Raw genomic sequence first — 121,896 nt, forward strand, 5'->3', positions numbered from 1 at the left:
GACCTGGCCAAAACAGTCAGCAGTGAAAACATAATGTTGCAGTCAGGCAGTCTAAAAACATCGACATCCTATGGAAATTGCTTCTAAAGTCTTTCATTTGAGAATTAAATACATTTGACAATAGCAGCTCTTTGAGTTAATCAACCTTTGAATCAAGTAGTAGCCTATATTATCAATATCATGTATTGAAGCATGCTTCTGTTCAGATTTGATTCTTTTAATGTCAACTTTCCTCTTTCTATTTTGTGTCCCATTCAACAAAAATACATTTCTCTGTGCCAACAGTGATTCAACTTCGACCCACTGAGTGATAAAACGTCAAAAGCGACTCCTCTCAGCGGTGCACTCAGTACAGCAATGTTTCTTGCAGAGTATTTCTTGCAGCTTTTTGACAGTTGTGATGACTGCAGTTCTTGAGCTTTTAAATGGTTTTCCAGAACTATGTGTTAAACCTTCCTGTAGAATCACTGGCACAGAGTCAGAGTCCACAGAGACCAGATTTCCTAAGTTATCACTGAGACTTGTGCAGGAACTCTCTCCTCCTGTGACTGCGTAACTATCCACTGTGGTATTCTTCTGCTTTTTATGTGACTCCAAAGAAAAAAGTTTCCTCTCCTTCTATTCTTTGAGTTAAACTATGTAATTGAGACTCAAATGTGCGCCAATCAGGACGAAAACATACTATAGACATGTGATTCAAATTGTCATATTTTGTTTGTCTATGTTAGCAGTGTGTTTCTGACCTCTTTACAGTGTTTTTATAAAAAAAAAAAAAAAAATCAAAAAAGGGTTCCATGTTACGCCCAGGGGATGACACAAACCTGCAGGAGGACAGACATTACATGGCAAAACACAGCAGACTTTTCATTGGCATTAGTAGTTAAAAAGGAAAAATAAAACCACACAAGTTGGCGTCATCCTTTCAAGAGTGCTGTGTAATATATGACTTGTATCAGCCTCTATTGGCAACTAACAGGAACTACAACAACACACACGTCTTTCCAGTCCCCTCAAAGTGACAGCAGTTGATGTGTTTGTGTCCCCACAGGTCTGTGGTGATGCCCATCGCTCAGGAGTTCTCTCCGGACGTCGTTCTTGTGTCGGCTGGGTTTGACGCCGCTGAGGGCAACCCCGCTCCTCTGGGAGGGTACAAGGTCTCCGCCAAATGTAAGCACTGTTCTCCACCACAGACTGCACAGTCTGTCCTCCAGTCCTTACCTCAAGACCTCATTTTTAAAAAGTGGTGCCAATAAGAACTTTAAAATCTAGTGGGTATTTCGAGATATTAATAGATTATTACAGCTCCTGTCAAGCATGAACCAAAGAGAAGGAGTTGTGCCTCCTTCCATACCTCGCTGCATCACTGATGTAACCATAATTATAGTAATTAGTGGTTGGCATGTTTCTGGGGGAGGATCCACAAGGTAAAAATATCCGTTTGTTTTCATAGAATATTGGAAATTATAGCAAAACTCATTTTGGTAAGTCTTTAAGTAAGCAGCCTACCTGCCAAGCTTTATTCCGATTGGCTTTTACTTGGTTCAAACTCCATGTTAACTTTTCTGTGTGTGTCGACCACAGGTTTCAGCCTCCTGACTCGCCAGCTGATGTCTCTAGCAGGGGGTCGCCTGGTTCTGTCCCTTGAGGGAGGTCACGACCTCACAGCTATCTGTGACGCATCTGAAGCCTGTGTCAGTGCGCTCCTGGACATACAGGTACGGCATGCTGGGTGTTGATGGAAACATCTCAGCTTATATTCAGAGTTTAAATGATCCCCAGTGTTAGGGAAAAAAGACTGGATTATCAGAGGGTTTTGAAAGGTTGGACACAAGAAGCAGAGGAGCCAGGGATACTTACATACTAAATTTAAGTCGTTATTCTCCTCTTTATGGAAAAAAATGTAATGGACAAATTGTCTCAATCTCAAAACACTTTTTGCACCTACCACTTAGCTTTTACATCTTTTATATTACATGCTCATGTCTAAGGTAGGGTATCCTGATTCTTTTTGGAATAGAGGATAAGATATTGGATTGGACAAAAATATTATATTATTATGGTATAACATATTTGGGTTTAGACTTAAAAAGTGTCTTTATTTTATTTAAAATGAATTATTTTTAAAATTTGCATTAGGTGTAGAGTTGGTCCTGATTCCAATATAATTCTAGGCACTCTTTCCTGTATGTCTTCAGTCATTTTTTAGTTAATTGTTAAACCACTAAAAAGAGCACATTCACGGTCATTTGAATGTCCTAATGACTGCTTTTCTGTCCTGTAGGACCCACTGCCAGAAGAAGTCCTACTGCAAAAGCCGAACGCTAACGCAGTCCGCTCCCTGCAGACCGTCATACAGATACAAAGTGAGCAACTACAACATTTTATTCAGTTTTTTCTTTTTATATTCCTTCTTCTTATTTTTATAACCATCACAAGGGTCCTCCAGTTACAGTACTGGGATCAGACCAGGATCCACATCAGTTTGCTGTTTGCATGATGACACTGGTAACCTGTATGCGTGTGTGTGTGTGTGTGTGGCAGGTCAGTACTGGCAGAGTGTAAAGGCTCACAGCGGATCAGTGGGACTGTCCTACCTGGCTGCTCAGAGAAGAGACTGCGAGGAAACAGATGCTGTTAATGCTTTAGCCTCACTCTCTGTGGGAGTCCTTTCCAACAAAAGGTACAGCATGCACACACACACACACACACACACACACACACACACACACACACATTGACACAAACACAAATGGTCATGCAAGCAAGCTAAGAAAAACATATCACACTTCAATGTCTGCACAAGCTCCCTCAGCTCTCCGCTCACGTCTATTTTTCACCTTCTTCACCTCTAGCCTCCCCGACGAGCCAATGGAGCACGACAGCGACTCCATGTAGTCCGACCAATCACCTCACAGAACTCACCTTCAGGATTTGTGCCCCACCCGTAGCCTCGGATCTCCTGCGCTGTCACACGACCGTGAAGGAGGGGCGTGTTTTTAATGCCACTGAGCCCCACCCATCTGCCTTATTCACACACATGCACCAACACACAATGCTGAACCTCTCCGGAGCTGCAGTATGAGCACCTCAATGCTGGTAACCACTCAGCTGAAGCCAGCAGCACTACCTGCAGCTGGGAAACCTTCTGAAACCTCACCAAAGAGCAATACAAGATTTTTTAAAAAATACTTTTCATGTCTCCTGACTGACATTGGATTTGTGTGTGTGTTCAGAGGTCCAGTGCCACAACTCTGTGACCACAAACCGTAAAGGAACTTGAAGCACTATGTACCAGCAGCTGTTTTGTTGCCTTAACTTCGCCTTAACGTGAGGACCTACAGGTTTCAAAAGGAAGAGACTCTGGATCCTTTCCTCTTCTGCCACTTTGCAGATAGAAACTGTGACATCAGGTGGAAGCATAAAAACCTGATGGATGCAAAAATATCAAGAGTAAGAAGTGGCCACATCATAATGAAAGAATGGAAAAAAAGACACGGAGATTGTCTGTTTTAATGATGTCATTACATGCAGCTTAACCACTAAAAAGAAGACAACAAAGAACTTGAGGGAAAGAGAGAAAATGAAGACACACAATGGACATCTGGTTTTGTAGAAACAAAAGACATGTCCTTGTTGTTTTATTGCACTGTTCATTCCATAATGTGAACCATAAGAAATTCCAAAGCTCTGGGATTAAAAAAACAAAAAAACAAAACAATAACTCCTCTGTAGGTTATTTAATAGTTTTTTTTTGAAGATTTGGATGAAATTGTGTTTGCTCTATTTTTGTCCCGCTCTTCATCTGACATGTCTTAGAAAGTCTCACTCTGGGGACACGCATCGGCCGAAATACTGTTGTATTTCTTATGAAGTAGGCGAAAATGTTACGAGCAGGATCATTTTTCACTGCTGTTCAGTGTCTTAGATGTACACACATCCACATAAACACACCTACACACACATGTACAAAGCAATGACAAACTGTTGATGTACCACTAGTATTGAATACTGTATATTATTGTTTATATTTGAGACTAAAGGAGCGGTCATTCCACCCCGGCACCACTGAGGACCATTTGTATTGTTCTATAGTAGCAATAATGTTAATGCACTTAATGGACATCACCCAAAGAAAACTGCCTTAAGACAGCCTGTACTTGGCAACGGGACTGTGTGAAGCAACACAAGGGACCAGTATGGACACTGCTCTTTCAGAGACTTTGCTTCTTAAAACACGGCATTTGAACCTGTGGATTTAACATCACATATGCAGACTTTTGTATACTGTTTATTTTGATGATCAGCCTGGTTTGAATGTTTTCTTCATTGTCTTAAAAATAGTTTTGGTGTTCCAGGCTTTATCACAGTCTAATTAAGGAAACATTGTGTTTGGTTTGGAAGTGAACTTGAGTGTTTTTTTTTCTCTCCCATATATGACACTCTTCTCTGCAACTGCGCTTAGCAGCAGCTCTTCTTTTCACGTTGCAATCGACACAGGCGAAACACGTTGGTCCATCATCTACGCCGATGTTTGAACGGGAGGACAAGTCGCTCATTCCTTTGAAATTTGCCCTGCTAAAGGGGTATATAAGGGGCTCTGTATTTCAAACGTGAAAACAACAACATCATGTTTCTTAGTTTGGATGTTTTTATGAAGCAAATAACAAATCTAATTGAATCTTTTTTTTTATGCGCTCTTAAGTTTGAGGATTTTGCTGACCAAAGCTATTGTCGTAAGATTAGAGCTGCAGATAGCCAATTTTTACAAGATTTCTGGTGTTTTTTCCATACTTTTTCAGTTTTAGCATGTTAAAAAAAACTTCACCAACAAAATGACTATTTGTGTGCCAGTTGCTCACTGCATTTTGCATTGAATTTATGAAGAAAACATTGTTCTCACATTTCTCCATGGTAGGCAAAGAATCTAAAAAGGCAAAACATTCGTCATGAATTGAAGTCATTGGGAACCATGATTAACAATAGCAACACAAAATATATGATTACAAACACTCACACAACTCATGCATTGCATTCCAAGTCTCATTTTATCCATTCGTATGCTCGGCACCTCCCAAATACATGTATTTTGCTAAAACTTCACAACATAAAAATATTTGGCCTTTGAGTAGAATTAGGATTTTTGAAAGAAAAGAAAAAAGCATTTGTTTGAGAAGTACTGACTATATAACTGGATAAATGAGACTTGGATTGCAATGCAGGAATTGTGTGAGAGTTTGCAAACAGACATTTTGATATGGTTTTGTTATTAAACACGGCCCCCATTTACTTAAATTCATAGAGAATGTTTGTTTTCCTTACATGCCTCCATGGTGAACAAAGAATCCAAAAAAGGCAAACTTTTCCTCACAAATGCAAGGTAACAGGGCATGACTAACTGATTTACGAATGGTAATTTCGTTGGTGAAGTATTCCTTTAAACCATCTAAAACTGAGACACTAACATTATCCAATCATACTGAGACTAATGAAATTCATGTTTGACTTCTTCCATGGCTTTATCTGATAAGTGTCGCTTTACAGCTGTCCTTTAAATTTTTACATCCATGATTGGATTTTTAAGCAGCACAATGTGATTTTCAACTCTTGTTTTTAAGAATTCAGTTTTAAAAAGAGCCTTGATTTGTTTTGGTTTTTTTTTGTTGTTGTTGTTGTTGTTATTTTATTTAGATTAAAATGAGCACAATCTCCACATAAAGTATATGTGACTGGTCAAAAAGAAGTATTGTCAGTTTAGGATGGAAACGAGTTTGTTTCAGTGAGACCCTGGGCATCATCTGCCTAAAAGAAGGCCTCGGATGCTTTTAATATAAAGCCAAACAACAGTAGAGCTAATTGTTAAGTTTTCGCCTTTGCAGAAGTCCCGCTGCTGTTGCACTACTGCTCCATCCCAGTAGGAATTATTAAGAAAATGTTGCATACAGGACTGGTGTTCTGTAATGGGTGTAACTAAAGTGTGTCATTCTTTTTGTGTTGTTCATAGTATTCTTACCAGCAAGTGACGGCATTGAAATAATATGCTGTGTCTCTCTTATCCAGTGCGCCCAGTAGGTGCATGTGGTGTCTTTGAAGTAAATGTGTGTGACTGTGAGAGAGTGTTGGCAACTGCATGTGCACATATGTGGACTTCTCTCATGTGTTTTGTACATGCATTTGCAAGTGTTAGTATATCTGTGTGTGTGTGTCTGTCAAATACTGTAAATGACCTCTTGTATTATATTCCCAGTGGCTGTTTTTTTTAGTGTGTGTGTGTGTCTTATAGTAGAGGCCAGTATTGCCTCAACTCTTAATTTCCTTTATTACTGATGTCATTCGTACCTTCTTAAAGAAAGACACTGTAAATAGAAACTCCAAGACCAAAATACACATGTCACACATGTGCCTTGATGCATTCAGTTGCATGTGTATTGGTAACTCTTAACTAACTGGACTTACAGTAACTCTGTATATCTATAAACATTGACATTGAAATCTTTGTTTCATACTTTTCTTTATCATTTACCTGTATGTGTCATTTTTCCTTTACATTTCCTGCCATGTGTATGTATAGAAAGATTGTCTATTTTGTACTGTTATTTTTGTCTCTTCCTCTTGATTAAAAAAAAAAAAAAAAGAATTTTCAGTATACGCCCATTGTTTTGTTTTGCCTTTGTCCAGATGTCATAAACTTGTATATAAGTTGTACATAAATTAATATGATGATGACAATCTTCACAGTACCGTGAAACTATTTCATAGTAAATAAGGAATCACTGAATAAGAGGAAATGGAAAAAAGGTAATTATTTATTTGTTTTGAGCTGTGTTTCTAAAACATAGCGGAGATCAGGGGTTTATTAGCTAACTGGCTAAAACGATCCCCCATCTTAATGCCACATTCATGCATATTGTAGTTAGCATAATTACTAGTTTCTAACTTTTAAATAGATGGTTATATACAAAACATCTTCATACACTCAATCCCTGATTGGTTGAGTTAGGAGAAATAATTTATTACCTGAAAAAGCAAACAAATATGGATGCTTTCCTTCATGCCAATTCAACCCAAGTCTTGTGCTTTATTGTCTTTAAAACCACCACCATTGTAGTAAAACAACTGTCTTGTTCAGAATTTAAAAAAAAAAATGTATTATTTTATTTATTTTCATTTTTATTTTTATGTATTTTATTGTATTTTTGTATTGTGTAAACAGTGGGCATAACAAGCTGGCTTCAAGCAACACCTTTCTATCTTCCTATAATGTCTTTTTCACATTTAATTACTTTATGACCACATAAGGAGTTTCTTTGGTACGTATCTTTTTTAGTCAATATGTGTTTAAATGGTGTGAATGCTTGGATTTCCCATTCATTTCATGTGATCTTAAATGTAACATTGATCCCAGCTGTGAAAGTGAAACTTGTCATCTTCCCTTGAGAGACAGCTGCTACAAACCTGGAACCACACAACAAGCAAACATCTCAGGTCTGTACATTAAAACTTTTATCTTTTCTTATATCAATGAGCAAATCACAGATAATATCTCACATAGCCTGGGCTTGTTGGGTGAGAAATTTTTTTCATTGAAACTTTGAGCAATTCAGCACAGAATAGTATTTACCAGTTTCCCCTTTAAAACAGCAGGGGTACTAAAACTGGTGCAAAACATTGCAAATTTAAGAGAGTTTAAGATTCTTTTAGTGTTTTCTTTACTAATGCCTCATCATGGTGCACCAACAGGTGTTTTCAGTTATTGTGCTTAATTAAACCTCTCCTCAGGACTGCGTAGGTATGTGCAGGCTGGCATCTCCCACACTCTCCTGTTAGCTTTGTTGCACCTGATAATTTGGTTCAATTTACACTTTTATCAAATTTTTACTGCTTAGTGACATCAGGCGATTTCCATCATAGCTTTACCCGAATTCAACCTTCGCAGAGGTCTAATCAGGACAATTAGAAACACCCTTGTGTGTGAGCAAAGCCTTGAACCAGTTGCACCGGTGTTTTTTGCATGTTTTTGCTAATTTACTGAAAATACTTCACATTATGGGAAACTGTCTTTTAAAGCTTGCTGTAGGCTAGTGTTGCAAGAACAAAACACCATTTAAAATCAGTGTTAAGTTACAGCTAAGCACCGAATCTAATCTAATCTAATGATATTCAAGCCATCTTAATGTTAAAATATGCCTCCGCTTTTTCTATAAACCCACAGCAAATTAGACTCTGTGAGACTGGTGCTCATTTGTCTCAATTAAAACCAACACTAATCAGTGTGCATGCTGTAACTGTAACATTGTGTGGAAGATTTAAAGGGATAGTTAAGATTTTTTGATGTGGGGTCGTATGAGGTTCTTACCAATAGTCAATGTATAACGTATAGTCAATTTCCGTTGGCACGCTCCCTGTTTGGAGAAGCAGGCTGGAGTCTGACATGGAAGCTAAGCAGTGTACTGCTGTGGGGTCGGTAACAAAACGTATTTTTGCCACCTTAAAATAGTCGCACTGAAAAAAGTCCATATCAATTTATGTGAATGCTACATTGAGAGCATTTTTCACTGCTTTACCTTTTCTTCAGACAGGGGAACCATTAATGGCTTCAGCTCTGCATCTGTGCTCTTGTCAAAGCCACCAAGCCACCAAACAATCATTTTAACTCACTGAACATGGAAGTTACTTTTTATTGTGAGAGTTTGGTGGATCCAAACAAACATTTTTAAATGCCTAAGGCCATGTTTAGAAGAGGACGGCCCTCTAAAAATGGAAAAGTCTGTCCTTTGCATTTAAAAAAAAAATCTGTGTTCATATGATAGAATAGAATAGAAACCTATAGTGTTATTGTACATGACATTTTTGGAGACAAAAACAACAAACGGAAGCACTGAGTTAGAGAGCTGCACCAGTGCCCGTTGCCATCATGGGGGAAAAAAAGAATAAAAAAATCTTAGGGAGGAAAAAGAAAACAAAAATAAAATGATGATAACATAATAATATTGTGAGAATGATCTTCATGTACACAGACCTGCAAAGACAACTGAAAACGCTGTAGTAGGCCTATGCATGCCAGACCAGTAATTGGCGGTGTAACTTTGTAATGACATCTCATAGAAAAACAACACATGCATGTGCAAAGTGCGGCTGTGATGTCACCACTCGCACAGGAGCCGCGCATTGTCAGTTTACACGGTGCTAGAAGGGATTGCATTTTAAAAAGATTACACTCTGGAACCAGGTTGAAAAAATTCACATTTTCAAGCTCCAAAACCACTGTTGTCATGTGAACGAAAGGCCAAACTGCAGCAAAAGTTTATCATTTCATGCAAGAACCCTTGCCATATAAATGGACCCCAAGTAATGTGACACAAACAAGAAAACTGCTAAAGGCAGACCAGCAGCTCCTGAGTTCAGCAATGTAAAATCACTGATTTCTCAATGGAGTTTGGCTTTGAGCAGACAGCAACAAAGGTGGCTAAAGTATGCTTGGCTGCTGGCCCCCATCCACAGCGGTACATTGCATAGCTTACATGTCAGACATCTCTTCTAACTGGAAGTGTGCTGAATAACATCCGCTGCATGTAATACATTGACTTTTGATAAGTGCCTCATACAACCCCACTTCAAAAAATCTGAACTTTCCCTTTAAGGGAATAACTCTTGCTAAAGTATCACGATATGCAACCGTAAACCTTCAGGCGGGTGTAGTGTAACAAAAAAGGTCAAACTTCATCTTAGAATCTGGGCCCAAACAGGCTATAAATATTCCCAAAGCCCTTAATTGCACATTAACGTGTTCTTTGTGGAGGAATTAACTGTTCCTGACTGACCAGGCAAAGGCACACAGACCTCATTAAAAAAAAAAAAAAAAAAGAAAAGAAAACGGGGTAAGGAGGAAGGAAGGGAAAACAAGAGAGGCAGTTTAACAAGAGAGACAGGAGACAAAGAGGGTGTGGTGCCAGTATAAATCTTTGCACCGTTCATCATCCACTTTTCACTAATACAACAAGAATCTCGTGAATAGTTTGAAGACAGTTTAATTCCTCAGTCAAGCAATGAATCATGTTTTGAGCATATGACTGCATCTAGCCTAATTCTCCAGGGACTTTTTTTTCTGCTTGTGATATTTATAATCAGTCACACTGTATCAGTGTCACTTGTTTTTGTAAAGCACCACAATATCAAGTAAAAAAAAACAAAGCGTGTAAACTGTTGCACAAGAGAGAAACACAATAATCAATGTCCAACACTGAGGTCCTGCTTTATCTGCAGGTTGACTTTTTAACAGTGACAGCTATTATATACGTTTCTTTATAATCATACCCAGGGAAAAATAGTATAAAACAACAACAACAAAAAAACCTTTTCAACTTGACCTATACTGTTCTTTTCTCATTGTTGTTTTAGTTGGTCCAGAAATGTCCTCTTTCCTCATGTAAGTCCTTTTCAAGATGCCTTTTAATATTCTGAAATCACTCTTTTTCTCCAAAAGTGAGGCAACTTAAAAGGTTCCATTTGTATTTAAGTCCATATAATTAGAATGGTAGCATGGAGCAGAGATGTACAGGGAAGATCACAGTCACTTTATTCAGCAGCTGGAAAGACCAAAAAAAAAAGCAGACATGTTACCACGGTAACCACTGACACCTAAATACCACCCAAATATGAAGGACATCAATGGGGCAGTGATCATCAATGACATGTAATTTTATATTTCCAAGGTGCAATGATTAAAAAAAATACACATTTTCTGAATTAATTTAATAATTGAAAAAATAACGAAAAATGGCAGTTTTTAGTCATAACATGCAAAAATAAATATCCCAAGTCAGAATAAAACTCAATTTAAATGTAATTATTAGGGGTCAAGGAAAATCACTAATTGATTTGCATGGCAATAACACCGTATAAATATGCGGATGCTAATTATCTTTTTTTTCATTGTGTAAATCATATTAAAAATGCAAATTAAACATTTGGTAGCCTACTAGAAGTTAAAACCAATTTTAAATTGCTTTGATTTTTCAGTCCACTAGATGTATTTTGTTGTAATTAAAATTCTTGAATTGAGACTGAAACTGTAGATTATTAGATTAAACAGATCTTGACAAAGTTTTCCTTTTGGGACATAATATGCTGTTGAAACAAGGTAATATATGTCATTGCAATGCAATGTGTGTTATCGTGATACTTAGCATATCACAGCAATAATATTGTATTGTGAATTCAGCATTGTGATAATATCGTATTGTGGGGTTGGCCTGATATTCCAATACCTAGTAATAATACAAGATGATTACACTAAACTGAGGTTTAGTACTGACATATATGGGGGATAAGCAAAGGCACTTTGGATTTTTGTTGCCAAATTTGCCCATTTTACATATAATCAGTGTAAAAAAAAAAAGTTCTGGCACCAATAAATAGCTGTCATACGGTCTCACTAATTAGATGAACACTGCATGACACTTGTGTGTAATTAACCTCATCTCAAAAAATCTGAAAGCCAGCCTCCCGTACATTTTATATATAAATTATACAGGGACTGCTTTTCTCTGTTGGCCCAAAACTGAATTCTTTTTAAATGTCAAGTGTCCTCTAACATGTCAGTGAAGGTTAGTCCTGTGAGACCACACTGTGCTGACTGTGGGGCTCGGTAAAAGACTTCATTAATTTGCAGAGGAGCTGGAAACATTAGCCACCTCCCCGGGACAGTCTAATGATAGGTTGCTGGGCTTCATGCATATTGGCAATGAAGGAAGAAGTGGTTTGTCATGGATATGTATCAAATACAAACAGCATGTCAACCCCCATCTCTTTGGAGTTTGGTTGTTTATGTGAAGTGAAAGCTAAAACTTGCAGGTGATGGTCATTTTCTTAGTTTTTTTCTCAATGTAGACAAAAATCTAAAAACTGACTTTTTGTTGCTTTGCATGTAAATAATTAGGCAATTATGGATGCTAACTTTTAAAGAAAGTAGTTGTTCTTCAAACCCAAGACATGGGGGAGGTGTGTGTCAGTGTACATGCGTACAGCTACACCTATGCATGTGTGCATAGTTTTGTGTGTGTGTGTGTGTGTGTGTGTGTGTGTGCATAAATCAGCTCTCACCTCCTCCATCACTTCCAGTGGTTTATGGGAGCCCAGCAGGGAGCCACATCAGCCTCCCCTTTGATGGTGACACACATGATTCATGGCTTTTAGAGACCGTTTGTTTTCATTACGCCTCCTCGTCAGCTCGCTGTAGCTGCATCACGGTTTTGTGCAGCGCAAGCAAATTTGGGGGCAGAATGAGAGGAAAGAATTTCAGGAGGAGAGTTTTTTTGGCGCTAGAAGAAACAAAAGGGGCTCGGTTTGGGTATAAAGAGGAGAAAGTTAAGTCGCGGCGACGGCTACTTTTTCCACCGTCGCCTGAGTTCAGAGGTGGTCATGAGATGTCAGTCTCGGAAAATAGGAGTTGAAAGGGTACGGAAAAGTCAAAGGTCCAATGTCTCTTTAAACATCCAATTTTGTCTTTCCAGTTTCCTTGAATCTCTCCTCTGCATTCTCTAGTTGTTACTGTCTATATATTATACAAAACATTATACACTTGCTAGCCTGAGGCAGAAAAAAAGTTAAAAACATGAAGTTCAAATGTGGCTCAAAGTATGCATACCCAGACGATGACAATAGTAATGATGATCATGATGAAGATGGCTGTTATGTTGATAATATCAAGGGTGATGATAATGTGAAACTCGAGATCAAGCTTCAGAACCCGAGGAAGTCAAGGGGTCAGAGGACTTTAGCTGTATGAGCTGTGTTGTCATGCTGAGGCAAAACTGAGCACAGGTCGTCCTTAACCATCAGGCCATTAAATTGAATGAATGTTAAATGATGTCCAGATGATTTTATTTGTCCTGTTCTCCATTGAGATCTATGTAAACAGAGTACAAAAATCTTTTAAAAAGCTTGGAATCATACAGTGAACACAATGTCCCTGTTGTGATTCTATTCTTGAACACTAGCATTGGCACACTTGAGCAGTAATAGCTGCTTTTGGCAAGCAAAACAATAGAACTACATGAATCCATCTGGTGTGTAGCTTGACAACAATGAAAACTTCATGAAGAGATAGTGGCTTAAAAATTGGCTCCGCACAAGCGCTCAAGTGTCAGATGGTCTTCAGTTATCTTTGAGGCAAACAGATGATCTAAGTCAAGTTGTTAAATAGTCTGCTGGTGAGTCTCCTCAGCCCTCTGTGTCAAGTATTTCCCTGTCGAGGAATTAATTTCAGGGCAACTGTCAAAAGACAAACCTTGCCCTCAGGCCTTGCTAGTGACCAGCAGACATGGTGGACCAGGCCCCCTCCATTCTCCAAACAGAGAAGGCGTAGCTCAGTCTCTCATGGGCCAGGTAGTTACATCCAGTCAGCTTAGTGTCCATCTCGTCATTCTGCAGAACCTGGTACAGAAAGTCAATGTAGCGTGACGCTAACTTTAGGGTCTGGATCTTACTCAGTTTGTCTGATGGCAGCGTTGGGATGATCTTACGCAAGGAAGCAAAGGCTTCGTTCAGAGATTGCGTCCGCTGGCGCTCCCGGATGTTGGCAATCACCCGCTGGCCGTGGGGGTCCTCAAGGGCCGAGAGATCTCCAGGACTAGGACCAGAGCTGGGAGAAAGTGAAGGTCCCGAAGAAGGCGGCCGATGTTGAGGGCTCCTCTTGAGTCTTTTAGGTCCGTTTAAGGTGTAGATTTGGGTATCCTCTCCTGGATTGACCTTGCTGTCGTGTGCTGATGTAGTAGGAGTTGTAACGTGATCTTCCATGTGTGAGCCTGTGTGCCGTTTACGCCCGGTGACCCCCGGTGTTGCTACAACAACAGGACAGGCGTTGGAAGGTGGTCTACCCGTGTTCTCCTTGCTGGAAACCACCCCTCCCTCAGGGTGGTCATCATTACACTGCTCCTCCTCTCTCATGCTTGGCCACGTTTTTCTTCTGTCTCGTCTCTCCTTTATGTTTCTCTTTCTCCTTCACTCCTGTGAATATCTCCTGTGTTTCTCTGTTTCCGTCAATATACCTCTCTCCACTCCCCCTCGGCTTCTCAGAAACAGTTTTCCTCCCCTCTGTTCGTCTTCAGGAACTCCCTCTGTTATGTTGTATTTCTCCGGCCTTCTCTGTTGTTTTTCTTCTCAAACAGTTATCAGCCTTATACTCTGTATATCCAAACTTGCCAAGCCAAAATAAGTAAGTACTCAGCTCTCAGCTTCGGATTGCCACAGTGCCTCTTCATCCACACATATGGAAATCTGCTAGTGATCTCTTCCTAGTCTCTGTGAGCGCACACTGCATCGGCAAACGGGACTGTTCTCATGTCCCGCTCCTGTAGCTGCATGTGAGACAACAGCAACCTGAATCTGACTTTTTAAAGGGAGGGAACCATGAAACTTCCAGCTTCCCACCCATCTGACTCACCGATTGGTCCGCAGGACTTTTTTTGGACAGCTGAGCCTAAGACAACAGGAAGAACGAATCTGAAGCGATTGGTCCGATCAAAGGCACGAGGCGGAGACAAAGGTGTCTCGTACAGCCAACCAAATCGAACTGTTGTGACGTTTGCTTCTTGTCAGAGAAGTTGCCCAAGTTTATGGGTTCCAGATTTCCTCCCAAAGCAAAGTCGCTACCATCCCCCCCTCTCGCTGCCTGGTTCTCAGTCCCCCCCCGTCCCCACTCTCCACAACTCAGCACCATCATCGGTTGCTTTCAATACAGCTCAGAGGAAAGCAAAAAAGGTCCACAAATGTTTTTGTTTCTGGTTTTAGAGTCACGTGGTACCTCTGTCGGCTTTATAAATACTGAAATGTGATGACTCTTTAACACCTAGCATTCCAGGCAGATGGAGTAATGGTCAGAAACTTCTTTCATTGTGCATTTCTGCATTTGAAAAAGCATAGCTACAATTGTTGCAGGTCTTTCATTACAAGAGATGGTACCATATTAACTACTTTAAATAATGAACGCTAAAAATATTACAGATCCTATCAAAGGAGAGTTCTTCTTATTTGCAAACCAACAGAGACTGTTGTATTTCACTGCCAGCGACTTGGCTGTTGTTTCTCAGCATAGACCTGGAGGGAGGAAAGCGCTGGCATTCACTCAGCACTGCAGCACTCAGGTCTGATCACAGCATTAAGGAAAGAATGAGCGCTGTGTATCAGAGGAGGCCCTGTTGGAACATTTGTTACTTTCATCCACTGATCTGCATGTAGACCAAGCCTCGGTCCAGGTCCAGCGTGGACTTCGCTCTCCAAACTTCTGGGTGAGCCTCCACCACTGCCCCACAGCCACACCCCCACAAGAGAAGAGTCTATTGTTAGTGTTTTGTGTGTTCAGAGACAAGATGCTTGCCTCTGATGGAAACACTTGAGTGAATATGGTTTTGTGGAGACACGGTTTAGGACACTGAACTGGAAAATCTCAAAGACTCACTAGTGAGTCAACCAAAGATGGCTTAAGTCCACAACAAGAAGAGAAACCTCTATTGTCTCACCGCAGATGATACCATTTCTCTTGTGCACACACCACTCAACACATTGATGGTGTATGTTTTTGTTGCCACAACAAGATCTGCATGAGTATGATTAATAGCCCCACAACCCACTGAGCCCCATTTAAGGCCCGTGTGATTCAGTGTAATCTTCTTCATCATCATCTCCTTTTACTCCATACCTTTCTACCAAATCCACTGGGATAAGCCTCCACACTCAGATGTTTTTGTAACTCAGTGGAGTTGTTGTCCTATCCCATTGTTCACCTACTGTTTGCTCCTATGATGGGGTTGTATTTCACTGCAGACTTTGTGCTTGTAACAAATGCACAGATCTCTGATGCAGCAACACTGGATGCAAAATGATAATTTGGCTTCTATGTGGCTTTCTGTGAGGTCAGTGTAAAGAGCTACAACCAATACACAGGTCTGCATTTTGCTAAACCAACCCATTCACCAGAATTAATGTCTGCACGTTTCTGCAAACCACAGACATGTTACAATTGTATGTTATAATGTAACGGAGATATAGAAACTTTATGTTTCAACAACGTTGTGGTTGACTTGTGGTTAGGTTTAGGCACAGGAAATGCTTTTTTTATGGTTAGGAAAAAGATGATGTTTTGGCCTAAAATACCTGTTTTGCCTGGAACACACTGCCTGCGTGAAACCTGTTGGGGTTTTTTCCGCTGGTCAGGCAGGTCTCAGCTGTTTGTCGGTCGCGGCACATCTAGAGAAATGGTGGCTCTCACATTTTTTCTGCGTACAGTTGTTGGCAGACGTTGACCTTCAAAATGGTGCTTTAATTAATAATTTAATTATATTGACTCTATGCCACCTTTTTAATACAGTTTAAATGTCATCTGTCACAGAGATGAGGAAATGCAAAAATATATGTTTTACTCAACCTTTCCTGCCTCTGTTTCAAAATAAAAGTCCTTTGACAACGTCTCTGTCGACAGAATCCCACCAGTTGTTGGCACAAGGCATTTTATTGTAAAACATTTGCACCATGTTGTTGACAATGCAGAAGCTTAGACAGCTTTGAAAATAAGTGGAATATGTACTTATATGCCTTGGTAAAAAACAATCAATCACTTTTGGTGGCTCTATCCCTGATGGAAATATAGTGGTGGGTCGCTAAAATACACCCACGTTTGGTTGCTAAAAGCTCTTGTTTTTGTTGTTTGCTGTTCTAAAACTGGTCTGCAGCTCAACCAGCATCTCCTCTGGGATCTACACTATTCATTGTCCCCGCCAGCTTCTGATGACAAAGTATATATAATACGTCACTTTTGAAAAAATGCTACAATACATATGAAACCTACAAATAATGTTTCCATGGTTTACAATGTCCATTATACAAAATCACCATTTTCTTCTGGTGACTAGCCTGGGTTTAGTGGGTGTTCTGTGCAGAGCGAAGTGTGTTCAAAGGTGGTAGGCCCCAGTGATACATGTGTTTTGTTGAGAAAGGAAAATGTAGATATAAATTCTTTTTTTTTTCAAAGAACTCTTTGGAGTGCCATAGAGTGGCGAAATAATCTAAAAATCATGGATCTGCCATATTAGCAGCTTGTGAGTAATTCTCAAACTTTATATAACAAAACTAGGCATGTGGTCTAACAATGACCAAATTAATATTAACACAATCAGTCTGTAGTTGAATGACTAGAAATATTTACATCAGAGAACCTGAGTTTAAGTAACAGTCCTGCTCTCATGCAACACTTTGAGTAGTCATGGAAATCAGTGTCTATAAATACTCGTGAGCACAGACTACTGCCAGACTCATCGATTCCTTTCATCTTCTTCTCTTTAACCATCATCAGACCGTGTGTCCTCTCTGTGGGCGATGGGACACCTGTGACGGATCACATCTATTTACATATCACAGCTCCCTCAAAACTGTTCCGTGCTTGCTAAAAATAAATACCCCCGAGCTACAGGAGTGAGTGATGGAAAATGGATATTGGTTCTTGATATAAACACACATATATTGGGGCAGTGAAAAGAGGAGGGGCTAGGCTCATTCACAATGCTCCGTCTTGTCTGGGAGGACCCCCCAGAGGCCGACTAGGTTTGGAAAAGGGGTAAAGAACAGCAGACCCTGTCTGTTTGAACTGCATGCTCAAATGAGGACTTAGCATAAATATTTCCACCAAGAAAAATGGAAGAATGTTATCACATGTGGAGGCCATATATACACACACACGGCACACACACATTCATGGAAATTCATTGATTTACAATGTGGCATGCATTTACACAGATGCACAAATAACGAGGACACACTATGTAAACAAGTGGGTTAAAGGATGTTAGACATAACCTAGTAAACATTTTTTGTCATGTTATTTGGAACAAATTTCTTTTCCCAAAAACCAGTTACCATGGTCCTCCATTTGAACAATGCTGTTAATCAGTTTGATTTGTTTCGAAAACATGGGGAGAAGGCAGCAAGCAACTTAAGACATGATCAAAAATTAATAAGAAATTAGTGCAAAAGTTGAAAGAAAATCCCCTGAAAATAAAAAAAAACAACCAAAAAATGCAAACAAACAAGAAATTGACCTAAAAACTGCATAAAATGAAAAAAAAAAATTTTATGTATTATTTTTATGTGTTTTTTTCTGTAACAGGAAATTATATAATAAAAGTTATTATATTATGTCTCTAATTAAAAATATAATTTTAATATAATGGTAGATATGGTTTTCTGGAGCTTTTCCTCATTTTTTGGATAATTTTGCCAATCCTCCCCTCTTTTTTAAAGCTAATATTTAGGCAATTTCATGTCACATTTTACTGATTTCTTGCAATTTGTGGGACATGTTAGCTTGTGTAGCACATCTTAGCGCAGCACCAAAATAACAAAATTTTAAAAAAAAAGATGACAGTCCGGGTGTCAATCAAAGTGAACCATGGTTTAGTTTGTTTGTGGAGTGGAAGCGTTTTTTGGATTGTTCGTACTTGATGATCAATGACAGTACGTTTTGGTTGTCTGTCATCAAGGGATGATGCTGGTGTAGCACCATGGTACATAGTGTGTGTGTGTGTGTGTGTGTGTGTGTGATTCAGCAACAGAGAGAGTGACAGTGGCTGTGCTCCGAGTAGACAGACGATGGCTATTGGAGCACAGGAGAAAGACCATGCAGTGCCTCATACTGCATTCATGTGATGTCAGAGGTTCGTAGTTTCAGAGTCGGGAAGTCGTTCTTCTGACTTTGTTGTGTTCATTTGCTTTGAGGTTGTAAAGTAGGAAAAACATGGAAGCTACAAAGTTGGGCTGCATTTCATTGCTAAGAGCAATTAAACAAGAGGTTGACATCTGTTTCCAGTTTATTTATATTTGTATATATTTTATTTTCTATAATACGTATTATATTTTTATACATTTTTATGTTTAATCTTGGTCACTCTCATGGACAGCAGCAGTTAACATTAACACCATGTTACACTTTACATGTAATCAAAAATAGGTATTTAAAGGGCGCCTGGTGGCTCAGTGGATAGAGCGAGTGCCCCATGTATAGAGGCTGTGTCCCCGCCACAGCAGCTGTGGGTTTGATTCCAGCCTTGGTCCTTTGCTGCATGTCATCCTCTTTCACACGTGTGCTGTTAATTAAACACCCCAAAAAAAATTATCTTGAAAAAAAATTGTATTTAATTTGTGAATTAATTTTAAAAAAGTTTCTTACCATTGACCAAACATTAACTTTTGCCCTTCATGTTTATGCATTTATGACATCAGGTTGGCAACTGGTGTTATAAAATAAGCTTATCAATGTGAGTATACACCCCTGGCATGCTTTACAGTTAACAGTTTGCTTGTTTGCTTCAGCTAATAGATGAATGTACTAAAATCTGCCACTTCTTAAAGTAAATGACATCTACTAAGAAACAAAATAACAAAACATACAATTTTATGCAGTGCATTTTATGCAATTTTATTTTATGTCAGTTGTTGACATTGCTTCCATGCTTTCCACTATTTCTGCTGCTCTGAAATGTCATGCAAACATCACAACTTGGCAACTCGGGTATCATCGAAATTTCCCAATTTCCCACTATTTGCAAGTTTGGAGGGCCTTTCATGTGCTCGTAACTCATAAATATGGTAAATACAATATTTTCAAGGAGCATGTGAAGGGAGCATAATAAAAACCAATAATAGTGTTTTGACATTGATTCTCTGGCAGACAGGAAAAAAGTGTAAAGACCACAGAATTGTTATGATATGATCCACTTTCTGGGTCTAAGTGAGGACTCGAGCAGCAGTGTTTTGAATGAGCTGCAGCTGTCTGATGCATTTTTTTTAGTAATGCCTGTAAAAACTGTTACAGTAGTCAGAACTTATATGGGACAACAGTGGCGATATGGTTATGTAAATTTGAGTGTCATCTGCATATTTATGGTAACATATTTTGTAATATTTATATATTTATATATTATTATATATTTATATTTTGTAATCATGTGATCCCTCAGAAAAAAATGTTAAACTATGTGCTTCTAAGAAAAAAATCTACAAAAGAATTCTTGACTATGCCAGGCAGCGTTACACTTGTGATATTTACAGTAAATGTTGGTCCGTCCACACACAGAATGTTGATGATCAAGTTTTGAGTTTGTTGGACTGTCACAGAAGACATAACTTCCAGTAACCAGCAGACAGCGGCTGCACTTTACAGGAAAAACAGGGGAAAATACCAGTGTTACCCTTTAAAGTGTCACCTACAGTTCAACTGTCCCCAAAAGGTTTTGTGTTTTCGTGGTGTGAAAGTTAATGAAACTTTGGGACAAACATCTGTTATCATTGCAGATGTAAACATGTTTCATGCAACAATTTCAGGGGGTGTCTTTGTGCTGTTTTTACATGGCACACTCTTCATTCTGACTGTCCAGACTTTCTATAGCAAGTTTGTACTTTTATTTGTTTGATGCAGAACTAAGGCTAAATAAGTAAATGAGTCATATTTTTCTCAGAGATATTGTAAGTTGACTTGTTTTGTGTATCATCAGTGATAGTTTAGAACAAACTTCAGGAGGCATAATTGTATATTTTCTCTGCAAAGTTATATCATTTTATTTTACATTTTATCCCTTCATTTTTAAATATATCTTTTAGGCATCAGTGGCATTTTATTTTCATCCCTTGAAACTAATTATTCTTGTAATTTTTAAGAATGAATAATGTGAAAAAAAAATTCCCAAGTGCTGTAAGAGCAGAGCAAGATCATAAGCAAAGCAACACTCATAACTGGAAAACCATACAGTATATTGTACACGAAAAGTGAGCAGGGCTTCCACTACTATAATGCAGTAGCAGATTTAAGAGCCACCTAGTGGTTAATGAAAACAACCTAATTCATTTACTTTAGAGGAAATGGTGAAACAATGGTTACTATGACACACACAGTGCTACATTCCTATCAGTGTGACATGATGCCATATTTTCTGTACACCATGTATCTCTCTTCTAAACTAGTTTCAAATTTATCTAATCTGTCAGGAGAAAATATAAAAGTAATTTAAAAGAATGTTTCTGCATTAGGCCCTGTGTGTGTGTGTGTGTGTGTGTGTGTGTGCGTGTGTGTGGTTGAACTAACCATTTTAGTACACAAGGTGGTGCCAGAGATGTCACCTGATGCTTGGGGTGTGGGCTCATTCCATTTTTTTGTGATTACATGGTTGACATGACACACCGCAAACATAAAGCTCTACATAATGAGATGCTTTTCATGCTTTGCCATGTATAAACTTTGCACATCTCAAAAAAAGTGTGAAATTTGTTACTCCATACATGCAATGTGTAGTTATTTCTTTGTTTAGTGTCCAAAATTGAATTTTCGAATAGTTCTTGAATGATCACATTATTTAGGGCTCCATTTGTATTGTTTAACCCTATTAACTGTTTTCGGCAAATTGCTAATATATCCAATTTTTATTCAAAGTTTTTTATTAAGTGATGGATTAATTCCTTTATGAAGTCTTCTATTATCCCTCTTTTTTGTTCAAACAGACACCAGTTGATCAACAGTTTCGAATATGGGGAAAATAATCATGGGAAGCTGGAACATCTTAAGTTTTGACAACAATTCAGCAAACTTAACCTGCCAATGAGGATCAAGTGAGATGATCAGAAGTTTCAGAGCAAGTACATAGGAGTTTGTGTTGAGGCTGTTTTGTCAACTGCTGTTTCTGAGACAAAGCATTAACATCATACTCTATATATAATATGATCCTTTGCATCATTTTTCATGCATATTGTTCTATGCTGCCTTCCTGTCCTTTCTTCAGCTCTGTACTCACCAGCTGTCCTTTCTTATGCCCTTGTGTCAACAACCAGTGTTTGTTGTCAAAAACATAACACAGACATGGCGAAAAACTTGTCGGTTGGATGTTGGCGACACATCAGCAATGACAGATTACAACTTTGTGCTGTAATTGAGAGGAGTGATGTATATTATAGATGCATCAAGTGCATTATAATACTTTCTGTATGACAAAGTTTAACAGTTATTAAATAGGAGTAGTGCTCTGAGAGTACCTAAAGCATCTCAGACTGTCAGATAATTGCATTTATTATCAAATTTATGGTCACTCAATGAGTAATCATGATCAGTTTCAGGAACTACATTCTTTGCTTCAATATTCTCATGGGGTTTTGTGTGTTCTGATTTTGTTAAGCAGGATCTAGGGTGCAGTACCTGCAGTTATGAGGTATTTTGGAAACAGGTGGAGCCACCACTTTCAAACGGCTGGGTGACTAATTATAGAAAACACCTTCAGTGTCACTGTCATGCTTCAGATTTTTTTTTGCCATTTGTCTTTTTGTGAGTAGGTGACCTTGATAACTCAACTGCAAAGTCTCTTGAATGTTATGAAATTTTAAAAAAAAAAACAACTGTTTTTAAGGCCTGGAAATGGTTTGGAATTGACTTTTTTTTTGTGTTGTATACATTGATTTGGCTATTGTTTAAAATGTCTTCATAAAAATCCAAAAACCTGTCTAACATGTGCATTCCTTGTACAACTACTTTACACTCTAGTGCTGTGCTGTGTGACTGTTGAAAAGTCACAAGAATCAGGTGAAACACGTACGCATCTAGTTGATGGAAGTTCTGTCTTGGCAGTCGGAATTGGGCCAGTTTATTTGCCCCGATTCTAGGGCGTCAATCATGCCGAGTCTTAGCCGAGTCCGGCAACAAGATGCTGCCGAACTAATTTCTTCCAACGAGTTTAAGCTGATTCTAGGTGTGGTCATTTTTGATATGTTCATCTGACCCAATTCTGGGGCATCATTCATGCCAATTTTCAGCCGAGTCCGGCCACTGGATGTGGCTCTACTCATTTTTTCCGGCGTGCCGAGCTTGAGCTGATTCTGTGCCAGGTCATTTTTGATAATGGGCCGGTGACGGCAGTGTCGGCAGCCGGAATCGGGCCAGTTTATTTGGTTAAGAAGATTAAAAACATACACAAAGCAATTACAGACACAAAATGACTGAAAAGAGACAAAACAATTACAAAATACACTAAATCACAGTGAGATGTGCAATGACTACAAAGAGATGCAAAACATTAACTAAAAGATGCTGATGATGATGGTCAAGTCTATGTGTTTTGCTTCTTATGTAGGAGAACCCTCAGCATGTCTGTGGTCAGGGGCCCATGGTCTAATAATCAGCCACCTATGAGTGCTAAATAGACCCGCCTATTGTAAACTACTTTAAAAAAAAGTCATGGAAATTGGTGAGATATTCTGGCAATTTTTTTTGCAAATTCATTAGTAAAAATGTGCGGGAACCCTTATAAAAACACTGATGAGCATTTCCCCCTGCAGTGTCAGCAGGAGACATCAGCACATGATTTTAACCATGTGTGTACAATACCAGGCTCCTCTGTTCAGTGTGTATTCCACACATGCAGATACAAACATTTCCTGTATATGCACACAATGACAAATTAATGTTGATGCTGGATGAAACCAGTTGTCAGTCATGTGATTATTTTGTTTTACACCCCATGGGTTGGATCATGGAATTTAATCTTCTACTGTTGAAAACAAAAGCTGCAATGAGAAAAATATCAAAACTGGCAGTAGGTGTACTTCCTTCAGCCTCAGGTTAAATTTTGCTCTTTTGTTTCCAGTAAAGATGCAGCCTGACACTGGGCACGTGACTTCTGTCACAGGTGGCATGTTTTTACCATCAACAGTAACCCCTATGCCGGTTTGAAATTTCTCGTAGCACAGCCCACAGGCACTTTTGGTAAGGAATGCTGTCCTGCACACATTCGTGGTAACACCTCCTGCTATTCAGATTAATAGTTAAGGACTGCTGACTTCCTTGTTTGCTCTGTTTAACTGCCTGTATCACCTGCTGTCATTGTAGACTCACCTGTAGCCTCGTCTGGTGGGAAGAAAAGACAGATTGAAGGAGGACCAAGAGAGTTTTTCGGACAAAAGGTGGAGGTTAGGTAAGATAGACTGACAGTTTGGACAACAAGAGTGACAAGACGAAAGAAACAAAGAGGAGGAGAGTGAAAAAGAGGCTACCTGCTCATCACCTCCAATCATGTCTTTGTCCAAGCCAGAGGAGCAGCTAGCCTACGAGCTGAGCTGCCCCATTTGCCTCCAGCTGTATTCAGATCCACTTGTTCTCCCTTGTGGTCACAACTACTGCCGAGCCTGTATCTGGAAGACCGTCGCTAAAGAAGACAAAACCCTTCCACGTTGCCCAGAGTGCCGTGAGGAGTATCAGGGTGTGGATTCTCTGCAGAGAAACTTCAAACTCTGCAGCATCATTGAGGGTTACCTCGCCACCGTGCCGCAGCTCGACAGGCAGACTGAGCCTGAGAGGACGGAGGTTTTCTGCGACCACTGTGTAGATGAGCAGTTGCTGGCGGTGAAGACCTGCCTGAAGTGCGAGGTGTCGCTGTGTTCCAGGCACCTCCAGAGACACTATGAGAAGGAATCGTTTAGGACGCACACTGTGGTGGAGCCCATGAATGAGCCTGGGCTAAAGGGCTGCGCCACCCATCGGCGTCCCCTCGAGTACTTCTGTTCCACTGACATGGCCCTGATGTGCAGCATGTGCTTCATAGAAGGCCTTCACCAGAACCACGATGTTCTCACCTTCAGTGTAGCTGAAGAGGAGATGAGGCGAGCGCTGGAGAGCCGTAGCAAGGTAGTTCTTGTTTCATTTACATTTGTCTCATGATATAAGTAGGTCATGGACAGATGTAATGTATTTTGGTCTCACATAGGGCGCAAATATCAGTCTCCTAGGTGAAAGTCTGTGTTTGTTTGATCCCTGAACTATAGAGATGCTGTAATGCATCTTTCACATCAGTATCAAACACTGAGGGGCATTTTTTATTTACTTGGGAATGAGAAAAGACAGCAAGGTCAGCACACAAATTGTCATACACAGAGAATATTTCTACCAATAATTAATGAATAATGAATATTGTGTGCTTGTGTTAGAATCAAACGATGCTTTACATAAATTTAATGAACACTACTTCCCTTTAATATGACACCAAAGTACATTGTTTTTCCAGAACATGTATTAAGAAATGCCGACCTGTGAAATAAGTCAAGAGGCAGAGCACTTTAGAGTGTGCACATTGCTTAGCAATGATAAAGCTTCTCTTCATGGCCATTGCTAACAGCAATGGAAATGTGATATTAGAGGTTTGAATAAAGTTGCTGCTATGTGACACACTGCCATTGTTCTTTGGAGCTAGTGAATGATAAGAATGCATTGAGTAGTCTGATTGATGGGAACAGTGTGATGACTTCTGACAAGATAAAGGAGTTCTCTGTTTCACCTGACTGATTCAAATACTTAAATTCCAACTGTGCTGAGCAGCTAAATCATTGCCAGAAAGAGTCATATGGACTTGAAAATGACTTCACTGTCGTCCTCTTCATCTATTTTCACTTACAAAATGGATACAAAAAGAGAGTTCCCTGAGCAAATTGACTCGATTTCTTTCAAAAACATGGGAAGGAGGCAATATGCAATGAAAGAAGGAATGGCCCAAAACTTAGCAAGTAATTATTAAAAAAGTACAAGAAAATTACCTGAAAGTTAGGGGAAAACAACTAAAGAGTTTTTAAAAAAAGAAAAGAAAAAGAAAGCAAGACAAAGAAAATGTGCTTTAAAAAATCTAATGATTCTGTAACATAATTTCAAATATGTGTTTATGATGATTAAATCACCTTTTTTTCCTGGGCATTTCCCTAGCTTTTTAGGTTTCAAAAGGTTAATGACAAGAAAAATATGTATTAAACACAAATCTCTAAAGTGTTAAAAATGTGTGTTGGCAGGTGGTTTCTTCCAGAATGCAGATGATAGAGAGTCTCCTACAGAGGACAGCAGAGGAGCAAGGAGCCTCTGAAGCTGTAGGGGACAAACTGGTCAACAAAGCCGTCACTGTCATGGACAGTATGGCTGCACTAGTGGACAGGTAATATACAGCCTTTAAACGAAACATGGTGTTCTCAAAAGTGTCTTATCATGATCAATGTCTGTCATAAAACACAATTTTCTGTTTGTTTTCACACGAGAGGTTGGCCTGTTCTGTTTCCTCTGTCCTCGTCTCACAGATATGAAATGGGCAGGGCTTAGTCAAAGGTGATGTCACATACCTTCATGCACCAGCAACATGAAAATCACAATCTGATGACTGCTGTGTCGTTCTATGATTATGTTTCTAGGCCACTGTTACCTGATCAAACCAAACAGTCATGTTGAGTTTTTGACCTAATAGATAATACCTTTTTTTCAAACTTTAACCCTGACTGACTTTTTAGACATAAATAGGCCCATTTTATGTTTTAACTATGTTTTTTTAACCCTTTGAAAACCCACCAAATTGTTTCTATTTTTTCCAAAAACATGGGGAGAATGAAACGTGTAAGCTAACGAGACATGTCCCAAAAATTTGTAAAAATGATACAGAAATTTACCTTAAAATAAGCAGACAAAAAAGTACAAAATGAAAATAAACAAGAAAATGACCTAAAGAGAATTTCAAATAGAAAAATAAAATAATTTCTATGAATAAAAATACAGTTTTCTGGAAATTTCCCCCATTTTTTGAGGATTTTCTTAAAATCAGCTTTTACCAGTTTTTAGTAATTTGTGATACATTTCCTGCCAAGTTGGTCATTTCCAAATTGAACCAGTCTGCTCAGGTTTCAAAGGGTCAGATACCTTGTGAAAGATGTCTGAACGCAGCACAAAAAACTGATGTCAGTCCAGGTTTCAAAGGGTTAAGAGTACAGTAACAGAAAGAAAATGTATAACTGGGATTTTAGCTCCCAGCTTTGTCTTCATAAGTCAACAATAACACTAACACTGCTGCTTATATGACTGTGATGCTCTGTTCTATGCCCACTAAGAATAACATGGATAATATACTCTACCACATTATATGTAATATTTACACATCTTTAGCTGCAATAGTAACAATAGATATGATTTGAAAAAATAACAATGAAAATGATTTTTTTCAATAAGTGGATTCAAAATCCAAATGCACACTATGTTTTTAAATGACTATGATGTTCTACTATGCTTGTAAGATTTAAAATAAGGCAGGTAAATTCATTTTGTTTTTTTTGTTTGTTTGGTTTGTTTTTTGGTTTGCTTCCTCTTTCAGGGTTGAAGAGCACGCTCAAGCAGATTAAAATGCATGCTTAAACTCAGCATACCAATTGTTTTGTCTGATGAATTCAGTTTGTCAGCATTTTTAGACTGCAAGAAGACTTAAAGAATAATGTTTGGACGTCTTGGACTGTTCAAGAACAGCTATGAAACTGAATTCAGTGTACCGCAGCACGTTTCTGAAGCATCCAAGAAAAATAAATGCATCCATTATTTTTGACAGAGCTGCAGCATGTTGCAGTTTACTCTCATTTCCATGCACCGTTGTTGTTTTCAGGTACAGGGAGCGACTACATGTGCTCTTGGAGGAGGAAAGGGGTCAGCGCAGAAAAAGCTGGCAGTTTGGTCTGGTTGCACTGGAGGAGCAGCAGCAGCAGTTAGTGGAGGCCCAGCAAATCGCCACACAGGCCCTCAGTGAGACAGACCCATGCATCTTCATACACAGGTACAACAGGAATCCACTTTTACAACTAAAATGACAAAATAAATTTGCCTTTTACCTTGTACATTTTAATTGAATTACAAGTTTAATTACTTTTTACTTGACTTGACCAAATCAAAAAAGACTTGCAACTCAATGTGGACTCTAAAGTCAATGACTCATGACTCCACTTGAACTTAAACCTTTAGGCTTGAAAATACTTGACCTCCCCTAAACCCAAAGATTCAAAAGTATGTTATTTAAAAAGTTAAATGTGCAGGTTGAAATTTAAAGACGGGCTCAACAGCTTCCAACTTTCTTTCCTCATATGATGATATGTATCCTCATATCCTATGAAAATGCACACAGTTCATATATATCCTATGAATAAGTGCCCCACAAATGGCATTACGTCCTTACCATTAAGGAGGTTAGGTTTAAGAAGAGAACCATGGTGAAGATGTACCTCTAAAATGACTCAAAGTTCACTCGGTTCCAAACACCCAACCAATATGCCAAACTGCCTCCTTATAAGACTGCTCAACTGTTTCCTTGTTTACTCCCATCAGTGCATTGGTCACTTGATCACAGCCTTTCAAAATATGGGGGATATATATGAATTTAGGTGCTTTTTGTATCAACAGTGTATGAGAACAGCCTGTATTGCTCCATTGTTTTATATAGCAATACATTTGGTGAAGATCGCATTTTGACCTGTTTGGGACTCGAACTCAAAATTTAGGACTTCCTGCTTTGACTTTGGACTTGACTTAGGACTTCACTGTAGAGACTTACTTGTGACTTAAAAATCAATGACTTGGTCTCACCTCTGGCGATGAGCATTTGTAAAATATTAGCAAAAATATGCCCACACACGTTTGTCTGAGCATTCATGCAGCCTACACAAGTAAAGACATTTGATGCAAAGTAACTAAACAGATCACATGGTCGCATGTTCACAATCCTGAACTGAGAAAATTCTCTCTAGGTTCATGCTGATTGAATCTAAGATGAGAGAGGCTGTCACATGCATTATGCCCACCACGATCCCCTCCAAGGCGTCACTCAACACCAAGCATCTCCAGACAAGCCTCAAAACCCAAGACTTCCGCTCAGAAATGACCCGCCTCCTGGAATCCCTGCATTTGCTCCTGAACCCCCTGACCTCAACTTTAACCTCTGCACTGCGCACCCCAGCCTGATCGTGTCCAATGACCTGCGCACAGTCAAGTACAGCCCCACCAAGCAGCCATACTCAGAGCACCCGGAGCGTTTCACAAGCGCGCCTCAGATTCTCTGCAGCCAGGGGTTCACCAGTGGGGTGCACGTATGGATGGTAGAGGTTGGCCCAACAGCATGTGGTCGTTGGGTGTGTGTTACAAGAGTATCCCTCGCCGTGGTGACCACAGTCGTCTTGGACACAACTCTGTTTCCTGGCGGCTGCAATGGAAAAACGGCAAGCTGACGGTGTGCCAGTCCTCCTGCAACGTGGCTCTGGGGGAAATGACTCATCCTCGTTGAGGATTGAGATAGCGCTGGACTATGAGGCAGGCACCTTAACGTTCCACAGCAGCAAGGGGCGCAGGGAGCACCTCCACACCTTCAGGGCTGTGTTTAAGGAGCCGGTTTACCCCGTGTTCAGCATACATTCAAACACACCAGAGTCCTGGATCACACTGCACAGTGGGATGTGAACATAACTTCTACTGTTTAATATTTTCCATGCGTTTAATTTATTTGGGTATTCAACCAAGTTAAGTGCCTTTGATTTTTTTCTCTTGTTTTGTACTTACTTCTTTCTTTCAAATTTCTGTATTGAATTTAGGGCTATCAAGACGATTCCGCTGAATTTTGATAAATATATGTTATTAACTGAATTTTTTAAATCACATTTTCAATTCCATTATTTTGCATTACAAGACAGTTTTGAAGTCCATATTAACAAAGTAGAGGAATTAGTACCAGATTGTCTTCATTAGGAATCAAATGACAGCAAAAAACTGCATGCAACTACATATCTGAACTTCGAATAATAAAATAAATAATAATCTGGAGGTCAGAGGTCAAGGGACCCCTGTGAAAGGACTATGCTGTTTCGCCATTGACCAAATTTAACTTTGGAGCATTATCCAGCTTCCTTACTGAGAATCCAGCATAACACGGTTGATACCACTGTCTTCTAGTTTCATATATCTGCATCATCACTGTAACTTTAAAACCCAGCCCAGTACAGCGTGTTAAAGACAAGAATGTCTGCTGGTGATTAATGCGATAGAAAACAGAAAAAAAAAACGCGTTAAGGACAAACCTTAATTGTGATTAACTCATTAACACTGACAGCCCTAATAGCAATACATTTGTAAAAGTGTATATTTTTGTGCGTATATTGTGCGTTAATTTGCATTGGTGTCCACAGAAACTTTTCATGGGGTGGCCAGATGGGGCCTCTGAAAATCAGGTGGTGGTACAACAAAACCAACATAGGCCCCACATGAGAAAGACAAGGGCTACGGAGGTACCAGGTGGGTATGGGCTCAAAAAAAAAAATCTTATCTGGGGCCTCCCAGGGTAATCTCAGCCATATGGGTAATTGGCATGTGGCCAATATGGAACCCATGCACACTACGGCCCATTTTTTCAGGCCATTCACTACCCACATGGGCCTCACATACACATGTTGGCTGGGAACCAAAAGCCATAATTGAATTTCAGGAATTTCCATATGCTGTTGAAGTGTAGGCTAGTTGAAAACTAGAGTATAATGTAGATATTGAGATTTAAGGAATATGGAGATTTAAGGAATTGCATACTGATATATTTTGTTTTTTTTTTTACTTTACAGTTAATATTGCTAATTATCTAATGTACATAGACTAAAAGTGGTAATCTAAAAAAAATAAAAATATATATTAATAATAATAATAAATCCCTGTGGCCCATATAGTGTTGTTTCCCCATAGACCACAACTGTAAAAGAGACATCTGTAAAACTGTTGACAATACACCTCCAATGGCAAACAAGGTAAATTACTTTCCGTAATTCATTTTTGAGCCATGGTGGTTTTATATTTGTAAAACGTTTCTCGGGTTGAGAAAAGTGATTTAAAATCTGTGACTTCATCACAATGTTAAGTCTACAAGGCAAGCAGGAACTCTCAGCCAGGGGCAGCAGGAGTAACACTACTTCACATATTCAGGTTGCATACTGTGTGAGTAAAACCGAAAGTTAGAACTCTTTTTTTTTCGGCATATGTGCCAGGTGAGCAACTCTATTGGAATGAATAGGCGCCATTTTTGGTCCGCTGTCTAGTTATTATTAAAGTCTTTGTTTTGGGCTGCATTGTTTATGCTTGCTCAGAAATTTGCCTGTTTAGTATCTGTTAAATCACACAGTTCAGAAGTTTTGTCTTTGACTTCCACATATCAAATTCTCCACTACATCACAAGATAATTTGTTTGTTTGACTTTTTCTTTGTGATTAGGTGGTGAAACATAACCTTAACAAATTAACTTTGTGAAATATTTTTGTCATTTATCTCATCATCTCACATCATGTTTCCATTTATCTATTTATTAAAAGTGAAGTGCGTGTCTCTTGAATGTTGTGTTTTCCTTTCATTTTCTTTTATAAAAGCTGCAAAAAACCCTGGCATTTCAGTTGAATATAGGACATGCTTGTGTTTATGCTATAAATAACCTGATAATGAATGTGCATATATGAAAGTTTGTATTGCATGTGTGGTGTATGATTTAGTTCACTGGTATAAGGTGCTTTATCGTATGAAAATAGGGTTGCCAGATTGGGCTGTAAATAGGTAATTAACGGCGATCCAAAAAATATCCAATATAAGACATTAATGCACAAACACATGCAGAAAAAGTTGTGCAGAAAAAAAAATGTGTTGTCAATTATTCAAGTTACTTCCTCCATTGTATCTATACAATCACGGCAAACCATGCTTCGAGTTTTACACAAATCTGTGGAAAAGGGATGGTTTAACGTGAACCTGGCAACCCACATCCCATCTGTCACACGTTCTGTCATTGGGCAGGACACAAACATCAATCCGTGTTAGTAACATTAACTTATACGACACAAGCTCATTAGCAAAGCTGTTACTTAACACCAGGAGGTATGGGCTCGGGAGAGAGTACGACGAGGAAAGTGTCCTTCGGTGTGGACGACGAGGACAGAGTCAGAATTCTCCGTGGAGTCAAGGTAATGCTATTTTAGCTAGCGTTTGATAAGCCATGCTAACGTTACTTTAATGTTAACCTAGCATAGCATTAAGTAGCCATTAGCATGTTGCAGCTCAACAAATGAAGTAGGCAGTTTATTCTGAGATAATACAACGTTAAGTCCACAACCTGTTAAGCGACTGCTGAAGTGAGGAGGATGTATAGGGATGCGGGGGCTGGGGCAGGTTCATATACGACCTGAAACATGACCCTTTTTTCGTTAGGCCAAACTTCACTGGTAAAAAGCTGAAAATTAAAGTTTGGCTCGCTTATTGATGAAAGAACATAACTGGCAGATGATTAACGTCATTAAGAAACCTTCAGGGTCTTATGATAAATTCGGCTTATATATTATCCATCCAGCACAACTTAATTTACCAGAATTCCACATTTTTCACCTTTCAGAAGCTACTGTCGAGTGTTTGCTACATGATTAAAGATAACGGTTGCAGCTGGCAGTTAAGTGGCAAGCGAATCATAAACGCTCGCCTGTGTTTTGTTGGAACATTTATCTTGCACCGTGGGTTCGTTGCTCAATCAATGAGAGATTCAAGTGTTATCGTAGCGATGAATATATTTGTCCATAACCGAGGTGGCTTTATATTGATACATTTCGGATGACGTTTGGCATGCTGTCTGCCTCTTGACGCTGCTGCCTTCAGGTGATTTTGTAAATGTCGGAATTTTGCAAATCGCATGTCATGGCCAACCAATTAAACTGTAATGCTGAGCATGTAGGCAAAAACATTAAACTATGCTATGTAAACTTTGTTCGATACCTTAATGCAGTCATGTATAACACGACTGACGAGGATCCTTTTGTGTCAGCAGAAAGATTTTTTGCATGAAAGAAAGCACTCCTAATTATAACTTTTATTAACAATTGACAAGACTTTATGTGATCTCATGGCATTCTCACCTCCGTCCTCACCTTCTCAACATAAAAGAGATGAAGTGCAACTTTGTGTAACATTACACCTGCAGAAAAATTGTATACACTCAAAAAAAAAACAAACAAACTTTTTTTTGCTGACCTTTATAAAGGGCTGCTTTAAAGTGAAAAATGAAAGCCCCGTGCTTGGGCGTGCATACACAGCATATACAAATTCTTTATTGTGAATGCAGCCATAACAAACAGCTACTTTCTGAGATGTGTGAAATCTCTTTGGATGTAATCTCAAAAGTTCCCATAGAATTTGAAGGCACCGTCATACCTAGCTATACTCAAATGCAAAGTAGTCAAGTATAATAGCCCTGTAAATATAAGAAGATGAACCTTTGCAATTCATGCAAGTCAAGAGTTTATAGTTGTGGTCCTTTTATGCATCATTACGATTGTAAAAAAGTTTGTAAAATTGTCTGTACAACACAAAAATGATGAGCCTTGCAGATAATTTATTTATTTAGCAGCCCTGCCTGCAAATTCAAATCTTGTGAGTCATAGAAAGCATGAGTCAGTGGCTGCTGCCGGCCGGGTTTTTTTGTGTAACTATGTTTAACCATTTCACTACACACACACACACACACACACGGACACATAAAGCGACAGTGACCCAGTGGTCTCTGGCACATTTTGAAGGTATATGTGTTTTGCCTTTGGCCAAAGATTCTCTGTCCCTCAAATGCTATAAAAAGATCAAAAGACTGTTTTTCATTAGAATGAAGATTATATGCTTTATGCTCCAGTAGAACTGTTATTAACCCTTTGAAATCTGAGCAAATTGACCTGATTTCTTTCAAAAGATTCAGAATTAGGCAATGACCAACTTCTCAAGAAATGGCCCAAAAATGTGCAAGAAATAAATAAAAAGTTACAAAAAAATGACCTCAGAAGAAGCAACAAAAAATAAAATAAAAAACAAAAACTTCAAGAACATTACCTCTGCAAAAAACAGAGAGAGAAAAATACTTTGAAAGTGTTTTCTGTAACATAATTATAAACAAATAATTATAAGACTGGTAATAAGATGAATCTAGGGTTCTGGACATTTTTCCATATTTTTGATTTAATCTAATAACTCCATCTTATTTTCATGTAATTTTTTGGCACCTTTTACTATTTTATTTTTGCAATTTACAGGACATTTCTTGCAAAGGTGCTCAACCCCTTTTTTTCCCAGTGTTTTCAAAAGAAAGCAAACCAATTTTGTCAGGTTTTAGATGTCTAAATACATGTAAAAGGGGTCTGAACACAGCACAAGAAAACAGATGTGGATCAGGTGTTAAAGGGTTACATTTGTAGAAACTACCAGCAACTCGTCTCCTTGTTAAAAAGAAAACAAAGCTGTCTGTAGCCTTTCCATCTTTGTGTTTTTAAATTTGCTATTTATTCCTCTCTAGCTGTCAGAAGATGTTCTCCAGAGGATGAAAGGAGTCGCCAACATTGCTCCAGAACGCACGGCCTCATCTACCTCAAGCCCTCAGAAAGACACAGGTATCATGCACCTTACAGTGTTTGCCCCACCACAAGTTTTTTTTTTCTGAGAAACTAAACTAAAGTAAAGCAAAAGTTGCTGACTGTCCAGGTTAGTGTGCTGTTTAGATGTTGCACAGAGCACACAGGCACTGTACATGTCGACACAGTCTGTGTCCTGAAAAGGAGACTAAAAAAATGTGTCTGGTAGATCTAAAATTCCATATTTATGTATGTGAGCTTTGTCCAGTCTGATTAAATAACCCAGATGATGTCATCAGGATTGTCTCAGCTTTGAGACTGCAAATGTCACAAACTAGGAGCATGAGAGGCGAGTGTGATTACTACTGTAGGCAGGGAATGTTTAACATGGTAAATGGACCTGCACTTGTATAGTGACTTTCTAGTCTTACAATCAGTCAAAACACTTTTTTAACACTGGTGTCTGAGGCTACCCTACAAGGTGCCACCTGCTACTCATTTTTTGTTAGACATTCACACACGAATGGAACAGCCATCAGGGGCAATTTGGGGTTCAGTGTCTTCTTCAAGCATACTTTGACATGCGGACTGGAGGAGCTAAGGACCAAACAGCTGATTCTCCAATAAGTGGACGACCTGCACTATCTCCTGAGCCACAGCCGCCCCAAAAAAACATGCCATCTAGTTGCACTACGGAAATGTAGAATTCATTATTTTTGCAGCTTAGATACTGACTGATAGTTCGGTTATGAATATTTCACTTTTAAGTTCCCAACATTTAAAAAGAAATGCAAAACTAAATTGCTGGAGTTGCCTCAAAACCTTATCAGTACTAAAAATAATCAATAACTAGAGACTGTCTTGCAATGGGATCACTCCACCTGAGTGGGGGAGGACTAAAGGCTCCTTTCCTACTTTCGTCTGCTCTTGCTTGGACCACAACCATCTCTGAACTTGGCCTTCACTGTGATTTTAACTAAAACACCTGTGAAATTCTGTGATTGCATCTTGCACAGTTGTGGCATGCAACGACAAAATCTGTCACATGTGCATACAGACTCACATGGTGGAAACAATACCAGCCGCTGTGACATGGTGCCAGCTGGTAATGATAGTAATCAGTAGATTTTAAACAGTCAACTTAATAAGATGTATTGATTTTGGTGTTTATTGTTTATTGTCATATGCACAACCCCAGAGAAGAAGTCACTGGCAATGAAAATCTGAGATCTCAGGCTTTCTTCAACCTAGGGATTATAACAATTAATCGACCATCGATTAATCTGTTATTAAGAATTTAATCGAACATGTGAAATTTAATTGATTAATTGATAGGCAATGCAGTGCTGTCTTAGTATATGCAAAATGTTGCTGTGAGCTTTGATTGAGGAGAAAATGCATTTGATTTTGTTTGAACTAAGCAAAGTCTTTCTGTTTTTTTGAAAAATTATTAATCAATCAATCAATCGTTAATTTTACCAATAATCGATTCAGGAAAGTGCTTACAATTTGCAACTCTACTTCAACCACATTGTGATTAAATGTAGGTCTGTCACGATAATTACATTATTGACTTATTGTACGATATATGGACATGACCTCTGTCATGTATTACATATGTCGTGTGTACATGCATGTTTGTTTACATCAGAGTGTCACCAACAATGCCAGAATAAACAGCAGTTTTTTCTGTTTTCTGTTCGGTTTTCCTGACAAATGTAAGACTTGGGCACAGAGATTGTCCCCTCTACTGTGCCTACTTGTACAAGTCCAAAAAAAAGAAAAGAAAAGAACACGACTTTAAAGATGGCACAGTGTGGCTTACTGGTAGCCTGCAGCTGTACATTTAGATTTGGAGAGGCACAGTCCTGATAGTCGTCAGCTTGCCAAGCCCTGGCAATGAGCCAAAAAGTCAGTAGTTTGCAGTTTTACCCTCCAACAACTTTATCCTCCACTCTGTAAATCCTTAAGCAAACCGCCCGGCTCCCAATATGTCCATCCCCGTTAGTTGACTGCAATGAATCAGTGGGATTATGGAGTTAACTGCGTTGTTCCTGGAGCTTCAACAAACTTGTCTATTAAGCAAGAAGGTTTTGTAGTTGTTAGCCAAATTCTGTAGTAAATGTCAAACTGAGTAATTTTGGACATTTTGGGTTTCCCTGAGATTCCAGAGTTAATTTGAGGATGAGATGGCTCTCATCTCCAAAGCCCTCTTGTATTTGCATTAAAGCAAAATGTCAATCTCATACTGAGCTTATCAGTCACTGACACACTCTCCTGTCAGGCTCTTGAGGTGATCAGGAACATTCTGTCTTGTTGTTAACATCTCTCAGACTGACAGACATATTTTAGCAGCTTGACAGATAATTTGTTTACTGATCTCTTATGCAGTTAAGACATTAAGAGGTGCTTTTCACTCATTTTCACTTATCAAGAATTTATACATACAAGCTATCAGAAACAAAACACCTAAAAGCAGCCCGCAGGCCAAATCTTGCCCCAGATTGGGAGCCGGCTGGTCCAACACACATTTTCTACTTAAAAAATAAATAAATAAATAAATAAGTGATTCACACTGGGAAGTGTTTATGGACTTTTAGCAAAATTAAGTGCTAAGGGTGTAAAACAGCAAAATAGAGCTTGTTTATCTAAAAAGTGCCTGTGGAAAATGCCCCCCACCCCCATACAGAGGTCCTAGCTAAGCCCCTCATATCCTAAAAATAATTCCTAGAAATGTCCTAAAATCTAACACATGTCCTGAAATCTGAGAAATGTCCATCCAAAATATGTCCAAAAATCTGAGAAATGTCCTCAAATTTTTGAAAAATGTCTTAAAATCCCAGAAACATCCTAAAATCCTGGGAATGTCCCAAAATCTAAGAAATGTCCTAAAATCTGAGAAATGTCCTAAAATCCTAGAAACATCCTGAAATCCTGGAAACCTACTAAAATCCTGGAAATGTCCCAAAATCTGAGCAACATCCTAAAATCCTAGAAACATCCTACAATCCTAGAGACATGTATAGAGCTGCTGTGACTGGCCCCTGGCCTCCTGTCATTTTGCAAAAGTGGCCCCCAAGCAAAACAAGTTGAGTATCCCTGCCTTTAAATGCTGACTAACCCGAGCAGGCACACTTTACCACAGTTCATATTAATTTGCCTTTTAATACAGTTTTTACCTCTGATATCCTCTCTGTCTTTGACCAGGTGCCTCACGCAGCACCAGCTCAAGTCCTCGACCCCAGCAGCCCCGGGCCCAACCCAATACGCAGTCCAGCACTAAACCAACCTCTTTCGCTAAGGAGGAACAGAGAAGGTGGGTGAAAGAAAATGTGGGTTTATAATACAGTTTCTGAGTTGAAGACATGAAGTCTGATTTATGCCTGGGGATGATAAAAGCGACTTCCGATAAAGATGTACAAAAATAACACCATCACGCTGCATGTGTTACTTAAAATTCATTCTATTTACAGTGACTTTATCCTCTAAAATCATAAAAAAACTCTATCTTGGTTTTGTTTACTTTGCCCAAAATAGGCTCAGCCGAGAAACTCAATTGCGACAGGGTAAAAAATCCCAACGCAACACTGAGACCATTTCAGACGTATGAGTTGGCTCATACTTCCCTGACATGGCAGAACTTTCTCCAAAACTCCGTGACCAGCAAGTATTCCAGAGCTTTTAAGTTGTAGGTATTATGCATATATATATATATTTGTTGAGCACAGCTTTCACTTACAGACGGCTCCTCTCAGCCATCCATGTGATCTGAGCAGATCGACAGCCAGCAAGCGACAAACTGCTGCTGAGGAAAAAAAGGGAACTCATGCTGTCACAAAGCTCCTCTTGCTGCACTGTGTTCATGAACCTGCAAAAACATCCAAATTTAGAGAGAGAGATGATACAAAAGGACATACAGGCATTTAAAAGATGCCAAAAAACAAAGTCACATTAAAAAAGACAAAAAAACAAATCAGGTAAGGTCTAAGTCAGATTATCTGTAGGATCATTGATGTGTCAAAGCAGCACTCAACCCAAAAGTCTATCTTGAATGGCAATGACAAAGTAAAGTTGCCCACAGTGTCAAATTTGATCACCTGTGTATCATTGTTGAAGATCAAACTGTATGCTAACAGATTCAAGCCTTCTTTAAATTACTGTTTCCACAATCACCCTCTGTATTGTGCTCATTAAAAAGAGAATAAATATTGTTTCTGAAGGGCAAAACTTTGATACATCATACATCTGACTGGTCTTGTAAATTTGGTATATGCTGCCCCCTTGTGGAGACATTTGTTTAAAGCAAGTTTGACTGTACTCAAAGGAGTTTTGGAAAGCAGAAACTGATGATGGCATGCAACAAGTATAACCATGACTATGTGTGTGTTTATCTGCATGCGTATTTATGGTATTTGTGTTTCAGGTTTGAACGGCAGCAGACAGTACTGAAGGAGGAACTGGCCAAGGTGGCACAGAGAGAGAGGGAGGCAGCGAGGGAGCAGATGACTAAAGCCATGATCCAGGAAAGACATCAAAAACGACAAGAAGCCCAGAACGCCAAAAAACTGGTACACACACACACACGCACACACACACAAAAGTCACATGCCCCTTTAACACCAACCTTGTAACTCTAGATGTCAGCAAGATAGGAGATCAGTTTGAAAGGAGACCTTTGTTGGTAAGCCATACATAATTGCCTTAGGTTATAATCAGGGTTGACTGAGGTCACACTCAGCTCTGCGTGATGTCACTGTTGTGTTTTAACCCTTGACTGTTTTTTTCCTACCACAATTGTATGACAAAAAAGCAAACTAATTAACCCTTTGAAACCTTTGAAACTTAACAAGACATGGCCAGCAAATAAGCAGAAAAAAACTGTCAAATAAGCAAAAACAAATGTTAAAAAAAAGAAAAAGAAAATAAATTGTACTGAAAATTTAAAAAATGTGTATTTATTGTATATATTTTTATTTAACATAATGTTAAATATGACATCATGATACATATAAATGTTGTTTTCAGGACATTTTACCCTTCTGTTTTGGATAATTTTCTAATAATCTTCCCTTCTTTTTTAAATCTATTTTTAGGTAATTTTCTTGTCTCGTTTTACTAATTTCTTGTACTGATATACTAATTTGTGGAACATTTCTTGGTCATGTTTTTTTTCCCCAAATGTTATTATATTGAAAGAAATCAAACCAATTTGGCCAGGTTTCAAAGGCTCAAATAGCATGTCAAAGGCAATTGAACACAGCACAAGAAAACTGATGTTGACTAACAGGGCATGGATTTGATAAACAACTATTCAGCTGTGGCAAAAGCAGACAAACTGGCATAGCTTTTCAAGAATATTCAGCTAAGCAGCCCAGCTGTTCTTTTTTCCAGCATCACATCTCATTCATATGCTGGAGCTGGCCAGCATAACTACCTTTGCTAGTTATGGTTATTTTTAACAGACTAGTTATTTCATTATTGTCGTTATTATGTTCAACATAAAAATGCTAACTATTCACTGTACACAAAAAGGATGTTTTTGACATGTTTGGACATGTCTGACATTGGTGGTCAGGCAGGAACCACACAAATCTGCAAGCACGTGTTATTATTTGCTGTGGAAATCTGTTTGAAATAGAGAGCGACCAGTCACATTTGCCAAACAGCCTCAGATGAGTCAGACATATTGATGCTGAACCATCACAGCTTATCTCTGCACACTATAGTCTGTTAGCATTTGTCCGTCGTTCAGCAGCAAGTCACGTTTTGTTGCTCTGATTGTTTGTAAGTCTTTCTAAATGCCTCTGGAGGTATTTTGGTCTATTGCTGTTGATAAAGCCTCTCGGGAATCAAAAATGAATTGAGTGACTCACATTTGAGTTGGTGCCTGGGGGTGTCAGGCTAGAATTAGTGAACCCTAAAGATAAAGCCATGGCATCTTGCAACCCCTCGTCACATGTGTCAAATTTCACTCTGAGGTGGTCTCTTTAACCAAAGAGAGATTTTTCCATCTCAGATTTTTTCTTATGAGTAAAGTCACTGAGTTATGACTTCACTTGCCTACTCTATATGTCACTTTATATACTTAGCTTATGGTTGTCCATATTGATTATCTCATTTCACATTCACTACATTCCTGTTTAAATTCAGTTAATTCTTTTCCAATTCACCACAAATTATTATTACTTCATTTCACATTCTATATACTTTATGTTTATTTTTGAGGCTTTTTTAATACATATTTTAAGAGGCATTGTTTGAGGGACCCTGAGATTTCAGTTTTCATTTCAATGACTGCGTCTCTCATATTGCTGTGCCTTTGAAATCAATAGCTTGAACAACTTTATCAGTAAAAGCCCTGAGAAATCTATCTCTGCTGCTTCTGAAATCTCTTTACTCATGGCCCCTGAGATTTATTTTGGAACCCTGCAGGGGGACCTAATCCCTGTGTTGGGAACTATTTCTCAGATTTTATTAGAATAACTTGTGGTAACAAACAGTTTGCCAATAATCTGAATAAAAAAGGCAACGATAAGAGGAACATATAAAAATAGTGATCATGTTTGGCGACCCCTTTAGAAATGAATGTTTGGGAAACCCTGGACTTAAATTGAAATGGTGGATGATATAAAACTGTAAAATCCATCAATGACCTGTTGGTGGAGCTGCTGTAGCATAATGACATCATACCTTTTGAGTTTTGTTCAGCAGTCATTCTAGCACTTTTGAGTGACGACTTTCCACGCCGCGAGTTCAGTGATAAAGATGTGTTAAAGCGGATTCATTGGAGTGTCTCTCAGCAGCAGGAGATACGTTTGTGTAGAGTGGAGTTATGATTCAGTCCGGTGAGGTTTTCTCTGGTTTAATCACGTTGGAGCATTTTGCACAGACATAAATTGGGTCTTGGGATTGCATTTGTAATTTCCATGGTGATACTCCTCCCGCCTCCTCCTCCGTCTTGTCGTCTTTCTCCTTCCACCTATTACATCCCTGTTCTCTTTTGATCTCTCCCTCTCTTTACCATTTTCCCTCCCCTTCTATCCCTCGCTCTCCGCCTGTCCTCTCTCCCACCCCAACCTTCTATCTCCCTCTGTCTTTCTCTCTTTTCTCTCCTTGCTCATTACTCTCTCCTTCCTGCCCTGGAGACAGTATTATCAGTGCAGTGCAAGCGGTAAATTGCACCCTGAGAGTTTCCTGCAGCTGGAGATAGCGGTGGGTTTGGAGGTACAGTGGTGGGAAGGGGGAAGCTTGTTTTACACACCAGCCGGTGCCTCTGTCACGTGACTCTTCCTCTCCCCTGCCTCCTATCGTCTCCCACCTGCCTTTCCCCGTGCTGAGACATGCTGTAGTGGCTGTCTTATCTCCACTCCAACACACTCCCACCGCTAATAGAAAGCCGCTGGGGGGACGCCGTGAGCAGAATGACCGGTTGAGCAGGACCGGACCTCCTGATGCTGAGGGCTCCTTGTAATTACTGTTTCTTGTGCTATGAATACATATACGCACATACACATCGAGTGCGGGCAGATTTGCTCACATTCTTTGCTCAAATGAGATTTTTAAAAAATTTTTTATCCCTGTTGTGGAATCAGAGGGCATGATCACCCATCTTCCACCGCTCTTTGTCCTGTGTAAGCCCTCCCAGTAAAGAAAGCTGCTTTTCTTAACTGTTGAGGATGTGAAGTTTTTACAGCTCAGTGATACTAACACAGCCAGGGTTATGGCCAGTGAATGCAATACATTTCTACAAACTCTGGGAACGGAGACCCGCTTTTTAATTGGAGGACCTGTCTAAGTCAGCCCTGGCTAAAGAAAAAAAATCAACTGTGGGCTCGAGTGAGAGCAGGAGAAGTGTTGTTTAGAGTGGATTTTTGGCCCAGAAGCAGAACTTGGATGAAGGTTTGCAAAAGTTCACAAGCAGTTATGTTTCAGAAGCGAGTAAGGTGAGAGTTTGGAGAGTTGAGCTGGAGTTTGCGGTGGAGTGGGGCAGGCTGAGGGAGCAGGGCCGTTGGCTGGAAAGCAGCGCCTCACCAGGCGGAGAACATAGGACGAGAAGGACTTGAGGGGCAAGTTAGATACAAAGTTACTAGGGATTCACATTTCTTTTTGCCGATATACACATATATATAAAATAACCTATTTGGCCAATAACTGATGCTAATATCGATACATCCACCTTTTCCCCGACCTAATTTTAGTGATCATCAAGTCTGTTCTGTAGTGGAATTACCATCATATTATGCATACTGTGGCCTACCAGCAGATGGAGACATAAAATACAATGATTGAATATTCTGTCGTCGTGCAAAATAAGAAAAATAAAAATACATCAACTGGACTTTTAAGCAACATTCTTCAGGGGGCCAGTTGAGTTAAGGGCCTGGGGACCGGGCATTTCCCTCAGCTATTAGTTTCATTATGTATGTACAACACATTATTAATAATCTAATGGTAATAGTAATAGTAATAATTACATTGATGATGACAAACATTTGTAAAACAAACAAACAAACAAACAAATAAGATAAGAGGAAAAGGCCATGATGAACACAAAAAAACAAACAAACAATAACAATCATATTCGAAATAGTAAAATATTCCTTTAGAGAATATTAAAGTTTTGATTTTTTTGTATTGCAGCATTACAATTTACGTTCACTATTTATTATATATTATATATTTTTTACAGCCTGTACTTCCAACTTTTCTTGTCCTCGTCTCTGTAAATAGCCTGCCAGTTAGTCAGAGTTTCCCTTCATTTATTTTTAACGTGACTTTTGTTGTCAGACGAGTCGTTCATGGCTTTCCAGTTGCTTTGAGGAGTGCAGAATTTTATTTATTTATTTTTTTCCACAGGATCTGGTTAGTGCAAATGACCTATTATTTTCACATTTTAAATTAGACATATGGAGTAGATTCACTGTCACAATGTGACAGTAATGTTACTTTGTTTTATTTTTTTCCGCCGAATGTGTTCCTCACTCATGATTCCTTAGAGTACTGTCTGAAATTTTAAAATCTGATGATAATTTCTGTTTTTCAAGTTTCTATCTAAGATGAATTGTGTAAAATTCTGCCTTTTTTTTTTTAAGAAAACATTGCTTTCAAACCTGCTGGTGGGTTGTGGGCTTAAGGGACAATCAGGCCAAGTACACAGGAGCATTCTGCTGGTTTATTGTAGTAAAATGTGGCATGTTTGTTTTCCTCTTCCGGTTTCAGATTTTGTTTATTTATATACAGACCTGATCAGCAGACCTCCAGTTGAATAGGCCTGACCAGCAACATCATAGTGCATCCACATACAGTACCTGCACCTGTGCCTGTACCTGCCAGCATGGCTAATGGTATCTCAACAGTTTGTGGGCTGCCTACATTTGACATGTAGCCCTTTTTAATTTTATACCTTGAGAGGGAAAGGTTTTAAAAGATGATGGTATTACAGTATTGCCCGGCGGAAATAAAGGATGAGGAGTGAACATTTGAGAAGATGAGAAGTATGAGGTGACGGCTGATTGAGCATTTACAAAATAATTGGGAGCAAGAGGGATGTGAGGATGAAAAAAAAAGTGACTGAACATTTTGTGAAGAGGTTTGCGCGAAGAATGAAGAGCAGCCGAGAACGAGAGGGAATGAAAGAAAATGACATGCATTTCCTGTAGGATTGAGCTGAAAAGTGAGTGAGCTGGAGGGTGAAAAAAAAAAGAAGTGTTTACAAGTGTTTTCACATTTCCTGGAGGATCATGAAGCGATCATGAATGTTTCTTAAATGCTCTAAAGGGATGCTTCATCGATTTTCAAACAGCTTTGTATCAAAACAGTGTGGGATCTCACCAGTGTTCAGATATCCCTCCTCCCCTCCTCGTCAAAGGTCCTTTGGAGGAGATTCGCTGGCTCTTGGGGCTGTTGCTCGGACTACAGGCTGTACTTTTCGTATTGCCCACCCCTCGCTCTGTCTCTCAAACTCAGACCAAAATCATATCAAATGGTAGAACTAAGCGGTGCTGATTGAATATAAATCAGTATTACATTACTGCACTGCCTATTTCTCGCCTAAAATGTTTTCAGACATTTTTTTAATGGCAAATTTTGCCATAATGGTGAGAGTTTGTGGACAGGAAGTAGGCGCCACACTGCTTCCTGCACAGTGAGTTCTGTGGCCGTAAAAATGGACATCAATTAATAAAACTGAGCAGTGTTGATCAAATATGAACCAAGAGTCTGTGACCGAGCTGCATTTTTTCTCGCTTCAAATGTTTTCAGAAACATGTTTTTTAGCTTACTCTTTCATCCTTTAAAACCTGAGCAAATTCTTCCTCCAAAAAAAAGCAACTCAACAGGAAATGGCTAAAAAGTTAGCGGAAACTAGAAACATTACAAGAAAATTACCTGAAAATGTTTTTAAAAAACAAGCAAATAGACAAAATTGCTGTTAAAGTGCTAAAAAATAAAATCTGTTACATACATAATAAGAAGAATTATACATTTATTTTTCTGGACATTTTGCCCTGTGTTTTTTTAATCAAATTTAATTTGCAGATAGTTTTCATTTCAGTTTCTTTTTTTTTTAATTTGTGTGACATTTCTTTCCAAGTTGCCCATTGCCTTTTTACCACGTTTTCAAAAGAAATCAAACCAATTTCCTTAGATCCCAGAGGTTTAAAAGCTTGTGAAAGGCGTCAGTAAAACTGATGTCGATCCAGGTTCTAAAGGGTTAACTGTAATACGTGATGAGGCTGGCCACCATTGTTTCACAAGGATAAGTCTACATTACGTCACCCATCAGTGGCTGCAAAGAATTCTGGTAGCAACAGGTGAGGTGAGGGTAGTGGGAGATGCGGGGGGAGCTTTTAGAATAGTTGCATGGTAAAGAAGCACTGTACAGTAAAGAGCATACAACTCGGTACAGAGTTTGGCCTTGAGCGTGGAACAAAGGTGTGAGGAGAAACGGTGTTACAGGTGACTAAGTGCTTCCTGCCCTGTGCACGTGGGCACAGCACTGAGTCACAAGTCATAAAGCCCCACACGATGATGTGCGGCATCTGCTACTTAGTTGCGTCCTTCTTTTATTCGCCTTTCACTCCCACACTCATTTCGTCCTGTCTTTTGTCCTCTTCTCAGTGAACTGTGTGATCCGGCCATTCCTTTTCTTTTTTTTTTTTTCATCTTTCAGCCAAGGCCCTCACCCACTGTGCTGCGCTATGTGAATAGTCTTTGTTAATAGCAAATCTTCCGCAGATTAATTTCAGAATGAGAGCGAGGGAACGGGAGAATGGAAAGAAAGGAAGCAAGTCGAACTAAAGGGCTAAAGGGGATTTTCTCTTTCTATAATGTGTTAATGGCCTTTTGGTGCCCGTTGAAAGCAAAAAAAAAAAAAAAAAAAAGGTTATAAGCCACATTAGCATCTGGTAAATTTCTCTCTCTCTCTGTCTGTTCTTGCAGAACAATTAGGAAGCCTATTTTGTTAGCTGCCCTTTAACTTCCACAGATGGAGCTTTGGCGAATACAAAATGCCATCCACACTTTTCTCATTCTTTAAAAACATCTGTAAAGTGCAGGTGAATCAGTTGCATCTTCTGGTTACATAATGTGACAGGAAGAAATGTAAGCTGGTTCAAGTTGCTACATAATAGCATTTTTCACATTACTCAGATAGTACAAGTTTTTGTTTGCAGATTAATGAAACACTTCGCAAGATAATTGGTGCAATGTAGTGTCACCGTCCTGCACCCAACACACAACTACGGTGCAGGAAAATCTTTTGTGCCTCGCAGATCAGAATTAATGAGGTAATGTTACAAATTAGATTGAATCTGCAGAGTTTTTTTTGGAAAATGAAATACACAAAACCTATTTATCCTTAAGATTTTTAAATGGAGATTCATGAACTGAATATTTCTAGATAGCCCTCATTATTTGATCTGTGTACATGATGAAGTTTTTGAGATATGCTCTTTTTTATAAGCAGAGTGCAAAGGGGTTATGATAGCTTTATAATTCATTGATATTTATGTTTATTGACGTACAGCATTTAGCAGTTGCCTGGCTGTTCACAGCAGGAGCACATTTCTCTTTGCTGGTCAGCAGCAAATCTCCTAATCTTCTTGTTTCCAAATACACGGAGAGCTCTGTTCTTGCTTGTGTGTGTGTGTGTGTGTGTGTGTGTGTGTGTGTGTGTGTGTGTGTGTGTGTGTGTGTGTGTGTGTGTGTGTGTGTGTGTGTGTGTGTGTGTGTGTGTGTGTGTGTGTGTGTTGTCTCTCTCCCTCCCTGTAGACACAACTGACAAGCATTGTGGAAGCACTGGATGCATATTTTATCATTTATCATAATCAGATAATTTCTATTATTTCTTATATATCCTTTGTATTGTTCCTAATAGGTTGTTTAGTGTGTTTTTCTGCCAGATTCTGTCAGAAAAAATAGACCACATGCCCAAAACTATAGCTGCAGATTGTGAGCCTGCTGTAGAGCTCAGGGCTGCGGCATATCTGGTGTGAACGGTCTGTTGCACAACATGGGTGCCGAAAGCAAGCGGTCGGCACTCCATGGAAAATCTGGGCGCTCCGTGGCCAGTCAGCATCCAGTGTGAACCTGACATAAAGCTGAAAACAGGCGACTTGAGCTGCAGGTTAAGGTGATAATTCTCTGTAGTTCCATCTTGACTGTCCAAGCAATCCCTCTTACATAGTGATTTGATACATTATCTTATGAAAAGTGACAAATTCGCAGAAATGCTGAGATGGGATTTTTCTTCAATGCCGGCTATGAAACAGTTGGTTAATATGTGCCTTTTAAATGATATGGGCAGGGCAGACAGAGGAGCTGAGCTTTCTCTTACAGCTACACCCCAGAGGTTAAACCTATAGGTTAGTTTGTCAGGGGAATAAGTTCACCTTAACCATCAATTGCATTCTAAATGCTGAACCTGAACAAAATGCACAATTTAACAGGCTTACAAACTATTGGTACTCTGCTGGATACTGAAATAAGAGTTGTCATGTAAACCATTGGATGTAGTGTGACTTTATAGAACTAAAAGCAAATGATTTGCAAGGAAAAAGGTTTTTTCGTAACCTTTATATATCCATATTTACAGGTCAGTTGGAAATGCTGGATGAACCAGTACCTTCAAGTGACACTAGATGGCAACCAAAGCCTATTCCATGTTTCACTGATTTGCCGCCTCTCTTTTTTTCCCTCTCTTATTCTGCCTGTTGCTTTGTCTCTTAGCCTATAATGCGCTATATAAAGCCAGAGTTCAAGTGTGAAATGCTCTTATTGGAAAGTCACTAACAATTGTTATTGCATAGGTTCCCCATGTTAATCTAATCTACGTAATCTCTCCTCATACAATGACCTTTCATCACTCCAATTCTTTTTATTACTCCAGAACTGGCTGTAGAGTTGCACATTGACAGGGAACATTTTACTGTAATGTTCAAAATACTTGTCTGCAAGGAAGTTATTACAAGCCAAGAGCCACTGGCAGATTGTAAGAATATCAGTCAATATGCAGTGTTCACAGAAGGTATTTGCTTTATTCAAATTCGTAACAGCAGACTTGAGCAAGTTTTTCATTCACTATAGTCAATAGCTGTGTACTTTTGTGCTTGTATGTGGATTTTTGCTGGTTTAGGAACACTCTTTCTGTGAGTCACAAATAGTCAAAAAGAAGTATTAGGTAATCTGTAATTTTAGACTAACTTTCTCTTGTTTAATGTTTCAAACAACATTCTTTCACTTACATTAATTTGGCTCCGGAGGCCACCACAGCTGGAAAGTTGTGCCCAAATGACCATAAAAATAAGAGAAATAAAACTTTGCCATTCTCTTGTGTTGCTTGGCCCACTGTAAAATTTGTGTAAAACACAATAACCCACATATGATGAAAGACTTACTTTATAAATAGAGCACTAGTAGCTTCAATGATCAGTCTGTGTTTACACAAGATGCGTTTTATTTTGAGTAACTAGGTCATGATTTCTGGAAAGAGACATTGCTGTTGAGTTTTTTAAATGTCTTTTTTGGCCCTTTGAGCACCACGAACTTAGTGCCTTGTAGTACCATTAAGCCCCTTTTCCATTGCACAAAAAGTCCGAGAAGCACTCAATAAAAGATCCAAATTATTCTGCACTGAGTTTGAAAGAGAGATAAAGAAATATATAAAAAGAAGTAACCACCATCAAGTTTTTAATGGGTTACATCCATGCTGCTTTCTACTGTTACCTAAGCTTTTCTCCAGCCTGTCAGTGGCATCGAACGTGACAGAAAAAAACACACAGAAAGGCATACTCTTCTGCTGCACAGCCGTGTACACAGCTCTGGTCTACTGGCAATGGGAAAGGAGTCTATATTTTTGGCAGGTTTACCTGTGTTTAAAAAAAACCTGAGCACACATGCTAATTTTGGTGGAAAGGCATATTATATTACAGAGAAGGCAGACATCTCTACATTTGATATATCCAACACTTGGAAACTCACAATAAAAAAATCTATAATATACATAAATAGCACTACAGGTAACAGGACAAATATGTGTTTTTGATTTTGGGGTGAAGTGTCCCTTTAAGAGGCTGAAGATGTGGATTTAAAACATACGGCATTAGTTGTATTGTTTTGAAAGTTTATCAGTTATAGATTTTTCACAACTTGATATGGGCTTTTTTTGTGTACACATCTACTGAACTTATGTCATTGAAGTACTATATATCAAAAAGACTAGCACATAATACCCATCATGTCTCAAGAATACTCCCCTAAACAAAACCACCACGTCTTTTTTTCTTTTTAAAGCAAAGACCGTAGGGCCAAACGTTATGCTAAATTCCCAGTGTTTTATTCCCAGTTGGTATTCTGCGGCGGCAGCACCACTCCAAAGTAAGATAGCGCTGGGATCCCTCTTGTCTGTCTATCTGTTTGTCAAGCAGCCCCTGCTGCAATGAGCCAGATGTTGGCTCTGATTGGACAGACCTGCCTCTCCTGTTTATACCTAAGCCCATGTAATCAGCTGGAGATTCTCCGCTGATGGAGCGACAGTGTTGTCTCTCTCTTACACACTCAGGAAACTCATTCAGACTTTGGTTACGGGTATGAACAAACCAGCTGTGTTCATACACACTTACACACACACACACACACACACACACACACACACATAGGAGAGAAGCAGATGGGGACATGCCTCATTATAGCGGTACATATGAGCTGGTGAATGGCTTGATGTTTTATCATGTACTCCTCTGACTGCTTATTTAGTCAGACATATGGTAACACACTGCTATTATGCCATTTAGATGAGTGAAAAACAGGTTAAATGAGTTTCTTTGCTTTGCTCAGGTTTCGTCTTGAATTTCAATGGGTTTACATCCTCCAAGCATTTTAAAGATTCACACATATGCTTTAATTTTTGGGAGGATACTGTTCAAATGCATTTATTCAGATGGATAGACGCTCAGGCGTATTAACTCGTACACAGTAAATCACAGAGCTTTTCCCAGTGTTTGGGAAGAAATATCAGTAGAGGGGAAGTATAAGAGCGAGGGGGGAAAAGAGGAGATGTAATGAAATAGAGGGGTGAAAAGGAAAGGAGGAGCAGAAAAGAGTGAGAGGAAGGAGGATAGTGGGATAATGAGGGTGCAGAGGAGATGGGGAGATGTCAGGAGTGGCTTTGAAGGAAATGGAAGGAAGGAGGTGAGGGAAGGAGTTAGTGAGGTACAGATAAGCCAGCAGTTGTATCAGTAATTGTAATCTGCAGGAACTGACATGGTTCTGCATGTAAAGCTATTAGGCTGAATGTGTGCTCAAAAGCCGGTTTCCCTCACCGCACATTCAGATAGTGAGGTTAGACGTGCCAAGTAAGCAGACATAAAGACGAGGTTCTACCACTACTTAAAAAAAAAATCAGACAGACTGAGAAAAGAAGGGACATCAGGGTAGATGTTGTTTCTTTGCATTCATTAGCAATAATGTTGCTGCAAAAGCAGTTTTTCTCTGGCACACTTACAGTTGACAGAAAGTCACATTTTTATGTAAGAGATGACTACGCTGCTGCGCCTAGTGTCAGTTTTTTTGTGTGCCTGCTTCGAGCATTTCAAGTTTAAAGTCTCTGAACTTTACAGAGTGATGCTGGTGTTGTCACTGCATCTCCATCAGTGACCGTCTATCCCAAACTGTGTATGTCAGTCAGAAACGATAGTGACCAAGCTAATGTTAATGTCAAGATATTGTCAAAGAAACCAATCCCACACTTAGTGTGTCATTTAAAAAAATGGCTGGGGATGCTTTTTGATAAAGTGCTGAGTTAAAGTGCTCCCTAGTGCCCTGCCACTGCCTTGAAGAAAAAAAAAAACACAATGTAGTCACAAGCCGTCAGGGGTAATTCTGTGTTTCCTGCTTAGTATCGTTTTCAAAGATATAGTTGGTAATAGGGATGCCAGCGTAAAACCGTTTATCACAATGCAATTTTGTGTTGCACATAACATGTTATTTATTATTATTATTATTATTATTCTTTAATCAGTAATGATACAGGTATCATATGAAACTGAAGACCCGACGAATCCAGTGGTACTAATCCTGCTAGCTTCTCAATCAGAGGGCTAAATAACACTCCAAAGTTAGGCTAAATTTTGGCAATTGAAAACCCGCATGGTCATTTTTCAAGCTATTTAAATGAAAATGGTTTCTGTGGGTACCCATTAGTCTGTCCTTACAGACACAGATATGCCCACTTTATGTTAGTCCGACGCAGTTTTTTGCTGTCACTTTATTCATAATCAAGACAATCTGATTAGAATTGCCTGACCTTGTCAATATAAATGTCAAAACTGTTTTGAAATGCAAAATAACGGAATTGAAAAGATGCCATTGAAAAAAGCAATTAACTAAATTCTGATTAATCGCGATTTAAACAATTAGTCGTTTGACAGCCCTAGTTGGTAACTTTAATAAAAAATATTTTTTGTTATATATTTGCTGAAACAGTCACCACATCTACACAGTATTACATGAGATAGACAATCTGTGAAAAAAATCAGGTTCTTCCTCTTTGTAGGACTGCTAATGGGATTCGCTTGAATCTTCTGCAGGTGAACGAAAACAACTAATCATAGCTGAGGAGTCTCTACTGCAGCTGTCAATCATGTCAATCACAGCTTGTGAACTGCCGTCAAACTGTCAAACTAGGCAGCGCTGATCAAATATGAATCAAGACTGTCACTGCATTGCCATTTCTTGCCTTAAATGTTTTCAGAAACATATTATGTAACTGTTTAGCTCTAAAATGAGAAAGTTTGCTCAGGCTGGTGGGACTGTTTCCAACATGGCAGCTTGCTCACAAACTTTGAATGAACCGTTACTGATCATTTTATTTAGATAATTTTCTGTGTAACAAACAAATTTGAGTGTACTGAATTCGGCCACAACCACTTAAACTGTACTTATGTGATACAGCCTAGTAAATTGAAAGGGTGTCACTGCACTGGGATGCACAGTTGATTTATGCCAAATTAATATTCTCAATAGTTTCCTGCTAACTTTAAGTGGAAGGACTTTTTTCCAAATATTTGATTCTCACCGACAGTAATAATTACCTGACTCTCCAATGCAACTTTACCCCAAACTAACACCAGACTTGCCCGATCATGTCGTGACAGCCATAGGCAGACTAGAAGACGGTAAGGCTGAAATGCAGCGAGGTAGATTTGCAGCTGGGTTTAGAGATAGAATTTATCTTTATGTGTCGTTCTTACCTGCAGTGATCCAGGTGAACATTGCAGATAGCTGCCTTACCTAAGAAAACATTCACTTTCAAATTGAAAAGTTTATTCTCATTGAGATCAAAGACCGGTTCAACATTTCAGCACTACATCCTCTGGCTAAAAGCCATGTTGCTACAAGTGAGATAGCATCTTATTTTTGGACAACATCAAATCGTCATGAATCATGCATAAGTAAAAAATATCAAAACCTGTCAGATTATAAATTGCAAAATGAAAAGACCTTTTCCCCAGAAAAGACAGGCAATAGGAAAAGGCAGATGTAAATAATCAAATTAATAATGGCTACAATTTCAGGGTACAGCTATTGTTCATGCTGGCTCACAGCCATGCTGCCTTGTCTTACTGTGACACTTCAATAGAACAGAACCATTGTTAATGTTTTTAGAAACACCTGTGTTTTTCCACCATGACAAGTCAAAATGTCTGCAGAGAAAAAGGCCGATCAGAATCAAGGCTGGATGTCTAAACTTTTTGTTGGGATCCAGTTTTTATTATTGAGTTACCAAATGTACTTCTATGATATAATGTACAATTTGGGTCCGCTTTAACCTGAAGTTAACATGGAGTCATATATGTCCTACGAATGAAATTCAAATGATTTGTCAATGGTCAGGATTCCTGGATGGCTGCTTTATGGTGTCCATCCATCTGTCCGCCCATCCATTGAAATGAAATTTGCTTATCTGGGGCCAGGGTGTGATGGCAGCAGGCAGAGCAAGGTACTGCAGGCGTCCCTCTCTGTGTCTACTCAAGGATGTCTTAAAAGTTAGATGTGCCTGGAAAACCTCTAACAGGAAGTGCCCAGGGGGCATTAGTTGCCTGAACCCCCTGTTTCAACGCAAAGGAGCAGTGGCTATACGCCGAGCTCCCTGCAGTTGTCTGAGTTTCTCACCCTATCTCTAAGGCTGAGCCCAGCCACCCTACGAAGGAAAGACATTCTGGCCACTTCCATCCACGATGTCATTCTTCTGGTCACTACCCAAAGCTCATGACCATAGGGTGTATTTAATTCTTTGGGGTTGTATTTGACTAATTGTAATCACTCCAGTCATTTCTACCTGTGTAAATACCTTTAAAAGACAAATGCAATGCATAAAATGCAATTTCTTACATGCCAAACAGTGATTGCAGCTGCTATCTTGTCACTGAAAAGTTGTTTATGCCTCAAAATGACTTCATTTCATTCATAGTGAACATATTTGACAGACTTTAGCTTATCCAGTCCTCTTCTACCTGTTTAAATTCCTTTAAAAGAAGATTGCATCAAATATAATGCAATTTTTAACTTGCCAAAAAGTGATTGCAGCTGCTATCTTATTACTGAAAGGTTATTTCTGCCTCAAAATGATGGGGTTTTATTTGACTAATTGTAATCACTCCAGTCATTTTTACCAGTGTAAATAGCTTTAAAAGGCCAATGCAATGCATACAGTGCAATTTTCAACTTGCCAAAAAGTGATTGCTGCTGCTATCTGAGGAAAATTGTGATTTGTGAATTTTATTATCAGAGATATAAGTTAACCATAGACCTTTCATACCCCCCAGCCTTTCATGGGCCCCTCCTTGGCCTTGGGGCGGGGTCATCTGTACCTTTTGACCCCCCTAACAGCAAGCCTGATGGTAGCCTTGGCCACCTTATCATCTGTTCTGTTAATTCTTTGGTATCATTATCCCTATAGTGTCAAAATGGAAGCAAAGTTTCACAATACTACATTTGTCCAATCCAGTGTCCAATATACAATTAATGTATTAGCATAAGAATGTCCAAAATGTGTTTTTTAACATACTTTTACCTTGACCTTGACCTTGACCTAAGTGCTTTTTCTTGAATTCTGGTGAAATCAAAAGTGTCACAAAATGATTGTGCATCCCCATTTTAGTTGGAAATGACATTTTAATTGTTTTTCTACACTGTTTGGTTCTAAAATTAGACATCTTTGAACATCAGATGGCGAGGACTGGCAGCCATCTTGGATTTGACCTCTAATGGTCCCCAGAGGTCAAATCTGACTTCCCTCCACATCTGAAAAATAAGCATTATGGTATGCCCTAACTATGTTACAAATTTGTGCACAGTGCACAGTTATTGTGGTTATCCGCTGCACTATTGTGTTCACTGAGTCCATGAGGGCTCTTCAGGTGGAGCCTGCCATGAGACCCCTAAACATTTTTTAATGCACTTCAGTTTTTGATCAGATCTGTTATTTTAATAAGTCACAAGAAAGTGTTTTGAGAGTCACAAGAGAGTGTGCTGAGTGTTTCACATTTCAACCAATCATGGGTTTGGATAAGATATTCAAATTTAACCAAATAAAATCTTAAATGGGACAGTTAAAATCATTGTTGCAACTCTTTTGATGAAGGACATTGCACCTTTGTTGCTAAGGGAATAGGTCTGACCAAATAGGGGATCCAGATCTGATATCTCTTGCTAAACAAGCAATTGTAACACTATTGTTAAAAATTTATGAGGCTTCAAAAGTTCCTAGTAAAATAAAATAACAAACTGAGCATGCTTTTAGCAGATACTCCCTGATACATATGCATACACACAAAATGAACAACCTCTTTTTAGTATCGCTGATTTATTTGACCCCGCTAAACTGCATCAGACCACAGCTCACAATTATGTGTAGCGACAAACTAAAACATTACAGAGGGATTGTTACATGAAAGAGGGGGCAGTCGGTGTAAAAGGAGTAAAAGTATAGATGGAGGAGGAGAAGGGCCAGTGGCACTTATCTCCCCACCCATTCTTCTGCTTGGCTGTAATTATCAGTCATATTATTATTGAGTGCTAATTTATTGCCTTGCTGGGAGCTATGTGTTAAATAAACTCAGCGGTGTAAATAGAGCGAGGGGGAGAAAGAGGGAACGGGAGAACAGACTGCTGCTGCTATCAGATGGCAACACAGCACACACACTGCCCACGGGGAAAGAGTGAGATGCGTGAGTGTATATTTATACGTGTCTGTCCCCGGCACAGTTGCAAGCCCAAACTCGAGTGTTCTGTGCCCATGTGTGCCGTTGATGATCCATTGGACTGGTAACATTGGTGCGTTGCCCTAGGATGCTCTCTTCACGTGCTCCTTCTGCACTGGATCAGGGTGTTGGCCCCTCCATAGCTGATATCACTGTGGTGTCTACCAGGCAGACTCACTGACTAACAGCTCAGCCAGCCACCATCTGTTGTCCCTACAGCGCAGCCTCAAAACCTGCACTGTTGTAGAACAGAGCTTTAGCACTTTAAAAATATGTTCTTTAACTGAGCACTGAGGCTGTTTGATGACTGATATTTGTATTTTTAATTTAGTCATGAATTGATGACTATCTTCCTCTGTTTATTTGGGGTTCTAGTCACCTCATGTTTCAGCTCCATTTCAGAAGGCAATGATGCGATTTTAAAATGATAATTGATGCCCCTTAATTCATATATTTTTCTGATTTCCATACATGATTCATTTTTTCCTCTTATCCCCAAATGAAAGAGAGGTGAAGTGAACAATAATTGAGCTGAAGACAACAATATGTGCAATAAAAGCAAGTTCCCAAAAAACAAAGATTGACAGAAATCAGCCACCCCAAATGTCTGAGGATAGAGCTAACATGTGTTGTGTTTTTTTAATTGCACTGCCAGACCTGAGTTTCGCAAGTGTCAAAAGATGGGTGCCAGCAGCTCTTAGCAGTATTGAGAATCGGATTTCATATGTTCGATTATTGTCTTTTCTGCATCAAGACATAATCTTTGAAGATAGATTTGCAGTTGATCTTAATCTTTTATCTTTTTTACCGTGATCTGGGAAAATTTTCTTGCGTCATAAATTACGTGTCATCCTTTAGAAAATACTACTACATTGCTACTTTAGTCTTCAAAGTCTGTCTACATAGACCCTTAATAATGTTAAAATGCCCAACTTTACACCAGAAAAGTTGTAATTTGTAATTGGTTTTCTGTTTAACGGAAAAGTGATTTTACAATTCGTGTAATGAATTACTGTTTGCAGGGACAACAAATAACCAAACAATACTCTAATTTTAATCAACCTCATCCAACCTCTGTTCTAAATCGTGTCAGCAACCACATTAGCCATCCAACATTAGATTCCTAATCACGTTTACAGGTATTTCTTAACTCCTCAACATCCCAGACAGTCTTTTTTTCTGTTGCTAGAAGCACAGCATCAGCTGAGACATTATTTATTTTGATTCTGTCTTTGTTAAGTGTTGCTCACATAATACTTGACATTACACACTTTGGTTGCAGAGGGTCTTTTAAAAAACCAGAGAAGCTGCATTAAGTGAACGACCTCTGTCACAACTTTCCTATAGGTGTTTTGTAACAGTGTCCCTGTATTCTCATTATTTCACCATGCTTTGTGGCCAGAAAGGTTTGGACTGGAGTAGGATTGCATGTTAAAGTTTAGTTCCATGGAACTGCTATCAGAAATTTTAGATTGTTAGTCATATTATCACTAAAACGTAGCTCCAGTTAACAAGCAAAACTGCATAGCAAACAATGAGAACTGCCTAAAACTCTGCTAGATTTTTCTTTTGCTATGAGATGTTTCCACAACAGATGCTCTCATCTCTTGTTCATACTTGCACACTTTTTCTGTGATTTTGTTTTGTCTCACTCTGTCTTTTTATTGTTTCATAGTTGTCTCTCCTTTCCCCCTCATCGTTTTCAGCTCATCTTCCTCTCACTTACTCCCGCTTGCTTTTTCTGTCTCACACATTTGCACATTCTTTCCCTTCTGTCTGTGGCTCCTAAATAGATGCTTCACACCTCTAGCTGTGTACTGAATTGATTCATATGCAAAAGGTGCCTGGAGCTGGAAGACTGTGTGATAATATGTTTGTAAGCTAATCTCCCATTTAGCTCATGGCTAGCAGCTGCCGTATTCAATTATGCACCTTCTTAATAACTGCAGATACTTTCCTGCACATGTTTACATTTGTAACATATTTTGGCCTGCCTCTTATCTATCACATTTTCTGTCTCTCCTCTTTTCTTTTTCTTCTCACCAGATGAGTTTTTATCTATTTTAATGTTTTCATTGTATTTATTAAGGATCTATCTTTAGAGTAGGTTTTAGAGTTTTAAAAAATGAAAGGTGAGAAGGAATTCGATATCCTGTAGGACAAACAGCAATTTTCAAGCACTATTAAAGTAGCTTAAGCATTGTAAATCTTTTCATAAATGCATGCAGCAGATTAAGTAGTGCAAAGTCTCCATGTGACCTCTGATTAAGATGGTTTTCTACTGTGATCTTAATGATGCATTTAAATATACATATACATTTATATTTATTTTTTCATTTATGCATTTATTTTTTAACATAATATTTATCGTCATACAAAGTACATTTATCAGCATAAAATGAAGCCCCTTTTCTTGTGACAACAGCGATTATTTTTTTATGTATTACTAAAGTTACACTGCTTTGGACATGTACACTAAATTCCATCAAATTATTATTATTTTTTTCTGTGCAGGCATTTTTGGGCAATAAGCTGATAGTGATTGATATACCTTATAAAAGTTAAAAAAAACCAAACAAATAAAATAAAAAACACATTAAATATTGTACAAATGCACAGCTCTAGCACTTTATTTAGGGGATAGATTAAAATCATTTTTTAGGGGGATAATCGCGATAGGACTTAATTGTTTTTGTAAGGCTGCAGCCGATGGATGATGCCATCCTTCATTACTGATGGCTGTCATTCATAAACCACTTTGTCATTTAGCATTAGAGACTGTTGGAATTGCCATTAGTTTTGCAGGTTCTTGGTCAGACACCAAAGTATTGAACATGTTAAAAAATTGATGACCTGAAACGTTGTGTTGTTTGCCTTGACAGTAATGAGGTACATGGTAGTAAATTCCTTTTGTACCATGAAGAAATTATTCTAAGAATGTTTGCTTTTGTTTTGTATGTATTTGGCTGGCCAATAGAATCTGGTGGATGATGCTGTGATGTGTGAACAGCTGAGCAAACTATTTTGCCTTATGACCCTGCTTTTATCTCAATGGAGTCCTCTGCTCCAGCACTTTACAGCTTCATTGAAATAAATGAGGGGATGATATTTACTTCTTTTTTTTTCTCGCAGTGCTAATGGAAAACAGAATTAGAGATGGACTCACTGACACACATTAGTACAGATGAAAAAGACTGGATAAATGAATGACCAAGGTATCCCAACAGAGAGACAGACTAAACACACATGAGCGCGTGTAAGCCTCAGCTTTCCTCTGTGTGTGTGTGTGTGTGTGTGTGTGTGTGTGTGTGTGTGTGTGTGTGTGTGTGTGTGTGTGTGTGTGTGTGTGTGTGTGTGTGTGTGTGTGTGTGTGTGTGTGTGTGTGTGTGTGTGTGTGTGTCTCTCTGTGTAAAGTCACGCCTGGCTGACTACTATCTACCATAGACTCGCAGGTCCCTGGAGGAACACCAGAGGAGTCATCTGATTCACTTTTAGTTTCTTCTCTGACTGCAAATTAAAACAGTATCCACACAGACACAGATAGGAAGGAGAGCTGTGTTTTTCAATTAAATCCATTCAGTTTCTGCTTAATCCCCGCCAAACAGATTCTCATTAAACATGTAAAATTAACACGTGAACGATTTCAGTCCCTCTTTTTACCTGCATTAACATGCACCAGCTGCAGCTGTCAGCCCGACAGTAGATGTATCTCTCACATCAGAAGCCCTCTCGCTCTTTGTCTCTCCTCAGTCCTCTGTTTATGAAACACAGACGATTGGCTTTGATTTGATTTGCTGTGCAGCAGCCCTGATAATTATGATGAATCTTCCCCCCTCTGTGTGTGTGTGTGTGTGTGTGTGCATGTAGACTCTTTACCTTTTCTGTGCTGATGCTGCTTTTCAGTGGCAAGTGCTTTTAAAACATTGATTGGCATTAATTTACCTGGTGTACCAGGTGTGTGAGGTTTAGCACAGTAGGGTAGTTCAGATAGTTACTTACAGGCTGTCAATCTCAGAAATACTTTGCAGTTATTAATAAAACTTTGCACAAGTTACTTTCCTAATATGACAAACATACCTGTCTGGTATCAATTGTATTCATAGCAAGTCACATTAAGTTTCCCTAATATTGATCCTTTATACTATCTGATGTGACAGTGCTGAAATGCTGGTCCTGTTGTAGTTTACTGTCATAGCAACAAGAGGAGCCTTGTTTATACAGGCTTTGTGCCATTTAGTTTACAAGGCAAGGCATAACTTCTGCACTTTATTTTTTTAGCTTATTTATATTAGCTGTTTTTGAGAATCTATTAATAGCCATGTTTGACAGTGATGATTGCATAAAAACATAACATACTGTATAAACTTCATTACATATAGACAATGCAAAGCACAAGTTAAATGAGAGCAATCAGTGCAGATGTTTGTGTCATTTGGCCCTATCTTACACTTGATGCAAAGCAGTGCATGCAACATGCACAACTTGTTAGTTTAGAAAGATGCAGTTGTTATTTTCAGGGCCAGTGTCCTCGCTGTGTAGCTTGCACCCAGCTGTGGGCCAATGGGCTTCCTAAAGTGAGGTGTGGTGAGGCGCATTGTTGGCACATTGCTTTTTTGAGGCAGCAGAAAGCAATTGCGCCATTGACCAACAAAATCCTGCTTTAAAGTTTTCTTGCTATTTAAAGGGTGCATTGTAAAATGCACCTACATACGCAGGTTCATAATACACTCACACTCTGCTTGTTACTCTCTCGGAGACATGCGGATAGGTTGTGGATTGGCAAAATAACACATTATTAATAGGCAAAATACTAATGCATTCTCTAAAATGTGAACATGGCAGAGAGCAGAGCAGAGCAGCAGTCCGGCTCCCCATTAAGAGATGCTTTGTACATTTACAGATTCGGAGAAGTGTAACTATATAGATTATTTCAGAGGCTAAACACATAGTTCTGTTTCTTCTGTGACGTATATAACTATTGGTTTTAGTTTAATATCCTGCTGCATTGACATTACTACTCATACTGCATTACGACAGAAATATATGGACACAGGAGGGCAGGGTGCAGTGGGGTATCTTCTGTTGCTGACGTGTTGATGTCCATTTACAGAATGTTTTTCGCTTATTGTTGCTCATTTTTCTGTTCAACCTTCCCTGTGTAGAATGAAGCATGTGCAAAGTTTGACACTAGATGGCTGCTTTCACATTCATCTGCTGAAGGAGGAAAGTTTCTCTTTGCTCGCCTTAAATTTGAGTTTAGGAAGTTTACGTACAAACAGGCTTTTGACATCTCATTTGGGAACCAATCATGGTCCAGTATGTGCAAATTACACATTTGTGATGTAGAATCTTGATACCTCTAGGGCACATACACTGAGAATGGACTGTTCAGTAATGTAGGTTATATCTTATTCAGCAGTTCAACTTTTGAAATGAAAAATATTTGCTTATTCATATTTCTGAATCTTTCAGTGAGGGAGAAGGAGATTTTAAGGTTTAAGATTTAAGGGCTTAAGAAGTTTTGAAAAAAAGGCATTTGAACTTTTTGGGTGAAATTATTTATAAAAGCAGAGTATTTTTCTTGCCTTGAAGCATATCTAAAGGGGGTCTTTAGCATGTTATACAATACTGAACACCATACATATTTCACAGTCACCATATGCATATTTATCATTTGCGCTTTCCAACACTATTGAGGCTTTATCATGCTGACTCTGAGGGGAATATCCAAAACCAAACATGCAACACCACATAAAATAGCAAATATTTTAGGTACATTATACATCTTTTTTTATCTCCCAAGATGCTGCATGGCAATGTGGTATGTTTGGAAACATTTGGATACTTAATTTTGCTAAATTTTGAAAAACTTGTAATGCAATCAAAAAAAATTGTTTGCATTACAACATAATTTCCATTTAATGTATGTGCACATTGGCTTTTCAATAGTAAATAAAATACAAAATAATACTCAAATTGGATTAATTGTATAACTTGACAGCTCTTTTATTGCTGGGGACAACAGAGACAGGGTTGTAAAAGTCTAAGAAGCCACATCACAACAGTGTTGTATTTTTTAAACAATTCAGTTATGTGATCCATTGTAAATTATTTTGAAGAATTTGTATTTTTAGTAAAATTAACAGCCCTAACCCAAACACTGCTTCCAGTGTTTACTAACTGTTTTATGTGCTTCTCTCTCTCTCTCTCTCTCTCCCCTCCTTGGTCGTTCTTTACCTCTCCTGTTTTGTCTCTCTACTTCTTCTACCATTTCTTTTTCTGCTGTCTTTCCCCAACCTCTCTAGTCTGCAGATGAGATAGAAGCGATGGTAAGCTTCATCAGAAACCTTCCAATCTCCTGCTCTTTGTCCTTTTCATCCACCCAACCCACTGCTTTCCAATCCTCACAATGTTCCCCACTCTCCTCTCACTTTGAGTCACTTAAAAAAAGCTGAAACAATAACAATAACAGGGCAAATTCTTCTCAATGAACGTCCTGTTTCTTACAAATTCCACTTATTTTCTTTTTCTTTCCTCCTTTCCTCCTTCTCATTAAGAAGTTCTATATCCCTCCATCAGTCCTTCTTATTCTTTCCTTTACCCCTCTGTATCCAGCACATTTTCCAACTTTCGTTTGTCTCTTTCGTATCTATAGATCCAGTATTCAGAGGCTATTTTTTTCCTTTCTCTGAGTTTTACAGTATTTTTCAAGGGGTGTGGATATGCTTTATTATTTTTTTTCAAGGAACTGTGTTCTTGCAATTAAATATGTATTTTTTTCTTTCTGCCATGCATATCAACAGCATAAAATCCTCAAACAAAAGCAATCTCCAGTAGTTAATTACATTTAACAACGATTCAACCACTTCTATAAGTTAAGTTATTAAATTAAATGCTAATTAAAAGAAAACTGACAAATTAAAGCTGATCAGAAAGCTTAATTTTTCAATTTATTTTGCTTGTATCTATGATCTCAGTTTACCTCTTTCTGTCTCTTCTTTCTAAACTTTGAGACTTCTTTCTTTTTCATCTCTTTCTCCAGCGTAGTGCCCTCACACATGCTGTTCTTATTTTCTCACGTCTTTCAGTCAGTGTGGAGCGTATTTGCATGGCACATGAGCCTGTTTGTCTGCGTGTTTTCACACACCTGTGCATCTGCATACTTTTGTGTATATATGTTTATGTTGGTCACCTTCAGTGCTTCAAAACTACCTGAAAAATAACATAATGATCTGTGCTGAGATGGCGTGTGGCATGATTTTCTCTGCCTGCACGAACACGGCACAATAGATGGAGAGAGACCGATAGATTGGTGTGTGAATAGAGAGAGGCAGATGTAAAATGAAGATTTTCAAAGAGGTATAATTTGAAGGTTGTGGCTTGCTGTCTGATTGTTGTTGGTGTATTACAGATCAGATGTGTTGAATATGTCTTACAGCGCTGATTTTAATCCAGCCATTTTCACTCTGATCCGTACTGTTTGTAGCGGTGTATATGCATGCACTTTGTGTATGCATGTGTTTTGTGTAGTGTGAAGAAATCCAGTTTCTTTTCTTCTGTTCCTTACCGCCTTTCATTCATTCCAAAATGAATGTGCTCCCTGCTGTTTGCCACGTGAATGTCAAGGTCGATCAGTCCTTTTGTATTTATGTGTCATTTAAAACATGCATTTGATGGTACAAAAACTTTTTTTTTTTTACATTTTACCTAACTTTGGACAGAAACAAGTATTATTGTGCTGTGTGTGCATGTAAACACACCAGAAACAGTGTCTCAAAAAAAAAAAGTTTTATCTCAGAGCTCTGCTTTTTCATCAAATAAACCAAAAGAGCCAACAGGGATATGTTTTGCCATAAGACCAGCTGGATCCAACAAATTTACGGTCCCCAAAAATATATATATCATTTCACCAGGGATGATGACTACTGAACTGTCTGGACTGAATCAAACTAATAACCCTGATTGGGTGGTTTCAATATTTAGAACCATCTGTCATAACAAACTGTTGAACAAAGTGGAATTTGTCAGAACTGACTGTTAATTATATTATAACAAAACGCATCATCATCATCAATACATAAACCCACTGTACAGAACTGTTAGAACATCTGGGGGAATTCTGTGTTTGTGTTGCGTAGAGGACTCGGGCTGGGTATTTATTTAAGATAGTGGTGTAGTGATGTAGAGCGGGGGGTGTTTTGGTGGAGGCTGAGATGAAGCAAAATGTTCACCATCCTTAGTCACATTACAGGTATCAAATGAAGTATTCTATTGGCATCATAATATTAAAAAGGTGCTGGTATTGGTTCTGGTTGGAACTTTCTGAACGATACACAGCCCTTTGAAGGATGTTCAAAGAAAACTTTTGAATGTGAGTACAGAATGGGAAAAACACTTCCGGAGTCAGCTACCCCTCACATTTCTCACCGCAGACTTAACTTCAACACCTTGTGGGGGTCTTGATTAGAAACCACTGTTGTAATATGACACCTTTTAGCACAATAACAGAATATTTTCACTAAAATTTAAATGAATCCAATAATTAATAATTGAAAGCGACTTTAGATTTCACAAGTCTCCTACTTTTTAGTGAGAAATCTTAGCAGAACACAGTATTTAATCCCCTATTCTCTGTGTGTGTGTGTGTGTGTGTGTGTGTGTGTGTGTGTGTGTGCGCGCGCACGCATGCGCACGCCCTTTTGCAGGCTCAGCAGCTACAGAAGAAAGATACACAGCTGAAAGCGTTGGATGCCTTCTACAAGGAGCAGCTGGCACAGCTGGAGAAGAGGGTACATTTACACACACACACACACACACACACACACACACACACACACACACACACACACACACTTAAAAATACTTTATTAGAGGCTTTCACAGACTCACAAAGTTGAGCATACTGTACACAAAGAACTATAGATGCATACACACACAACTACAGACTTGGACAGAGTTGACTTTAACCGCACGTATGCACAGGCACGCACGGAGGCACATGCATATATACATACATACATACAAACCCCATGATTACACTACTGTACAGTCACACAAATGCAAGCACAGAGACACTTTAGTGTTCATTGAAAAAAACAAACATGAGCCTGAATCATTGACATGATTCGTGCATTCTCAATGAGCTGCGGCACTATGACAGAAAGTGAGTGGACATAAATGGTCTGTGTTGTTACTGCTAAAATCTTTTTGCATGGGACATTTGTTTCTATTAGCATCCTTTTGCTAAAGCAATACTTTCCTGGAGCATTTTTGTATTAACTGTTTTTGTACAGTGACACCAAACTATATACTTACACAAATCAAAAAACATGGTATGTACATCGCGCACAAAAATCTGCAGGAGAAGAACTGCACAGGTTGTGTCTGTAAGTGGGATCCAAAGGGGAACACAGATTTTAGTCAGCCTGAGCATCTCCACAGAGCCCTTACAAGCTCCTTCATTCCCTTTCATCTGTCTGTCTGACATTTACCTGAAAAAAAAGGTGTAGAAGGTGTTGGTCTGAAGTTAACACTCAGCCTCACCAGGCGCCACACAAGAAGGACCTTTACACAGGCTCTCTGGGGGAAGTGTTCCTCTAGTTTTTAGATAGAGAAGACCTTTACAGAAAGTTATGTGTAAAATCCAAGTATTATGTTCGGTTTACTACGGCTAATTGAAGCCTGTCCTGCAGAGGGAGTGGTGGGAGCAGATGGAGTCGCAAGAGGGCGACCGTAACATTGGAGCACCATCACTGCAACATAAACACTCACTCAGCCTTTAATTGATTTGCTTTTCTATTAATTTACATTTTGTCAAATTATTTGTTTATTTCTGATTACTGCTGGGAAAAGAGAGAGAGAAAATCTCAAACCAAGTTTGGAATAAGTCGTGTGCATATGTGCATGTCAGTAGGGGTTATGTGTAGTGTCTGCCATAAGCTACCATAAGCGGATAGAGTTCTTGGTAGCCACTGACTCGAGCAATAGGCTCTTTTTCTGTTTGGATAAATCTGAAGTTTGGGCTTTTAGAAACAAGGTCCAATCCTGTTCTACTGCAGAGAAGACTTTTCTCCTCTGACTTTCTGTCTTTCTTTCTTTTTGTGTTTCTTTTTGTGTTTCTGTCTTTCTCTCTGTCTTTTATTCTTTTTATGCCTCTGTGCTGACAATAGTGCTGACAATAGCCATGGCTTGAGGCAAAATGTTTGCAGGTTGTCTGTCCTTTCGTCTGTCCCATTCTCATGAATGTGATAACTCAAGAACACCTTGAGGGAATGTCTTCGAACACACAAGTGCACTTGGACTCAGTGATGATACGAATCAATTTTGGTGGCCAAAGGTCAAGGTCACTGTGACCTTTCGTCTGTCCCTTTCTCGTGAACGCAATATCTTAAGAAGGCTTTGAGGGAACAAACATTGATACAACACAAAAGATCAACTTGGACTCAAGAATGAACTGATTTGAATTTGGTGGCTGAAGGTCAAAAGTCAAGGTCACTGTGACCTCACAAAAAACTTGACGGAGACTTACAACTGATAAGCATTAATTCTACTTTCTTTCTTTCTTTCTTTCTTTCTTTCTTTCTTTCTTTCTTTCTTTCTTTCTTTCTTTCTTTCTTTCTTTCCTACTCTCTTTCACACACAAAGCTTTACATCACCATTAACATAAAATCTGTTCTGTAAAAATGCAGTCAGCCTGAATAAAAATGTATTACCTCAATGTTTAGTCACACACACACACACACACACACACGCACACACACACAGGTCGTGGTGTCAGATGCCTGGCTATTTGTGTTTGTCTCATTAGTAACAGGTTGGGTTTGCAGAGGGAGTAGAAGACTGGCAGGCTGACATACGGATGGCACAAGCTGTGTTTGCTGTTGGGTTTAGGATGTTTGTAGACAGACTGCTTTGCGAGTGTGTGGGACGGAGAGACAGAAAGAGAGACAGGCAGAGAGATGTTTGTTTTGCCTGTATACTGTATATTCAGGTGCACGTGTACTGTATATGCAAATGGGGGAATTTATGCGTCTATCTGTAGGATCAGTGTGTTTGCAGACTGCACCAGAAGCGAATAATGCCTCGATTTAAGTCTGTTTGACTGTTCAAAATGTTCTCAATTCTCGAGGTTTAGTTGGCTCCAAATGCTCAGCAGAACTAAACCACAATGACACAAGTCAAGCTGAGCTCGGCTTATGTTAATGTGATCTCGCCCTTTGCATTAACATATGTGCTGGTTTACGTATGTAACAAAAACCATATGACAGATATACCAGATTTGACAGTATGCATTGGAAAGGAGAGAGGTCTGCTGTTTTGGGTACTGTCTAATACCTGAGAACCCCAAAATACTGTTGTGATAATACAGGGTATTTTTGCAAAAATGATATTCTTGGTAATATGACAAAATACTTAAAGAACATATAGTTGAACAATGCAGTGTTTTAAAACCATGTGTGAACATAAATGTAACAGTTCACTCTCAAATATTCAGGGAAAACTAAACAAAACTGATCTAATTCCTAAAATTTTTTTAAACTACAACTAAAAGTGAGATTCAGACTTAGCAAAAATGTGAATAATGCAACAAAATACAGTTAACCAAAAAGTGCACTTCTTAACAGTTGTCAAATACAAAAATACCCTTGAATTTAGATCTAGTAAGAGTTAGTTTATAGGCCTCTTTTGGATCCAAAATCCAAAAAAGATTCAGTAGTTTTTGCCCTTGGACCTGTATGCTCTGTCATTTCTCCTCTACTCTTCCTGCTGTAACATGTGTCACACAGACACACACACTCAGAACTGCACTTATTTTGACAGGTTGTTATGATACAAAATCCACACATACTAAGGTTTTTCTACAGCTTGTAGGCTTACATCACGACATGGTTTATTATTAATATTTATTACAAAAGGACCTGGAGATACTGATTGTTGTATCAGCATGGCAGAAGAGTAGAGGGAGGATCTGAGTTTTTTATGAGCAGCAGAATATGGCCATCGTTTCAATAAGATTTTTTAAAATTATATTAAAAAATTATACCAATATTATCATAAACTATATAATATTGTTATATCCACATCTATATTGTTTTTTTAAATTAAGAAAGATAGAAATGTGTTTCTGAAATACAGAATGACGAAGGTAACATTCAGTCTCAGTACTCATCAGTTCAAAAGTGACTTTAAACATTACCTCTCATGTGCTGTACCTTTCAATCCTGTTCTTTGTGAGTAAAGCAAGGGCTGAGCGATATGGCAAAAATCAAATATCACAATATTTTTGACCAAATACCTTGATATTGATAGACAATATCATAAGGTTGACTTTTAGTGCTTTCGCAATAAATTTAAACAATTAGATTTCTGATAAATAATCATCAGTGACATTAAAACTACATACTTTACTGTAATGCAGCCTAGAACTAAAACTAGGAAAAGACAACACTTATGATTCTGTCCATAATATGATAACTAAATTCTAAGATTTAGTCTCATATTAAGATATTGTTATTATATCAATATATTGCCCAAGCATTGTGATACAACTCGATATCTTTTTGTGTTTTTGTATTGAGAAAACATGAACATGGACTGACATGGAAAACCTGAAACACCACGCCAGAAGCTATTCAATTGCTCTTTTATACTGTTTTGACAATCCAGAAGTCAATCCAGACCGTCTCCGTCCTTTCATTTCCCACAACATGTCAATGCAGGAAAGAAGTGGCAACACTCATTTGATATGGCGTACGTATTTTGTTAGTTTCACATACACCTTATAAAGTCTGCTTAATCTTCCTTTGTCTTTTATTTTGCCTTTCCGTCACTGTCTGTCTTGCACGCTCACTCTCTCACACACACTCCTGTCATAGTAAAGCATAGTTTGAAGCTGGTGGAAATAGAGCGTACAGAAGGAGATAATAATCCTCCTCCAAATCTGACAGGTTGCTTGACACGCTGTCAGCGGGGGCCTCCACGTAGTGCACCAGAAATATCTGCACACTAAACACACACACACACACATACACACACACACACACACACTGCTGTACTCCAAATAATGCCACAGGCAATACCTTTTTTTCTGGCCAAACAGTGAAGCAGAGGACATATTTAGGATGGCATGCGCACACACACACACACACACACACACTCACACACACACACACACACACACACACACACACACACACTGTACACACACATAACACATACACACACACTGATAACATACCGTATGTCTGTGTGTGTCCCTGACACAACTGAGTCAGGTTGGCCTTCTGATCAGAACTCAATGGTTTGTTTTTTTGTTTTTTTTTTTCAAAAATACCGTATTAAAAACTCCACTTTTCTGCTGTGTTGCACTTTCTTATGGAAATGAATACACTCTGGGCCCTATGTAGACCAAGTCAAAGTTGAACACTTTCATCCTGTGAAAAGCTATCTGCTCAAAATGCTGCAGCAAGGGCTTCGAATCTGCTTATTAGTTTAGCTTGTTAGCAATATTTCCACTGAGGCTGCACCCATCTGGAGATGAAGATATGAGTTTCATAATAAGTTAACATTACTAAACATTGCAGAGTTGGAGCTCTCATTCCAGTTGCCTCATTATTTTTGCCTTAGCAACAAAAAAGTGCTTGTTTATATTCCTTAACAGCAGTAAACACTCAGTGAGATCCAACCAGCTATATTTAATGTAATTGAACTTCTAAAGGGGGGGGGGGGGGGGGTGTAAGTGCTGTTGAAATACTTTTAATTTCCCTCAAACACTTACCACATTTAGGCTGTAAAATGCATTTTTTATTTAAGCATCAATATGATGCCTTATGACACCCTTTAGCTGTTTTAAATCACAACATCAAGTGGTTTATTGCTTGAATTAAGCAGAACTTATACCTTTTTAATGTGTCCTAAAATACACAGACAGCAACAATAATTTATTGATGACAAATAATCATTCTTTTGCCAAGATCAGTCATTCTTCAGCAACATTTAAAAGAACAGTTGTCAAGAACCACACAGTGGAAAGTTGCAGCTGTTTTTTTTGTTGCTCATCACCCTCTTCCCAAATATCAAGCCACTTTGCTCAAGTTTCAAAGGGTTACACAAACAACATTTAACCTTCACACAACCTTCATCAGGTTAATGTCGCTGCCATGGACTAAATGCGCATGTTTCAAATACTCCTTATATATAATACCTTGAAATTGAAATTGAATTAAAAGCAAACTTATGATAGTAACTTTAATTTACAAAACTAAGGAAAAAAAGTGTGTTCTTAGCAGTGGTGTCACATTTTTTAATCCAAACACTTGCAAATTATTAGTCTTTACAATGGTTTTCATTTACAGTAATTAAGTAATAAACACAACTTGTCAACTCAAATCCATATTAAAAGGGCACTTTTACTGTGGTAGATGTGTAATAAGTTGTTCAACAGGTTAAAGTGCAAAACAGCTTGGCTGGAAGAGGCATCCATTAGAAAGCTAACCTGATTTGCAGTTCAAAGTTTGTGATATAATTTTAATATTTTGTGATGTCTGATACAACAATGACGGATAACTGTAGCTTTATGCAGGTACAGCATTCTTGTCGAAAGTTAGTTGAGGACATGGATACCACTCTTTTTTCTGTATGCTAAATAGGAAGCTACATCCTGAAGCTGAAGCACAAAGACTGGAAGAAAGATAAAATGGCTAGTCTGGCTCTGTTTGAAATGTAAAACCTGTGCATCGTGACTATGGTCTTTTTGTCACCATGTATAGATTCCAAAGATATGCCACAAAGCCACTAAGAATTCATAATTTTTACACTCTTTGCGTGCTATAGGAACCCAACTGATTTTATTCAGAATGATTAGCTGACTAGGTGTTCCATTAGGGACTTCTGTGACCCCACGATGGCTACAGCACAGGAGACGAATATACAGTAAGACACACACTCTGCAGAACAGTGTTTAAGTAGATGGATGTCCACGCAGAGCCCAAGTCAATGGGGTGACACCATAGAAAATTCTTTTGTGTTGTTCAGTGAACGCTGCTGCTACTTTCAGGTCAGACTAAAAGGTTAGATGAGGTGGAGTGTGTGTGGGTTAAAAGACTACTTCTTTTACAGGTGCATCAAAGAGTACCCTGTGTGAGTGTGTGAGTGTGAGAGAGAGATAGAGAGAGAGAGAGAGAGAGAGTGTGAGTGTCTGAGAGTTTTGTGCCACCCACTTGTACCAGTGTTTACAAACGTTATATTTTTTTTTCTGCTTTGGCAGTGTTGCAAATGCATGTGCATATTTTCTTATCTTGCACATCCAATGAGTGGTTATGTTGGTCAGGATAAAACAACTTTATCAATTCTCTCCTCTGACCAATTGCAGCCTGTGTCAGAGGCTCTATATCCTGATCTGTAGCTTGCAGGTTGTGTCTCCGGTTTAGTGTTACCCTTAACAAAATAACATTGTTTTAATGAGCCAGCAGCAATAGAAATAAACAGTAAAAATAAATCCACCTAATTACTTTCGAGCTAGCCATTGACTCCAAGCACCTAATTTAAGAAATGTAATCCCATAGTGGCAGGATAGTTGTAAACGTGTAGACAGCTGGGGGAGAATGGCTGCAATCATCATCAGTAGAAAAGCAGAAATCTGTTTGGCTATTGATGGCTGATGACTGTTAAGTAGAGCTGCTGCCACCTTTTCACAGCTAACAAGCTTGTTGACACTGCACGCTGGCTGATATTTTTTTCCCTGGCTCTACACAATTTTGTCAATATTTTGCAAGATTAGTCCTGCTTTAAAAATAATGAGAGGTCTCCTCCATTATAGAGATTTGTATCATTCCACATTCTCTATGCCATGTGCATAAGTTTTGTCCTAACTTTTATTTAACTTTTTTTCTGATCCAGATATGATCAATTCTCTCAAGTACTGACCATACAGTAAACAGCTATCATTGTTGCCTGAGCACTCAGATAGAAAACAAGAGAACATACAGAGACTGAGCAGCCATGATGTTGGGAGCACTTATTCTGGCTGGAAACAAGAATAATGAACAAGGCTGATAAAAAGAGCCAAGGCATCAAGACATTAAGAAAAGTCTATAGGATGGACATTAAGTGAACATAGTGAGTGTGAAGGCAATATGGAGGTGGCAATTAAAGAGGCTGCAGATGGCCTTATAGTTGAGTGACTCAGTTTTAGCTGCAACAAGTACTGTCAGTCAGTTGATCCATGTTGTGTTGAATGTTGTAGATTTTGTCCTTGAGCAAGATACTTCAACCTTAATTAGCTCACTCATTGTAATAGATAAGAGTATCTATGCTGCATGGAGAGCAATGTAAGTTGGAAGATTTTAAATAGTGGTAGGCCCAAAAAGTTGTGGCTTTCGCTGAGAAAGCTGACTGCCCAAAATGCAGTGTGACGAAAACGTACAATACAGTCTCTTGAGCCCAGCTGGATAAACACCTACTAACACCCAGTAACATCTGTTTTTATATTTAATGGAAAAGTTATAATCAGAATTTACTCACAGTACAAATGGCTCTGCAGTGGTCATAGGTATTTATCAACTTAGTTTTGATCGGCTCCAATCAGCAGTGATGGAAATAAGAACCTGGGTGGAGGCACTGATAGTAGTGCCTTTGCAGGGGCGATGCAATGATGGGCGGCCACAAATATTGTCCGTCTCTGTCCCAGCAGCACTCAAACATGTTTCAAAACGAAGTCACCACTGAGTTTGAGACTGAATAAGTAACAGATATAAAAAAGATTAAAATTTTCATTGGCCTCCATGCTTTTTTTACTGTTTACTAACCAGTTTTCTGACCCATTGTTGACATCAAACATGACACTCCAGAAAAAATGTGAAAAATAAACATACCTACTCATGCAAAGTCATATATACAGCTCGAGTCTACCGGCAATGGGATAGCACTCTATCGCCTGTTTTTAACAGGTTGTCCCCACATTTGGAAAACCTGCATAAATGTGCTTATTTTGTTGAGAAAAGGATATTACAGTAAATATTCCTTAGGATTTCATAGAGTTCTTTGAATTAAAGCAGACAAAGTCATGTAATGGAGGAGGTGGCCAAGCCACTTTATACATAAGGCACAAGTTTAAATATAATGTACAATTTCCAAAGCTCCAAAAATGACATTTCTCCAGGATCCTCCAGTGATGATATTGATATTGACTTGTTATCCAAAATTTTTAGGGTTTGTTCGTAAAAGGAGTTGTTTAATGGCCATTTCTCCAGTCTGCTTCCATCATGTAATACAATAGGGTATTTTGTAAATATCTTGGCTGCATGAAAGACGGTTTCTGAATTATTCTGTTCTTGCCAAATATCAGTCTTTTCACCCTTGATGAAAATGTCTACATGTCTCTGGGAGATTATTAATATATTGATTAAATGATAGGGTGCCTGACACTGGCTGTGCACTTCATTTTACTGGACAGTGCATCATTAATTTTAACACCTTGCATACAATAAAGAGACGTAAGCACATCATGACAAACTCTTATATGCTCACACATATCAAAAAATACAGCACCAACTTCTCCTCTATCAAGTATAAAGTTTGTTTGCTTTATTATGTGAAAAGGAGCTGTGTTGCTGGAATGACGTGCTCTAAAACCAAAGTGCATGTAAATCAGAATTGGTTGTGTTAATATAAATTGTCATTTGTCAAAAACACCTTTGTCAGCAACCTTTGAAAGTACTGGCAGTATGCTTATGGTCTATAATTACTGGCTTCGTAGTGGTCTTCAGATTAAAAATAGGAGTGATGGTGGCAATTTGTCTATATTTAAGGACAAGTTAATTAGGAACAACATCCAGTTCGCTTACTTTCCCTTTAATTTTTGGCCCATCTCATAAGCAGACTCGAGTAAAGAAATATTAAAACAATAATGTCTTTAATAATTTACCTGTACTTTGAGCTGAAATTCTCTTTTTTTTCAAAGTGCTCTTAGGCTACATACCACAGTCAACTATTCACAAACACAAGGCTACCATACAATCAGTTAAACATTCACACACACTCATACATTGATGGCACAGCCATTGGGAGCAATTTTGGGTTCAGTTTCTTGCCCAAAGACACTTAGACATGTGCTCTGAGGCAAATTGTGATTTGGGATGTTAGGCTTGATGAATAAAATTGAACTGAGAAGCTGGGGATCAAACTGCCGTAATTTGCTCTGCCTCCGGAGCCACTCCAGAAATAAATAAATAACATACTGCAGGTAATATTGATGCTACTGTACTATTCTGAGAATAATAAAGATGTGCCCTTACTTCCAGAAAATTACAGTATTAGCAGGATGCTCTCAGCATCTCCTCTCCTTGTTATCTGTCAGTCAATCTCCAGTATTATCTCTTTATGGTGTCTTTGGCAAAGAAAAGTGTTGGAACAAAAAGCATTCACATGTCAATTTTCCACACATACCAGTATTTATAAAAATAGGCTGTGCAGAGTACCTTGGACTATGCGTACACAGTTTCGTAGACAGAAATTAATAATAAAGCATTTCTATTAGCCAGTTTCACTGATTGTGTGATCTATAAAATGCCCAACAAAGGCAAAAAAATACATTTAATGGGAAATAATTAAAAAAAAAAAAAAAAAACTTTCATTAGTTGAGATCTCGTTTTGTTGTCATACTGTGCATTGATGATGAATTTAATCTGTTTCTGTACAAGCAATATTAACAAAATGATTCTCTTCTGACCTATGATAATAGTGAATCAGATATCACTGGAACAGTTAGATACAATAAATTAATGTTGTGAGTAGCCACAGATGTGTGTAAGGGTCGCTCATAATGACAGCTGCTCTGGCATTATAGTAGAGCCTTGCCTATGTGACCAGAAATTATGCTGCTACTCTGCTAGTCTTTTCTGTGACAGGTCTAATAAGTGGTAGAGCAGGCAGGTATATAGATATACAAGTGTGTAATTAAGGACATCTCTATGTTCATTTAAGATAAACTGTCAGCCTTGTGCACATGCGGGCAGGTTCCTATAAAGGAGATTCATGAATTAGAAACATATGTATATACACACACACACACACACACAAACATGCATACAGTAAGCATTTTTGTAGAGTTGTAGCTGCGTTTGATGCAGCATTATGGGTACTAAAGTTAAACTTTTCATAATGAGAACGTACCATTGAGGTTGCAGTGTCAAAAGTTTTATGCTTTTTTTTCCTCATGTAGTTCTTCTTTTCTCACTAACGCCTAGGAAGCGTGGTTAAGGCATAGTGCCCTAGTTTTGTAGCATCCCAACAACCAGCACAAGCAGTGCTTTGATTGTTAGTATTTCCTGACCTTGATGTTGGCTCTGGCTGTCTGTGTGATATTTTGGTGCCACAGGTGGAAGGAGAGGAACAAACAGGTGGGAGGTTCATTGAAATGAGACAGCGCAAAGCAAGTTGTTGGTATTTTCGTGGAAAAGATGTTGCACTGAGAATAGATGTCTCAAAACACGTCTGTTTCTGGAGCAAATTGAATTTGCTGCCACTTGTGTGAGTAGCAAATGTGCAGAAATAACATGATATTGTTTACAATGTAAATTAACCTATTTAATTGTGTTTATTTTTAATTAAACACCATTCAAGCAGTAGATATGTTTAAATAAGGATATAAGGATCAAAACTGTCTTAATCTGGAATTCTCTGCATTTGTCTGTTATCTACAGATCCATAACTGTGTTATACTGTGTGAAAAGCTTCTTTTTCAGTTCATTTAATCTCTGCAGCCATCTGAGGCAGCAGGACAGATATGTCGATAAATCTGCAGCCTCTCATTGGAGATGTGCCACGCCAAGAGTGCAGTGCCATTACGCGCTGCCGTCTTCTGTGTTTACCTCAGTTAAATCACATGCAAATGACACCAGGCTGCTACAAAATAACCACACACACCTCTACACACATGATAGGCCTGTTATAACTCTGCATTCTGCCAGTTTATGCAAGAGACTTTGGATTACCAGGGCTCATTAATCCTCTGCGCCACAGCCTCCTTTCCAACTTTTTAAATAATTTCAGCTGTTCATGTTTTAGTCTTGAAATGCATTAGGAAACAAATCCTGTTCTGTCTCACTTTAGGATATATTGTAGCTGTTTGGAAGGCGGAATTCAGCAGAATAGCATCAAATTGATGCGATCTTATGATCTGCTTCATCAATTAATATTGTTGTATCATCATTGTACTAATTAATTGTTAAAAACCCACACCATCTGCCTCGAGCTGCATATATATGGTGCTTTGTGTTCACATCATGCCACTCTGTACCATTCAGAAAACCAAATGATTTCCTGGAGAAGCCATTTCTTTATGTTTATTGATTACACTCTCTGATCTATCTTTTCCCAACCCTTTCCCTCTTTGCACCGGTGAATCTGGGGAGACCAAATTAGCTGGTGGTCTCGGAGACACCCAAGACTATGCCACTGTTTACACGATTTAATGGTTAATTTTCATAATTTTTCTTTGTTTTTTTACAATAACTGTAACTCTTTTCCTCCTACGCACTTCCAAAAATACAAAAATAACTTCATCTTTTTCCAACCTGTAGAATATGACGCACCCACTGATGTCTTCATGGTTTGCACTTCAGGTCAAGGAAAACAGGCTATTTGGTTACAGCTGGGAACCAACTTTTGGGGTTCTGAACCACTTTATTTTTGGTAAAAAATGTACAATTAGGTGCATGAACTGGAATGGAACTCTTTCTATATTGGTGGAAAAAGAATAGGAGACATTTTGTGAAATTTGAAATGATCTTCCAGCCCTTTTTCCCTCAAATACATTTTGATTTACAAGCCAATGTATATGCACTACATTATAAATCTGCCACATGGGGAATCTTTTTGTATCTTGCATACTGTCTTTAATATATAGTACTGTGCACACACTTACTACACACAGCCCAATCCAACCCTAAGTAGGTGGTGGCAAACACAAATTTCTCTCCCGTCTCTCTATTTTCTTGCCTCTTACCTTCGTGCCTTCTGCTGCTTCTTCTTTATACTTCTTTTACCTCCCTTCCAGCTTCGCCTCTCTGTTCCCTGTTATCCTTCCCTCCCCAGCTGGTACAGTTTGCTGGTTAAATATTTGGGAGTGGGGGGTGGCCATTGGGCACTGGAGGGCCTTAAGCTCGGAGGATCAGCAGAGGAAAGGCTGCAGTTGTTGTGGATTAGCAGCTTGTTTTATCATAATACCACTGCCTGCTTGCTTTGGGTTTGGCGCTCACAAGCAAGCTGCAAAGTCCAAAATCACGATTTCTTAAAAAATGTATGAGTAATGCAAGTCGTTACTGCTGAGTTTTAGTTTCGCTAGAAGAGGCTGAAATCACAAAGCTTTCCTGTGGATGAAAATACAACTCCTCAACTTTTCCTTCATACTGTAAGTTTTGATGTAAAATAACGTCAGTGTATTTTTGCCAGGTGTCTCCTGTGTGATTCGTCTTACAGTAAAGATAACATTCAAGTTTTTATCATCATTATTATTAAGAATTTACAGATATAAGTATGAGCCTGGACTCGCATGGAGATTTTCACTTTAAAGGCCGGAAGGCACAAAATGGAAAAATAAAAAGACAAAGGAGTAAAGGAAGCTGCTACAGCTGCTAGGAGGGAAAGAGAAAGATGAAGGAATGCAGTACTGTAAAGACAGTTTTTCCCATATATAGTGACAATCTAAAGAATAAACCAATGGCATATAAGTTTAGGAAAGAAGGGCTTTTTGATTTGATGGGCTAAGTATATTTACAGTGGGTAATGTCTCCATTACCCAATGTAATGGGGGAGGGGGGGTGTTCATTTGCGTTACAGGCATGACTAACACCGCTTCAAGCTGTTGTCGAGCAGTGCAGTATATTTGTCTGTTAAAGGAATAGTTCTCTCTAAAATCAAAATTGTAGATTTTTCCTTTTCCCTTTAATGCTATTTATCAGTCTAGTTTTTTTCGCTGTTAGTTGTAAAGCCCTTCGAAACTATTTGTGGTTTGTCATATTGGACTTTAAAGATCAAATTTAAATTGAAATTAATTGAAATTACTATTTGCACAGCTCTTTGAGGCATGGTTTTCGATTTGACTACAATGAACTTTGACTTGACTAATCCGTGAAGCACTGTATAAATACATTTGCCTTACCTTGCCTTGCCGAATGTTGGTGATATAGTCCGTAGACATGTCTGCCATCTCTCCAATATAATGAAGCAAGATAGGCCATCTGTTGCTCTGAGCGGCAAAAAAAAAAATCAAAAACTCAACAGCAATGTCTCATTCCAGAATTCATGACCCAGTTACAGACCTTGTTGTGAGCAGTTTCATGTAGGAACAATTCTAAATAGGTCTCATGCCTCTCTGAACAAACCTTTCATTCTTTTAATTATGGGCAACGAGGACGAGACATAACATTTGTCTCTGTAGGCAATTACTTTTTTTTTTTTTTTTTTTTTACATCTGTTGCATCTCAGGTATTTTATTTATGGGCACAAAACTGTATAAAAAGGTGCACTGCATGAAGCTTCAACCCAAAATCTGATTGCAATATGCTGCAAACATACTGCAGATATTTGTTACATTAAAAAAAAAAAAACTAAATAAAATCCTACAAAAGCCTTTGTCAATTTAGAAACAAGCCATACAAAAGAAAAGACAACACACTAATGCACACATTAAAAAAAAAAGCTCTACTAATGCCTCCTGTTTATGTCTTCCTTTGTTATGTTTTAGAATTTGGAAAGATACGAACAGAGCAAAGTGGAATTCCATCAAGCTGCCTCCAAGACTGAAGAAAGCGTGAGGTGAGACACAAACACAAACACACACACACACACACACAAACAAGCTAATTTCCAGTTCCAAAAGTAAGGAGATATTATTCCCCGGAGCTTCTGACACACAATCACCTCACACTCACACATGTGCATGAGCATGCACACAGCAGACTATTAAGCTGCAACAGATAGTGATCTGTTCTTTTCCTCTTTTTTTTCTAACCAGTTAAATGCATAGATTCTCCAGAGCACACCTGACTAATGTGATAAGTGTTTTAATTGGCTGCTTTAATTAAGCCGAATTTAACAATACCCTATTTCCCCATCCTCGCCTCTCACTGTGGACTTGTAATGAGCCACAGCCAGGGAAAAGGTAGCTAATTATTGCCACTGCACTCTGTAAAACTCCCAGGCCTTGACTTGCTGTTGCACCAGTAACAGGGCTTCTCCAATAACAAAAGACACACAAGTATTTATGGATGAGGAAAAAAATATTATAAGCACTCGTTTATGTACGTCCTTCAGTTTGTCCTTATCCCTAAGCAGGTTTTAACTTGTGGGAGTCTTGTTAGTGAAGTTTGTCTTATGTTGGCATAGACGCATTTTAATTCCAAATAATTTATTCAAACTAAAATTATTTTTCTTCGTAAGCTTGGATTTTGTTCTTGTTTTTTTTTTTTTTTTTGCATCATCCCTATTGGTAATAAGGTCAACATAGCAACTTTTCTTGAAAAAAAAAAACCAAAATTAAACAAGAAACATGAAATTAGAAACTCATACATGCTGTAAACAAACCTCAAGTTGAGCCAAACTTTTTTGAAAGAGAGCTCGATGGCAAAAAGTGAAATTATAACTGAAACAGCTTGTAGTAAAGGTCTTTGACAGTTTACAGAAAGACTTCTTGGTTTGGTGAGTCTACTGGGCTGCTCCCAGTAGGTAATAGCACCCTGAAGATGAACTGGAAGTAAATATTAGGAATATTTTGAGTTTACCATCACTGGCAAAGAAGCCTGGTCAGTCAAACAACCCTGATGACTAAAAAAATGAAATAAATATCCTATTCTCCGCAAATTAGAGGATTATCTGCTGTATATACAGTCACACCAAAATCCTGGACTTCAGTTTCAAGCCGGTCGTAACAAGAACAAGTGGAGTTTACCCCCAACACTCACACATATATGCTGTACTCTACTCATTGTATGGCAGCCTTATGGTAAATATACCCTCTCCATTGTAATCTGGAGTGACTGAACACTGTTATCAGCAGTTTAGGTATATGAGACCCCCATTACAGTCAGATTAAAAGCGTGTCGACATCTTTTTGATCTGCGCTGATGCAGGTGATTTTACCTCTGGGGAATGCTGTACAGTAATTCAGTTAATCCTCTGCTTTTTGGGATGTTTCATATGTCTTTGAGTGTGTGTGGAGGCGGAGGAGGTAATTCAAAATCCCATGACTGTTTTATCAGAGAAGATAAAACGATCCAAGCTTCCTTTATGGCACTACCCTTTATTGGAAATTATATACTGCTTTAACAGGTTTTGGAGTGCAGATTAGGCTCTCATTCATTCTGTAATCTAGTCTAACCCTAACCTCCGGGGAGCAGTAGTGTTACTTTAATGAGAGGATTAAGGTATGAGGATGAGCATATGTCTGTATATATGGTGTCTAATTATACAACATAAACAGGGTGTATTTGATGTGTACTTGTATACATCAGTGGCTACAACCATTGGTGATATTGTGAGTTGGGCCTATATCTTAAGTAAAAATGTCTGCTATCTGACTTTCTACCAAAAAAAGGGGTACGATCCACATTCTGCTCTCCTGTTGTGTGCATGTAAGTGTTTGATATACCACTTCGAAATATGTGATAAGAAAGTCTGGAAAATGAGTAACATTTTTGCACTTATCGTCTCTGGCTCTGATCGGCTTTGATGGAAACACAACACCTGGGCGAATGCGCTAATATTAGCCCCTATATTGGTGAGATACAGTGAAGTGCTAGCACTAATTATCGTCTGTCTCCACCCAAGCAGTGCTCAAACATCAATTCAAATCAGTTTGCATTAAGTTTAAAAGAGAAACTAAAGGAAGAACAGATAAATAAAAAGAAGTAACCACCATCTAAGCTGCTTTCTACTGATTACCCGTCCCCGGTCTGTCTGTGACGCTGAACGTGACACACCAAAACAAACCATAAATTTGGCTAAAGCGGTGAGTTGTTGTAGATATCTTCATTTCAGTTTATTAGAAATGTTTGTCTTCAAAAAAAAAGTGAAAACATGTTCATATTGCATGAACTTTCACTGTATCTATCGTGCTTAGATTAGGGTAGGAATAGTCATTCGTGAGTGAAATTCAGCATCTAAAAGCCAGATATAGTGAGGCACTGTCTGGACATTGATAGACATTTTGAAACAGTCTTGTATTAGAAAACAACAGACAGCCCCCTGTTCTAACATTTCCAGTTGCCAAAAGTGTTCAGTAAACTGTGAGAAACGTCAGACAGCCTGGTTTTATGTTGTAAATGGCTTGAGTGAAGTTTCTCAGTGCAGAGCTGTAGAACAAAGCTACAGTAAAATATGATATGAGTGACTCCAACATCCCCCCACCCACCACCCCCAGCTCCATCTGTGTGTGCCATTCTGTGTTCTGTATGCGTGTATACATGCCTATATGTGTATGTGTGTGTGTGTGATGTGCTAATCCAGTTTAATCCTTGGAGCAAAAAGGGGGCTTTGGCTGCCAGGACTCTGGGGTTTGAAGGAACCAGAGAGCACAGGGCCAGAGTGTTATTATTGTGGGTTTGCATGTGTGTGTGTGAGACTGCAACCTGTAGTGCTCTGAAATGTCAAACTCAATGGAGCACGAAATACCAGCCTCAATAACTTTCCAATCATTCTCTCTCTCTCTCTTCCCCTCAGTTTGCGTTGCTTTCTTTGTCCAGATTTGCCAGAACACATTTATTTTTATTTTTTTCAGTATTGTAGAAGTTCTAAATGAAAGTTCTGCATGAGATAAGACGAATGTGGGAGTGAAGACATATTTGCTTCGCTCATCAGACTGGTAATATTATTCCATATATAGATACATGGCAAGCACAAGACCAGCAAATTATGCAATTTTTTTGAATTTGAATTTTGAGAAACACCAAAACACACATTGCTTTTAATCTGAGAACAAAATGGAACATGGGTCGATAGCATATCTCCTTTTGGTTTATTACAGCACATGGTGACACCAATGATGCATTTATATACATAATCTTCACTTATGTTTGTCCACAGCTTGTACAGGAGAGAAATTGGAATACAATTCAATACATGTAGACATATGATACAGTGCTTGCCAGCTTTAAGTGGCAAATGGACTTGTGTTTGTATAGTGCCTTTCTAGTCTTCTGACCACTCAAAGCACTTTCACACTACATCCCCTACTCACCCGTTCACACACACATTCACACCCTGGTGTCCATGGCAAGGTGCTAAACATTCACTCACATACTTTTGGAGAGCAGTTTGGGGTTCATTATTCCACCCAATACTTCAACATACAGACTGAGCAGCAGGGGGTGGACCTGTGGATCTTCCAATTACACCCCTTTTCCACCAAATTAGCTCTGGTTCTTAAGCCAGTTAATTTCAGGATTCTTATAATCTTGGTGGTATCTAACAAACCAGCCCATGTCTCCATGAATTTGTGCGTAGCCATTGTAATCAAGGATGTGACATCAGTGGAGGAGTTCTGCATATTGCACAACAGAAGTAAACTGTGGAAGTAGAACGCTCTGCTGTTGTCTTCAGCTTCCTCTCTTTCCAACCTGTAGAATATGACACATCTACGGATGCTGTCATTATTCACACTTGAGGTCAAGGAAAACCTGTTATGTTTTGCTTCCAGCTGAGAACGCCCTGTACCAATTTATTTTTAGTTGAAATGCTCTGAACTGTTCAAAATCAGGTGCAGAAACTGGAACGGAACCAGTTCCATGTTGGCACAAAAGGGTGCTAGTGGTCTTAAAGTCATCCTGTCTCACCGGATTCCTTGAGGTTTTGCCGGGTCAGTGATTGATTGTAAATATGACTTCAGTTAGACTCAGTAAAACTTGACTGAGTAGTTATCTGTAATCTTCATCACAGCACCTGAGATGACTCTAAGTATACACCAGTCAGTCTCCTATTGATAGTGTACATCGATATACGATAGTGTATATCATATATGAACACCTGGCTGGTGATTATTTACTGATCCTGGGTGGGATTACATGTACTGAAAGTCAAGATACAATCCTACAGCAAAGGTCATTCAGTAACTTTAAAAACAAACTAAAACAGGCTTTCTGCAATAGTTCAGCTCAGCTACTCCGCTTTATGACTGGTGAGACATCACACAGTGTTAGATAGGTACTTGAAAGTCATACTTGAATGAAATTACAGATATCTTACCAGAAAATTATTTTGATGAAAGTGAAAGTCACCTATGGTTCTTGGTTATAGTCTTAAAATATCTGATATTTACGGTACTGAGGAATCAAAGTAATTTTATGATATTAAATGTACCTGAAAGTAAATACAAATAAATGCTGTTAATAAAAATGCAAATTGTTAGAATTCTGAGGATTATGAAGTAGATTGGTTACACACACCACCTTGAAAAATTGAGCATACATTACGCATGAGGAAAACTAAGGTCTTTTCTTACAACTTAAAAGATTTAAAGAACAATATCCAGTTTTTCCTTCACTCCCATTCCTTCATTTGCCTGTCCATCCCTTCTTTTCTTCTTCTTCTGCTCTTCCATTCTTATTTTGTAGTAACTAGTACAAATTTTGAGGGGAAATGTAGTTGAGTAAAAGTGAAAGTACAGATATTTTGTAATACTAATTGCAGAGTATTATTATTTGTTAAAGAACACCACTGCCAGGATTACCTGTGCGCCCTCTGTTAGTCTGCTGCCACAAAAAGACGATGTAGACCCTTCTAGAACTGGTCTACCTTGAGATTGTTACGCGTAATTATTTAGTAAAGGCATTATGCATTTTCTAGCTTGACAAGCTTTACCTAGCTGTGGGATTACAGATAGAGTGACAAAGACAAGAGGATGGAAGCAGTTGTCTTTTTAGTTGAGATCCATTTTGTGTGTGAGAGATTGAGGGAGGCAGCCTCCTCTTCAGAGTTTAAAGTGATAGAGTGAGAGCGAGACGGAAGACGGACAAGGCAGAAACCCACGTCAAACTGCTCCGGTCAGTATCCAAGGCGTTTTAACAAGGCCAGCTGTCTGTTACAGTCGTAGTCCAACTAGCCTTAATAGCCGGCCTTTGTCAGATCCTCCCAGCTTGTGTCAGACGATACCAGCCTACGGAGATCACTCAGCAAGGCAGCAAACATTGACAGCCAAAGTCCAGAGTGGAAGTTAAAAGACAGGCTGCTTCGGCAATTGTTGTTGTGCTATAAGAGAAAAACTGACCAAAAACATGGTGTGTGGGACTCGCAGAATTTAGACCCCAGGAAATGTCACGTGTTCATTTTATGTTTCATCTAGCAGCCTGATTTGGATGGAAAAAATGGATCCACACCCTGCTTTAATTTACAGGAGTGTAAGCTTGTTACAAGCAATTCATCGTGTTAACACAGATCAGTTAGGTCACATTATGATGATGTAAATCATTCCCTGAATCTGACATGCCAGACTTTTACAAGCCCCTGTACAAAGTTATGTTACCAAGATGAATATTGTCAACTGTGTTTTACTTCATCTAAAGTGGACTGCAGTGAAACAACACCCCGTTTTATGACCGGTATGGCAGATCATGAGTAAAGGAGGAAGAGCAAGGCTTGTTTCAGTCTATGAATCATATAGTAAAGATACATTATTTGTGTTTAAATAGCTTTTAAAGTAATCATGAGTTGTTAAAAATATATCCATCCTTTGGAGTGGACGTTGGCACCGGAAAATGGGGGAAGACAGATTAAACAGGGAACTACTGTACTGATTTAATTTCCTAGTCTCTAAAGATTTTTCACATACTTCAGAAATTATTTTTTGAGTCATGATGACAAAAACATATATATATATATATAGTCTCTTGTTTTTTGTTGGAAAAAGGTCTATTAAAATAATTTATGTAATTTTTAGTGTTAGCTGATTTCTGCATTAAGATTCTTCAGCACAAATCCACAATGACTGCCACTTATTGATTTTTTGAAATTGTTGTTTAAAATGGGTGAAAATCTTAGTCCAGTGTAGAGCTGTGCACAGCGCCGTGATTCGCTCAGCCCCTAACCCCACTCTCTCTCTTTTTCTCTCTGTTTATCAAATCACAGATGAGATGAATTAGCCAGTGAGTGCACCCTGCTGCTTTTGCTTCATTCTTTGCCACTAGGAAGCTATTAACTGGGAGGAGAGTGGGCGCAGGCTTTGAAAAGGGACTTAGTAGCAACTGTAGCAACTCATATTTAGCCGATGCAAACGCCAGTGTTGGGGTTCATAGCGAGTGGGTCTAACCTGTGTAATGGTAGCAACAGAAAGTTTGCGGATGTGGCAGGGAGCGTACACTGGTTGAATTTGAGTTGCTGTTCCAGCAGCTGTAGGTCTGTCTTCTCAAACCATCTGCACTTTCCTTCTTCTGCTTTGTTTTTCTTGAAATGGATATGACCTCCCATTACTCATAGACTACCGCAATAAAAAGTGGCATCTTATTTCCATGTCTGCATTTGAATTATAGCGATTCACTTGTTGAAAAAGAGGCGCTAAAGGAATATATTTTCACCAGTACAGCACTGATGAGGGAGTGGTAAAAGTGAAAGCCATTTAGAGAAATTAAATACTCCACTTCCACTTCAGTGTTTACAAAAGACAAAGTGTAGTCTGAGTACTAGTATATCGAGGACTCTCTCTTCCTGGTTGTGATGGGGATGGAGAGATGGGAGAGGATGAGTGAAGGAGTGTGGAGATACAAGCTAGGGGAGAAGAGGATGTGTGCCCTCAGTCAATTGAAAAGCTGTCAGGGTGCAGGTGCATACAAGCTACAAGCAAGAGATAAGAGGCAACTCTGTCTCTGTAGCTGTTTTCCTCTTCACCTCTCCTGCCCTTTTTCTCCCTTGTTATCATCTCTCTTTTTCTCTTTACCTCACCACCGCACCAGTATTAATCAAGGCGGTAATGGTAAAGCAGTCTGTTCAGGAATTCTGACCCTCTGACATGTCAAATGCCATTTCCTGCCTCAGTAGATAAGGATGGGCCTGTTTGCCTCACTGTCTCTCGCTCTCCCTTCAGTGCATCAAGGTTCTTCAGGGACAATGAGAATAATTCCCCACATCATTTTCTCTGCACCAAGGATTAACAATTTTCTCATTTCTCAATTGGATGTATCCAATTTTTCCCCAGTATTTTTCCATATTGACAAGGTAAAGCAATTCTTGCCAGATTGTCTTGGTTAGGACTCAAATGACAGCAAAAACACTGCAGAGGACTAGGATAATGTGGTCTTGTCTGTAAAGGGGAGACTCATGGGAACCCGTAAAACCCATTCATTCAGACTGCGTTTTACATTTTGAGCATTTGAAATAATCAACAAAGTTGCACTACTGTTCCTCATGCATAAATACGCACAGCGTCTCTCTTAATGGGGACTCTCTTTTGCCGCATTGATCGCTGCAAGCCTTTAATAAACTAAATATCGGTAGTAAGTGTGATAATGTGATAACATATTTCTCTGAAGTTCACTTAAGTCGGCTGGTTTTAAATAAATGAAAATTTATTCAAAGTTCTTTTTTGGTAAAATGAAAATGTCAACATGTTTTTATTATTTCACCCACGTGTAACCCATCCCATTAATCAGAATGTTGATTTTAGTCATTCGTGCATCACTACTGTAAAGACATGAAATTGGTATCAATCTTTGCATTTACCTCTCAGTAAGAAGCAAATTGGCATAATTCCTAAAACGTTGAAGTAGTTGGCTTTATTGGTTGATTGTGAATCATCAAATGCAGGAGTATTTTAGTGCGTCTGTCCATGTTTTTCACATGAAGATCCAAATATGAGCAAAAGTGGAGTTTCTTTATCTTTAAAGCCATCTTTGATTTGGTAGATATTTGCCATATTATACCTCTAATAAAAGGCCTGCATACCAAGGTCAGACAGAAATTGCAGAGAGAACTGCCGCAGCAGCAGCAGCCTCCTTCACAAGAGGGCTGAGACAAGGACTTCACAAGAGCTGTAGAAAGAGAAAGAGTGCAGTGTTAAACAGAATCTCAAACATGAAGCCGACCCTGTTGGCTCAAGTTTTTCAGGGTCAAGAGAATCACCAGACTCCAGGAACAGAAGGTTGACAAAGATAAAGAATGTAATGTAATGTAATGTAATGTAGATGCCAGGCCTGAGAAAAGTGTAATATCTGGACATTTAAACATGTCTTGCAGGACTTTTTTTATTTTTTGGAGAAAGAAAATGGGCTTGAAGTTTGCAGACAAAATTCTACATTTACTGATGGTTCTTACTTCCCACTCTTTGTCATTGCTCTTGGATTTTTGATGGATCCATAACCTTGATGTTTTGTCAGATGTTTTTGTTTGTTTTATTACCCTGGTGATAAAAGAAAGAATGATTCATTCAGTATTTTGTGTTGTTTGACTGACAAACTTGAACTCGAACTTGAACCTCCCAATTGAGGGATTCAAGAACTTTTAATGATCAAACTTTGCTAAAAGGGGCCGCCAAGGATTCATCTTAGCAAAAAAATGTATTTCAATAGGAGTGAAAAAGTTAACTTCAATTACTAGATTTGACCTGAATATAGGTCACAATAATGTGACAAATGTTGGTAATGAAATCTGTCAAGTTTTTAAGAAAATGTTGTTATTTTATGGTAGGCACTGAGTTAGGAAAATAATAAGATAGTTTGTTTTTGTTTGAGAGCATAGTGGACCAGTCAGGGTTGATTAATAAAACATTTGATTGTAATATTTTATTGGATTGCATTTTATCATAAAATTTCTGTGAAATTTGTCATCCGTCATAAGACGAAACAGACAACAAAAGTTAAAATTTGAAGTAATAACCTTGTCTTCTTGCTTAAATTACACCCGGGACACACTGTGTGCATGAGTAGCTCATGACAGCAACCTCGCTGAACTGATATTCACACTAGGAGCATTGTTGCTGCCACACTGCATCACTCGCAGTGGCCAGCCCTTAATTATGTGTGATTTTAAGCCTTAATAAAATGTACACCGGTGAGGTATACTTGATTCACCCCCCATGCAGTTGGCATTGAGAGGACAATTTGCAATTTTAGACCTAGCATGGTTTTTGTGCGAGGCCGTAACATGTATATTTCTGCTGTAAAGTTTTTTAGCATTGGGGTCTGTTGTGATTGGCCATTTAAGGAACTGCTGTCTTTGGCAGTTCTGTGTTTGCTTCACCTTTAGCCTTCGGATTTGCAGCGCAGCAAAAACTTGCTAAAAAGCAAGCGTTTTTGTCAAACTGTGTTATTGCAGCGTGGCAGGCGTTTTGCCTAGGTGTCACCATCCGCCGTATCTTGATAACAAAGTCAGCTAATATACTACATAAGACGCTGATATGCTACGATGAACATAACATATTTCCAGTTTGCAGAAATGTACTATACCAACAATTTTCTTCTGGCTTCTGGGCAGGAAAGCGTCTGGATTGTGATTATTTCAACATTGAAAGCTGCAGTTGTTACAAGTTGACATTGAAATACACAGCCAGAGCCAAGCATTTAAAAAAAATAAGTTGAGGATACACTACATTCATTACTTCTCAAAACCAGCCCAGTGTTTCAGCACACCAACAAAATGTTGCAGACTTTCACTAAACTTGTATTGCAGCCCTCAAGTCAGTCACAATATTGGATTCTGTTAATTTTTTCCTCCTTGGGCGCTACTTTCTGTGAGATGTTAACAAGATTTTCTAATTAGACGCCTGAAAACACAGCACAGATACCAATACTTTGTAGTAGACAGGATAGAAATAAAATGGCATGTAGGACAAACAATGCTTCATGTGTATAGCCAAAGCCATTAAGGAAAAACACAAAAAAACATCAGTCTAACTCGAAGAGATGCATGGTTTAGAGGCGATAAAAGCATCTTCCTTATCAGTCTCGTAGCTTTGCCAGAGGCTTTTGTAGTTGCTGGTGTGTTTTTGTGTCTTTTCCGTTTTCCAATTTCTCCCCTTTCATTTCTCTCCCTCTCTTTGTCTCGGTAAGCTGGTCCAGAAGTCTGAGGCCTCTGTGTTGCATCCGCCTCCGCCTTCACTGCCGGAGATTAAAAATAATGGGCAGCGCCATTAATTAAGCAACTAATCTTACTGTTTATGTTTTGTCATATTTACCGCTCACAGATGCGTGGAGAACTCTCCCCAAAAATGACTGCACCCAGACACATTAAAATGCTTCTGCAGCACATGCACACATTAACAACAACAAAACAACCTCATACATGGGTGGACAGGCTGTCAGGGACGCAGCTTTACCTCGTTCCAGCCAAAAAACCAAGGCCTCCCCCTCCCTCTCTCTCCAGTTATTTATTTATTTTTGTAAGCGGCTCAGTTAATATTGTTGATTTAAGACCTCACCTTCAATTTGGTGTAGCATGTGGACAGAGCTTTAGCTTTTGCCGCGGCTGAACCAATTTTCTGCTTCAAGCGCCTTTAATAAACCACGCAGCGCTATCGGGAGGCTTTGGCTTCCCTGATGAAGGCCATTTATTTCAAATTAAAGCCGAGTTCCTTATCGTCGGTGGCCTCAAACAGAGAGAGAGATAAAGATGGCGCGCTTTGGTGTCGTCCTCTCTGTGTTGTTAATGTGATGAGAGAAAAAGGAGGGGGTGAGTGGAGCGAGGGAGAAGTAAGAAAAGGAGTTGGAGAGAAGACAGAGACCAAAAAAAAAAAAGTGGGAAAAGACAGATTAAACTGGTAAGATAAACCATCGGAGGTAGTGCGGAGGGGAAACGGAGGAATATGATAGGCTGTCATCTTTTTAAAATGGGTCTTGTGAGAGCACACCAAAGAATTCCTCATTCCTCCCCTTTCATCGTTTTATCTTCCTTCCTTTTATATGTTTTTCTATCCGTCTCTGTTCATTTTCCTCTTTAACCTCCATCACCCGTGCTCAGATAAACTCGCACTGCATGCATGATACCATTGCTGATGATAATGTGTGTGTGCCTGTGTGGATATGGATATGCTGTAATTGAAACGCCGGGGTCAGCTCTCCTCCGTGAATCAAAGCCAAAAAGACCCTTTAATTTGGCTTTCAATTAAATCCGGTGTTAAACGCTCCTCGCAGAAGAAGTGTGTGCGCAGGGTACGGCGTAGACGGGATGTCGGCACGCGTGTGTGCAAAAGCTTGCCGTTCTTTCATGTTTACGGTGTTCTACAAAGTGTGTGCGTGTGGGTGTGGACATTTGTGCATGGGCCTTTTCACACCTGCGTGGGCGTACATAACTCGCTTGTCTCCGCTTCAATCAGTCAGAATCCATTACAGCGAGGCGCCCAGGCAGCAAGCCTGTCATAGTTAACAATCACAAAGATAGACAGGCAAAGACCAATTATAATACAGCCCACATATCAAATTAAGCATGGCTAATTCAGTCTCTCAAAGCTCTCTTTTCTGCTGTATTTGATCAGAATGATCCTACCCACTCAATTAAATGTGATTTCGCACTAATTACATGATTTGCAATGAAGCACGCACTGTACACACCATAGGTTGTTAAACAGGTTACAGTGGGTGAGGCTGTTAATTGTTTTTCATCTTAGTTGTGTCTCATTTAATCAGACCTCTTTTTACTTGTGCATGTTGTTTTTCTTCTTCTTTTTATCTTAACAGTTAAAATTTAGTTCAGTTGTGGCTAAGACACAGACGCTTCAAAATTCTTATGTTAATGCATATTTTAGGGGTCATACTCAAATTGTTGCCTTTTTTTTTAATGTGTGCAGGAGAAATAATTTTTCACTGTCAAACTCAAATGCTTGTTTTATGTTCTGGTAGGATTAGGTGAAACTATATACTTAAAAGGAATGTCAGAACTCTCTAAATCCACAATGTGATTAGACTTTCCATTTCAATTTTGTATGTCAACTTTTTTTTTTCAGCACTGACAGGTGACATTGATAGACTATTGAATTTTGATTGGTACAGATCAACAGATGATAGATTTTATGCCTTGACAGCTGTCATTTACATTTATATTCTTAAAAAGATATAAGCTTCACAGTGTCAAGTTGGATTTTTTTTTCTTTCAACCCATATTTTTAAATTTGACATTCAACTAGGTGACTCATTTAACCAGTCAGTTGGAAATAAACGGGGAATAAACTCAAAAACTAAACATCTCAGACTGTGGCAGTGGCTATTGTGTCTAAAAAATACAGCTGTATGGTACAGGTCAACTATCCCATATTATCTTTTAAGCATTGCTCTTATGTTCTTGTTCAGATGAAAACTGAAGAAGTTTGAAATTGAAAGCTTGACACCTGATACATACTTAGCCAAATTACAGTGCGGCCCTATAGGAAAATGAGAACCGTAATATACTGTGGCTAAGATCAATTTCTTGCCAGTGTGTAAACAGTGAAATTCACAAATGACAATAAATTACATATCACTTAAAAGTGGTTCTTCCTCATCTAACAGACAGTTTTTTTGTGAATGGCTTTGTGAATTTGCTAAGCTTAGACTGACAGGGTTTTTTTCCCCCAAATTTTATTAAGTTTACCTGCAACAGTATTTTTTAGCCCATCAAAAGCCAAAAGAAGTTGTGGACACAGCACTGACGTATTATCACCTTTAGAGCTGATATGGCTAACTGGTAAACAAACGGTGGCTTATTACACATCTAACAGCTGAGCAACATGTAATTTACAGAGCTGTGTTTGTGGCCACCTGATGAAAGGATGTCAAATATTACCACGTTTTAGCTCCACTTATGGTCATTAGCTAGTCACCAACTGTGTCTGTCTGCTGTCACAGAGCACGTAATGAAGCTGAAAACAACAATATGAGAGAGTTTCATTCATGATCCACTGTTCCTTTTAAAAACTCATATTATAGCCACATTGTATAGGCTCCTATTTCTGTCCTTTTTTCACATTTGGAATCCTCCTCTTGAACGCTCAACATAAATATGGATGTATTATCTGTTGCACGATTTCTCAAACTTAATATTCAAAGGTCCGAATTTGATTTCTTTTCAAGGCCAAAGGTCAGGAACGATCGGTGATTGGCAAATGACTTTTATTTAACATGTTTATAACTTACAAGCATTGTGCATTCACGTTTAAGGCAGTCTGAGACAAAATACATTCACATACATACATTTGGATAGTGACTTCCTCACCTCATTGGCAGCAATATATGCACTGATGTTGAAGTCTCGCTTTCTCGTGCCTGCAGGACAGAACATGTTAGCGGTTAACTAACTTGCTAATTCTGAATGGAAGCCTGTTAACTCGTGAACTCTGACATGTGATGACATGACAAGGATGCCAAACAGGAAAACCATAAGTTGGTGCAAATTTTGACAAAACTTTAAACAAATGTCTAACAGGATAAAATAATGAAGGGATGGCATTTTATATCCAAAAGGTCAAAAGACAACTTCAACTCCCAACACTGTGGTCATTACTCGACACCATAACTCAGGAACAGAGGGGGAGATATTTGGTCAGATAGTGAAGTGCTGACTCTGTCTGTGTTGATTGTGTTCAGATTTAGATTCATATTCAGAAAACTTTGTTGTCTGTCATGACAGAAAATCGTCTGCGTCAACAAACACCATACAGTGCAAAGCAAACTTAGACAATAAACATAAAAACAGAATAAATGCCTAATACAAATAATTTAGACAGAATAATTACAATATGCTACTACGTGCAAAGTGGCATGAGTTCATGCAGATGTGCTAATCATCCTAATCATCTAAGATGTTTATGGCAGTGGGAATATAGGATTTTTTAGAAGTTTTTTTTCTTGGCCAAGGGAACTTGATAGAGATGGTCTGATGATAGTATTGATCTTTTGTGCTGCCAGGTTGAAGATTTGTGTGAAGCATCCATGTTTTAGAATTTGTAGCATCTTTGTTGCGACATCCATTTTTTAAGTATTGTCTACTGTCATGGCTATAACTCTGTGCTCCACTCTGCTGCTCTGGTAGTCCACCACAAACTCACTGGTTTTGCCGATTTTGAGCTTCAGGTGATTGTTGTGACAAAGCTGTCAATCAGTCCTTGGTACTCCTTTGTAAAAAATAATCTCTAATATGTTTCTGTCAGGTATCATACATATCATAATAGTAACATATACTTAATACCATTTATTAAATTCCTTCAGAATCTTCACTACATATGAGTCTGAACACACATGAATTTAATTGACAGTTTCACTGACAAACGCGCCAACAACCTTGAGGCAGCAATTCTAGTGACAGTCTGTGCTTTTTTTCTGCATATCCAAATTTGCACTAAATGAGAAAAAGGGGACAAAACCTTTAATATTTTTTAAACATTTATAATTCTTTTTTCTGTGTCTCTGTGTCTGTGTCTTTTGTAGGTCTCGCAATACAGACCCGGTGTGTTCTGGCCTACAGGCTCAGATCTTATCTTGCTACAGGGAGAACAGAGAGCAGACCCTAAAGTGTTCAGACCTGGCCAAAGAATACATGAAGTGTATCAACGCCGCAAAGAAGGTGAGGTTTTTTTTTCCCCAAATATGGAATGGACGTAAGATATCGTGGAAGATCTGAATTTTTAAAACATCATCACATCAGAAACAGTAATTATTGTGTCAGCGCTCCCAGGAGTATAAAAGATAAAAGTCCAAGATCATATCGTAATTAAGAGGATGGCTTTCTAAAGCCATATCAATAGCAACTTTCTACCGAAAATGATAAAAATATGATAATGGTAATTAATATAACGCTAATGATAATAATATCATATTGTGATTCACATGGCCCTTCAAAGAAGCATGGGTTTGGGGAAGTTTGGGACATAACAATCCAGTCTGAGTGGTGGCTTTTGAAGTTTTCCCGTGGAGACAGATGATGTTATTTTCAGAGCCGCACTCTGATGTCTGATGTAAAAGAAAGAAATTCATTTTTCTCATGTTCTCAAGATTATTCTCGGGGAGTTAAGGACCGCAAAAAAAATCAGATTGATAGGATTTTGAGTGCTGTCACTTTAGGTTTTTACACAGAGAAAAATCTTGTCATTAGAAACAGCTTTCAGAGTGAATGTCTGATGTAAAAGTATGAAATCCAACTTCTCCACTGCTACCAAACTTGTTTTCCTAGCAATGCTGAAAATGACACCTTTTCAAAGGCAAACACAGTTTGGGTTGCTACGACATAAGTCCTCAGTTGCAGTTCAGCTTGTCACTGCAGCCTTCACCCTTTTGGTTCTAATTTTAGTTTACAGGCGCAAAAATCATTTAAAGTAAGTGAGAAACAAAGGAACACAGGTTGTCACCTGAAAATAAGTACTCAAACTAGACTTTTTCCTCAGACATTAATTACATTTTTGACATTTTCTGAAAATGACAGTGCACAGAAGTACATTGCCATTTATTTATGTTTATAAGCTGTTAAATGAAAGAAAACTTAATCGAAGATACGATTTGGTTCTCTTGGTTTCAAATAAACAAGCCCGGGTCATCCAGTCAGACTCAGCAATAATGTCTGCAGTCTCATCATTAGAATTCTAGGAGAGTTTAAGCATAAATCTCAAACTGTAGATATGATTATATATCCCCAAAGCTTTTCCCCCATGTTTATTTGCATTAGATTTTTGCATTTCTTAAGTTCAAAAACTCTTCGTCTAACCCAGCCCCTCATCTTAGCAAAGAGGAGGACATAATGTATTATAATGCTGAAGATGTAAGCCATATCTTTTAATGTATTTCTGGCATGATTTTAGCTGTAAAGTGAGGTTTAAAACAGGGTTGTTTTGCTCCTTCACCTTGTAAATAACACAACACAGTAATTTAAAACCAAACTTTTCAAGGCAGACCTAATTGGCAATTACTGTTCTCTGTGTTTTTACATTAACTTTTGTGACTGAGTAGATTAAATTTTAAATCTTTTTTTCTTCTCTGTTATGGAGCCTGGGATGTGACATTGACAAAAGACTAACATTACAGCAACATAACACATCACACGCAAAAGTCTTGTTGAAAATGTGACATCAGCAAAGAGGTCCTACTTTGATGAAACCATCCCCATAAAAGGTTTACTGTTTACTGCTCAAAGTGTCACTTATTATGACCTTAAGTTGTTTGACTGTACATTACTGTACAGGGACACAAAATGCATAGTAACGCAGCTCCCTTAAAGGGACTATTCACCCCCAAATAAAAAAGAACATATTTTTTCTCTTACCTGTATGAATTGCCCACTGTTGGAGATATCGGCCCATGAGGATGTCTGTCTTCTCTCCCAAACTCAACAACTTACACCAAAACAATCTAGATTGATAAATAGCACTTCAGGTAGGTGGAAAAATATGTATTTTTGATTTTTGGGTAAAATATCCCTTTAAGAGGTCTGCTAATATCAAATATGAGAAAACCGTTAATGTATGTCACTTCAAATTCACACTCAGTTATTCCAAACACGACATCAATAAACATTTCAGCAGAACCTCTTTTTTTAATGACTAATTATAAGAAAATTCTGAATGTGTTACAATGAATTTTTAAGGCAACCTTTACACAATGTCATGACATCACATATTGAACAAGATATTGTTTTTATGTATTATGTGTAATATAATGCGATAAATAATTGCAGAAATGCGAATCACTTTTTTAATATTTTATCCGTGATGAAAAACAGTTAAGGACTGCTGCTTATGCATTCACTCTGAAAAAAAATCCAGACTTTGTAGTTTTCGCTTTCAGCATTCCACGTTCCTCAACTGGATCCACTGCTGTATTATTCAAAAGCAAAGACGAGTTCCTCTCCTCAAGTACGAGCATCACTCCAGCGAATTTCAGTTACAAATTCATAGAAAGTTGTAGAGAGAAAAATGAGAGGAGGGAAAGGAAGAGGGGTGAGGGGGGTTGGAGGACAGAATACTGGAAGCTTGCCCTTCCAAAGTTTGTACAGTATCAAGGTATTTGAAGGCTGCTCATCATGCATCCGGACAACGTATCACTCTGCCTCATGGTGCTCTCTGCTCACATCTCCTCTGCGTTGCTCAGGGGCACTGAGGCTTCCCCTGGCATGCAGTAATACAGCATGTGATAATCAACTCGCTGAAACTTGATTCCTACACTCTTGTGTGTGTGTGTGTGTGTGTGTGTGTGTGTGTGTCTGTACGTATGCGCACTTTCAATAGCTTCTGTAGCTTTGTATATGCCTTGTATGAAACCCACAAACACACTTTTATACATACTGTATGTCTATACACAGCTAAATCTGCTTGTGTTCTTGTACTTTTACTCTTATGAGACCCAGATGGCCTCACAATAATCAGCAGGGTCTGTGTGAGTGTGTGTGTGTGTGTGTGTGTGTGTGTGCGTGTATGCATGTGTGTCTGTGTCTGTGTGAGTTTCTTCATCATATTAGCCAGTATGAGATAACGAGGAGTGAAGTGAAGACTCTTTGAAGACTGTCTTTTAAAGAGCACAGCAGATCATACACACTATGTGTGCGTGTGTGCGTGCGTGTGTGTGCGTGCGTGCGTGTGTGTGGTGCGTGAATCACATTGCAGTCTTCTTTAACCTACACATCAAGGTCTTTCCTCCTGATTAGCCCCTGAGGCATCTTCCTGACTTTCACCCAATTTGAACATCAATTTTGAAAGTTTGTAGAGTTGTTTTTTCCTCAGTTATGTGTCTTTATAAGCTGCCACAGTGTAGTTTCGTTGATGACTTGTTCTTTACTGGTGGAGTAGATGCTGCATAGGTCAACTTACTAGATGGCCTGAGACACTGGGAAAAATAAAACATTGCAATTCATCATGCACTTCCCAAGGCTAAATAACCTTTTTCCACAAAGCTAGTACGTAATCATTGCTAATTTATACTACAGGACAATGTCTGTGTACACTCATCACAGCAGTCTGGATTTAGTTTAAATGGACTTTCCACAATCAGAGGTTTTCAAATTACGTTGAAAGAATGACACAGATTTCATAAAAATGAGGTAATCAAAACATAATTATCGATGTGGTTTCCATATGGAAGTGTTGAGAAACTACCATGACTAAAGCCCCTTTTACACAACCTGTTCAAAGTGGGAATGTTGCGCCGTTATTTTGCGTCATCATTTTGTCTTAAAGGTACGAACATGAAACGGGGAGACAGAGTTGTCTCGCCTTTAAACCCGCTGCAGAGATAGTAGCAGCACTTTATCGAGGTCTGTGTAAAAAGGTTAAAAACAGCTGGACGGGAGAGGTGTAACGTTGTGACAATGTGTTATGCGTGTGAACCACCACCAGGAGATTAAAAAAGCAGATAGCAGCAGCAACTGAAAATGTCTGAAAATTTGGGAGACAATGACATCAGGGGTTCATTACCATTCAAGCAGAGGACACGATCAGCTGCCATATATCAGGGGCAATAAGTGTTACTGCCATGTTATGCAATTGTTATTTTTTAGAAAGGGCTGCCCAACAAGTATGGAAAATGTCACATCAGTGGCCGATGCTGTCGTGTTATATGTCTTGCCTCTTTTGCTACTGGAGTGTTAGCCTGCATTTCGCAGTCCCACATTGTTAAAAATAAACTAGTTGTTTTAGCTTAAAAAAGTTAGTGTTTTGTTCTGTGATATTTTAGGTTGACTGAATTAGAGAAGACAAGTTGAGGTTATTTCATAATGATTCAACTTGTCTTCTCAAATTTAATAAAATAAAAATAAATAAAAACTGTACGGCAGCCCAGACACTAACTTTTTAAAGTTAAAACAAAAAGTTTATTTTTAGAGTGTACTGGGGCGTCGTTGCTTGGTTCTTTGTAAAGAAGCAAAGGCAGTATACTTAAGGGTCTTATTCACAGCAGTATTGCGTGATCTCTGTGTTTGAAAGGCCAAAGTCACATCTAAAAAGATCCTGAAATGACAGTTAACAGACAGACTGTTGACAGCTAAGTTTCCACTTTGGCTGCAAACCTAGCTAATGTTACAATTTCAGGGACTGACACAACACACTGCTGAAAATGCTCTAAAGGTCAGAATTAAGACATAAACAGATACTGATTCTGAGAAAAAAGAAGCCATTGTGACATCACTGTGAAGCTCAGCTTAAATTTGGTTTAAATCATGATGATGATTACATAATGATGATCATGATTGATTTTTCCTTCTATTAAGATTATCGCATCAGATCAGTCATTTTATTTAAATTACCTTTAAGTGTTAGCAAATAAATAATTGCTCCTAGACTTTTAAAGAATGGTCTTAACTTGACGATATGCTTCACCAGCAGTAATTGGAACTAGACCAAAGTTGCTTATTCCAGCTTCATTGTGTTTTATAAAAGTTATGGCTTAGTTTATAGCTTATTATGAGCTTCAGACTGAATCCAGCAAGACTTTTAAAGCATCACACCCTTTATTTCCATTCTGCGTTATAACAGAGAAATGCAGCAAATATATTCAATTCATTTTCATCATTTAAAACATAAACGTTTAAGTCCAACAAACTGTGGGGAAATATTTATGCTGTGATAATCCCACTGTGTGCGTTTAATATAAGCCAAACATCGTTTCCTTCTCTTCTTTATAATGCATATTAAATGAGTCAGTGTGCTGTTAGCCTGGGGCAAACTTGTTTTCATTTCTGTTTTCATCTTATTTATAAGCTCAGTTGGTGAGTGATATCTTCTGTATTGAGAATATAAGTTTTAATCCTTTTTTAAAATTTCAGAGTGGCCTATACCTAGCGAGACACTACGGCTTATTTAATTAATCAAAATAAAGAAGGGAATGATTATAGAGAGCCTCTGAGGGGAGAATGCAAACAGATGATGTCTTTTGATTGCTGAGCATTTAAATGAGTGAAGCAGGACTTCATTGGGACTGAATGTAGCCCATTTTCTTGTTTTGTCTTTTCAGACTCACAGAAGCAACTGTGATGTGTTTTGATCAGTGTCGCAGCGGGTCAGTGGACAGGCCTGCATATAACAGACGTCTTCCTGCTGGGTTAGGCTTCCATCTTTGTGTGTGCATGTGTACACGCTTGTGTGTTTGATGGCAAATGAGGAGGGGGATCCCACAGAGCTCTGCAGAGACGGACCAGACAACCTCTAGTCATTATCCTCTGGGAGGCTGAGCCTGACGTGGGCACTGCTACATGTAACACGCACACGCTGTCCAGACACTCGGTGGGATTCTCGAGTCATTTATCTGCGCTCTCGGATACGAATACGCACACAGCATACACACGCACGCACTGTCTATACGCCTGGTGGGATTCTGAAGTCATTTAGCGGAAATCTCAGAGAGAACCCCGGCTCTGATGCTGATCAATGTCAGAGGCTCAGCTCACAATGGAGAGAACAGAGAAAGGGGAAGAAGACTGAAAAATGAGAGATAGTGTCAAAGGGGTATAGAAGAGATTACGGAAAGTGAAGATTTGGAAAATCTGAGCAGAGCAGTAAAGGAGAGAGCCGATGTAAAGAGTGAAAATACCTGAACGGAGAGGAAAAGGAGAAGCTGAGGGATATACAGGGAGTAAGAACAGAAAAAGAGATTTCAAAAAAAAAAACATGGTGTGATGAGTGTTGGAGCAGCATGTCCGATCACAGGTCAGGATCTGGCCAGCTGCAAGTTTAGACCTCAGAAACTTTAAACACTGTTGTTTTCCCCTTCAGCAAAGCCAACTACTGAGGCACACTCACACGTATAGTATATCCGGAGCCCTGCTGTGGAGTACAGACATGCCAGGCTTTGGGTCATTTACCCAGGGAGTTTGTGAAGTTAAAAGCTGTCTGTCAGACCGGAGAGACTGAAACAGAACCTAACGTAGAGAACAGAAAGAGGAAATACAAAGAGACTGCTGAGAAGCAGCAGAGTGATTGAAAAGGAGTTTTGAAAAAAAGAGTTATCGGACGCTGTAATCTGTCCATAGTGGTCATGATGCAAATGTTCTCCAAGTAAAAAGTGACTTAAACGGTCCTTGTTCCATGGACTGTTTTATAGCTCCTAAGGTGGACGAATATGTCTTTTATGCCACATGTAGGTTTGTTGCCCCAATCGTCGCATGGTTCATGTTGTCAGTCAAATCTTTGCAGTTTCAGGGTTTCTCACACATTAACTTAATTGTAGCATCCCGCCATAGTATCATCATCTACCACTACATATTGATTTTCTATTATTGGAGTTAGACTGTTCATTAGTAGTATTGGAATATTTATACCATTTTAACAAAAAAATTGGTTTTTCATTGTACCCCATTCTTGTAGTGCAGAGCACACTCGGGGCACAGACAGAGTAGCAGAACACCAGGTGCATTAAAGTGAAGAGAAGTGCAACTTACACATTCATTGCACTAGTTTTAAAAGTTGGCTTTCACTGGCCTCTACAGCAGCTGCTCCTCTCATCTGTCAGTCTGATCTGATCAGATCGACTGGGCAGTTATTTCCCCTGCAACTTAAACTCAATAAAGTGAAGCTAAGGAAAGACAATTCCTGTTCCTGAAGAGTTCTACCTGTGCTATGTTCAGTGCCCTGCAAAAACCTCTGAATTTAGAGAGGGGACACAGAGTATACAAAGGAAAAAAAACAAAGAACAGTTTGCTGACCAATCCCTAGCATCAGCTACGACTGCACATAGATTCTAATTCTATGCCAGACACTGAATATCTTTTCTTTGGCAACAGCATGGCAAGCTATAAATGCTTGCAAATGTAAATAGAGAAGTGTGATGGAAACAGAGGGGTAGAGTATCTTGTTTCTGTTATCTGCTTCGCTGTTGAATGCTTTGAAAGTTGACTACTTTTAGATCAGATGTTTGTCTACTTCCATCCGGTGTGATCAACACTGCAGCTGACAGAGTTTTTAGCAGCCAGGCAGAAGAGTTGCCTGGCTGCTAAAAAGAGTGGATTTAGCTTATATTGGTGACGAAGCACACTTTTTAGTTTCTGAATGTGTGGGAATGTGATGTTTTTTTTAAATCACAGATGTTATCAAAGACATTAAAATGTGAGTTTAAGTTTAAGGGTGGTGCTTTGCATGCTTTCTGGACTGTAGTCTAACTAAAATATATTTTTTTTTATAGTATATTAGTAGTAGTTTAGTATATTAAAGAGAAAACATTAATGATAACATTGAGTATTTATAAAAAATAACCCCCTTTATCTAAAATGTCAGATTGGTCTGAATTGGCGCATGGAATTATATTTAATGACAAAGAACAACAATTCTTTCAGCATACATATTGCATGTGGATATTGTATGGAGACAGAGTCGAAAAAGTCTGAACCTATTATATAACGCATATCTGGAGTGCCAGAAATGGCAGAACAAGGATGCACTTAAAGGAATATTTCACCAGCAAAATAACTATTTGTATAGAAATTACGCACTGTGTGTTACCTTGAATTCACGAAGGAACTGTATGTCTCACTTGTCTTCTCTGTGAAATAGGAATCTAAAGAAGGCGAACATTCTTCACAGATACGTACATGTAAACAAAGACAGCATTTAACAACAGCAAAACTATATCAACATATCTGTTCACAAACTCTCACACAGCATGGGAGTATATTCAGAGTTTCTTTTTTCCAGTTATAAGCTCAGTAATGCCCAAACACATGCATTTTTACTTCATAATTATGATTTAAAACACATCAGTACAAACAGTCTCATGAACAGCAGAGTAGCAGGCCTGGGCTCAGCTCTGCTCAAGCAAAGCTCATACACACAGGTGCTTGCTCAGAGCGCGCTACTCGTAACCAGAATTGTGCTAGAAGTGCAGTTGTTAAACATGGTCCCTGTTTACTACAATTTATGGTGAATGCTCAGCATTTTTTGTTTTTCCTCCTAGGCCTCCACTGTGATTGGAAAAGCTGAACTTTGCAGTTTAACACGGGGTGAATAATTGATATCCAAATGATTATTTTGCAGGTGAAGTATTGCTTAAGGTGTTTAATTTGGGGTGCTTGATAGAAGACATCTTGCTTTGCAAAACAGTGAAAGCCAGACATCATGCTTGACTCATGGCAATATATCAAGGTTAGTTGTTACTGACTAAGGCAATACAGGAGAAGAAAAACATGGCACAAAAGCCTAAATAGCTCAACAGTTTGTTAGGAGACATAGAAATAATGAATATAAAGAGAAAATGAGGCTGAATATTAGTTTTTCTTGTTTTCTTGACAGCCATGGTGAGACACAGTAGGGAGAAGGAGGGCTCGCTGAAAAGATATCAGATTTGTCAGCTATCATACTGTAAAATGCTCTCCAAAATTACACATAGACTACGTATAAATTGATTGTCCTTCTTTTGAGCGTGAGGCATTCCTTTACACCTTTAATTCTCTTTTCTTCTGCTTAGTTAATTATTAGGGTTGTTGGGCTGCTCAGTTGCTGACAGCTGTGCCATCCAGGACTTGTAGAGGAGGAGATTTGCAGATGACATGTCCTGTCGGCTGTCCATTAGAGGCCAACAGTTTTAGTAAGTGCTGTCTTAAGATTGAGATTTTCTCATAGCAATAGAATTTGCACATTTATGTCTTTTCAAATATAGCCAAACTTTATTTTGTAGAATATAATTACCTTTTATTTGTCAATTAAAATCTGCGACTCAGTTAAAAGTTAGGAGGTAGCACCTGTGTAACATGAAATTAAATAAAAAATAAATGATGCCCTGTAACGTATTGTTGACATTTACCTATTTTCCTTCTAACCTGGAGCTTTATATAAACTACATGCATAAGAACCATTGTGATAATAATGTTTTATAAGCTAGAGTGTATTTGTCATTGTAAAGGTGGCCCCATTTGGTGAGAGTGTGACAAAAAGTGTCATTTTTACGTGAAAAAAAGCCTGCAATTCAGTTTTTGGTCAGACAGTAATGGAAAATGTGGCGCCAATATTGATTATCTTTAATATATACATGTGATGACTTTTATCTCCACTTTTAAACGTCTGTATTGTAATTTAATCGAAACAACTACTCCCCATGAGGTAGACAGAATGTAAGAAAAAGAGAGAGACTGACACCACTTCAGCTCCCACATCACTGACCAGCTTTATAGTGAAGGGTGCATCCCTTGGGACAGACTGGCTGCCCTGAAGGGCTTCAGCTGGCGATCCATCTCTATCTCTGTTCCATACTGCTACACCAGCACTATCTCTCCAAAGTCAGACGATTGGGAGGTGCAGGTGAAGAGTCTAGTACAGAACCAAGCTTGTTGGTCAGGCTGCCGTGGCTATTTGGTAGAAAAAATATCTTACTGCTGGCAACATTATACTATGATTTAAAAATACCAGTGCTACTGACCTTACTTGTAAATGTACTTTAACTAGGAACACAACATTATGCGATAGAGTCAGGTTTTCCAAACGCTTAATTGCAGTACCCATCAAAACACATGCCCTGTGTTATTAATTACCAAGCTTGCTTTGTTTCAAAGCAGGTGTTGGTAAATGGATGGACATACACTTTTATAGTGCATTTTTAGTCATTTTGACCACATTCACCCATTCACACACACATTCATGCACTGGTAGCTGAGGCTACCATGCAGTGCGCTACCTGCTACTCAGTTTTATTTGTTTTTGAGCATTCATACATAATCGAACACCAATGGAACAGCTTGCAGGAGCAGTTTCAGATTTAGCATCTTGTCCAGGGAGACTTCAACATGTTGACTGGACAAGATCAAACCTTCCAATTAGTTGACAACCTGCTCTACACCTGGTCTACAGCCACCCAGCTGTTGCATTTGTTTCCCCAACATGGAACAGATTCAGTTCCAGTTTTGGCACCTATTTTTGAACCATTCAGAACATTTTAACCAAAAGTAATTTGGCTCAGAAGCCAAAAAGTTGATTCTTAGCTGAACCAAAAAGAAGCAGGTTTCCATTGACCTGAAATGCGAACTGTGACAACATCATTGGGTGTGTCACAATATACAGGTTCGAAAGAGAGGATGGAAAGGGTCAACAATGGAGAGGTGAAGTGAGAAATCCTCAGAAAAAAAGCCTGCAATGATCCCATTAATAATTGGTTCATACTTGCTTTTTGTGAAAACAAATATTTGTACAAACAGAACACAAATTTGCAGGTAATCAATGTAATCCACAATTTTGCTACTGCTATTTACTTTTGTTGTGGATTGTGCAACATCTTCCATTAAGGAAGCATTGATTACAATGGTTCCAAAAAAAGCGGGTGAAAACATTGGCTGGTTCGACTGATAGCGCCAAGGTTCCAAGAAAACGGAACAGAACCAGTTCAAGAACCAGAGCTGATTTGTTTGAAAAGGGAACCTGGAATTTGGATTTAGTACTGCCCTCCTGAGCAGTGCAGACATGTATATTGAAAAACTCCCCCAAAACGCAGAACCATGAACAATGGGTACACCTGAAGTTATGGGTCATTACATTTCTGTAATGGAAAATCTGTCTCAGAGACATGTTGTTTCAACTCCACAGTGATTCTTTCTACACCAGAGTTGATGGTATCTATGTACCACTTTACAAAATACCGAGAAGTGTTTGCCATGTTCTGTCCCTCTCGTTTATGTAAATAGGGTTGTGTGCAGAGCATTTGAGCAGGGCAGTTTTGTACTTAATGCAAGGGAGCTTTCCACAGACCCACAGAGGGATGGTTGAGAATTTTTAGGAGCACTGTTGCGATTCGAAATGGCCCAGCTTGCTGTGCAGGAGCCTGTGCACTGTTTCCAAGGCATGCTTAGTGTGCAAGTATGATTCCCCTGTGGATAGCACGCCAGAAGATAAGGGGAAAGAGAAAATAGTTTCATCAAGTTCTGATAAGTCCATTCTCAAAGGAAAACCCTATTGACAATACTGATATACTGATAATAAATCTGTATCTGTGGTCGATCTGAATGCACACTGACTTTCGCAAAGCCAGTGAATCACAGCGGTATAAAACCTAATATTGATTTCTTTTTCTTTTACCTTCAGTTTTATTGTTGATTGAACAGGAGTCATGCCGGTACAGAGATCACAGCAGCTCAGCTACTCTGCTGGCAGATAACAATATAGACAAACACACTGAGGAAAAATATAAAGAGAAGGCTGAGGACAAAGATGTGTTTGGACGAACAAAAAAAACACGTGGTAGATACAGAGAGGCGTAGGAACTGTTAGATAGGGGTGGTAGATGTGAAAGTCCAATAGAAAAAGGAATAAACGGAAAGACCTTGACTTTGGAAAAAAAAGAAAAAGAGGAGGAGAGCACTGTAGCAAGACGAGAGCCCAGTGAAAGAAGAAACGATTAGATCTAAAGTGAAAGCTGAGATTAAATGTTGACAGGCAGAATCTGGAGATCAGTTTAAGTGAAACAAATAATGGAGCAGACATCCTGTGTGGGCAGTACGACAAAGAAAAAATGAGTAAGAGTTAAGAAAATGACAGATGAACCCCTTTGATGAGCACTGATAGTGCAAAGTTCGAGAGACATTACAAGAAAAGAAACCAGAGAAATAAATGTGAGCAAAGGAGCAGGAGAAAATGTAAAGAAAATGCGAGTAGCCATGGGAAGAAAAAGAGTCGGGCTTTGAAAACATGGTGATGAACACTGAGTAATTGAGGAAGCAAGGGGAGAGAATGAGGAGATGCACAAAAGTGAGGAGAAAATGCTGTACGGGAGGAGGTGGACAGTTGAAGAACAGAGGTGCAGGCAGCCAGGGGATGATGGGAGATGGGGTAGGAGCGGTGAAAGAATGGGAAAAAAAATGGAGGAGAAAGACTCGGACAGATGTGCTAGAAGGGAGAGAAAGAGGGAAGGGTGGAGGAGACATGCGGCAGAGGGCAGAGGATTGTGGTATCAGGAGGTAAAGCGAAAAAGGAAAGATGTGCGCACCAAAAAGAGATGATAAGTGTTTGTGGAGGAAGAGCTTGAGATGGACAGTAGATAAAAATAGAGAGAAAGAAAGAGATGGAAGGCCCCTTAGCTGTCAACATAATGAAGAATAATGAGGGGAGTCAGCTGCATGCTGGACCTGCCACTGACCACACAGTTCATTTTGACACAAAATTAAGAAACTTAGTAGCAGTCAAAACCCCATTCACCTCATTGCTATGCGTGAATAAATATATTATATACAGGCTGTTCCCATCACCTGCTTGTAGCTATACCAAAAAGTACGGCACTATAATTCTTATTAAACCCACATAATTGTGTGGTCACAGCATACTTTGCTCACATTATTCAAAGGTTTTTTTTATCACAAATTTGTTAAAATCTTAGTTGGGGAACACCTTATTTCCAAGATAATCCATCCACATGACAGATGTGGCATATGGACATGCTCAAAACAGCAGATCATATGTAACCTCAACAGGTCAGGACCTCCACATTCAGTGTCGTCACTTGCAAAATTGTTGAGACTAACCCACTGGACAGCTGATGCAATTTAGTTTCCACAACAAAAGAACCTCTGCAAAAACCATCAGAAATGATCACAGGGAAGCCCATCGGCATTCTTGTTGTCCCCACCAGGGTCTTGACAGCATTTTGTAATGCCTCCACACCAGCGACAGCCGTGGTCAGAGGCATTAATTTTTCGGGTTGTGTTCAGCAGTTTGCTTATGTCAGAGCTGTGAACAGAGCGCCCCATGGAGGCGGTGGAGTTTTGGAATGGCCTAGCATAAGCTACGGAAAATGAACACAGCTGCAATTCAAATGCACAGAGATCTTGAGACCTCAGTACTGTGCTATTAATTCACTGCCACCAACACATTTGCAGCATGATAATGCACGGCCACATGATGCAAGGATCTGAACACATCAGTTCTTGCATCCCCCGCGTACTCACCAGACATAGCAAACATGTTGAGCCTGTTTGGGCTGCTCGTTATCGACGAGTATAACAGTAAGACCAGTGTGTTCCAGTTCCTGCCAATATATAGCAACTTCACACAGCCACTGAAGAGGAGTGGGGCAACACAATCAATAAGCTGATCAACCCAATGTAAAAGAGATGTGTCGCACTGCATGAGGCAAATGGTGTCACACCAGGTACTGACTGATTCTTTGGGATTTTGTGATTGCTGGTGCACTTATGTTGTGCTAGTCATTTGAAATCCTATTAAATGCCCTTTGCAAGATAAAACTGCACATTTTAGAATGGCCTTTTGTGACCATCCCAAGGTATACTGTAGTAATGATGTTATTTAATTGGCATCTTGATATGCCGCACCTGTCAGGTGGATTGATTATCTTGGAAAAGAAAAACTACTCACTGACATAGATTTTAACAAATTTGCAACCAAAATATTAGATAAATACATCCTTTGTGTGCACAAAGACATCTTAGATCTTAAATTCATACCTGTGAAAAGTTAAAGCAAAAACAAGAGTGTTGCAGTAAAATTTTTGTTCAGCACATATATAAAGATGTCTCGTAGCTTTCTTTAAACTTGGCCTAATTAAGAACAAAGTTTCTCACAATTTTTTATATTTGTTCCAAGAGGAACCGTCTTAGATTAAAAAACTCAGCCATGGGAGTTTCACACCAGCTTCTAAATTAGTGTAGGTTACTTTAATTGGGGCTAAAGTCTTGCAGTGTTTTTATATCCTCTTTCAAAGTGCAGAACTTTTCTACAAAGTTGATGTACCATGGAGCAGATAGCACTTTTTATCCTTTGACATTCTATTTGTGACTCTTTCCTTTAACCACTGCGACTTCCTGCCCACTGGAGAAAACAAGAATAAAACTTACAAGTAAAACATCTTGAATCTTATCAAATTGTTCAGTAGTAGTTTTCCACGGTTTTGCAAAGGCGTTGAATTGATTGAAAAAGGCAACGTTCATTTGGAGCACATTTTTGTCAGATTCTTGTTACTCCTCTGCTCTCAGTTGAAGGTCTGTTTGTGCCTCATTAGCTGTGACTGCCTACAGACACGAAAAGAAAAAAGCTTTAAGGAATCCTTTAACTTTTTTTTCCCCACCCCAGCTCACAGTGTTGAACAAAAGTTGACTAGGCTTGCCAGAATACAGTGGTATAATGCGTAGTCCAGTGATGAAGGTCTGTTGACCAAAAGTTTTCTTTTCCATGTTTTTGTTTTATTTTTCTGAAGTAGAGGCATACTAACAGGTATGTACCATCAAGTCTTTTGTGTTAGTGTATATGTGGTGACCTGTGCTTGCAAGCAAAATTAAGAGACTCGTTGAACTATAATTTTTTTGTTTTTGTTCCTTTTTATAAACTGCGGGTGTGATCTAATGCATCTGTTGCATCGCAAAGTGTGTACATGGCCATTTTTAAGCGTAACACTGACCAGCCATGTGTCATTTGATGCTTGTAGCACATACGCATCATTAACATGTCATACAGACAGAAAATATAGTCAAGGTATGGTTGATGGTTGCACTAATCCAGAGATAATATTGTTGCTTTTACAGAGCATTGATACTCATAGGCTTGTGGGAAATTCTGACATGCTTATACGTGTCAAATTAATTCAAACATAACCCACATAACCTAATCCTCAGCTATGTGGAATCAAGGCTTTGTCATAAATTCACATTCCTACACCACTTTTTTGAGTGACGGTGTGACAGATGAGTTACAAATTGTTCCTGTGTAATTTACTGTAAGGTTGCTGCACTTTTAAAAAGGTTGGTGGATTTGATTTCATTCATTTTATTTTTCAATCTCGTTGAATCTGAGGTCCAAGGCAATCAGTCAATCAACCAATAAATCAATAATTTATTTATCACATGGAATTATTACAACTCGAGTGAAATGTGATCCCATCAGCTCCTTTTAACTTTTGCACTGTAATTTATGTCCTTTTTGCGTTTTTTTACACTGTTGGCCATTACTTTGTAATTGTCTGTGTTTTTCGATGGTTCTGGTAATCAATTCTTTCTGGTTGTGGAATGATTTTACTGGCTCCACCTCTTGTTCCCAAAAAGATGGCTGTATGCTTGCTTCTTCCAAACACAGCATGGAGGTCATCCACGATTTTCTTCCTCAACGCTTGTACAATGATTAGCCAGATGTTATTTTGGCTGGTGTAGCAAGAAGTTGGTGTAAGGAGAGTTGGTGAGTTGATTTTCTTCATTCTAATTACTCAGAGCCACATACTACTAACATTCAAAGCCAACTCCAAAAGCACCATCAAGAATTTGGGAAATTGCTTTTTTGCTTGCATGCTTTTTTCCACCTTGCTTTGCAATGATTCAAATACTGGACGAGACTGCAGTTTTTACCACGAAAAAGCCAATGTAGAGACTGTACGGATGTAAGCTGTGGCTAGCTAGCAATGTATGCATTGTGGATGTGTGTAAGTTTACAGCTCACACTTTGATCTCAAAACTCACTGAATCCTTCAGTTCTCTCTGTTCCTGTTACACTTTTTTTTCTCTCATCTCTATGCATCCATGAAGTGAAGTTATAAACTCTCGGGATAAGATTTTGCAATGTTTTTCCTTAAGTTTGATGCTTACTGTTAGTCCATATGAAGTCTTAGGGATAAGGGGAGAATATAAGCTGGAGTAATTAGGCATAGGCTGTTGAAAGGCCACAGAAATCAAGTGCCAAAATAGAAAACAATTACACACTCACAGATAACACAACTTAGAATAGCACTGTATGGCTGGTATGAAAGAGGAAAAGAATAGTAAGAGTTAAGAGAAAGGAGTGATGAACCCTGTGATGAGCACTTATAGAATAAATCTGGAGAGACAAGAAATCAAAAGAAGTGAATGTGAATGAGAGAGTTCATGGAAGAACATAAACCTGTGTAATCAAGCGTAGATTACCATTTATTGTTGAAAGGTCACAGAAAGATAGAATAGAAAACAAGAGCACAAGTTTTTTTGCTTTAACTTATCATCATAAAGTCAGTGTTGATTGCACAATATAATGGCTATAGAATAATGACATAATCGATGTTTAGATTGGTTCCATATATGCTTCACTTTCACTATGCAACTGTGTCACCATGTACAAGCAGAGTCCTGCACAGTTCAAATTTTTTTTGTCGACCATTAATGCTAAGTAACATGACCCAACAACTAACAATCTCTCTGGAAAATGAAAGCTTGATTTACGGTAGTTTTCGATAGCTACCCCCAGTTACCAAAGAGAATCAATGTAAGTTCTTTGCAGGTACTATTCCCAGTAATGGAAATGGCAGACGGAACAACCAAAGAAACTGTTGTAATTCGAGGCTTAGAAGAAAAGGGGACGCCTTAAGAAACTTGAATTGTCATTATACTGCTGTGCAAGACAACAAAACAAAATTATAATGTCTGTTATAGTTGTTTCCATACACCAACATTATATGTATACTTTCAAAGTCTGCCTCCTAGCATCAGATGGCCTGTGTTCACAGTGCAGTGAGCGGCCTGTGAGTTCCATGGAAGCTTCGGGAATGTTGCAGGTCAGCCTTGTCTCAGTCAGAATCAGGATGCAACAGTTGTACCTCTCTGCAATGTTCCCCTCAGTCTCAGCTTGTCCATCTTGTTGGAGAGGGATTGTACATTTGTGACGGTAGCGTGTGTGGAGTAGCTTTTTGCTTAGCCTGTAGTCTTGCTTGGTTCCCCCACTTCTGCTTCCTCCCTACTTGCTACCCCCGGGGTCCTCTTCCTGGGATTGAAGCCCAAACTGATCCTGCTGTAGTGGTGATTCTTAGGTGTTCACGGAGGATGTCAGAGTGATTTTATCCTCTTGGAAATGAAAGGGTGTGAGTCCAGTCCCAGGAAGTAAGGCTGCAGCTTATCCTAGTTCAGCACCGCTGCCACAGAAGGTCCAGATGATGCAGGAGGGTGTAAGTGTTCAGGAATCAGGATAGTAATATTTTGCTTTCCAATAGAGCCAGAGCTGTGATGACTTTATTTCAAGCGTGGATGGTTCTTACAAGCTACACTTGTACAAGTGTTGACTCAAATCATAATGAAGGCTGCCGGTGGACTGAGAGATTTTTGTGCAAGAATAAGCAGGAAAAAACAGAAAGTGGAAAGTACTCAGTATTTAATTGAGTTTGTTAAAGTAATGTAAGTGTTTGTTGTAATTTGATTGGGATGTTATATGGCACATGTTCATGAAATCTGATAGATCCCACAGATAAGACGATCTGCAGATGCAAGTGATTTTTTAAACCAACTGTTTTGCAGTCACAGTGTGTCTCTTTTGTCTTTGTCATTAAATGTTTCATTTATAAATCTGGCTGCCACAAATTCATACAAACATATCAAATGGTTATCACTTTGGACTGTGTCTGAACTGTTTGTACCACAGTACATTTTAGCTAAATGACCTTGAGTGAGTGTACTTGGTGTTTCTGTGTGTGTGTGTGTGTGTGTGTGCGTGTGCGTGTGCGTGTGCGTGTGCGTTTGTGTGCTCGAAGCAGTTTTAGTCTTTTAGTGACTTTTGTTTGATATCTAGTAGTGGTATAAAAAAAATATTGTACACCTTATATCCATTGTTAGTGCAGTTAGCATGTTCAATACAATATATGAATGTTGCTGTTACACATAGCTGTGCTAAAACTTTATATGAAAAAAAAGAAACAAATAGTCAAATTTTTTTGAGAGTTTAGTTAGCTTTATCAGATTCTGCTGTTTAATACAGTCGGGTACAGCCTTACTAATTTCCCATGTAGAGGTTGAGAGTTTCGATGTTCAAGCTATATGGTAAATAAGGTTGAAAATTAATGAGGATGCTAACGAGTGATCGGAAATGTGCAGCATTTTTTGCAGACACTCAATATCAATAAGCCAGAGACTGTATGGTATAAGTTTCTGTGGGCTGTAAATTCATCAAATCTAGGCAAAAGGCAGAAGATAACATCATCTCAGAGCCTGACCGGGCAAAACCTCTCTTCCTCCGGGAAACTGCCTCCGTCTCACTCCAATTTACCCTGGGTCTGTGTCCACAGCTGCCTGTAGCACAAACAAAGTAGTGCTCACTCTGCAGCTAAATCTAGGGATCAAAATGTTTCTAGAAGTACAGTGACTGACCAAAAACTGTTCAATTTGAAGAATGTCAGTCGACTGACGGGTCTTCAGCTGATGATTCAAATCTTTAGCTTTCAGGGCGCAGCCCTAAATATATGTGTAAGTTTCATGAGCATTACTCTAACTGGACACATAGTTTCCCTGCTTGTCGAAGCACCTATAATGAAGGAGGTTTGTTCTGTGAGAAACCTGAAAGAATATGTCAAGCACCTTACTGTTGCTGTGTATGCTTACCTCACATACATTTATACACAACACACATGCCCAAATACACTTACATCAGCTCCCAAGGTTTGTAGAAAAGTTTTTGTCAGTTGGTTTATCTGATTGTTCGCCAGTTTGTTTTCACTCTAGTCTCTTTTTTATCTATCTTTAATGAATCTTCCTTCATGTGTCAATTTTGTTTTTCTGCCTCGGCTTGCTTTAAACCAACACCTTTCATCTAGCTTCTACGTCTGTCTGCAACTCTTTTTTTTTTCACTCCCCGTGTCTACTCCACTCTCTTTGTCTCTCTTGTTTTATTCTGTCTCGTCCTATCTGTTTCTATTTTTCTAAACCCCTCTCTCCTTTTTCACGGCCCTTCCTTCATTTCTCTCCCCCTGCTCTGCAGTTGACTTATTGATTTCATTTTCATACTGTTGGCAGTTGTTCCCTCTGTCATAAACCATCAGTGTTGCCTCCTTTCAAGCCTGCATTGATCATTGTACAGCCGATCACAACCAATCACCGCCGAGCATCATTATCTGCTCCCACTCTTTCTCTTTTGTTGTTCGTCTGTCTTGTATTGTGTGCTCTGTGGGTTATATTTTTTAATCTAGCGATTCAGCACTCCGCTGAAATAACAACCCAGCGCATTTAGGTATTAAGGTAGTGAATTAGGCTTTTCTTTTTTCTTTTTTTTCTCCAGACTCTTAAGTGTTGTGAAAAATGGCTTGCTCAGAAGGAAGGCTGAGGGCTTTCAGAGAAAACAGCATCACAAAACATTTATAAGAAATCGTCGCAGTCTTACTCTTATGTTTGAAGAGAAAAAAACTTTTTCTGCCCATGCATGTGTTTCACAATGACTGTGCGTACCTCCACCACTCTCCACACTTGAGTTACACATAGAACTTTCTCTGACTTTCTTTCCTTTAAGACACATAAAGCCTGCCGAGTCTCTGTCTGCCGCCTCTCTTTCTGTCCCCATCTTTGCTTTCTCTCCCGCATTTTCCTCTCCCTGTCTTTCATTGCGCAGCAGTGTTCGATCGAACAGCACATCAAGCCAAATCTAGAGCCTCTGTTTCCTCTTTTATCTGCCTCGTGGCCCCCGGTGGCCCTCAGATGCCTCAAAGCTTTTAAACGAGGGGAGAGTTGGGGGTGTGGAGACATGAACAGAGGGGGTAGAGTTGAGGGTACTCACAATTGCTTCCTGAGGGAGGCATTTTCACCAGCTTTTGTACACCTCGCTGACCTTTTGGAGCGCCACCACGCCTGTCGGCTCGCGCCACGAGACCCCCTACTCTCTCTCCCTCTTTCTGCGCTCCCCGATGGGGGTCCCGATAATAATTCAACACAGCTCCGCATTGTGTTCCTCTGAAAGCCACTTCAGCTGCATAAGCAATTTACACATGCGGTTGTTTTTTTCTGGGCGCATTTCGCACCAATATTCTGGTCAGCGTTTTATCACCCCCTCTCTGGTGCGCTTAGCAAGAGGTTTTGTGGAACCAAGACCACCAGCTGGGATAAGAGGGGACAACAGCAGGACTTTTAGGTGGGTTTTTCACTGGCTTTTGTTGCCTCGAAGCAGCCGCAACATTATCGGAACAGTCCACTTTGTACGAGCCTCTCTTTTGTGTCCTGTTGTCACTCAATCCCTCTGTCTCCCCACCTCCTCTTTCTCTTTATGAGTCGAGCCCTGCCTCTCCTTTGTGATTGCTCTCCCAATTCACACCCTGTACTCCAAAGAAGATCGATTTTCTTTTTTCTTCTCTGGCCTTTTTTGTAAATAAATAAATACCATTGTGTTATTGTTTGCTCCCAGAGCTATGTTGACAAGTTGACTTTCATACCAAACTTTGAAATTACTTTTTTATAGCGGTACTGCAGTTATTAACAATTCTTTGTCTAGCAAATGAACAAAGGGCAGCTGCTTATTTGCATTCTGTGAAGCAGATGATTCATGAATTGTCATTTACGTTTACTTTTTTTTCTGATTAATCCAGTAAAAGCTTTACATCTGTACCTATGGCTCCAGGTCAAACTTTTGCCCTACAATTGTTGTTAAATCTGTTTGCACTAACTTTTCCCCACTGCTAGACAGTATATTCAGGGTCCAAGGGCTAAGGTTACACTTCTTCTCTATGCTTTAGTAGTAAGGCACACTTCTGTCTTTCTCAATTCTCCTGTTCGCAAAGATAAGTGAACTTCTCAGTTATATAATAAGACCTGGACCTAGTCCCATTTCATATTTTTACCCTTTACCCTCATTTCAAGTGTCACCTTACTGCTTCCACCTTGCTCCCTCCAGCATCAGAAAATCAGTTTCATTGTCTTACATATTTTTAAGGGATGTGTGTGACTGTGTGCATACGTGCGTGTTTTTAATTAATGAAAAGTTGATTGAAAAACGTGTCAATTTTAATTTGGTGTGTCAGACCGGGACTGCTTGACCGCAAATTCCCGGGCTGCTTTTTGTTGAACGGCTTTAAGGAGAGGGGAGCACTCAAACCAGACTTTGCTGGAGTTCAAACTACAGACAGCAAAGCAGGTTAGAAAATGTCTGGATGTTTAAAATGTATAAACATATAATAGTATTTTTGGGTAAAATATCAATAAAAAAAGAATTTCCTGAAAAGAAATTGTAGTGAACTCATGCACATGCATCGGCATGCACGTGCACAACAAATTATTTTTTGAAAGAATAAGCTGAATAAGCTTTGTTGAGCAAAAAAAAGCTGGGAGTGAGGCACTGTATACTGCAGTTTCTATTGTATTTGGGTGAACTAACCCCAAATTTCTTTACTTTTTTAGAAGTCTGAAAGAAAAACTCTAATACTTAAACTTTCTCACCACGTTCTTACCTTGTCTGGATAAGACGAGTAATAACAAATGCGTATCACATTACAGACTTTGCATGAATTATCAAGCAAAAGTTCTAATCAAGCTTCCCAAATGTGAGGATTGGCTTCTTTCTTGTGTTTTATACTATTGTAAATTTATCATCTTTTAGTTTTGGACTTATTGATTGTTTGAAAAAATAATGAACATATTAAATGATAATGAAAATAGTTACCCTCTTTGTTATTGTATTTTTGATAAAAGTGAGGAAAGCTGATAATTTAGGTCACCTGAAATAAACTTAGTTAGTGGAGACAGTCTTTGCTGTACGTGTTCTACCGCACACTCTCCTCCATCTCCATCCCTCCATCCCTCAGCATTCGAGTGGTCAGGCCTATCAACCACAGAGCCTCAGCCCATCACCTGGGAGCCCCAATTGCCTGCCAGTCATCAGATAAAATGGATTTCCAATTGAGTCAAGGCTCCCAGGCTGGGTAAGGCAGAATGGAGAACAGGCAGAGTTCTGTTGCTCATCTACCTCTCCCGACTTTCTGTTTGTTGTTTGTTTTTTTTTCTTTATATCTCCTACTGTGTTCGGCCCCTGTCCCTCTTCTTCTCCCTCCACTCCCCTCACTCTGTCTCTCTGATCTGCTGGTCGGGGCCATGTGAAATAAAAACAGGCTTGTTGTAAAAGCTAAGATACCAGTGCGCTATCTGGGAGGCGGTGTGGTGTAACCCCAGCAGGTCTTCTTAGTCAGTGGTGACTTTAACTCAGGATGGATCTTCAATTAGAGCAACAGGTGGGAAATCCATTAGTTTGTTAGTGGGTGAGTTGTGAGGTGTTACCAGTTTTTTCATACAGTAGAAGTACACAGAGTGCACAGAAACCTTTTTCAGAACCTGTCAGAGTGCTAATTACTTTCACTGTTCGTGCTGTGGTCAAAAGTGCACCGTTAAACAATTAGATAATTGTTTCTTTGGGGTACATTTAGTCACACAGCTATCCCAAACATTACACTGAAACATAATGCATAGGAAATGAAAAAGTCTGGGGTTATGCAACCATCTAAAGTATGCTTTGGTAAGTTGTTTATTCTGTATCTTCATTAGAGGCTTGCACCGATCTGCCACAATAGTGCCGGCGTATTATCTATTTCCTTTGCCATAGTATCTTAGTCATAGCCTAATATCACTGCAAGATGAGCAGACACACACACAGAGGTAGACAGAGACAGAAGATTAACTCTGTGTCTGATTTGAGAAGAGCAGAATTACATTTTAGTTCACTACATCGCCCCTGCAGCTTGTTCAGAAATTACATTCATTACTTACATTATTTACATGACATCATTGGTAGAGTTTTATTTATAAGGCTCTACTTGGTTTGGTCCCATCCTATCTTGGAATTCACCTTGTTAGGAATCAAGGACATTATAGTTTACAATCCAGTGACTGCCTTCTTCTGACTGTCCCTCGTGCCCTCACAGAGCTTGGAAAAAAGGCATTTCATTATGCTGCACCCTTTGCATGGAATTCCCTGCAAGCTGAACTAAAATTGTCAGATCTGATCCCACTTGACAGCTTCGTTGATCATCTTAGAACCAAAGAGCTCGATAGCATTGGGCATTGTCAATGTTTTTAATTCAGACGAAACACTTTTTTAAAAAATTTATTTATTGTATGTTTTAATTCTCATGTTATGTATTGCATAACTCTGCCAGGTCGCTTTTGAAAAAGAGATTTCATATCTCAATAAGCTTTACCTGGTTAAATGAAGGTTAAATAAAAAATAAAACATTTTTGTTATTACAGAGAATGTAAAGTACCAAAAACGCTGCCGTTGGGTACCAACACTGAATTCTGGGTACAGGAACTAGTACCAGTTTAGTTCAAATATAAATGGTACTCCATCAACATCCCCTTTTTAATTTGTAATTGATTTTTGTTGAAAGTTGCAGGAGCCATACATGGCACATGTAGGTCCACAGCAGCTTATTAGCGATATTGTTTTTGACCCAACAAATTCTGATTTTATCAGTCAAAGGTCACCACCTCCTGTCTTTAAGCATAATATGTGCAAACACCTGCTACTTGTAATCAGTGAAGTGCAGTATAGAGCAGAAGAAAGCGATAGGGAGGGTGGATGAATAGAGGCCTAGATGAGAGCAGATGATAGAGTGGAGGAGTAGAATGGGAGGTGAGGAGAGGAAATCAGAGGGATGAGATGAGAGGTCTGTAGAGGGGAGCCATATTGATCACCCTGCTCTGTGAGTCTCTCTGTGGTTTTAATGGTTTGAGTTTCACAGCTGGAGTGAACTCTGTGGTGCTTAGAACAGATAGCATGCCCTCTCTACACACACATAAATGCACAACACAGTACATATGCAGTCCTGTCCACCAGCTGGCTCCAGGTCAATGCACCCCGAGCCTTCAGTCAATTTAGCTCATTGCATCGTTCCACATGGGTTACTGAGCTATTGGACTTCAGTAGGACCAGTAGTGATTCTGAAACAACCCTCCTCCCTGCTGCTGTCCAGCCTCTGAAGCTAAGCAGGGCTGAGGCTGATCGATATCTGACTGCGACACCAAAGCAAATTCAGATTTTGGCATTACCTTGATTTTTAAAAATAATATATATATAACTTCTGCATGAATGACTGAAATGGTTGGTGCAGAGTATTTTTTAGTCTTAGTCAAAGAAAGCATAAAAGGCAGAAATCTGGCACAAGCAGGCATAAGTTAAATGTTTCAACCAAGTCCACAAAACACATGTAGACTGTGTGGGCAAACTTCCATGACCCCTCCAGCCTCCTTTGATGTAAATTTGCTGAATGTTCACGCTAATTAGGAGACTCTTCACTATCTTAGTTTAGCATGTTAAGCATGCTATCATATGCAAGTTGGCAGTGAACACGAAATACAGCTGAGGCTGATGGGAACGTCTTTGGTTTGGCAGGTATTTGATCATTTACCAAAGTGTGTTGGTGAAGATTCTTAGTCATCCAGTTTGCATTAATTCTAATTATATTAAAGGCAACTCAAGAAAGTCCAGTTGCCTACAATGTAGCACTTAGAATTAACCAAAGTATAATGGACAGTTTAAAAAAAATGTCCTGCTGATGTTAAAAGATAAATAGCTTGAGAATCACTAATGTTTCTGCAACTTTCTTTTCTGGCAGGGCCAATTTAATCAAAATCAAAATTTGTCAAACTCATGGGGATAGGGGAAAAGTCAGTGGATCACCAAAGTCATAAGAATGTTTGTACAAACTTTCATATTAATTCATCAAACATTTGTTGAGATATTTTATTCTGTACCAAAGTTTTGGACCACCTGACACTGGTAACCCAGCTGCTGGCACTGTAGTAGTGAGATTTGTTTAATATCACTAAGCTCAGAAGAGAAATAACATCTTGATTCCTAAACATGTGTATCTCAACAACGGTTGAATGGATTGTCATGACATTTTGTACAGGAATGTGTTGTTTGGTGATCCCCGACAACGGGAGGTGTGAATTCTTGTTTTGTTTTTTTTTTTTTTAGAAAAATGTCTCAACAACTGTTGGATAGATTATCACAAATTTCACTCCAAATATCCACAGTGCCCAGATGATGAATATTAATGAGGTTCATCTCATGCCACCCACAAGTCAAATTTTGCACTCATCCTATGAATTCTTTCAACATCTAAATTGGAACTAAAGTTGGTTATAAGACAGTGTATCCTAACGATTCCCTGACCTTTCCTATAGCGACACAACAAGGTTGACATTTGTGGTTTTGAGCAAAATACATGCAAAAGTAATGACATTCCCATCAGCTTCAGCCTCAGCTGCACTTTGATTAGTGCTAATTAGCAATATCTGCTAACATGTCTGTAGACTCTTAGGGCCCTACTTAAATGATCTGTAGCACACGGCACAAGCTCAATTGGGGCCTGTCCAACTCAGCTTTTGCTCATTAAACAGCACATAATCTGGGTTCAAGGTAACACACAAGGGGCAAAAGAGTTGAATTCAATTCCTTAGTTTATCAAAGGGGTGTTTGGGGTGTAACATGAATCCAACTAATCAGAGTGTCATTTCCCATTATCTTTAAAAGCCAAATGCGCCTTCACCTTGCACACTACTATTTAAATGGTGGATTTGGCAAAACTGGAGAAGTGAGTGGTTTTCTGTTGATTGTTATGCAGTCAGAGGAGTAATGTCACTGCAGGGTCTCCCTGTGGTAATCTCATAGAAGGCTGGAATTGACCTACTGTTAAACACCCATGAGCAGGCCCTTGTTACTCTATAACTCAGTTTGTTCTGTTGAGACTATCTCATTCACAAGGTACTGTATGTCACCTAGCTTTTACTGATCATTTTGAGAGGTTGCACTCCAAGCTTATAGAAATAGGTCTGCATGTAGGCAAAGCTTGATCCAAATTGGCTAGTTATCACCTTGGTTTTATGGGCCGTGTCACTCTGGGATTACCTTGCCAGGATTTCAAGGTGTTAATTGATCATGGTCATTTCATTTAAGAGCACAGTATTCGGAATCATGGTATCAGACCTGTTGTGTTCTCACAGGGGCAATGAGATGCTGGAGTTTCAAGGACCTCATTGATCTGTAACTGAAGGATGAAGGTTGGACTGCTTTAATCAATTCCATGTAGCTGTCTTCAGGAACAAGTTGGGTAGGCTTAAAGGCTATAACTTTCTTTGAGGTAATTGCTTCTCCTTTATGGACAGAATGTTTGGGTGTACACAGAGTGGAAATAAATCTCTCTGAAATGGCTTCCAGGTAGATTTCATGTATAATGGGGTCTGAGTATTACCACCACCACTGATCCCTAATATAACCCTTGTGCTGTTTTTGCAAAGAAAAAACCTCAAGGTTGGAAAAGAGTTCTTCAGTAACCCTTAAAGATGGTTCTTAAAACATGTGGGATCTGAAGGGGATACCTTTAGTAACGGTTCTCGGTGGAACCCTTGGTAACGTGTCAACAAGGTTCCTTCTGGCACTTAAAAGAGTTTCTCGGTACGGGTGTAAGTCTTAAGTTTCATCAGAATATGATGATACACAGATTCTTTGGACAGTGATACCATATGTGCTGATATCAAAAAGTCTTCTCCAATACAGTTTCAATTTGATTCATTTTAGGGTCTTCACTTGACTGCTAGCACTTTTTGGCTGTTTGGAAAGGGGGTGCTTGGCGACACAGATGTGCCATAGGAATTTCAAAACAAGATGGCATATATTGATGTTTTCACTTTGCATCAACAGTATTGGATCTTTGATCACTGAATCGATATATCAATCCAAATATATATCACTACACCCCTAGTTTTCTTGTGGTGGCAAGCAAATAGTTTGGAATTGTTCCATGTTGCACTTGTGTATTTTAATAGTTTAAAGATGGAAAGACAATTTTTTGTTCTTCAAATGAAATGCAACTGATAAATAGACTGATAAGCTTATATCAACCAATAAAATCAGTCCACATATTGGTTTTGGAACATACTGTATGTCTGCCAATAAGTATGAAGAAACTACAGGAGATGACAGATGACAAGTGCACCTGCAATAATTTAGAAATTATGTCTTCATTACATGGGTTTACTATCAAATATCTCTGTTGGTCTCAATAATTCTGTATTAGTCAGGCTGGACTACAAATCTGTCAACAGCTGCACAAGGTTATTTTGTAAATCTCTTTCAAAATAACAGTGCGCAACATGGGAAATCAGAAATACTGTGATTTTAGGGCTTTCACAATCTTCAAAACTGCTAATTAGCTAAATGTTCTAGCTGTAAAGAGGTCTAAACTTTATTGTGTTAGAGACCTTTTGCTAAATGGCACAAAATGGGCTAATGTCCATGTTCAAATTTCAAGTGCTGAAGTCAAATCATTTGACATGCCACAGGGAAAAGTCTTATACAATTCTAGCAACAAATAACAAGCACAGACTGCATCAATAAAAAGCGACATCACTTACAAGTTGAGGGTAACCTATGAGGACATTCTCATCTTGTCTTCCTCCTGTAGTTCCAATTTGTTGCACCATGAAAAAGCCTCTGGGGAAGTGATGCGGAGCTGAGTAACATCGGTCAACAGGTTCACTCCTCTCCATTACTCAGATAATCCCTACTATTAGCGGCTCTGACCTTTCAGTAGTAGTCAGTTCAAGATGGAAAAGTATGCACAGAGAAGGAAAGTCCTTGCACAAAAGAGCATCTCAAAGGTCATAGGGTGTGGTAGGAGTGTAAATGGACTAATCCTCAGTTGTTGTTTTTTTCTCTTTTTCCTAGAACCTGCTGGTCAACCATGGATGAAGAGAGGGAGGAAAAGGGTAAAACTGTTATGACGAAGGCTTTTACTTTGGCACTAAGAGTGTCACTTGTCACTTTCCTGTTTTGAATTATGAGAGAGTTGATTTGCTGTTAGCATGCCTTGTTTTTAAAACTTTCTTATGCTATTTATCTGCGGTATCGCCCAGTAGAGTTGCTCTATTATTCTGCACTGCTACATTCTACAGGGAAGCTTTTGAAAAAGAAATGAGTGTGTGTACCAGATTCTTGGTTTGAGTCAGTACAGGTTCAATCATTCACACGCAGGAAGTATTTCTAAGATCTGGGTTGTAAAGATCCACTCAGGGTCATTCCTTTACATCTGAATGTGAAATTCAGTTTACGTCCAAACCTCTGCTTCCTTTGTTCGGGATAAAAAATCAGAAAAGTATTTCAGTTGTGAGATGAATTGAGTGCATAGGGACTGTCCGTGATCTCTGACTGAAAAAAGAATTGATGAGTTTTATTGCTTTTGAGTTTAATGGTTTTGTATTTTTTTTAACAACGCAGGAAAAAGCTCAGGTAATCCTGGCCATGACTTCGATCCATCAGACCTGTGATGCATTGTATGATTTTTATTAAACTATTCATTTCCTGTTACAGCCTTGTTTGTGTCTTTTTCTACAATTCAGAAGCTAACTTTTTACTATGAAATAGACTGTTGGCTTTTAGTTTTTCCAATAAATCAGCTCTAATAGTTCGAGGGTTGTGAGGGATCAAGGCCAAAACATTTCTTTGGAAGGAACAGACTAGACACAATCCGAAACAGCTAAACAGGAGGGAAGTTGCTAATGATTGAGCCCTCACACAGAAATGGGAATGTGTGTTCACTCAGGTCTCGATTAGTATTGTGGAGGACTCCACGTCTGAGACAGTGTCAATGAGTTCTTGCACAAAGATATAAGAAGTGAAGTGAAGAAACTTTAAATGATGATACTGATGAAATTTTTCAACAAAGTTTTCAAAACTTTTAAGTGGCACATTAGAATAGTACAATCTGTGGCAGAATCTAACAAGTAAGTTCATTGTACTAAATGAGACTATTTTATTGTTTTGTGAAAAAAAAATCTGTGGAGTATACGTATCTTGCCACATTTGTTTTGTTTGTTATGTTTGCACCCATTACATTCATTGGCACTAGCCGCACAAATGGTGCTAACACTGCTAACAATGGCAGCTGTGCTGACAGAGATACCGGTGTTAACCTGGGCAGGACCTGAGGGTGCAAGCTACACTTCTGCAATGCAGCCTTTAAGCCACCATGGGTTGAGATGGTGTCATTGATGGTACCCTCTGTATGAGCGCAGTGCAGAGTGGCAGCGATAAGCTAGCCAGTGGGACTATAGAGAGGGATTCACATGCACTGATATGCACCCGCAGCTACCAAAACAAAGAACAGAGAAGCTCGGATCACAACGCACACGGTGGGAGCATTACTTCACTGACTGATCAGGACACCATTATATCTTTACATTGCAAAGAGTTGTTTGCTGCTATATTAATGCTCTGAATGTTGTTTATTGTACCTTTCAGATTTTCGTTAAATCAAGCTTGGCTTTTGATACTGTGAATGGTAAGCGTTTTTCTTAGAAGCCT

At 38.9% G+C, this 121,896-nt stretch overlaps 3 protein-coding genes and 1 pseudogene across 6 annotated transcripts in view; 3 read left to right on the top strand and 1 right to left on the bottom strand.

The window, feature by feature from the left end:
* hdac7a (histone deacetylase 7a) overlaps positions 1-4,752 on the top strand; it is an 88,519-nt gene extending 83,767 nt beyond the window's left edge. For all 3 annotated transcript variants that reach the window (XM_042492530.1, XM_042492531.1, XM_042492532.1), the window contains 5 exons: positions 1,049-1,167; positions 1,582-1,715; positions 2,282-2,363; positions 2,542-2,680; positions 2,853-4,752. In XM_042492530.1, the coding sequence (XP_042348464.1) occupies positions 1,049-1,167; positions 1,582-1,715; positions 2,282-2,363; positions 2,542-2,680; positions 2,853-2,895 (517 nt within the window). In that variant the 3' untranslated portion in view covers positions 2,896-4,752. The remainder of the gene's footprint in view (positions 1-1,048; positions 1,168-1,581; positions 1,716-2,281; positions 2,364-2,541; positions 2,681-2,852) is intronic.
* Positions 4,753-10,077: 5,325 nt separating this feature from the next.
* On the bottom strand, positions 10,078-14,340 carry LOC121947052 (twist-related protein 2-like). The gene is made up of 2 exons (XM_042491934.1): positions 12,100-14,340; positions 10,078-10,583 (listed from the first exon to the last, which is right to left on the bottom strand). Exon 1 carries the CDS (start codon positions 13,942-13,944, stop codon positions 13,303-13,305), a length of 642 nt encoding a protein of 213 aa, XP_042347868.1. The 5' UTR covers positions 13,945-14,340; the 3' UTR covers positions 10,078-10,583; positions 12,100-13,302.
* A 9,460-nt stretch (positions 14,341-23,800) lies between these two features.
* Positions 23,801-31,199, top strand: LOC121947180 (annotated as a pseudogene).
* Positions 31,200-31,660: 461 nt separating this feature from the next.
* chchd6a (coiled-coil-helix-coiled-coil-helix domain containing 6a) lies at positions 31,661-120,900 on the top strand. 2 transcript variants are annotated; one of them, XM_042491456.1, is made up of 9 exons: positions 31,661-31,833; positions 34,194-34,287; positions 37,456-37,564; positions 38,672-38,816; positions 61,313-61,336; positions 63,713-63,796; positions 77,752-77,822; positions 92,378-92,513; positions 120,262-120,900. In XM_042491456.1, exons 1-9 carry the CDS (start codon positions 31,750-31,752, stop codon positions 120,283-120,285), a joined length of 771 nt encoding a protein of 256 aa, XP_042347390.1. In that variant the 5' UTR covers positions 31,661-31,749; the 3' UTR covers positions 120,286-120,900. The 2 variants fall into 2 exon arrangements, with proteins under 2 accessions (XP_042347390.1, XP_042347391.1); XM_042491457.1 differs by lacking the exon at positions 61,313-61,336.
* Positions 120,901-121,896: the final 996 nt, after the last annotated feature.

The sequence above is a fragment of the Plectropomus leopardus genome, chromosome 8, assembly GCF_008729295.1.
Source record: "Plectropomus leopardus isolate mb chromosome 8, YSFRI_Pleo_2.0, whole genome shotgun sequence".
Classification (NCBI taxonomy): domain Eukaryota; kingdom Metazoa; phylum Chordata; class Actinopteri; order Perciformes; family Serranidae; genus Plectropomus; species Plectropomus leopardus.

Coding starts and splice junctions, on each gene's coding strand:
- chchd6a (XM_042491456.1), top strand. CDS start 31,750: ATGGGCTCGGGAGAGAGTACGACGAGGAAAGTGTCCTTCGGTGTGGAC. Junction 63,797..77,751: donor TGGCACAGCTGGAGAAGAGG/GTACATTTACAC, acceptor GTTATGTTTTAG/AATTTGGAAAGATACGAACA. Junction 77,823..92,377: donor AAGACTGAAGAAAGCGTGAG/GTGAGACACAAA, acceptor TGTCTTTTGTAG/GTCTCGCAATACAGACCCGG.
- LOC121947052 (XM_042491934.1), bottom strand. CDS start 13,944: ATGAGAGAGGAGGAGCAGTGTAATGATGACCACCCTGAGGGAGGGGTG.